At 54.1% G+C, this 141,816-nt stretch overlaps 6 protein-coding genes across 6 annotated transcripts; 4 read left to right on the top strand and 2 right to left on the bottom strand.

Moving 5' to 3' along the window:
* Positions 1-8,947: 8,947 nt before the first annotated feature.
* LOC119096696 (differentially expressed in FDCP 8 homolog A) lies at positions 8,948-22,991 on the top strand. Its single transcript, XM_037219591.1, has 6 exons — positions 8,948-9,150; positions 19,233-19,397; positions 20,208-20,374; positions 20,645-20,758; positions 21,662-21,880; positions 22,287-22,991. The coding sequence occupies exons 1-6, from the start codon at positions 8,997-8,999 to the stop codon at positions 22,887-22,889; spliced, it is 1,422 nt and encodes a 473-aa protein (XP_037075486.1). The 5' UTR covers positions 8,948-8,996; the 3' UTR covers positions 22,890-22,991.
* Positions 22,992-28,918: 5,927 nt separating this feature from the next.
* Positions 28,919-44,025, top strand: LOC119096695 (protein melted). Its single transcript, XM_037219590.1, has 18 exons — positions 28,919-28,976; positions 29,255-29,478; positions 31,318-31,478; positions 32,342-32,486; positions 33,377-33,551; positions 33,775-33,938; positions 34,436-34,648; positions 35,449-35,486; positions 36,274-36,440; positions 36,771-36,864; positions 37,288-37,348; positions 39,017-39,152; positions 39,574-39,713; positions 40,258-40,386; positions 42,220-42,348; positions 42,788-42,904; positions 43,440-43,577; positions 43,811-44,025. The coding sequence occupies exons 2-18, from the start codon at positions 29,431-29,433 to the stop codon at positions 43,952-43,954; spliced, it is 2,199 nt and encodes a 732-aa protein (XP_037075485.1). The 5' UTR covers positions 28,919-28,976; positions 29,255-29,430; the 3' UTR covers positions 43,955-44,025.
* Positions 44,026-64,005: 19,980 nt separating this feature from the next.
* On the bottom strand, positions 64,006-79,318 carry LOC119096694 (transcription initiation factor TFIID subunit 4). Its single transcript, XM_037219589.1, has 12 exons — positions 78,498-79,318; positions 75,441-75,614; positions 74,697-74,804; positions 73,290-73,379; positions 72,219-72,443; positions 71,716-72,006; positions 70,249-70,289; positions 69,402-69,586; positions 68,434-68,564; positions 67,739-67,921; positions 66,938-67,087; positions 64,006-65,003 (listed from the first exon to the last, which is right to left on the bottom strand). The coding sequence occupies exons 1-12, from the start codon at positions 79,314-79,316 to the stop codon at positions 64,890-64,892; spliced, it is 2,511 nt and encodes an 836-aa protein (XP_037075484.1). The 5' UTR covers positions 79,317-79,318; the 3' UTR covers positions 64,006-64,889.
* A 1,799-nt stretch (positions 79,319-81,117) lies between these two features.
* On the top strand, positions 81,118-88,355 carry LOC119096819 (skin secretory protein xP2). The gene is made up of 5 exons (XM_037219780.1): positions 81,118-81,550; positions 82,116-82,305; positions 85,051-85,244; positions 86,658-86,732; positions 87,083-88,355. The coding sequence occupies exons 1-5, from the start codon at positions 81,485-81,487 to the stop codon at positions 87,968-87,970; spliced, it is 1,413 nt and encodes a 470-aa protein (XP_037075675.1). The 5' UTR covers positions 81,118-81,484; the 3' UTR covers positions 87,971-88,355.
* A 476-nt stretch (positions 88,356-88,831) lies between these two features.
* On the top strand, positions 88,832-96,241 carry LOC119096693 (uncharacterized). Its single transcript, XM_037219588.1, has 9 exons — positions 88,832-88,951; positions 89,418-89,624; positions 90,390-90,605; positions 91,422-91,555; positions 92,015-92,051; positions 92,193-92,243; positions 93,142-93,342; positions 94,946-95,056; positions 96,140-96,241. The coding sequence occupies exons 1-9, from the start codon at positions 88,913-88,915 to the stop codon at positions 96,239-96,241; spliced, it is 1,098 nt and encodes a 365-aa protein (XP_037075483.1). The 5' UTR covers positions 88,832-88,912.
* A 5,157-nt stretch (positions 96,242-101,398) lies between these two features.
* On the bottom strand, positions 101,399-127,103 carry LOC119096692 (uncharacterized). Its single transcript, XM_037219587.1, has 10 exons — positions 127,029-127,103; positions 122,903-123,050; positions 117,529-117,591; positions 112,004-112,128; positions 109,758-109,933; positions 108,123-108,265; positions 107,146-107,250; positions 104,152-104,276; positions 101,532-101,556; positions 101,399-101,404 (listed from the first exon to the last, which is right to left on the bottom strand). The coding sequence occupies exons 2-10, from the start codon at positions 123,047-123,049 to the stop codon at positions 101,399-101,401; spliced, it is 915 nt and encodes a 304-aa protein (XP_037075482.1). The 5' UTR covers position 123,050; positions 127,029-127,103.
* Between the last annotated feature and the right edge of the window lie 14,713 nt (positions 127,104-141,816).

Below are 141,816 nucleotides of genomic sequence, written 5' to 3'. Positions count from 1 at the left end.
GTGGCGAGTGGTGCGTAGTTCGCACCGGCGGCCGGCGCGCTGGTGCAAGAGCAGCCGCCAGCCTGTACCTCGGGGCTCGGGGAGACGACCCAGCCGGACCCGCTTGGCCTCGCCACAGACCGCGGCGGCATTCTGCACGTGGACAGACAGGTGGGAGGACTTCTGCCTCCTCACAGGCGTTGGTGCCTTGGAGCCGAGGCCGTCCTCCTCCAATGGCCGTCATTTCATCCCGTCTGACTGACAACACGAACCGAGTCGTCCAAAATCTGCGGCTGGAGGACTCGGGATGACAAGATGTGACTGTGTTACTTCAACACCTGGAGGTCCACGCCATCGGACAGGTGAACGAGGTCCTTCAGATGGAGCAGTTTAACGCTAGACTTCGGGTCGAGGGAGAGACGTTTGATGACTTTCCCACTTGTCTTCGTGGCTTGTCTCGGAAGGGTAATTTTTGTCTGTAACGCAGTGAGTCACTCATCCGAGATCACATTGTTATGGGTCTGAGACCCACAGAGCCTGTTCAGAGGCTCTGCAAATCCCAAGCCTGTCTCTGTCCGCTGCTCTGCAGGTCTCCAGAGGCTGCCTTCAGAGACGCTGCGGAGATTCGAGGCAACGACGAATCCACGGCCTGCATGGTCTGTCACGTGACTACGGCTGCGATTGCCACGCCGGACGTGACGGCCCGACGCCTTCGGCCGCGCTGGCCACGTGCTGCGTGTGCGGACAGAGGCCTGCTAGAGGACGCAAGCTCACGCGCGGGACTCTCCCGATGCCCGAAGATCACCTGAGTCCGGATCACCACGTTGCACGTCGCCGGCGGTGGTCGAGCGGGACCGGTGCTGACGCTGTGGGTACCTGCACCGCCGGACTGGCACTGCCCGGCCCGCGACAGGAAATGTCACCTCCGCAGCAAGACCGGCCACTTCGCCAGCGTCTGTCGACCGCCACGGGACCCGGGCCTCTCGACCGTCGCGGCATGGAAGGCCACCGCTGGCTCGCAACGGGGCCCGGGGCCTCTCGACCATCGCGGCATGGAAGGCCACCGCTGGCCGATCACCTCGGCTGTTCCGACATCCACGTCACCTGCGGGAGCACAGCGGGTGTATGTGCAAGCGGAGGCACACCACAGTGCCAAGCTGAGTGCCCTTGCCGACACTGGAGCCGACCTGTCAGTGGCTGGAGAAGACTTCTCGAAGCAACTCGGAGGATTTGACACGCTACTGTACATTTTCAGCATGCTACAGGCCGGCCACAAGCATTCAGTCATCCGGTGTCAGGGGACATATACATAAAAGGTTCATTTGTCCAAGAGGAAGGTGACGTTGCCAGTTGGTAGTCCTTCCACCGTACCGTCTAATGTAAATGATCGCACTGCTCGCGCATGATTAGTTCATTTTTAAAGGCTGTTGTTTGTTCGTTATAGTGATCCTACGTAGTGCAACGTGTCTAGCGACCCGCTGTCACGGAGCACGTGATAAAATAGGTGTTTTACGGACTAAAATAAGATTGTTTGTTTGACTGCCGGAACTTAGCAAATAATGTCCCTCCACTGACCTCCAAAAAATACACATCAAGTATGACGTATACCATGAGTGTCGCCAAGGATTTTCGGAGAGGGGCACACCAGCCAGTTACAAAAAGCGCAACCGGTTGCAAGAAGGGGTGCGGCTCCCTCAGAACCACGATGATAATGTTCCTGGCACAACCTGATGCGGGAACATTAACAAGTACAACTAGTAATGCTTCCGCTATCTCTTATGGAATATTGCATTTATTAGGTTATCACTTTTGGTGCGAATATTTAAGGACACTGGGTAGAGGTAGAATATTGGTTTTTGTGCTAATATATTTATACTACACTAGTGCTGCCAGTAAATAATGCTGATGTGCCTTGGTCGCGCTATCAGTGGAGCTGTTATGTATTTCATGGAAACAAAATCGTGAAAAGTGAAGACCTTTAAGTGGCGGGGTGTCCAAAAGAACATCAAAGTCAGCATTCTTATGGTCAAAGCCGTAATCAGTGAGCACAAATGCATTAGAACAGACCAGGGGGCAAAACTTTTAGAAATTTTTAATGTAAAACCTTGCGCCGTTTCGCAGGCAAACATTAGGGGTGGAAAAGGTCTTCCAAGCAGATGCGAAGCTCCACTCATGGAGGAACACTTGCTTCATACTCCTTTAAACCATGTACTAAACGTCGTCGTTAAAGCAGGTTATCCTGCTTAAATAGATCGTATCGAAATCGTGCAAAATTGTGAAATCGTGTGAACTTTGCCAACACAGAAGCATAACGACCTCGCCGTTCAATGCAGGCAAGCAGTCTCGCATACATTAATCTCAACGCTCGACAAGCCGTGGTTTGCAGTCCAGTCGTGCCTAGGTGGCGCCACCTAGTGCGGGGTGCGGATGAGCCCTGGACGTAAGGACCATCCCCGGGTAGCGCAGTAGGGCGTGGGTGCCGCCTGCGTACACGGACGCCCCATCGCACGTTTGGTTGCGTTTCACACTGCGCCAGGCCGCAGCATAGCAGGCTGCATCCTCCGTAGTTATCCGCGAAATCTGCGTGACAAGGTCAGTCAAATCATGTAACCGGTGTAAAAGGTTGCCAGCTTGCAGGGAGCCTTGCTATATATATATATATATATATATATATATATATATATATATATATATGGTCAGCTCCTTGTGCTCCTTGTGCTGTATATATGGTCTAATGCAACATCGAAGGCTGCAAACTTCGTTCCATACACTACATTGGTGTGAGCACGACACTCTCGCGACGCCTGACAATGCACTTACGTGACGGGGCACCTCTGGACCACATGCGACACGAACATGAAATTACATTGGCACGACAACAACTGACAGACAATACTGACATTTTACGGACGTGCAATGACAGAAGACGCCTTCAAATTTGGGACGGCATATTCATTAACGAACTCTCTCCGGCCCTGAGCAGACAGACAAATTCGTGTATAACTCTCGAACTATTAGGTGGTGTGCGGTGAGCATTATTGATGTAATTGCGGCAAGAGTATTCTCACTGTATCTTTGTAGTGTTCCCATTAGGAATGTTTCTTATATGTATCAGAGGGAAAGCAGGATTCTGTCTTACTTCATTTAGTTGTGGTTCATTTATGTTCTCCGTACCAAAGATGTTTTCCGACAGTAGTGCACATTTTTATCCTTTGAAACTCACGACAGTTTTGTGCCATTCAGCCTTCTCCAACGGTGAGATAAGATCTCGAAACGTTAGAATGTAAGGAGCGATGAATATATGAGTCATTTTGTGCGAACCATCTTTAATCTAAGCGATGATGCCAAGTCAAAGATCCGGAAACAAGAACAATGCGTCAAAAAGCTCGTCAATGCTGAGTCAGCAGTTATTTATAATCAAACATGGGTATATATATATATATATATATATATATATATATATATATATATATATATATATATATATATATATATACATATATATATATATATATATATTATAGAACGTAAATGGGCGAAATCCGATAAATTTTCTGCACTCACTCTACTTCAGTAACATCCGCGACTGTACCCCCCCACCATTATGTTAAACGTGGACACCTAAGGATTAAGCCATGTTAACGCAATCGCCACGTAGCTCCGGAGGAATTTAGGCAGAGAAGCAGACCCAGGTAAAGGCAACGTATCTACTCTCGCCCCCACCCAGTACCCTATACTAGTGACCAGTTTGGGTACGACTGCTTTGTTACGTAATTTTATAGATTTTACATGGTGTAACCCTACTCTTAAACAACCTAAACACAAGTCACGTCAAAGCGTTGAAGATACAAAAACGAAGGGTGTGTCGTGGGAGGCCCACTTTTTCACATTGTTTACTTCGCTGCTGAACGGAACATCGAAGTGGACTGGACAGCAGCGGCTTCAAGTGTGCTCATGTTTTGGGTCACGTGGTCAATAACCCGATACGTCAGAAGCTGAAGTTTTTCAAAAGCACGAAATTAACAGCTTAACGGAGCGGTTGCCTCCATCGCTGTGCTGAAGAGAAGTCGGGAGTTTGGGCTTGAACTTTAGAACTTTCGACCCTGACACCCGCAAACAGCTTAACACATCTAAACACCCGAAATGCCTATTACGTGCCCAAATACGACGGATTTGGGAATAATTATCCCTCAAACAGATGCACGTAAGCAAGGGCAAAATCTTAACGTTGCAATAGCGGCCGGCAATCGCAGCATTTAAACGTCGGCTCGGAACGTAATTCAATGTTTGGACAAGTTGAACTGTTTATATATATTCACCTACGTGCATATTGACCTATGTATATACTTACGGGGAACTAATCATATCAGTAGTCTGTGGTACACCCAAAAATGCACCGTACTTTTGAGAGATAGCCGACTGTGAAGAACGTTGTCGTGTCACTCGCTTAGGCTTGACGGTATGGCGTACAGCCGGGTCGTTTCAGCCATGGGGACATATGCCAGTGAAGGCATGAAAACGCCTGTCAAGTGACATCCGACCTCACAACGGATAAATGTGTAATCGGTAGCCCGCTGCCGTAATTTCGTTCCAGCCACCAGCGCGCACAATCCGCTCTGCGGTACGCATGCATCAATAAATGTCGAATTTTAAAAGCAAGCATTTTTCCAGGTGGTCTTAAAAAGTGCTTTGCTGAAAGTAGCGTGGTGAATTCAGATTATGGTAGGTTAGTTGTTAAACACACTCCAAAATGTCTTAGTCTGTTCTTTACAGCGCGATCACGTCCAGGGCAACAACGACGCAACGACGCTTAGTGCATGGTTTAAAGAAGTATGAAGCCAGTGTTTATGCATGAGTGGAGCTTCGCATCTGCTTGGAAGACCTTTTTCACCTCTAGTGTTTGTCTTCGAAACTTCAAAGTTCTACGAACATCGCCAAAATGTCTCCAAAAATATCCTCCACCACTGAAAACTTAATACTATGAAGACATTCAACCCTCGTACGCCCTTCCAAATAAATTTCAGAATGCGACATCCATGGCTCGAAGCACGGCATACATAAGCTGACCTTGCTGGCTACAATTTGCGGCATTTTTGTGTTGATCCATTTCCACCTGAAAACGTTTTCATTCCACCTACGAGTTACTCAACCTATACATAAAATAATTGGGTTCATGATGACTCCGATAGATCTTTGTCGAATGAGGACCAAGTACTGTTTCTATCATATATATATATATATATATATATATATATATATATATATATATATATATATATATATATATGCATTTAATTGCATTTTTATGCATATATATATGCATTTTAATTGATACGCTACATTGGTGTATTTTAGTTTGTCGGGTTTGTCTGGGATGTTTCTCATAAGAAAGTTAGATATTTTCTTATCACGATGATAAATGATGATATCTATGTTGTGGTCGTTTTTGCCTTCAACATGTCGAGAGATAGTTTCCCGTAAAGCTGTCGTCTTGTTTGTGGGCAGATGTCATTTCATTTTGATAATACAGCTTGACGGTCGGTTGGATGTCTTGTCGTGGTTTGCTGTCAAAGTGTCTTGTCATGTGTCGTATTTCGTTTTTAACGTCAGAACCGTTGTTCACCAAAATCTGTCTGATTCTTATCAATTCTGAATGTAGTCCTGTGCAATCAGAGCAGTGCTTAAATGCTCGTCTAATGAAGAACCTTATGACGCTAATTTTGTAGCGTCGAGGACACTCGCTGTCAGCATTTAAACACCGTCCGTTGTTAGTCTGCTTTCCGTATACAGTCGTTTTGAATTGTTGTCCTTGTCCATCAACAGTCACGTCAACAAAGAGTATTACGGTTTGCACACTTAGCTCTGTTGTGAATTTTCTTCGTACCAAAAGATGGTTTCCTTCAGTAATGCTCAATCTTTTATTCTTTAAAACTCAAAACTTATCTCGTGCCATTCAGTCTTCCCCGACGATGAGATAGGATCTCAAAACGTTAGAATGAAAGGAGCGATGAATATATGAGTAATTTTGTGCGAACCATCTTTAATCTAAGCGATGATGCCAAGTCAAAGGCCCGGAAACCAGAACGATGCGTCAAAAATCTCGTCAATGCTGAGTTAGCAGTTATTTTTAATCAAACAAATATAAAAGAAGGGATTCTGCTAAAATATTCCAACATATATACATATATATATATATATATATATATATATATATATATATATATATATATATATTATTGCATTTTGTACATACTTTTAGAGCTGATGTGCGTGCAGCATGCAGATATAGAAACCTGAATATTTAGCATCATTTCCTGATGAACTCACCACTTTTGCACTCTTGCGCAAAGATACACAGTTTGTGATGTTGAACTTACCAAAATGCCACATACACAGAGCATATTTATTTCAATTGATACAACACAAAACATAAACACCTATCCTCGCATAACTTCAGAAAATCAATCTCTATCCTTTTCCTGATGCGGTTAGACAGATGCCCTCCTGCTGATAACGCCTTTTCACTGCCCGTTAAACGATCACTCACTGCAAGCCTGCTGCACTTCCGGAGGACACTGTTCCAAAATGTTGTGCCCTGAACAAAAAGCCACGCTCACCTGCTTCAGCTCAAAAGCATGTCACACAAAATTTTCGTGGCTACGTCGTATTGATGGCCTACCCAACACAGGTTGATCCTGAAATAGGCTATATAGGTTGTGAAATAGTAAAATAATAATAAAAATATTGATTTGGATCTCCAGTGACGCTGTGATCATACCCATTTGTACGCATAATCGGTCTTCGATGAGCTCGCCCACGCCCAGCCAGTCCAGCTGCAGCCGAGTGACACCGAAACGCTCATACTTACGAAGGTCCGCTATCGCTCCGGCCGAAAGGTACATTCCGAACGCAGCGTTAGTGCAGTACCCGTACATATGCGGTACCTAGGCCCAAACTTGTGCTCTGCCTGAAAAAGTGCTGCACTAAAGCACATGCGTTATCGCTAGCGATTCCACAACTTCGCACATGATGTTTTTCGGCATCGGTTGACGATTGTGTAAAGACGCAACTTTAATCCTTATTCACTGCTGCACAATCACATTGATGTGCGATTTCCAAGATACGGTTTTATGAAAACACCAAGGTTTCTGGCCTTCTTTACTGCGGTGATGAGGCTACGACCAACGCGGGCCTACACAGGGTAGGAAGGCCTCCGATGCGCTGTCCTGTTCCAAAGAGCTAGATAGATATTGCCTGCGTATTCAATCTTGATGGGCTGTACTTCATGCTGTACATGGGTTGGATGGGTCGTACTTCATATCCGTGGGCTGTACTTCTGGCTGCCGCGGATGTCCCTGTTCGTAACCGCAAGACGGGCTGCGGGTTGGAACGGGACACCCACGTCAGGCATGTGCGACAGGATCCGTGTTGTTTTGGTGGTGGTCGTTATCGGACGATAGCCTCGTCGGTTTAGTCGGCTATGGACTACGTTGAAGTGGACACTGGAACATGTCATGGACTCCTCCGAACGCGGACCGCTCAGAAATTGTTCACCGCTGTGAAGTTAAAGGCCGATGGGCCAGCTTTTGGTTACCTATAAAACGTTTTGGCAGAACGCGAATTAGTGCGGCCTATAGGTATAATGCCTGAGATCTCGCTGAATGAGGCCAAGACACTAGGGCGATACTATGCATTAAAACAAAGTTAAGAATGCACAAAAATGTTGTTACCAATATTTCACAACGTGAAGCATGCGGCAAAAACACAAAATTAGCACTGATCTGCACAGAGCGCTGTGCTAAGTTGGCAGCTCTCAGAATTCACCTCGGAGAAATAAAGCGCACTGGAGCGCGAGAGAGGACTTTATTGCTGCTGTAATTGTACACGTGCAGTCGGATAGCGGTGGCTGTTCCGAAAACTGCCCACAGCCGGTGGGCATTTATGACTCCACGCCGAGCCCCCTGCCTCAGACTATAATCCCATGTGTGGTCCGGGGAGAAGGGAGGGTGTCCAGAGCCTGAGTATGAGGCCCTGCTGCTGTCTGTCAGCCGTATGGTCAGGTGAGAATGGAGGGTGTCCTAGGCCTGAGTGTGGGCCCTGCTGCTGTCTGTCAGTCGTATGGTGAGAAGAGGAGGGATAGTGTCCGAGGCCTAAGTATGAGGCCCTGCTGCTGTCTGTCAGCCATATGGTCAGGAGAGGAGGGAGAGTGTCTGAGGCCTGAGTGTGGGGCTGTCTGTCGGCCGTATGGTCAGGTGAGAAGGAAGGGTGTCCTAGGCCTGAGTGTGGGTCCCTGCTGCTGTCTGTCAGTCGTATGGTCAGGTGAGAAGGAAGGGTGTCCTAGGCCTGAGTGTGGGGCCCTGCTGCTGTCTGTCAGTCGTATGGTCAGGTGAGAAGGAAGGGTGTCCTAGGCCTGAGTGTGGGGCCCTGCTGCTGTCTGTCAGTCGTATGGTCAGGGTAGAAGGGAGAGTGTCCTAGGCCTGAGTGTGGGGCTGTCTGTCGGCCGTATGGTCAGGTGAGAAGGAAGGGTGTCCTAGGCCTGAGTGTGGGGCCCTGCTGCTGTCTGTCAGTCGTATGGTCAGGGCAGAAGGGAGAGTGTCCTAGGCCTGAGTGGGGGCCCTGCTGCTGTCTGTCAGTCGTATGGTCAGGTGAGAAGGGAGGGTGTCCTAGGCCTGAGTGTGGGCCCTGCTGCTGTCTGTCAGGCGCGCGCGCACAGCTGAGCTGGTGTTCCGCCCTGTTCAGCCGGGGCCGCCCTGCCGCAGTAAGGGAGCTGACCCGGCCACCGAGCCGCGCCTCTGGCCGGTCCTTGGCCGGCGGCAGCGGACCTCGGCTGGCGGCAGCAGACCTCGGCCGGAGGGAGCGGTCCTCGGCCGGCGGCAGCGGACCTCGGCTGGCGGCAGTAGACCTCGGCCGGCGGCAGCAGACCTCAGCCGGCGGCAGCGGACCTCGGCCGGGGGGAGCGGACCTCGGCCGGCGGCAGCAGACCTCGGCCGGAGGGAGCGGACCTCGGCCGGCACCGGATGGCGTCCGCCCATACCCCGTCGGCAGAGCCCGGCACCGGCGGCGGCGGGCACCGGCTGACAGCCCCCAGCTTCTGCGGCCCGCTCAGGAGCTGGTGCGACTCGTGCGGCGCGCTCATCATCTCCCCCTTGCACAGACGGCTCACCTGCCAACGTAAGTCGGCTGGGCTGCCGCCCTGTGCACGCTGCTGGGCAGGCGCCGGGGTCGGTTCTCGTCGACACGAAGGCACGGGTGGCGCAACGGAGCGGGAGGGGCAGGGCGGGATTTTGTACGAAACAGCTGCAATATTTGTGGTGCTATGGCGCGCACCAGGCAAGAAAATCGCATGATGCTTAACCAGACTAAACGAAGCTGTCCGCTGAAGAACACACGGAGAGTGTATTATGCGGTACACACGCTTAAAATGTAAATTTTCAATGATTTAGAAATTAATTTCAAGTAAAACAAACCTCACTAAAAGTTTGGATCAATGGCCGAGAACCAAGACAAAAGTTGAAGAAAGTGGGAGGGTAGTACTGCCCAGGGAATTGGAAAATACACGACTTCACCCGCAGGCTTTGCCTTACTAAATCCGTGGGCTACCTCTGGGACTGTGCACACACTAGAGCCTTTCGCAGGAAAAGTCTCCTTAACCTTATCAACTCGTTATCTATGCAGCTGTGCCCACACCCAGTCATTAACCAGCCGTGACCAGTGATGCCCACCCGCTACCCACTAGTATGCATTATCCCTGATATTTGATGAATAATTATGAAGACCATCGGGATCGTATACATCTGAACTTACTCTTTTGCGTGGTTAGTTGCAGTAGTGGTGTGAATGGAGCTAATCACAGATAAATTAAGTGTGAACAGTATCGTATTTCACGGGGAATCTGTCCGACATTACGCAAACGCCTTAACTATATCAGTACTCATACTTTCCCCCCAAAACCTTAACCAACTCACCCTGTTACCATATCACATGCGCTCCTATGGGGTTAACCAGCCCGTGAAGCTCTCTCGCCTACACCTGCCCATTAACCGTTTCTTGACAGGTCTACTTACACGTTACCTACCCGTTTGCTTTTTCACAGTGCGTAATCTCTAAATTATGGCAAAGTTTCCTCAAAGTTCCTGCCCGTACGGTGACTCAGTTGGTTTGGGCGTCCGCCTTCGCTCTACCACCAGTAGCGGATTATGTTTGAGTCGCTTTATATCCTCGCTGTTTGCCTCTGACTAGAGTATCCCGCGGAATGTGACAGCAGTCGCGCTTAAGTTAAGGTGACGTCAGAGAGTGAGGAAGACCGTGCCGAATAGACATGTAAATTTGCCGTCGCGGAGTTCTGCCGACGACCCGGAATGTTGCGGCCGAACGGGGAGCCAGCGCTCACGCAACGAGCATGGCTCAGCGCCGCCACTGGTCTCAGAAATCCATCTGATCAAAGGGCTCGACGAAATAATAAGATGAGATAAGGATTGTGCTTAAATTTTGCACCCAATGTTGCCGTTTTGCGTCGATAACTGTAAAATAATTACTTATGGATTTAAGAACGACGGCGCGAAGCGGAAGCAGTAAGATTGTGTGGGTTTTTTGAGACATCTACCTAGCATTTCGTAAAAATCTTACACGTGCCTGTGTCAATAACCAGCATTGCCGATATTCGTCCCTGGAGTTTTCCTAAAATGAATACAAATGCAAAGGCTAGCGATCACATATGAAAGCCCCGGGTCTGTCTAAACCGTGAAGTCTCCTATCGTCGAGTACCCATGTTCAGGACTGTCTGACCTAAAGGGCATTTTAATGAGCTTTGCCTTTTCAAATATGAACACCACGGGATTACTTCAAGGGCAATTTACATGACTGACTTCTTCCTTCCTGCAGGATGCGCTCGCTTCCATCTAAAGGCACCAAGCACCGAAATCCCTTGCATGAATTCCAGAGCATAAACATGGATGGTAAATAATCGAAGTCTGAACCAAACTGTAAGGAGAAAGCTACGCCACCAGCGTTGGTATCGGCTAGATTACACTTCTTTTGTAGAAGAAAGAGCCCTGACAGTTGGCTTTTGCTCGTTCCCTGATCGGTCAGCCAGCCACCTCAATATCATGCAGAAAACCGCCCACGACGCGTCAAATTTTTTGATATTTTTTCTTTCAAGCTGCTCACAAATTTCGCGATAGGTAGGAAGCCTTCAAAGAAGCAGTAGATCATATCACTGCGTCTTCGGGTATAGCACACATAGCGACTCTCTGGGGTCAAAACATATAATCAGGTTCTTACGATTTAGCATCATGGGTGAAGTTATTATACGGATGGGGAATTCAGCATTACGGGCAAGTTGTACGTCCTTGATCGTCCATGTCTTTGTGGTAGCACGAACACAACCTTTCGAAGATCTAGTCCAGCGGTCGTCGTAAGGCATCAACTGATGGCAAGAACTATGCATTTAAAGCCAGAATCCGACATACATGGAAAGAACTGAACACTACAAAAGCGATTAGCCGGCGGGAAGAGCGGCGAGACAGCCCTCTCAACCACCTTTGAGTAATAGCGTTCAGGTCTGCACCAGGTCAGTGACCGACCAGCTAGAAAAACAGCACGCATGCTTTGCAGCTCTTGGCGCGGAGCACACGGACGGCTGGACTCTGGAGTCAATGTACTGATACCGGACTCCCAAATAGCGGTGTTTACAGTGAGCCTCGCAGTGGCTCTAATGCGCCACGTCACAGTGCTGTGTCACGCAGCGCAAGTCGTACTTCCAGTATCTCGGTATGGGAGACGGTGTGGCGACAGGTCCAGCCGGCTGGGGGCGAAGTCCACGGTGGTATTGAACTGATCTCTGTACTGATCCTGCTGCAGCAAGAGCGCTTTCAGAGATTCCACGAGAATGCGTAGGAACCTCTGAATGATGAAGTTCAAGGAGCACTTTCGACGCTTCTGGCACATGGAGTACATGCGTGGGCTTCTGATCTCCGTCAAGCACTTCTTCCTTGGCAAATAGGCCAAAGCAGTCCAACAATGGCGCCTGGCCCGTCATTGATCTGGTCGGCAGGCTCAGGTCCCCGAACTACGAGGTCTTCAGGAACAAGAAATGCTTCCAGCGCTCCAGCGGTTTCAGGCTGGCACTGCGGCTGTCATCGATGTGGATGATTGTCGGTTTGAGCTGGTTGCTGAAGTCGTCCACGTCCTCGTGAACCCAACCGCTGCCCTGCAAATCCAAAGCCCTACAGCAGGCATCTGAGAAACTCTTGTGCGCCCTGCTGCTGATAGTCCATAAATCATGCCGCAAACCGCCGCCATTGTTCTTTCAATGGGGAGGTTGTCAGCGCCCGGTCAGCCCCTTCTGAGCTCTTCCATACACCTTGTGCCAATTCATGTCGGGGTGTAAATTGGCCTTAGAATGACGAACTGGTTTGTTTAATGACGCACTGGACTTTCAGACATGTAGTTCGCAGACATGGAGTTCCTATGTAGGTTGTAACCCCATATAGGTTTTCAGACATGTATGGTACATAGTGGGGCGAGTTGTAGCGTATCCAAGTGCCATCAGGACTATTTGCTTCAAATGTATGCGACGGATGCCGGCTTTACCCCACCCGGCTGACGCACAAGAGCGCCCTGTATCTTTCAGTGTATTGGCGGCGACATACGCGCGCGCGTCCTGAGGTGAGCGCGACAAATATGAGTTTTGCATATAGCTGAAAATTTTGGCGTTTGGTGGAAATATGTGCTTAAGGTCTTTCGGTATAGCCAGATTAATCCTAATACTGTACTGAGTGGTGGGAAGTAAAGTGCCACACATGCCGCGAAAATGGCGTCTGCCAGTTAAATATTTCGCGGGATGACGCAGATTTTCGTCCAAGATGTCGGACGGTACATGTATGAGCTATGCATGGATTATGTTGTGTCAGTGATATAATGTACCGACAATAATGTCGTGGACTGGTTTACCGTCAATGATGGACTAACATGATTGTCATGACGTATCGTCATCGAGACAGCAAGTGGGCATTTTTAGAACATATGTAGATCCTTAACTGCTACTTGCGTAACAGAGCCCGAGGGGACAGTGGTTGTAGAGCAAACACTGACATACAAAAAGGGCAGATCTGTGTCAGGTCACAATGATGACGATTCATGAAATAGAAGAGAGGAGCGCCTTTTGTTTATGTATGGTAACACATTCAGTGTGCTTGCGATACAACCTGCTGCATGCAAAAGAAAAAATTGATGCAGCTTCCCTGCTATGTGGTGCCATTTACCATTGGGTGGGGCAGATTGTATCATATGAAAGCGGTTTACCAAAGGTTGTTTACCAAGAAAATGAAGACGTGCTCTCCAAAAAATGCATGAAAAATGTGTTGCTGCACATGCATCTGCAGCTATAAGCGTCTTATCCTATTCCCTGAGTTATGGTGTCAAGGAGCCCAAAATAAAAGGTGATGCAACTCACCATACCCTCCCCATATGGATACTGATGTGTGTAACAGTTCGATAAGGGAGCACATGCCCCCGGCTCCCCTTGAACGCAGCACTGCCCAAGAGGTTCCCTGTGAGGAGGCCCACTTTGTCCAGCAGGCCCGCTGAAAAATCCTGCCTCCCCAACTTAGAATCCCAGGCGCCCTACACCCGGGAGATGGCCGACATCTCGGAGACGTGTTGGTTGCTCTCACGTGGTATTTGCCGGCAAACACACGAGTGGATACTCATCGCTGTTTGCGGTCTGGATGGTTTTTGTGGCGCTCCATCTGTCACGTGTTTGTTCGTGAATGATAACTAACGAGAATGGGAACAGGGTAAAAATCACACCACAGGCAGACGATTAGGTTTGTTTATATCTGCCTGCGATGTGGGCCAGAAGGTCGCTACTGAAAACACAGTTGTTTTTCGCAGGCAAAGAACAAGATCGTGAGTGATCGAAGAGCACATTCCTCAGCAAAAGCTCACTTCATACTTTTGGATTACTTTCCTGTAAATCTGAAGGCCTTCGTCGACTCATGTCCAGTCCGGACGGTGACGGATCGTTCCTGTCTCGACATGCACGCCCCCCCCCCCCCCCCCCCCCCCTCCTCAGCGGTGTTATCTGTACTGCCGAGGGAGGCGGAACTGACGCTGCGGACCGGCAGCTGACCTCTGAGCTGACCGATAGCTGATCTCTGAGCTGCCGCGGCGGGCAGATATCAGCGGTCTGATGCAATCGTGCTAGACATGACGTTAGCCACGGTTTCGAAAAAAAAATGCACCTGTATTTTCCAGAGCTGACTCACATTCTTTGTCACGCACCGCGCTCCCAAAAGATAGCATTCAGGGACCGGCTGCTGGTGTTCGGTCCCATGGGTGTCGATTCATATTCTTTTGAGCCCCCCCCCCCCCCCCCCTCCACTCCATGTTGAGCTGTTCCTCCCTCGGCTGGCTTGCCTCCCACTTTTTTTGCTGCCATATTACAAAAGTATAGTGAAATGGTCATCACGAAAAGACTGTCTACCTTGGACATCGTCTGCTGCCTATCCGGGGGTGTTGGTTCGCTCTTTGCCGACTACAGGGCAGATCCAGGAATGCCGATCGGTGGGACCCCTTCCAGAAGGGGCGTCAACTTCACCCAAGGGGCTACTAAGGCTGCACAAGAAATCAGATATGCCTTAAATTTTGGCTGCCTCATTTTATGAAATTGCTGAAAATAACATAAGATCCACGCTCGGCTGGTTGGTCTTCACCAAAGAGATGACCACGTCGCTTAATACAGGCCCGTCTCACGTGAGCAGCTTGCAGTGCGGGTTCTCGTGCCCGGTCGTGTCGGTCGATCGGTGCTGAAACATAATTGCTATTCACAGGCAAAGAACAAGATCGTGAGCGATCGAAGAGCATACTCCTCAGCAAAAACTCCTCTTCATACTTTTGGATTGTTAGAAACTGGAGAGTTTTATATTTTGAGAAAGACGGGGCTTTGAACTGCATCGAAGGCTCCTCAAGTTGCCTACTTCAGTTCAGAATTCCATACAAATGTGAAATTCTTCCTTAAATGCAAAAAACAGGGGGTCATTCTCAGGACCAATGAACACCTGACGAAGATCGGAGAGCTCAATGTCGGAAACATTGTGTATCTACCACTTACACCTACAACGAGAGTGACAGTCTGAAAACATATTCCATCTGTAATCCTCGCACTCCGTCTCATGACATTGGCAGAAATATTATCGTGCTGTGTGATTCCATGCAGTTTTTACACCGGGAAAAGTTGTTTCTAATTTCAAAACAACGTTGCACATTATATTCGGTTTCGGTTTTGGACTCGCGATTTCCAACTGAAGGCCTCCGCTTTAACTTCGCGTTCCTGAATTCAAAGCCCTGGACTTCAGCTTCCGCTTCGTAGGTAAAAGTTCAGAGCCACTGCCTTCACAGTCGCCTTTTTTAAAAAATATATAAGAAGCTACTAGCGTCGGCTTTGGTTCTGCAGATTAAAACTTAGCAGCAATCGCTTTCGGCTTCAACTATGGTCACGCTACCTTGGCTTCGAACTTGGCTTCGAAGCCAGGAACCTGACTTCGTCCCAGTGACTGACTTGGCCGAGAAAGCAGTGAACATAATCTCATAATCTCATAGTCATAATCATTACGCATCATATAAGTTAAGCTGTTTTCGGATCCAGCATAAGTCCATGTGAGCTACAGCCCGAAGGGGAACGTTCCACATTTGGAGATATTAAAGCAAGCATCAGACATGATGCGATAGGCTCACTTAGAACTATTGATATGCTTTTATGTGGAAAAGCCTGTTCTAAGCAGCACAGCTTCTCTGCACAGTCAATATTCTCTTTACTGCGTCATTGGTTGATTACGTCATCGTGCCTTACACAACATTGATTGAGAGCTAATGGACGGCTATTTTATCAGGAAATCGCGCTCGCGAACACTAGATATGAACGACTCGACGATTATATTTTTGTTGGCCTTGGTCACCGCATGACTAATGGGATGGCAGATGGCATCATAGGAGCCTGGGCGACCTTGAAATAGTCCCCGAAATGGTCTGCACACCTTCGTGGGCGTATAGCTCAGAAATTGGAGGGGCTTAATTCTTAAGAAGGGCGGGGCCGTGGAACAGAATCAAATGATCTTCGAGATGGCCGGTTCAGTTCAACACCGCACACAAATGTGCAACACTCCGTTTAAGGTGCCACTTTTAGTCCGCAGGGCACGTGGTACTGCGCTAACCCCCTTTAAGGTGCCACTTTTAGTCCGCAGGGCACGTGGTACTGCGCTAACCCCCTTTAAGGTGCCACTTTTAGTCCGCAGGGCACATGGTACTGCGCTAACGGGACAAAATCTTCCTCATCGAACCACCAGAACGTAGAGATGGCGTGCGTAATACACGTGAGAAAATCGGTTAATGGCCGTGGTTCGCGACGGTGCTGAAATGCATCACATTTACGGGCGTTTGTGTACTGGGCGCTGCAGGTTCTGTTACAGCGCATGGGCGTCTTTGAAATGGCGATGCCTTGTCTTAAAACTTGTGTATCTTCTCAATGCCATGGGCAGCCAAATCCCTCATGGCTCTGTTGAGGAGCCACTTTATCCTTAAGAATATGTTTGTCGTCCTTAAGACATTCTCAGGCGCCGAGGACGCCATTTTGGGATATCCAGACATTTCTCCACAATTTGGAGTACCAGGTTTTTATGACAACCTAACTCAATGGCAATTTTCAGCTGGGCTTGCGCAAACCTTTCGAGACATCTCACAACAGGTATGCAAGGGATATTTGATAGTAAAACAGGAATATAATCCGGATCGACTTGCAAACAAAACTGAGCAGCTTGTACTTCAATCAGCAATTGTATCTGCTCCAAAAATTCGTATCCTCAGATTGGACGGATTTCTGAGACCAGAGAGCACACAAAATAACGGTTTTTGCGTGAGTCCTGCACCGTCTAAATTGTTATGAAATTCAAGGTCGACGATTGGTGAATTAACTCCTGATAAGATCAGAGTTCAATCTTGGTTGAAAATTGAGTTGGAAATGTATGAGAAATCCCATAAGGAAATCCCAATCCGGAATTTGCCATCTTGCAATCCCGCTCTTATCTCTGCTTCATAGCGGTAATATGAGGAGGTCTCAGAATATTTTGCGACCCGTCATGAACCTAATGTGGCATTGCATTTACAGTTTTACTATGCAAAGAAATTAACAGCTCTACAATAAATATATTTTTCATCTAGATATCTGCATTATACAGACGTTAAATACTGGCGACCGTAAACGTTGCACTGATACGAATTTTGACGATATACAAGATTTCACTTGACGTTACACTCAGACATCCTGCCTTGCCTAAATTTTGTGTGGAAATGCTGGTTTGAACCATCGAACCTGGACTCTGTCGAACCACTCCTGTCGTTGAAGTTTCTAGGGTTGTCGTTCTAGTACCTCTAGAGTATTAGTTCTCCATTGACATATACATACTTGCAACAGTATTTTTCGGTTAAGTATTCGGGAGAGAATAGCAGAGTAGAACGGGTTTTCTAATGTGTGATTACTGGATCTAAACATCCCGTCAGGATCTTGACGGCCCGGCACGCTGCGAAAAAAACTCGTTAAGCTTATTTTACCATCGGTCAATGCTTCTCAAGCGCCTTGCTTACATTGCTGAGAGGTGCTTACAAATACCTAATGCGGTCAGAATGATAATTATGTAAGAGATCAACGGCTTTGAAATGACACTGGGCTTCATAGCTTTTTCGCGATATGTCAGAGAATGGGAATATTTACTTGAAATAATATGTATTTCGACCACCGGTCTTCTTCAAACAGGCACGTTTACTCAAAAAGGCCAGCTTCAACAGACGTGTTCTTGAAAAAAGAACCGCAGTTGACAAATGCTTGTAACAAAGTCCACTTTTTGGCATCAAGCGGTCCACCGCCAGCCACCGTTCATTGGTCGAGAATCCCCCCCCCCCTCCGCCGGACTCGCCGGCCGGATGGCGTCACCCTCCCCCCTGTCGGTGCGCGTTGCATCAGCCACCCGGGGGAGGAGAGGGGGTGTGCCGCAATAGAGCCGTCTCTGTTCAGGCCCAGCTTTCTGGCAAATAGACCTGTTTAACGTTCCACATGGTATATGGTCTGAATGACTTGTTATTCAGGCCACATACCACCTGTTCCGCCGAAATCTAGAACAATGCACACCTCATAATGTGACTGAATACTTGCTTTCAGAAGTCATGCTCAGCGACTCAACAGCCAACGCTTGCATCAGACGGTTTCGAGAATCGCGAAGTGATTCCGCTCTTTATAATTGGTTAGCCAAATAGCCGCGTCCGTTGCATAATACGTACGTTTCCGTTCTTAATACGTACGCTACGTTTCTCATTGGTTGCTAATGATGTGACATTACATCACTTCCACGACAGGCGATCGTTACTGTTCCCGCGTGGAAGTGGTTTATAAGGGGAACCGTTTGTTACCAGGTGTACTCATAGACTCATTCGATTGAAGACGCAAGATTGCTGTTGGTTGTGTGCGTGGGCACTGCGATGTGGAGGGAATGTTGGTGAGTGTGAGCTACGAGTAAACAGAATCTCTAGACTGACATCATTTATCACGCCGACTCGCGAGAGGGACTGGCATAAGCGAGGTCGGCACTAGTAAAACTGTCACGCACACAAAAATCCTCCACAGCCCCGCATGCGCAGTCGATCCAGTGAACACCGCCTGTGATATATACGATGTCGCCGTCAATGCACAAAGCAGTCTTGGTGTCAATGACAGGGTCGAATCGAGATGCGACTGGGGTTGGGCGGGGTAAGGACGCGCAAGTTCGCCAGATTTTTGCACCACTTGAAGATTAGTGGTAATAACAAAACATTGAATTCCGTATTTTTCATTAACAAATAACACTTAAAGTGGATCGTTCCGCTTTTTACACAATCACTAGGATCCTGCGGTCAAAGGTCATCAAGAACCTTTTCTATGTTGCAAAGCACGAACACATCGCGATGGCGTAAAGTTTATCGATATTGGGGGAGTGCCGCCTTCCTGCCTGACCTGGGGTCCTGGCGTCACAACTTCACGGCACATTTTCCCGGTTCAAATTTTGTGTTTTTACGTAAGTTGTTAAATGCATTTGAGAGGAGCATTCTGCACATAAAGACACGAGTAATAACTTCATTCCTCGGAGAACCCAGGAGAATAAAGACGTAGTCAGTCGGTCGACGGCGTGTTCACGGAGTAGGAGTAATGGGTGCGCCTGACTCGGCGGCAGGGTGCAGCCTGTGCGTGCACGTCAAGTGTGCGGGGAAGATCCGGCGGCGGTGTGCCGCAGAGCGGGTCCGCCGCCACCCTGCCTACAGTCTGCGCATCTGCCCGGAGACTGGACTCAGCGGGCAGAAGTTCAAGTGCGCCGAGTGCGCCAGATTCGTCCTGCCCGGTCGGTGAGATCACGGCATGTGTCCTGACAGCTGAGGAGTGGCAGTGGCGGCGTGTTCTATGAATGCTTTGCGCGTACGGTGCTGTTCCAGGGTGATATGAGTTACGCTGTCAAGACGGATAAGCTTGAACTTGACTAACGATGACATGTTTTACGTGTATCCATGACATGGTATGTACCCATCCATGACATATATTATGTTGTGCACTACACCTTATGCACACACCTTAGAAGGTTACCGAGGGATTCTGTTGGAATGGTTTTGCATTTCTGTATGCGTGTCGCTCACATGTATTGCACTTCCAGCGCCATCAGAAACAAATCGTAAGCACACCGTCAATGATTGCAACCAAAACTAGCACAGACACAAAACTACTTCACACGTTTGCGCGTCTCCATGCCCTGGCCGTATAAAGCACTCAAATGAAAGCATGTTGGTGGCCCACCGTGCATCTCGCATGACATCCTCGAATAGGAACCGGGGAAGCATTCACAAGCCCCGCAAGACACCTGCCGCAGCAGAAAAGCTTGGGCGGTGTCCAAGATAACTATGCAAAAGCTGAGCATACGCATGCATGTACATGCACGGGTAACACCACATCTACTCCGTAGCGAGTCGGCTGCATTGCGCGGTGGGCCCGCACGGGGATCTGTCAGGCGCAGTCTAGTGCACGCGGGGCCCACGGACGAGCCGAGGGTGAGACCCGACTGACCGTGCCGCCTGAGCCCGGCAGACGCGAGCTGGACGAGCCGCGGCGCTCTGTACGCCGAGGGTGAGACCCGGCTGACCGTGCCGCCTGAGCCCGGCAGACGCGAGCTGGACGAGCCGCGGCGCCCTGTACGCCGAGCTGGACCTGGTCAGCTCGCCGCGGCTCTGCGACTACACGGGCCGCTACTTCTGCGCCCGCTGTCACCGCGGTGACCGAGCCATCATCCCTGCCCGTGCCATCCGCAACTGGGACTTCCATAGGTATCCGGTACGTGCCGGTGCAGGCGAGCACGAGGCCCCCGACTGCGAAGTGTCGGCTCCAGCTCACCAGAGGGGAGGGGAGGCTAGGAGCTTCGGGAAGTGCCTTTACGCTGGTGATGGATACTGGCGATCCCCGGTCGCAGTCGTGCCATTCATTTCCCATGTTTGTACGTCATGCCGCCCCAGTTATGATGCGTGATGCGTGAATACCCATGAGCTTATTCTTAGTCATCATCGGATCACGTACAGAACAATGTCCTGCGACCGCATGCTGCAGGTGTCGTGCGGGGTGCGTGAGTACCTGGAGCTTATGTTCGACCGGCCCGTGCTAGACGTAGAGGAGGCCAACCACCTGCTGTTCAGCTACGTGGAGGAGCTGGGACACGTACGGGTGAGCTTTGCCTTCAACATGCTGTGGCCGCCTGCCAGGCTGCTGCGTCCTGGAGGTGGTCCGACAGGCAGACGCCACGCCCCGTCGGCCGTGCCGTCGCGTTGGCTTGATTCCCGTCGAGTTCATCCAGGACCTCCTGGCGCCTGCGGGAGTGCTTCTCGCCAGCAGTACCAAGGCGGTGGTTTTAGATAGCTGGCCCTAGGCACAGCGCTCGCCTGTCGTGCTCCAGCCGTACCCTGCAGCCGGGTGCCGTCAGCTAGCAGGAGCTGCGGCAGCGGCTGGTGCAGATGCATGTCGTGCTTTATCCGTACCCTACAGCCGGAATGCCGTCGGTCAGCAGGAGCTACGGCAGCGGCTGGTGCAGGTAGCTGTCGTGCTTCAGCCGCGCCGTGCGGTCGGGGTGCCGTCGGTCAGCAGGAGCTACGGCAGCGGCTGGTGCAGATGCCTGTCGTGCTCCAGTCGTACCCTGCAGCCGGGGTGCCGTCGGCCGGCAGAAGCTGCGGCAGCGGCTGGTGCAGATACCTGTTGTATTCTATCCGTGCGCTGCAGCCGGGGTGCCGTCGGTCGGCAGGAGCTGCGGCAGCGCCTGGTGGAGATACTGGCGCAGATAACTGTCGTGTTCTACCCGTGCGCTGCAGCCGGGGGGCCGTCGGTCGGCAGGAGCTGCGGCAGCGGCTGGTGCAGATAACTGTCGTGTTCTATCCACACCCTGCACCCGGGGTGCCGCCGGCCGGCAGAAGCTGCGGCAGCGGCTGGTGGAGATAATTGTGCAGACAACTGTCGTGTTCTATCCATGCGCTGCAGCCGGGGTGCCGTCGGCCGGCAGGAGCTGCGGCAGCGGGTGGTGCAGATACCTGTCGTGTTCTATCCGCACCCTGCAGCCGGGGTGCCGTCGGTCGGCAGGAGCTGCGGCAGCGGCTGGTGCAGATGCGACGGTGCACGCTGCCGTGTCCGGCTGACGGGGCGCGCCTGCCCTCCTGGCTCGAGGCCCGGCCGCACCTGCTAGGCTCGCCACGCCTCTACAGCTTGCGCGACCTCAGCGACGTGTGGTCCGGCCAGCTGGCCGCTCTACTGGTGAAGGCGCACGAGCAGCTCGACGCACACCTCCGGAAGCGGTGTGAGGTGAGCGACCGTCTGTCCAGCGACTCTGTGCTCTCCATGCCCTCATCCGGACCGCTGGTATCCTACTCTTTTTAGGACGATGTTCTTATTTTTTTCATCGGGAACAAGGTAATGTTTTGCTAATCGGTATGGACTATGACGTCACCGACATGACCGGTGAAAAATAACTTGCTGTGGTAGCAACATTCATGAAACGCCTGTTGAATGCTTTCAGTGAGAAAGGACTTAAACACCTGAACACGCCGATGGCGCATGGCGGACAAAAATAAGGAAAGCAATGCATTTTCACACAGATGTTTGTCACAGAACCAACCACATGTGTATCATGGCACCAGCAGCTATCGGTCTTGAACAGTCTGTTCTGGGGTCAGAGCTGACGGGTAACGTGGCCGGTGCCGTTCCTCAGACATGCCGCCGCACCGCCCAGACGTGCCAGCTGTGCTGGGAGGGCGCCCCGCTGTTCCCGTTCGACGCGCAGGTGTCGGCCTGCGTCCACTGCCGGCACGTCATGCACGCTCACTGTCGAGCGCTGCAGGCCGGCTCGTCGTGTCCGTGCTGCCAGCGGACCGACGCGTGCACCGACGCGGACGGGCCGGACGCACCCGGCGACGAGACGGACAGACGCCAAGCGGACGGAGAAGAGGAGGCGACAGAGGAAGGCGACGGAGGAACAGTGGCTGGCGGTGGTAGGGAGTGCGGCGACGGGGCGGAGAGGGACAGCGGAGACGGTGCGAACGGCGTGGAGCAACGGGTGCAGAGCGGAAGAAGGCGTGGAAAAGATGGCACGGAGACAGAGATGAGGCAGACGGGTGGGTCAGGAGCGGCCTTAGCCAGTGGGCTGCAACAGCCAGCCGGTACGCCGTCTGGGGCCGCCAGCCGGCTGGGAACGAGGCCCGTGATCGACGGAGTGTCGGCCAGCTCGGCCGCGTGGCTCCGAGCGCTCGACAAGGACAGAGACAGGGACAAGGACAGGAGCAAGGGCGGGAGCAGGGACGGCGTCCGGCCGTAGCCGGTGGCCCCTTACCAGCCCCCGGTAGAGGCTCAGTCTGTCGCCACCGTTAGCAGAGCGTGGCAGAGGGTAGCCGACTGAGGCGAACTTCAGAACTGTGCCGGTGGGTGCAGTGTTTGGCAGAAACCGGCGCGAAAATGGCGTTGGGTGCTATCCGCAGCCACGTTAGGGAACTGGACAAGTCTTCATCTCTTTGAACTCACCTTTGACTTTTAATGCCGTGTTTTTTGCTGATGTCCTGAGTGTTGGGAAAGATGTCCTGTGTTGTGGTAAAGCATTCCATGCACAATGCGTCTAGATAGTAAGTTTGCTTACCAGATAGCCACTGCTTGACTGTCAGCACAGCAAGTTTACTAGAGGATTGCGCTGATTGGTGATTTCATGCAACAACGTCATGGCGCAACGGTGTTTGTGGCAGGTAGAAAACTTGCTCAATCTAGAGAACCTACTCAATCTGCATGACAGTCAGACACGTGTCCAGACTTATCCTCTCAGAGGAGAAGCGGCATGTGCCATTTTTAATTTGGTGTAAACCTCTCGGCTCAGGGGGAGGGTCCATCCCCCACCCTGGCCCTTTGGTTTCGTCCCTGATGGTAGTGCATTGTAGGACGGTGTCGTTTAATGTCATGTGGCTGTCTGTTATTGCGTGCATGGATTTTGACCAAACTACTGCCCAAGCTGTGATTAAAAAGGAGACGGATTTTATCATATGGGCGATGATTTCAATCTAGACATTGCGTGTTTTGACTACCCTAGCTGAGAGTTTGATCTTTGAGTTGTCTTTGTAAGCCGTCGCTGAACCAATATCATCGAACGCGCACGATCGCATCATTTTGCATTACAACGTTTGTTCCGAATACTACCGTAGTGTCTTCGTTGCACTGAGGCCACGCCACCCTGTCAAAGATACGCCCAGCGGGGATTATATGAACGGATTAAACGAATATTTAGGTGTCGGGCGATAACCCGGAAAGTGTTACTAATTCGGGTTCCACGAAAATCAAAACACCAAAGTCTGCTTTGCGAATATTTGGTACATTCCAGTGCCGAAATCACAGCACAACTTTCAAAGCACACGATTTTTTAATGTTATTTTTTACATAACAGGTATATTTCGAATACAAAAAAAGAATACAGATGGGCCACTGGCTGGAAACGGGGAACGCGACAGTAGCAAATTAACCAACTCCGCCAAAACGTTTGGCCACTGCGGTAAACGTCCTGACTCGCTGGATGAAGTCAGCGACAATATACGTATTTTCATGTCTTGTTATGTGCCAAAAATGCTTTTGAGTGAAAAATTTGGTGATGTCCATGACATAATATTAAAACTCACAGCGCACAGTCTGGCATGAGACATCTAACATTACTAGGTTTGCAGTATGCGCTGCAATATTTTGTCGTGGTCGTCACACAATTTTTCAGCTAAAACGTTTTTACCACGTGACAAAGTACATTTTGGTCGCTGACCTTTTTCACTAAGCTGGAACGCTTTGCCATCCCCGGCCAGGCGTTTCGGTGTTTTTTTCTTCTCAAGTTGCATATGTTGCGTTTTCCACTTTAAACCAATGGGGCACGTATGCATGCGCCGACAGTGCCCCGCCGGTCCAATCCGATCGCCAATCGATTGTAAAGCTCCATACCCACTGGCCTGGCAGCATGCCAAATTTCGTGTAGCCGGCTGGAACTGGCGGCGAGACGCAAATGCATTTGTGGATGACGAACGGACAGATGGACGGGCATTGTGCGGATTATAATATTTTCCGATACTTTCCGATAAAAAAATGGAGGTAAGCGAGCTAAAAAATACGGATGGCATTGAAAACCGCATTGTTATCAACTGCCTATCAATCTTACAGACGAAATAATGTGATGGAAGGTACGCAACATTTCTGATTGCAGACCCAACTTGCTTTTTAGATATAACCCTTGGTTTACGTTAAAACTATGTATGCTTTTTGTAAACCTGTGCTTTGATTTCGGCATTCAGTCGTTTTCAGAATATTCGAAAGCTGATTCCGACATTTGATTTTAACTGAAACAAAATACTCTGCCGAACGTTCCATTCCGCTGAATACGCATTTTCCGCTTTATTTGACACTGTATCGTTAGCATTTGAAGAACCAGCCTGCCCGCTGGTTTCAAGCATTTTGTCATGTCACCGTTTTCTTATGCCGCCATGAATCAAAACATTGCCCTTTAACTGCTAACCATTTGGAGGTCCGGCCTTAAGGCAAGTCGTTGTTTTGGTACGCCGCCACTTTGCAGTTCGCTATTCAGTTGTTTGCCAATTCGACGTGTCGACTTATTTACATTCCACCACTTGGGGTTCACCATACGCCTCTCGCCACTTTTGAACATAGACGTTTTACATTTCGTCCCTTTGCAGTCAGCCATTTCACCGATTCTACTTTTGGTACGCCGACTTTTTTTGCATGCCGCCATTCCACAGTCGTTATTCAGTAGCCAACCGAAAGGCACTCGTCAATGGGACCTTTCAACATTTTTTTCACACAACCTTCACAATATTATCGTGCACAAACGGCTGTACCCGCCGTGCACTATATGAAAGGGAATGTTCCACACTTGAGAATATTGTGGCTGGTACCACACATAATAAAATAAAATCACTCTTAACTATTGCTTTGCCTTTAAGTTTAAAAGGACTGATAAAGACAACAACAGCATTTAACTATCAAGCAAATATCTCACTCAATACGTCATCTTTGGTTACGTTATGAAATTCATTATTCTTTCAATTATTCACGTCTATATGACGTGAGAGTCGCTGCCAGACAAACCATGTCAGGATTGCCACTGTAACGGACGGGCTTGCTCACCTGAAATACTGCAACTTGCTGAAAGGTGGCGGTGGTGGGGCCGATTATTGCTATGGGCTCGTGCTTTGGCCCTTTCTCGTGTTCTTGCGCAGCTGTCCGTGACTTCATATTGCTTACTGGTATTCACTTGCTCGGTTATGGCGCTAATCTTAAGCTGTTCGATTTTCAGTCTTATTTCCATTATAGTTCGTGCCATAATTTCGGTTCCATTCGCAATCGTACGAAACGTGATACGTGTTCGAAATTTGCATTCCACGTACTACATTGGATGACAATCGTTGGTGTCTTTTTTGCCAGAAATCGTGTTGACGTCCACCAGACACGAAGACTCAATGATCATAATCTGAATGGCCTTGAACACTACATGGCCAATGAGGTGGCAGCATTCGGGTGACTTCTATGGCGTCATGTATGTGTGGCTGAACTCGAAATTGTCTGTACGAAGTAGTCTGGGTAAGTTCACGGGCGTCAAGCTCAGCAACAATAGAGTTTTTAAGTCTTGAAAAAGGCGTATCTGTGAACTGCGCTGAATATTCTTCAAGATGGCTGTCTCAGTTCAAAACACCATTCAAACTGCAGCACTCCCTTTAAGCAGTTGTCATTGGCCGCCGTGGCTTGCCCGGCGGCCAATTGTCTACTGCAGCCGATGCGACCACATTGAAAGATGTGCTGTCAGTAGGCCAACCGAATGAAATGGGCAACTGCATTGGGCATACGTGCTGCAGTGCCAGCGAAAAGCCCCTGGCCTCTTAGCGCGTGGTTTTAAACATCTTTGGTCAGCCGCCGCATGCCGGCCATCACGCCGCGCGCTTGTCCGCCACATTTAGTATGGCGCCACCATTAGTCATATGAACAAACAAGATGCTACCAGCTAATTACTGATTCCCATTCCACCCAACAGTTCTCCCACAATGATACTGTGTAAATACGACGACCACCCCATCCCTCAAGGCGTAAAAGATAAGCATCCTTTATTGGCTACCGTAACTCTGTCGATGCTCGCGGAGGCCGGAGGCCGTCCCAGCAGCATTGAGTGATGCGCTGCAAGTTGGTCAAAGGAATAGGGACAAGCGGACTGTGACGCCAGCTGATAACCCCGCAGTCCCTCTGTCGCATGTCCATGGTTACTCTTTTCGCGAGCGATTTGGCTATTCTACCTGGGCCACAGTATCATTACCATCGCGCTACGGAACGGCCATCTGCATTTCACAGTGTCACGTAAGAAGGTCATTTCTTAAAATTTAAAGAAGACATATGCATTCGAAGAAGGTACAGCAGGTATGTTTACCGATGACTAATTTACGATGCAGGCCGGTAGTGCTCCCACAATGATATCGTGCACACATTATGACGCACGGCGCGCATAGCAATCAGTGTTTATAATTGGCTCTCGTAACTTGGCAAATCACCCGTGCGAACGGCGCGCCAGCATTGAGTGATGCGCTGACTGGTGGCCAACGCTTGGGGTGAATGCCTTCATCGAACAATCATGGTGCAGCGTCAGCTCTTAGTCCTTCAATAGCGCTATCGAAAGCACGATCGCACTCTTCGCGCATGATCATGAGTATTTTCCGGGACACCATACGCTGGCCAATGCCTATTATGGGACGGACCGGCCGACAGCACCTAGGGATGCTCCGTCAGGGATCATGTGAACATAGAAGGTAATACTGACCGATGACCGAGTTACATTGTCCTCGGATAGGGTCCGCACAATGACATAGTGTGTATGCCGTCGCACCCGCTGCACATGAAAACAAGTAACTGGCCGTCGTAACTTAGCAAATCCCCGCACCCGACAGTATTGGGTGATGCGCTGGCACACGTCAACCGATACCAACCGTCAACCGAAGGCACACGTCAACCGATAAGCAAGTCTTAACAGAACAAGACTGCTGCAGCGCGAACTGATGAACTCGCAAGCAGCGCTCTCGAATGCATGTACATGGTCTCACTCTCCGCCACCCAGCAAAACTGTCATCCGAAAAGCACTATAAGCGAGCTTGCGAATACAAGTAAACACCCTTAAACTCACCCATAACTATGCAAGAACACCACGAGAATGGGACAAAACATGAGCACCTAACTACATTTGGTTCAGGATGCATCCAGTAGCACTGCGGGCCACCTCTCGGAAGATTGAAAACCTAAAAGTGAGTGCTTTCATGCCATCTTTCTTTGACGCAATCAAGCAAAGATCATTGAGAAGCAGATTTGCTAAACAAAGAAGCTGTGTTGTCTAAAACAGTATTTTCCACTTAAAAGCATACCGATAGCTGTAAGTCAGATTATTTGATCATCGAGGCCCTCATCGGGGCCACGACACATGGCTGAATGTGGCGGCCGCCACATCCGGTAGCTCCGTTTAACTACATTGATTGCCGCGGTCCTGAGGGACAGAAGTTAGTCAAAGCGTGCAGAAATCGGGCCATTGGCGCACGGCATTTAGCCAGCAACTTTTTATGCTGTGACTTTTACCTCCGTGGCTTCTATCAGGTATTGTTTTGTTGCCGTTACCTTTTCGATGCCCTCAAGCGCCGTATGCCCGGTGTCGCGATTTGGCGCTCCGCCCTCCACCCATTCGGGAAGATTTGTGGCGATGGGCCCCACCAATTAGCGCGGGCGCCCATAGTCTATCGCTTTCTACCAGAGTTGCTGGAAGGTCAAGGCGAGTAGCCGCTCCGGCTGCAGCTAGCCCGGCTGCTGTACTGAGGCGGCGCCAGGCCCTGGAACAGCGGGGCGGCCGTGCAGCACATGGAGCGCGTCCATCTAAAACGCCGCACAGCAGCGGAGGAGGAGCGGACGTCTCGGGGTGGACGAGGGAGACGACAGGGAATCCGCGCCGGGCAGCGCGTGCGGCAGCGACGACATCGCATCGACACTGAAGCGGACTGACGCTGCTGCAGTTCGTCACTGAGCCGATCCGACTTTTTGGTACGTCATCTTCTGTATATTTCGCCATGCATTTGGCAGTCAATGTAGAGATATTTACCAAATTAAATTTTGACTTCTATGTCCTAAAAGCAGTTGCTGTGCCTGGTGAAGTAAAAGGTGTTTTTCACCACAGCACTAGCTGGCCTTAACTTTTTGGTTGTTTTTGGTAATGTGCAGCTGATACTGGACCTGCATATTCCAAACCTTGAAAAATCTTATTTGGGAGTGTTTACTGCTGTTTATGCATACTGGTCCGTGGGTCGTGGTACGCGTTTGGATAAGGGGGTATGGGCGTGAGCAGGTGCATGCATACGTAGGTGCTACGTGTTTATACCAATAAGACACTTTGCCTGTGCCCTTGTGAGGCTGTGGGCCAAGGATATGCCGTGGTTTGGAGTGCAGAAAGAGAATGAAGTGAAGTTTGCCGGTACAGTCTGGTGGTGGCCCTGAGTTTCATGTCATCGTGATGTTATTGTCCGCGGAGCATTGCTTTGAGCCTGCCTGGTGTGAAGGTCCTTATGGTTATTTTCACTTTTTGTCATTTGCCAGGTGCTGAGATACCCAGCTGATCATATGATCTCTGTGTTACAGGGTGATCATGCCTTATTAAATGGTCATAATGAATGCTGTGTTGCGTTTGGAACAAGAAATGGTTTGAAATTCATCTAATTTCTGGTTGGCGCTGTTGATTTATATTGTTGAGAACATGCTGAAGCATCTGCTTGGTGGGACATTTTGAGCTTCATGCCACACCTTCAACAATAAGGATGCATGAACTCTTCCGCCAAGTGCTGAATGAAAAGGACTTATCAAGGGTATGTATTGAAGTGTAACTCATCTCATCCTGCTCTCACAGACTGTGTGTGGTTATGCAGCATCACATTTACAATTATCAAAATGGGATCCATGTACTGAGCTTAAGGTTAGGTGTGTAATATTTATCACCTGTGTGCGAGAGCTGTTCTGTCACATGATGCTTGCATTTTTTGTTGATGTCTAAACATTATGATTTGTAAATATGCCAATATTCACCAGTTGTAATAAGAATAACACAAAATTAGTGTTTCTTTATAAATAGAGAGCAGTGTTGCTATGTAATTAAGTTATAGGTGGATTATGTGCTGTTATTATGGCTATGATTGTAATGGTGTCAGTACTCTTTCCATTGGAGCAAGTAGATTGCAAATTTAGCATACAGCCAATAGCAGATAATGAATACTAGAGCTGACAATAAATTTGAATATCAGGGTGAATACAGGAAGGTGCATGCTTATGATGATGTCTTTGGGCATGGTACTGTTAGAATTAGGTCTGGATATTTCAATTAAATCAGTGAATGTTTAGATCTAGCTTTTAGCCATGGCAAAGAAGGGCAGAAACAAATGTTGTCAGATGAGCTGTGGTAATAAGGCATAGGGTTACAAAACTGTGCAGTTTTCTGGGTCCAATTTCTCAGTTAAGTCCTGCTCAATTTTCAGGTCATGCTATTTGCACTCAATATTGGTTTCAGAAAAGGTGACATTGACCATTTTTGGGGTTATGAATCCTATGGATAGGGTAAATGTCTGATATCCTGTAGTGAGTTTTAGGTGGTGCATTCCTCTGCACAGGATGATGGGTGGTATGTCATCACTCCAATCTACTTGGTGTGATCTGGACATGCAACATTATAAATGCCCACAAACTGCCAGGTCCTTAGTTTGCTCACAAAAATACTTGACCACCTGTACACATTGACCCACACCCTTTTTAGCGGACATGTCCATTTTTCTGATGTTGCTGTGATACTCAGCATTCAAGTCATCAACCCAGACTTCAGCTTTATTTGCACACTGTTGCTGAAAATCGCATGAGCAATGGTTGCAATAATTGGTTTCAAGGATATTGGCTTCAGCAACTTAGCTGAGAAGGTACCAATGGACATGAGCAGGTAGATTTTCTCTAGATCACAAACTGGATACACCCTGGGATCAAAGCTGATCGAAGGGGGCTGGTAGTGTAGTAGTTAACGTGTTTGCATTAAACACTGCGCATTTGGGAAACCAGAAGAACTGGGTTTGATTCCCCACTATCCGCCCTTTGTGCCGGGGTGAGAGGCGGGTGACGCCATTTAGCTTCAGCAGCTGTGTGCGTCGTAAAGCCCCAATGACACACACAACTGATCCAAGGTTCCTAACCAAACTGGTTCTGACTGTGGTCTCAGATTAAGTAAAGCATGATTAATACCTGTTTTACTAAAATCTTGTGGACAGTTTGCAAACAATCAAATAATGCTATAAGAAGGCAAGTGATGGAGAAATGGCTGCTCCTGTTCTTCATTATTTATGGGATTTTTTACTCAGAATGGGTGCTTTGGCTCACTGATGGCCTGTGAAAGCCTTCCAATAAATCAGTTGGGAGCTGCAAAGATGTCTGCGTGTCTCAACCTGGCTCTGGGATCCAGAAGTGACATTTCAGAGGTCATACAATCAGTAATTGCGATCAAAGCTCTGGTTATGTGTACACTATGATGGTACAAAACTTTCCAGACCCACAACATTTCATACCATCCTTTGTCAGAGGGTGGATAGTTGAGGAATCAAAACCAAAGTTGTCACTGCCAAGCAACAACAGTTTCAGTGATGTGATGTATTTGAAGTACTGCCATGTTCCAGGCTGGCGAGCTTTTCTCGCTAGATGATGAACAAGTGGTTGGAGACCTCCAGGAGGTGATCAAGAAGATTCTGGAGGTGACCAGCCGACCAGAGTTCTTGAACAGCATAAATGAGCAGAGCGTTGTGGAGATTGCCATCACCAGGGTGACATCAGCTGTCAGGTAAAGCAACACTCGTGAAGCATCCAGACTCGCCACATAAAAAGTGATGCACAGCACTCTTATACATAGAAATGATACATAGCACTCTTTACTTATTGAAGCAAGCAAAAAGTCCAATGGTGGCAGTGCTGGTATCAAGGAACTAGTGAAACTGAGTGAGCAGAAGCCCACCATTGTGTTCAGGGCTCTGATAGCTATCAAAATGCTCCATTCAGTGCACTAATGCATCACCAGTGTCATAGATGCTTTCAAAGTAGTACTGTATGATCCTTAAGAGTTGTCGTGCTATTGTGGATGGCTCATGGTGTCTTTTGCTTCAACAATTCTCCAATGATGATGCATGACACCACAAACCGGTGTCATGTGATCAGTGATCATAGTGATAAGTGATCACTATACATAGTCAAATCTTGTTATGTAGCATTTCTGGCGATACAGTTGTCAACAGCCTCTGAAGCCTGCTCCCTTACAAACTTGAGCGAATGTATCAGCAGGATAGGGCGCGACGAACAATTCACCGACATTGCACCAATCACTGTTTTGACCCGATCAGAACGCCGTCTGAACGAATGTGGTGAAACCAATTCTACGACAAATGTGTTGAAATTCTGGATGTTGTACATGCCTCCAATTTGTTCGTTTAGACTGTCCGATAACCAGATACGGACGGTCACGCCGTCCGTACAGCGGCCCCCAGCTCTGTCGGGACCCGCCGTCGAACAACGCCTGCCGGACCAGTGCGCTGGCCGCGGGCGTTCGGTGCTGGACGCCGCCGGTCCCACGCCTGCCGGGCCAGTGCGCTGGCCGCGGGCGTTCGGTGCCGGACGCCGCAGGTCCCACGCCGGTGTGCCATGCTCCGGCAGGGACACGCAGACTATCGAGGGCCACGCGGCGCCGCTCGTGCAGCTGCTGGAATCGTGTCTGCAGCACGACCTTAAGCCGTCGGACCGCGACGAGGACCCGCCGCATGCCAAGATGGCGTCCGACGTGCTGGCCTGCCTCTTCCTGGTGAGGCGACCACCTCCGTCCGAGCCGTGCAGCGCAGTTTTTATCGCGTTTCAGATCTTTCGTTGTGAAATGTTATCATTGACCAAGTTAAGTGCGCTGGCTGAGTCCTGCTGGTTAGAACCATTGTCTCAGAAATGTAGCTGCTTCTGCATTTATTTTCTGGTTGCAGAGCCTTTCTATTTTGTGCGAATTTTGCCGCATGTATGAAAGCTTATGTGACAGTGCGATCAGTAGGCTCGTCTCACCACAGGAATATATTTCTCGAACGTTTGGTATCATTTCTTCTTCTAATACATATGGTATATGGCGTTTCATAACATGTCGCATGTGGGTATTTATACAGAACAAATTGCGTCGGCTTGAAGTGTCTTAATATCCCACTTTTGGAATACTATGATATCACATATATCATAACTATTTCATTTTGTCAGCTGGCGGCCGGGTTCGCGGTCGCCCTGCGTATACTGCTTTTGCTCGGATGTTTTTTTAATACATTTGTCCCGAATGGTTTGCATGGGTGACTTTGGGTTCAGAGTACCTACTAAGCATAGCTTGTTACATGTACCCTGAACCCACCACCCAAGTCGTACCGTCCACTGCAACGAATAATTTTGCATCCGCCCTTTTGCCAGACAGGAATGCGGAGGTTTTTACGTGCCGCAGCACTTCCTACGAAATTCCCGGAGAACATGGGGGCCTTGATGTTCTTGTGAATCTGTCGATGTTTCAGTTTGTTTTTGTGTGGGTAAATATCGGGCTCATTTTAAGCGTTTGGATTTGGGACGATTGACAACATGCGCTGTGAGTGGTGCTGAGGACGCCAGCTGCAGCCCCATGTTCGCCCGCCCCGTCTCCACCGCTCCCGCTGACCCGTCTCCGCCGTTCGTCAGAACTACGGCCGGCCGAGCGTGATGCAGCTGGCCATGCCGGTGGCCGTGCGGTTCCTGGTGAAAGGCAGCCGCGAGCTCAGCCGCAACCTGGCCGCCTACCTGTCACTGGTGGCCATCGAGAACGCCCAGCTGATCGCCGACCACGCCGCCAGCATCATGGACAGCATCGCCGCAGGTGCGCCCCGGCCCGCTCAGAGGCCTTACGCCACGCCGGGCTGGTCAGTGTGGGTGGAATGCCTGTTGAGCGCTCCAGGCGCCACTGCGCTCGGTGGCTCTTAGACGGTGGTTGTTTGGCCTAGACTGGCGGACTGTGAGCCCCAGTCGCAGCTGGGGGTCGGTCGAGAGCCGGCCCGTGTTCGCACGTTTTGACAGCAGGTGCCCCCCCCCCCCCGCTGCAGGCAACTACCAGCTGACGCAAGTGCTGCCGCCCATCTACCGTCTGCAGCCGGACCGGTTCGCGCGGCACATGACCACGCTCGTGACGGTGATGCCGCTCTGCCTGGGCCAGGAGCGGCTCGCGCTCATCGACCTCTTCCAGCTGATGGCCAAGCAGCAGCCGCAGGTGGGTCGTGCTCCAGCGCGCTCTCGCGGACCGACTGCCGCTCTGGTGTCCAGCCAGGGGCGGTCTGAGGGCCGGACAACGCCGCCGGTGAAAGGTGGAGCCGTCTGTCGTCCGCAGCTCGGTGAACCGGGCACAATGTGGCGGTGTTCGTGAGGATGGCAGATTGGCCTCGCCTGCCGGGACTGCTGTACTATCTCGGGTGAACTGGAGCGCTCTAGTGTGCATCCAGCGCTGATGGCAGGCTGCACAGCCTGGCAGACATTAAGTCTGATGCCAAAGCAGCAACATTTCGACTGTGCACAATCTTTCAGGCTGCGGTAGTGGAACAGCCACGGCGCTCTTATGACGTGCATTGGTGCTGATGGCCAAAATCCGTTCAGCTCCGACGCTGCTACTGCTGTGCGCTCTGACAGCTCGGACGCTGGTGCTGCTGTGTACTCTGACAGCTCGGACGCTGGTGCTGCTGTGTACTCTGACACTGCTCCGCTGTGCGGTAGCTGCTGGTGCCGGCCGTGCCCCAGCTGTGTGACTACCTCTGCTCGCCGCCGCTGGGCGCCGCCACCGCCCAGGTGCTGACCACCATGACCATGGCCGCGCCGCTCGCCATGTCCGAGCACGTCAACAAGCTGAAGCTGACGGTGGACCACCAGCCGGCCACGCTGCCGCACGTGCTGCCCGTCCTGGTGGCGTTCGGCCAGCGCACGTCCCGGGTAAGCGGGCGGCTGGGACCGAGAGTCCCGTTTTGGCTGGCGACGCGAGCTGGCTCCGCCGCTCCGGAAGCTCCCATCAACGTGTCGGCGCCGTTCATTTCATTGGTTTCCGCGTGTGGCGACGGCGAGACGATGCCGGTGACGACAAATGATGCAGTCACTTGGAGCCGTACGCCGCAGACTCTGTTCCTGTCGGCCAGTTTCTCGTAAACGCAACGCCTGTCCCAGAGCGCGGTGGTGTTTGGCGTGTGCGTGCCGCCGGCCGGCGAGGCTCTGATCGTGCCGGTGCCGGGGCGCGGTGGTGCTTGGCGTGTGCGCGCCGCCGGCGGCGAGGCTCTGACCGCGCCGGTGCCGGGGCGCGGCGGTGTTTGGCGTGCGCGCCGCCGGCCGGCGAGGCTCTGACCGTGCCGGTGCCGGGGCGCGGCGGTGTTTGGCGTGTGTGCGCCGCGGCCGGCGGGGCTCTGACCGTGCCGGTGTCGGGGCGCGGCGGTGTTTGGCGTGTGCGCGCCGCCGGCCGGCGGAGCCCACGGCGGGGCTCTGACCGTGCCGATGCCGGAGCGCGGCGATGTTTGGCGTGTGCGCGCCGCCGGCCGGCGAGGCCCTGATCGTGCTGGTGCCGGCAGCCGGTGGCGCGGGACCTGCTGCTGTTCCTGCTGACTCGGGCCGGCGCCGCCGACGGCCTGACCGTGCACACGCTGAGCCAGGAAGTGCGCCAGCTGGTGGCCTGCCACCCGACCCTGCTGCCGCCGGCGCTGCTGCGCGACATGGAGCAGCAGCCGGACCTGGCGGCCGCCGTCCAGAAGCCGCGCCTCTACCTCAGCACCGAGGAGACGTCACGGTGAGCCTGCTGTTCGAGTCGAAAAGGCTTGACGAACCTGTTGTACCACCAGTTACGTCCCAGTGCATAGTTGTAAACATCTGAGTGACAAGCTATAATTGGGAGGCGCATTTCTGGGGTCTGCCCACGGCATGTTCAGTGAAGTATTCGCTTCCGAAACATAGTGAACGTCTGAGTGACAAGCTATAATTGGGAGTCTCATTTCTGGGGTATGCCCACGGCATGGTCAGTGAAGTATTCGCTTCCGAAACATAATAAACATCTGAATGACAAGCTATAATTGGGAGGCGCATTTCTGGGGTCTGCCCACGGCATGTTCAGAGAAGTATTCGCTTGCGAAACATAGTGAACGTCTGAGTGACAAGCTGTAATTGGGAGATGCATTTCTGTGGTCTGCCCTCGGCATGTTCAGAGAAGTATTTGCTTCCGAAACACAGTTGTGAACATCTGAGTGACAAGCTATAATTGGGAGGCGCATTTCTGGGGTCTGCCCTCGGCATTTTCAGAGAAGGATTCGCTCCCGAAACATAAAAGTGTTGATGAGCGCCTTCCGGTACCGTTCATTACATATCGCCCCCCCCCCCCCTCTCCCCCCCCCCCCCTGTTATATTTTCCAATGTCTCAAGAGGGCTGAGGCGAACGCCCTGGACGTACTTGGTGCCAAAACAGCTGGACGGGAGTAGGGTTAAGGAAACACGAAAGGGCTAGTCGTGTTTCAGCTGCCTGTGACGGCTTTGCTGTTGGTCTGCAGCGCGTTGACTGGGTGGCTCCGTCCGGTCGTTTGCAGGCGTCTGTCGGAGGACAACTGCGTGACGATCGTCAAGGTGGGCTCTGGCGGCAGCCGGGAGCTGTGGTCCACCTCGTCGCGGGACCTGTTGTCGTCGAGGGACCACCTGCGCGGCAAGCTGGCCGACTCCAGCCGGTCGACGCCGCGGCTGAACCAGAGCCGACCCAGTGAGGCGCGGACGGCCGGGCGGGGCCGCGCTCGGGTCCCGCCGGCACCCGCACACTGACGCTCTCACTGTGGCCCTGTGGCAGCGCTGTTAAGCTCTTCTGCCCCGGCGGCGTCGCGCCTTTGTGTTTCTGGTCCATCGTTTTCATCGTTGGATCGCTACCATGGCTACCTCTCGTCTGACGATACCTTTAGTGCGTCTCGCGCAGCGGGATCCAGTCCACGTCATGCCACTTGTCACTAGCCCCCCCCCCCCCCCCCCCAGGGCTTATAGCTCCTCCCGCGCAGACACGCGTGTGCGTACATCAGCTCCGTTTGCCTGTGCGTTCCAGTCGCGAGCGCAACGTCCACGTCGCTGATCGGGCTGAAGGCGCCGCTGCACAAGTCCATGACCCAGGTGAACCACTCGTCTCAGCTCATCACCCGGTGAGTGGCCGACGGCCGGATGCTGGTCCGGCCCGACCGCCGGCGCCCCGGCCGCCGCTGCCGCCGGCGGCGGGACAGGACACGACCGGCGCGCTGGACAAGCCGCCATGACGGGCGGTGCCTCACGCGGACACCAGGCTTTTGGCAGCGCGCCCGGACCATTATGCCAGCATTTGCGGCCTGAATTTTGAATTTATATTTTTGTTTAATTTTGAATTGAAAGCTGAAGTTTGAAACTTGAATTTGAATTTATGTCAAACAGTTTTCATCGCTGTGAAACTGTCCGCCCTATGCGTTACTAGCAATGGGATGCTCCACTTTTTGGCGTGCGCTGTGTGTGGGATGGGCCGTAGCCTGCTGGGAGCGGTGCCAGCCAGATGCACCACCGGTCCCCACGCTGACCGGGCGCGCCGGGCGCGGCAGGTTTCCGGGTGGCTCGCGCGGCCAGCTGCCGGCCTCTCAGCGGGCGCTGACCAGCCTGACGGTGACGCTGGGGGCGGGGGCCGAGGCTGGGGGCCAGCAGTCGGTCAGGTGAGGCGGCACGTCTCGGTGCTCTGTATGATCGGCCCGTCCCCTCTCTCTCTGTCTGTCGCTCGCTCGGCTCTTTATAGCATCCCGGCCGCCCTCCGTTCGATCTCGTTTGGTTTGCCCGTCGCTGGCTGTGGCCGGCCTCTGGTTTGCAGCGCCGGCGCCGGCGCGCGCGCGTGTGTCTGTGTGAGTCTGCCGTTTGGTTTGCGCCGCCGCCGCCGCCGCCGCCGCATGCCGCGTGCCGCGTGCTAAGCGTCGCTGTGCTGCACGCGTAGCGCCAGCGCCGGCACGCTGTCGGACGAGCCGCCCGCCGCGGCGGCCGCCTCCGCCGGCACCGGGTCCTCGCGCCAGCTATCGGCCGCCGGCCCGGCCCGCAGCCGCCCCCCAGGTGAGCCGCCGCCCCCGCCGTCGGCCGGGCCGGCTAGCGCTGCCGCCCGGCTCCGTTTGCCACTCACGGCCAAAGACGTGGTGCAGTTGGCAGCCCGCGACTGCGATAATGCATTGGGCGTGGAATGATTGGTGGCGCGCATGGCTTGCATAAAGTTTTCTGTTTTGTTTTTTGTTTTTTATGGCACTGTTGACGCTGGAAGTAGTATGCTGTACGCCATGGTTGTTGGATAGCCCGGTAGCTAATCAGATATAGCTGCATAGTCACCCGCTGTCATGTTGTGGTCGGTGACGACCGTTCGTGTTGCTGTGTTGAACTTGCACATTCAAAACATGAGGTGGTGTGCGGCACGACTCTGGTGCCCGGAGTAACGGGATGTCCGCGACGGGCCTCCGACGTAGTGCAGTCGTTCCGCCGGTCTCCGAGGTGACAGCGTGTCCTGCGCTCTCCCCCGGCGCAGCGGTGTCGCCGACGCCGCCCGCGCGCGCCGTGGGGACGCTCCGCTGCGCACGTGCCGAGCCGCCCGCCGCGTTTCAGCGCCGGCGGCCGCGGCGGTCACGTCGGCCGGCGCGCCGACCCCGCAGCCGGGTCCGGCGCCGACGCCGGCGCCGGCGCCGGCGCCAGCAGCGGCCTCGTCCACGGCGCCGTCCACGCCGGTGCAGCGGCGCAACACCACCGTCACGCTGATCAGCGCCGGCGGGCAGCAGGCGTCGGCGCCGTCCGCCACGCAGGTGCGCACGCGGCGCCGCCTGCGGCGCTGTCGCTGGGGCGGCGTGCTGTCCTGTTTCAATCGGAGGCACCGCGCGCTGCCCCGCCCGGCGTGACCCCGAGGGGTGCTGCGTGCCGCTCTGGCCGAATCACTAGTGCTGCGCGGTGCATTATTCCCTCAGCTGTGCAATACTGTTGGGGACGTTCTTTACGGCACAACTGCACCGTGTGAGTTGTGCGTTACGCACTGCGCCCAAGCATCGGATACTGTATGATACCGGTCAGCAGAGGAGTTGTCAAAATAGCAAAAGTCGTTGTGGAGCACCTTAATATCTCATTGGTTGTGTCCAAGCTGCGGTTGCCAGCTCGCAGACGAACCGCATATGAGGCCGAGCTGTATATTTGTTTTGCGGACGGCTCGCACTGTACCAGGAGTCATATATGCCCGCAGACCTGCCACAGATATGTACGTGCGCTGGCGGGATGTGCGAGTGGTCCGTACTGACGGCTGTGTTGTTCTGTATGCAGCGCATCAGTGTGTTTGAGCCGTACCAGATGCGGGACACGATGCAGCACTTTTGCGAGAAGCACCTGGACAAGATCAAGGAGTTCATGCAGAAGGTGTCGGTGCGCCTGCCGCTGCCGGGCAGGTGCACCATTGAAGGTCAGCACCGCGGCGGCCCGGTCTGTCCGGTCCGGTCCGGTCCGATCCGGTCCGCTTCAGTCCGCTTCAGTCCGCTCCGCAGCCCGGTAGCTCTTTGTCATGCAGAAGCTAAGTGTTTGAGACGCAGAGCTCTGAACGTACATCCGCGAGTAATGTGGTAATCAAAGGTACTTGGCAAGTAAGAATTGGTCGTACGCAGAGCGACTACACGTTCTGATGGGTCGAAACGTTGTGAGGTCACGGATCCGTGTGAGGTCACATGCGGAGAGGATCCGGTTTTGAGAAGCATGGGAGCTTGTATCCCGTTTTGTGAAGTGTGCTCGCGATGTGTCAGAAATTCGCATGCAGAGCTCCACAGCACTTATCTGGTAGTGGATTGGTTACGAAACGTGCTGTGCTAGTTTGTGTGGTTCCTTTTCAGAGCGTAAAAGCCGAAAGCAAGCCAAGTTGCACTTTATGTGCCAGATTCACGGTGAATATTGTCTATACAACAAGTCTTTTTACCCGATGAAGACAAAAAACCCTCGCACCTGGATCCACTTGATGTTCCTGACGCTCCAGGTAAAGATGCCAGGCTTGTGCTTTCGTCAAACCCCGTGCCACATGTGTTTGCGTGGATAGTATTTAGAGCTTTGTGTGGATGCTGTTGGATTTAAAACCGTACCGTTACGAACCCTGTCATGATTGTTGTTGAACAGGTATGATAAATCCGGAACGAAATCGATGCTTTTCTTCTTGGACCGCAATGCGAGTGCAGCACTTTACGTTGGGGGAGGGGGGGGGGGGGGGGGGGGGGGGGGGCGTAGGACTGGCTCGGACGTAGTCCACATACAGGTCGCCGTATGCCTCCCATTGGAAGGCACAGCACGCCATGGAAACGATCGCGCTTACTACCTGATTTTGGGTATGTTCTATTATTCGTACAGTATCAATCGTGATCACCTAAAAATGAATGCAATAGATCCGACAGTTAGAGTATTCCCCAAAGCGACAGCACGGGCTGTTTGCCGCCGACAGTGAGCCGACAGCAGTGACGGGCATGACCGTGACGCGGCTGGTGGTCGGCTGTGTGGGTGTGACCCCCGACCCGGTCCGTGCCGCGCAGGCGCGCGCCTCATCGGCGCTGAGCAGCCGCGATCCGGGGCCGAACAGTCTGAAGAACTGCTGGGACACGCTGCGCTGGGAGTCGACCTCGTTCCTGGAGGTGGTCACCGGCTGTTTCCCGACGGCCAAGGTCAGTCGGCGCCGGCGGCGACTCCGGCGGGCCCCGCCGACTGCCGGCCGCACCGGCGACGAGCAGGGCAGGTCATCACCACGCTACCCACCACCTCATCACGTCACCGACGTACTACCTCACTGCTTCACTGCCTTACCACCTCACAACCTCACCACTACTCACCACCTTGCCATCTTGCCGCCTGACCACATCACCACCTCACCGCCTCTCTGCCTCGCCGCCTCACCGCCCCACTATCTCACCTCACCACTTCGCCACCTCACCACCACTCACCACCTTACCACCTTGCCGCCTCACCACATCACCACCTCACCACCTCTGTGACTCACCGCCTGTCTGCCTCGCCGCCTCACTGCCCCACTATCTCACCTCACCACCTCACTGCCTCACCACGCATCACCACCTCGCCACACCTCACCACCTCACCACATCACCACCTCGTCGCACCTCACCACCTTGGCAGGCGCTCACACCGACCGCTGGCAGTCGCGGCTCAGACACTTGGCTATCCAATGTGCCGACCTAGCCGCGCGGGTGCCTACAGCTCCCCTTGCAGATCTGGGGGGCCCGCGTGTGTTCGAACCGCGGGTCTCTGATCGCCGGCGTGCAGTCGTGGCCGGCGTAAACGGCATTGTTGCCGTGCCGTGAACTGCACGGTGCGTCGGCAGGCTACGTGTTGATGTGAATTGGCGATGGTCGTGGTGAAAGTAGCCCTATTCGAAGTGTTGAAATATGCTCTCCCAACTGGTCCAGGCGGGCTACTTTAGGTCAAACCCATAGAAGGTGGGCAGTGAAAGCCTGCTCACTGGGTTCGTAGACACCTTGGGTCTTAATTAGCCTCTTTAAGTTGTTTTTACGCGTAAGGGTGTGAAAGATAGAACTACTCTTTAGATGGCAAAAATCCGAATTTGCGTGGGTCAGCTCTGTAAGCGACGCTGGATCGAAGGCAGCTCTTTATATTTCATTAACTTTGTTATATGTGAAATCGGCGGCACCACATCTGTGAACAGCCGGAAAGTAGACAATGAAAGCCAAGCACGGGAGAGACCTAGCTCAGGTGTTCTGCTTTTTTACTCCGGAGAGCTCAGGCTGTCAGCTTTGTATTTACCCATGAACCCTGAAAGTTGTATCCCCAGATACACGCGCAATCACGCTGCAAATGCCTCTATGTTGCTGTATTTCGACTAGTTAGCGTGACTGGTTTCGTGTCCACGTTATTTGGAAGCACAATTTGCCGCGTGTTTCCTGAATCCAACGCCCAAGTTATGCCGACCAGCTGAACGAACAGTTTTGCCCCCGCTTTTGTCTACGCAGGACTGCAGAACGTTTTGCGTGTCACACAATGTTACGGCGGGGCAGCCCCGGGCCTGGGTTGACCCGCGTTGGCCGGTCGCTAGATGACCTTGCCATGTCAGCTGCTCCAAACATTGCGCCCGCTCTGGGACTCTCTTCGGCGCTTTATAAGTTCGTTGACGATCGATTGAGATCACAATGAATGACGGCACTCAAGCTTTGGCACATGAACACGTGACCCGTCCAAGGCCACTGACCTGTAGCGACATTGGCTCCCGCAATGATGCGTCGACGACCTGTGTAGACGCCTCGGTGTCGGGTGGTCCGCGTCTGCGCCCCGACGGCCGGACCCGCTTGGCCCACTGCAGACTGCAAACTGTAGACAGTTGACTGGTGCTGGCACCGCTGCCGACCCGCAGTCTGTCAGGGCTCCCGAGCCTAGGGGGTCACACCCGACCCGTGTTAACCTGTCCTGACCTCTACTTGGTCGTGCCCTCTCACCCTCACCGAGACCTGACCTGTGGGTTGTGGCGGCAGGAGACGGACGTGCTGCTGCAGGAGCTGCGCAGCGCCCGCTTCTTCGACGTGTTCGAGTACAACGGCATGCAACAGCAGTGGGGCTGCTTCCTCTGCAACCACCCAGAGAAGGCCGAGGGCTTCGTCAAGGTAGGCGGCATGCGAGGGGATCTGTACTCCACCGACCGGCTCGGGAGACCGTATCCAACGGCCCATTCACAACGTCACACCTGGTGGGGAGCTGTTTTACGTGTACATGTTCATAGGCCAACCGTGTAAAATTCATTAAGCCTTTTGGATGTGTTGTCAATAGGATCGGTCCGTAAGGTTATTTAGATAGTTCGAAAAGTGCCCCTCCCAGATTTCATACAAATTCATGCAGAGACCTTAACGCGAATTGGCTCCACGGTTCTGAAGCTCTTCAGCCGAGTGTTGAGGTCTGGGCGCCGCGCGACCGGAGGTGGTCTGGCGGGAGCGGGCCCGCACATCAGTGCGCTCCGGCCCGCTCCGGTCAGGTGTACTGCTGTGGTCGGTGCATGACCCAACCCGACCCGACCTGATTTGACCTGGCCGATGCGCCGCACTGCAGCCCGACCAGCCGGTGATGGAGGGGCAGCTGAAGGAGAAGAAAGGCCGCTGGAAGATCTTCCAGCGGTGGAGGACGCGCTACTTCACCTTGTCGGGCGCCCACCTCAGCTACCGCTGCGTAAGGCGCGCGGCGTGTGGTCGGCAGACAGCTGACCACTCAGTGTCACGTGTGCTGCGATGTATAGCTGGCAGTCGGAGTCTGGGACGTGACGGGAGGCCGTTGCAGTGAGCGCCGCGCTGGCCTTCCTGCTGTTGTCCCCGGCCCAGTCCTCCCATGCCCCGCCAGCCCAGCCGTCGTCCCATGCCTCCCACCAGCCCAGGCATCCTCCCATGCCTCCTATCAGCCCAGCCGTCGTCCCATGCCTCCCACCAGCCCAGCCGTCGTGCCATGCCTCCCACCAGCCCAGCCGTCGTCCCATGCCTCCCACCAGCCCAGCCGTCGTGCCATGCCTCCTATCAGCCCAGCCGTCGTCCCATGCCTCCCACCAGCCCAGCCGTCGTGCCATGCCTCCCACCAGCCCAGCCGTCGTCCCATGCCTCCCACCAGCCCAGCCGTCGTGCCATGCCTCCTATCAGCCCAGCCGTCGTCCCATGCCCCCGTCATCTGCGGCGGCGTGACGGCCAGCGGGGCTGACGGCCCCGTTCGGTTGCAGTCCGAGCAGCCGCGGCTGGACAACCACGAGATCGGCGTCCACGAGATCCGGTCGGTCAAGGTCAGCCGCAGCGGCCGCAACATCCCCAAGGCGTTCGAGATTTTCACGCACGACCGCACCTACGTCCTCAAGGCCAAGGTGGGTGCAGCGCCGGTCGAGCCGTTTTCGCAGGGGTGTGGACTGTGGGGTGTAAGCGCGTCAGCAGGGTTTGTGGTCGAGCTAGTCCAGTGGAGCGACGGTACCAGCTGGCTGCGGTCCGTGTTGTGCCGTCCTGACCTGTGTGTTTTGTTACTGGGGATGTTCGAGTTGGGTTAGGCGGGCGGCGGCGCGCGCACTATGCGCCCTCATATGCGTCTGTGTGCGGCTGGCAGGATGGCAAGAAGACCGAAGAGTGGGTGCGCTGCCTGTCGGTGGCCGTGGCGCACCAGCACAGCCGGCCGCGCGCCGACACCATCAGCCTGGGCGTCAACTCGGTGGCCAACCTGCACAGCATGCCGCAGCTGGCTACGCTCTGAGCGGGCAGACGCCCGGCCTGCCCGCGCGCCACGTGTGCGGTCCGCCGGCGGGAGAGCGGGGTCGCGGCCGAGCCGGAGCCGTGGCCGGCGGGAGCAGGGGCTGCCGGCGGGCAGAGCAGGGTCGCGGCCGAGCCGGAGCCGTGGCCGGCGGGAGCAGGGGCTGCCGGCGGGCAGAGCGGGGTCGCGACCGAGCCGGAGCCGTGGCCGGCGGGAGCAGGGGCTGCCGGCGGGCAGAGCAAGATGGCGGCCGAGCCGGAGCCGTGGCCGGCGGGAGCAAGGGCCGCAGCGACCCAGCCGGGGCGCGTCCCGCCGCCGGCCGCTGGGGCAGTGCGTGCGGCGCTGCGCCGCTCTTCTGCCGTATTGACGTGATGCGAGGAGGCGTCGCCAACCGATCCGCCCATGCCGAACCGCGCTGTGAGGTGTTAGCTAGCGATGACTGGTGTCGGACGTGAGGGTACAAATCACTGGGGGCATCGGGGCCGTCGTGCGCGTTGCCTGCCATCAGGCAGCTTGTTGTGCTTTGATTCGTCGACATTCCTCTTGGTCTATTCGGGAAGCGTCTAGATATTACTTAATACTGCGCTGATGAGATTCCATATGTCCTAGCCAAGCTAACAGCCGAAGCTAGTGTGCTTTAAGCCGTTTGAAAGGCTGAGCGGTTTTTGGTACGATTCTTACTGGATGTATACATAATAGCACGCGCGTGGGCTTGGGCGCTTGCCTCGCCGCTTCGTTGTTGGTTAAGAAATCGTGCTGGGCCATTTTCGCTTGATGTGTGGAGCCGACTGTCGTGTGCTTTGCTCAAGCTCTGTGACAAGTCCGCACCGACAGCGAGCGGACTGTTCGCCTGCGCCGGTCTCGTGAGCCGCGGCCCCGGAGGGGTCCGTCCCTGGGACAGGGCCGCAACCCCAGGGGTGGTCGTTCCTGAAGAGGCCGCGTGACCCCAGAGGTGGTCCCTTCCGTCCGGACAGGTCCATGACCCCTCGGGGCAGTTTCTCCCGTCCGGACATGTTACGACACGAGGCATCCGTTGTCTTTCAAGCGTCGCTGCTCGGCTGACCTGGGCCGGGAGGCTGCCCAGGCGAGGTCCACAATCCCCGCGTTTGGTGTCGCCGTTTTTACGTACTTGAATTTATATTTATACGTATTTATCTGCGGTGTTGCGGAGCGCAGATCAGGCCGGTGCGGATACACCGACAAATTCGGAATGTGATCTTGCGGTTCTTCCATTTGTTGTGACAGCGAGCGGATGGTGAAACGTGTTCCTGTCAACTGTGGCTTTCAACGGGTGCGATTTCGATGAATAACGCTAGTTTTTTAATGCCTGACGTGGGAGACCCGACATCAGCTGTTATGTTCTGCAGTGCCGGAGGTGCCTGCCTCAATAAAGCATAACACGGACGTGTGTATTGCTGCCTGATTTGGGGATCAGGTTACGCTTGGGGGTGTTTGTCTACATCATACAGCCTTGGATGAAGGCCAGAAATGTGCCGGTAGCTGCCTGTGTTGCCCTGAGTGAGGGTGCGGTATGGACTCTTAACATGCATCTCTCGTCGAAGCTTGCCTAACTAATATGAAGGATACAAAACGAGCTAGTTGAACCATCGACATGATGAACCACAACCATGATGGGGAGTTGACGCCAGGAGCGTCTTTACAATCTGGTAAGGACGTAGAACGAACAGTTATGTGGAACGAGACACAGCTTCGTCCCGGAGGACCCGGCGGTCCTCGGAGAGACGGCAGCAGGCACTGGTAACAGTTACCGAGTCAGCAGCGGCGGTCCTGAGGCGGTTCGTCCATCAGTGGAGGAAGGCACTTGGCGACGACATGTAAGGCGGACATGGTGCGCATGACAATACAATGCATAGTTATTAACCGACATACGCGCTCTCAAAACAAAATGGAGAGGCCGGATCGACCGAAGAAAAAAAAAACATTGTAATTTTGGACGGCGATACCGAAGGCCGGTACTTAGCGTCCTAAATAGATTGGAACTAAACACTTTTTGAGCCAATTTCTAGCGAGACCCATTTTTGAATTGAATGCCGCTTGAAACTTGATGCGTTTGAGTGAGGCCACGTTTGAGACCGCGTCTCCACCGATTCCATGCATGTGACCGCGAGTCTCGGGGGCAGCCGTTCTACAGGAGCGGCGCCACATGACACAGCGGGTCACCGACCGCTTGCTGAAGCTCTAGTTGATGCACGGCCCGACAGAGGGCCACCAGCTGGAGCAGCCGGTGCAGGCGGAGCCGCGGCCGGGGGCAGCCCGCGCCGCGCAGGTGCGCCACCAGCAGCTCCCGCAGGTGGCACTGGATCGGCGCCACCAGCTGGCCGTGGGACAGCAGCGGGGCCAGGCCTGCACGCCCGCGACACACGGCGCCAGGAGGCGGTCAGCACCCGAACTACCAGATTAATCGCACAGCTCTGAACACGTCTGACACCCTGCGACAAACCTAGTTCAATGGCTCAATGCAAGATGCCATTCCGCCGCGCATTATCGCCTGTTACACCAACATTGGGACATAGAAACACGCATTGACATGGGGCGAATCCGGCCTGAGGTGCCGATATCCTTAACTACATCCTCTTCATCTTCTTACTGTAAAATTATCTGCCAAGCTCATGGTTCTGCTAGAGACGGAACTTGTTCAAAATAAGTGGTGGCACATTGGGACCAACGTCGACCCTCCCTGCACAACGCTCAAGAGTGCAACGCTGAGGCCAAAAGGCATTGCGGTGGATCAAACCCTCCCATGCAAGCTGCGCATAGGCGCCATCTGACTGCTGTTGGTCACCACCCGTGACGCGGCTGACCTGGGTCGAACACGATGATGAGCTCCAGGAGGCGCACCTCCACCGGGTCGGGCCGCAGCTGGCGCACGGCGGCCGCCAGCTGTTCCAGCCGCCGGTCGTAGCCGCTGCCGTCCCAGGCGGCCGCCAGGCGCAGCAGTAGCAGCAGCCGGGCACAGCCGGCCAACAGCAGGCGCTGGTCGTCGGCCGGGAACAGCGCCAGGTGTGCCAACGTGTCCGGTGGCGGCGGCGGCAGCGGCGGCGGGGCGACGCTCGGTCGGTCGGAGGGCGTCGCCGGTGGCAGACGGCGTCGAGGACGGGGCCTGCGCGGGCCGCGCTCCTCCTGAACAGCTGCAGCGGGGCGGTTCAGAGGTCACGGCCGGTCACGCTCACACCGGGCCGGCTGGGGTACCCCTCCCTCTACAGAGCTGTGGCCAGCGGCGGGTCAGTCAGGCCACACGCCTGGTGAACGCCCCAATGCTCAATGCCACGATTGGCAATGCCACCCACTTGGCTGCGACCTCGGCTCTACACAGGTTAACGTCACGTCTTCTGCCTGCCAGGTCTCCAAGTGGGTGCAAAAAGGTCCGTCAACAACATTCTATCATGGAATCCCGCGGTTGCGATAATCCTGAGATGCGCCCATCAATGACAACGCTCTTAAACATTGGAGACCCGCCACATAACGCCAAGGAGACACGATTCACAACACGCGCACTTGTATGAGCACACCGCGCAATAATGAATGCATAGTTCATGAACGGTACGCCCCTAATTTCTGACGGGGCACTGCGGTATACCTGTTGGGTTCATGTTGACGGAGAGACACTTGCCGAAGCGACAGGCGGGGCACCAGTTGCGCCGTGACCGGTCCACGAGACAGTCCCGGCGGCCAGCTGACGGCGCGTCACGTGGGGTCACAAGTAGGCTCACATCATGCTCTGGGTCAGTGCCACCGTCAGCTTAACCAGCTTAACTCGCTTAACTCGCTTACCGCTTAACGCGCTGTCAATAGTGACGCATGATCGATGGGGTCATCCTTCATTCCTAACCGTTTTCTTAAAAATACACTGACACCATGCATCACGACACAAATGACACCACGCAGGTAACCTGAAGGGTTAGCAGTCCGGCGCTTACAGACGCAGGCGTAGACGACCTGTCTCCGGACGGTGCGCTTGAAGAAGCAGGAGCAGCCGTCGCAGCAGACAGCGCCATAGTGACGGCCGAAGGAGCGGTCCCCGCAGACGGCACACGGTGTCTGGGAGGGCACACCTCTGCCTGTGGGACGGGGTACGGTGTCTGGGAGGGCACACCTCTGCCTGTGGGACGGGGTACGGTGTCTGGGAGGGCACACCTCTGCCTGTGGGACGGGGTACGGTGTCTGGGAGGGCACACCTCTGCCTGTGGGACGGGGTACGGTGTCTGGGAGGGCACACCTCTGCCTGTGGGACGGGGTACGGTGTCTGGGAGGGCACACCTCTGTCTGTGGGATGGGGTACGGTGTCTGGGAGGGCACACCTCTGCCTGTCGGACGGGGTACGGTGTCTGGGAGGGCACATCTCTGCCTGTGGGACGGGGTACGGTGTCTGGGAGGGCACACCTCTGCCTGTGGGACGGGGTACGGTGTCTGGGAGGGCACACCTCTGCCTGTGGGACGGGGTACGGTGTCTGGGAGGGCACACCTCTGTCTGTGGGATGGGGTACGGTGTCTGGGAGGGCCACACCTCTGCCTGTCGGACGGGGTACGGTGTCTGGGAGGGCACACCTCTGCCTGTAGGACGGGGTACGGTGTCTGGGAGGGCACACCTCTGCCTGTGGGACGGGGTACGGTGTCTGGGAGGGCACACCTCTGCCTGTGGGACGGGGTACGGTGTCTGGGAGGGCACACCTCTGCCTGTGGGACGGGGTACGGTGTCTGGGAGGGCACACCTCTGCCTGTGGGACGGTGTACGGTGTCTGGGAGGGCACACCTCTGCCTGTGGGACGGGGTACGGTGTCTGGGAGGGCACACCTCGGCCTGCCGGACGGCACACGGTGTCTGGGAGGGCACACCTCTGCCTACAGGACGTGGTACGGTGTTGGCCAACTGCCAGGGTACGCCCATGGCTGGAGACAGGGGCAAAAACGCCACCTCACACGGCACCAGTGAGAATGCATCCCTGCCTGGGAGATGGGGCTAGGTGTCATCTCCCACGACACCAGCAAAAATTCACCCCTTCCCAAGAGATGTACCTAGATGCCACTTTACACAGTATCGGCGAAAATGCACCCCTGCCTGGGCAACGAGGCTAGGTATCACCTTAGACGGTACCAGTGAGAATGCACTCCTGCCTGGGAGACGGGCTATGTATCATCTCACACAGCACTGGTGGGGTACTTGCATGCCGCCTACGGACAGCTGCCACTGCGCACACCAGTTCGTACTGGTATACTCGGGCAAGGGTTCTCAGTGTTGCCTCGGAAACAAGTCTAGATAAGGTTTTCTCATTGGCTACACAGAAGTCCCAGATTGCAGCAGTAGTGTAACCAGGATGGTGCCCATGAGGCCACATAGGGGTCTTATAAAAGGGGTGCCGAAGGGATTTGGAACACAAGTACGTATTCCTGAAGTACTTCACATTTGTTCGTGAAAAGCTATGCGTAAGGTTTAATGGTCGTATGACAGAAGAACGCATGCAAAACCTTAACGCAAAAGCTCGTTAGCAAATGTTCGCATCGTATGCAAAAGTATGAGAATACGAACGTCGTGTGGTTTAGTACCTATGAAAAGTGTCCGTATTGACAAAAGGTCATAAAGATAAAAGTTCACATGGGAAAAGGTCGCACGCATTAAGTATGTACCCTATTTTTTGTCAGCGATACAACGTCGCAAATGTTTGTAAAGGACAAAATTGATTCGATGAAAGTGCGCACATATTCGTCAGCAGCATAAGCGTGGGAACGGGGGCCCATTGGTGCACCCCTACTTTTGTAATGTCCGTGAAGTTGGCGATTTATCCAGCGATTTATTCAGCCACGAGTTGTGATTTATCTACAAACACGTGATGTTGCAAATTATGGCACGATGGCATCGAAAATTATGTTTATTTTCCGATATTACGTGAATATCCTTCAATGTCAAAAGCAATGTCAAATAACGGGAAATTTCATATCACCAAACATGCCGTCCGAATCTAAATTTGCAAGCATCAGAATGTTCGCAAGCGCAAGGAATAGCGTCCGTCAAAACGTCTTGCCTTGTGAAGGTGACCCTCCGAGGTCAAGCTCAGGCTCAAAGCACGGGGAACACCATAACCAAAAAATTACCGGCCGATTTAATTTTTTCAAGCACCATAGATAAAACAGTAATATAAGCCTACCACAGCAGAAGACTTCTGACTTCTGCTATGATTTCAAGAAAGGCATGCTGCCCAAATATCAACCCATCTATATCTATATTCTCCTGTTTTTTTTCCGACGAATAAGGCTAATACTGCTGTCTCATCTGTGTGACTAATGTTCCTCGTTCATGCACTGAGCAACTTACGCAATTTTCAAGCATCAGAATATTTTTAAGCGCAGGAACTAGCGTCCGCCCAAAAAATCCTGGCCTCTCAAGGCCTCTCTTCAAGGTCAAACACAGGTTCAAAGGATGAGCAACTCCATATCACCGAAACATTACAGGTCGATTTTAAACTTGCAAGCTCCAGAATATTAACCACAGAAGGATCTAACGTCCGTCAAAAAGTCCTAACCTCTCAAAGTCGTCCATCAAGCTCAAACTAAGACTCAAATGACGGGGGGACCTTGGCGATTTATTCAGCGATTTTTTTCCGCGACGGGTTTCGATTTCTCTGAAAAGACACCAGTTATGTGGTCAATTATGACTCGGGAACATCAAAAACGACGTTTATTTTGCGATATTATGTGACCTGCAAGGTCAACAGCAAGCCAAAAGAACGAAAAACTTCATTTCCCAAAAAACTGACCGATTTTAAGTTTACAAGAATCAGAACCTTCTCAACTGCAAGAACAAACCAAATTGTCAATTGTCTATCAATGCCATCTCAACCGCCTGTCCACTTCGCATTGGGTTTTGAGCTGAAGTAGCCATTTCGAATAGCATTTGGTGCAGCTCACATCCCTGCCCCTCAAGACCGAAAACCCTCTAGTTTCTGAGCTACATGACCGGGAAGATCTGCGGCTTATTTTGTGCCCACTATTTCAACGTTACCCAGGTATCCACAACTTCATAATAACGTCATTCAAGTCCTCTACTGGTCACGCGACGTTCAAAGTTAATAGAAATATAATTGTCGAGTCGTTCATATCTTACGTTCGTGAGCACGATTACCTGATATAATGGCTGTCATTTGGCTTCCAACCAACGTCGTGCAAGCAAGCTACGAGTTGCGTTTTGTGCGACTTAGTACAAGAAGTTAAGTACTCTTTCTAGTTATTACAAAATAATTGAGTTGTAATCGAATAGCCTAATAATAGCGCTATAACCGAGCATATCAATACAGGCAAGCACTTTAAACTCAGGGGTAAATATGCAAGATTACGACGAAAGAAGGCTAAAACACGAACACCTAACAACACTCGGCTCAGCACACATCCAACACCGCCGCGGGCCACCTCTCAGATCAAAAAGCTATAAGTGAGTGCTGGCATAAAACCGTTTCATAGCGCAAGCAAGCAGTGCCGTATTGAAGATCATAATTACTAAAAGAGAAATTGTGTTTCCTTGGGCGGCCTTTTTCAATTTCCACGCTAAGCATACCACGCGGTTGTAAAGTGAGCATCGGCGAGCGCACCGACGGGTTGCCCCTGAGGTTGGCCGACCGGGAGCACGGGGCTGCGTCGGTCCGCCACACCGTGGTTAACTCTGCACTGCATGGGTGTTTAGCAGGTCCTCACTTTTCTACTGATGGTTTCCATAGATGTTCCGGAAATCAAGGTTCCTAGCGAATTGATGATGTCAGCTTGGAAAATTGAGGTATATGGTAATGATGGAAAATATTGTAATCCAATGGCGCGGCAAAAATGAAACTTACCGTCATATTGACGCTCAGGGCGTTGCATTGCTTACATGATGCTGCTCCCCGATCCAAAAATGGTATGGCAGCGAAATGATCATCGGTTGACATGGCACAGCTCAGTTATCATATCAGTTTCCCACGTTGTCACCGACGGAAAACGGCTGGATCACGTCCGTGAAAATCTCCGAATCATAATCAGAGCATGAAATAGCCCTGACGACCAGGTCTCGTCCAAATCTGAGGTGGTGGCATAAACATTGCACTGATTGTGTTTAAGTCGGCGTGAAAGGACCCTAATAACATCATTCAATGGTTCAATGTACTACACGGTAAGATGCTCTGTGATGCACGGACAGTCTACAATGGCCAAACATCGGAGACCATAGGCATGGAAAATCTTGCAGAACGAGGGATCCTCTGTATATATATATATATATATATATATATATATATATATACGCATATATATAACATATATATATATATATATATCTATATATCTATATATATATACGCATATATATAACATATATATATATATAGTTATATATAAATGCGTATATATATAACCCATATATATATATATATATATGCATATATATAACATATATATATATAGTTATATATAAATGTGTATATATATATAACCCATATATATATACATATGTATATATATATATATATATATATATATATATATATATATATATATATATATATATGTATAGCAGGAGGCATAGATTTATTGATCATTAAATGCAATCAGACGTGTCAGTTACCAGTTAAGTTATGCTGGTCAAAAAGCTCTTCCGGTCCAAATTTACGCTTTTAGTTTTGTCGCTCCCAACACCAGGTGGAGACTTCACTGCGATATTAAACACAACCCTGTTGAATGGTAAGGTTGTCTACAACCTGTTTTGGAAACAGAGTCTAAAAAAGCCTTGCCGATTTTAGCCGATCAAATTGATTTGTTTTCGTATACCACGGAAGAAATGGGAGCCTGTCCAATGTGGTATTCGAACCAAAATAAATTATTATATGAAGATATGAAGCTTATGGCTTCAGAGAGGACTAGGGAATTTTAATGACCGCTTTTTTCCTACTTTTTTACGTGCTTTTTTCTAGCTTTTTTACGTGATATGAATATAAATCCTTCGAAGTGTGTGAGAGGACAAATGAGAGATTGAATGTTCAACCCGAATTGGGAAAATATTTAAAAAATTTGTGGAAGGAAATTTAGCTGATGATAAAGCGCACAATGCGGTATAATGTGTTCATGGAGACGCATCTGCGCAAGAATTGCCATCGGCATCAAACATCGAGCAACAATCAGACGCAAGTTGTGATCATGCCGAGAAAGGAATGCTGGAGATGGCTGCTGGAGGTCGATGGGCTGGGAAAAGACACTAAACTCGCAATCCAGCGGCACTGGGTACGAGAGACGGAGCGGGCGCAATTGCTTGGTCCGATTGAAGTAGAAAGGTCAGCTGACAACTGGCCATCGAGGGTCAGCCCGGACCCAGGGCAGTCGTGCCGCACGGTTGTGCGGTACGTTAAACCCTCTGCAGTCCTGTGTGGCGAAAGGGCGGAAGCAAAATGAACCGCTGAACTGGACGGCACAACTTGGGTGGTGGGTTCAGTGTATATGCTACGAGGCATGCTAGTGCGTTGAACCCAAAGTTATCCATGCAAAATATTCGGAATAAATCCAAGATAGGGATGTTGTTTTGGAAGTGCAAAGAGCTGTCATCACTGCTGCGTGTTGCTGTGCTAGGAAGGTATGCGATACAAAAACACATACCGAAACAGAAAGTTGCTTATGAAAATATCAGAAATGATAGAAAAGCATCTACGCTTTCGACAACACAAAAGTACGCGACAGATGCATTTGCAGAAAAAATGGAGCTCTTTTATAAACAGAAAGTGCGCGGTAAGTGAAAACTTTTCACGGTCTTTCCGCTAAACCATTCTTGTGGAAAGTAAAAGCTGCGCGCTTCAAGGAGTTGGAGGAACCCCTGCGATGGAGCAATCTGCAACAGGCCCCTCGAAATGTCTGCGTCTGTAAAAACCGTAAATGATTATAAGCGCTCAGTGATGCTAATAAAGTACTCATCCAAAGAACAAAACCAGATCGGAAAATTTGACACGTTTTAAGCAGAAATTGGGGACCCGTTCTTAGGAGAAACGCCCGTTTGGTGTGGTAAGGTGTGTCGGGAATCGTTAAGTGTCTCGAATGTATGGAAGAGACGGTGGAACGAGTCTAATTCCTCATGTAGTTGTGTTTCGTCTGTTGACTACGTAATTAAAGCAGCTTTCTTATGACATAACGGTGTTTTGCTGAGATTGCACAGTTATGAAATTTGTGCATATTTCATTGATTTCATTTTGACGGTGGATGTCAAGTAAAACTGCATTTTTGGGATACAAAGATGACCAAAATACGAGTATAAGAAGTAAGCTACGAATATGTCGATGAGCAGGGAGAGAGACTTTGCTCTAATGTGGCATCGTGATGTAATTGAGCAAAACATATTACAAGCCAAATGGGCCTCAGAATGCTTTGAGTCTTTTCTCAAGGCGTCGCTGTTCGGTACGACAGACAGTGAGCACGGAACTGTTGTTGTTAAGCGCAGAAGCGATTGCAATGCATTTGCGGACAATGGTGGCAAGCGTCCTTCCGCAGTCATGCACTTGTCGGAGGACCACGAGGTTCCCATTAAGACGTCATTGCTTTCAACAAACGGCAGGTCGTGGTCATCGACCTGTTGTTATTAAGCACAGAGACGGTCACAACGCACGCACGACAATAATCTGAAAGGGACTGACGGCGACCCACTCACCCATCTCGGCCGAGGCTGCTGAGCGGCCGGTGACGCCGCCGCCGGCGTGTCCGCCGCCCCGCCGCCACAGTGTGGAGGTGCAGGTCGCCCGCCCGGCCGTCACCCAACGGTATTTACCGGCAACTGGCGCTTCGATTTTTCTATTCAGCCGGCGGCGCCATGAATGGTGACCACTGACGATCGGAGGCCTCCACTGACATAAACAATTCAGGTGCGCCTCTGCAATGAATGACTCGTTGACCGCACTGACCGGCGGCCATTGAGCAGGCCGCGGCGCGATAGGCCGGCACCCATTGCCGGACGCCGGGGCCGGCCGCGCACAATGTGTCACAGGTAATGACGGCCGGATAGCGCGCGCGCGCCCGCGGCGTCCGTCGATCGCTCCACCCCGCCAATTGAAAACGGCCGTCACCGGGGCGGGCGTAGGCGGGGGGGGGGGGGGGGGGGGGGGGCGCGGTGAGTGACGGAGAGCGGCGCGAGTGACGCGAGTGCCCGCCGTGCGTATGGGCGACGCGAGATCATACAGTTGTTACTTGTAAGGTGCGTACATACGCATGCGTATATTCGGCCATAGGTCCTTACGCAGAACTTATATACGGGCACTCCCGGCCCTAAATATGGCGGCCGCCATATGTGACAACGTAAGCATCGGGGAGTGAAAGCACAGCACGCTCCAGCCTCGGTCAGCTGGATCATTGTGGCTTGACCACTAATATCTGCTCGCCATTGGCCGCCAGAATGTTTCGTCACTAAACGTGATTTGGTCAGTAATGTCCAATCGTGCCTGGGCGCGCTCATGACCCCGGAACGGCAGCACTCACCTAGCAGTTCGCAAACTTCAGCAGTAACTCACAAGACCTAGAGATTGAGGAGCCCTACCAGTAAACCCAGCCGCGCTTTGAACAGGACTCAATTAAGGAAAACGTTCGGAATACCGAGAAGCCGTCCTGGTATACTCAGCAATGTTGAACACAACTCAAATGTGGAGAACCTAAGGGATATCGAGGAGCCACACCAGTAAACCCAGCAGTACCTGAATAGAAGTCAATAAGAAAACCCTAGGAGTGCCGAGGAGGCGTACTGGTACACTCAGCAGTATTGAACACAAATATGGAGAGTCTATGGGATATCGAGGAGCCACACCAGTAAACCCAGCAGTACCTCAATAAGACTTAAATCAGGAAAACCCTCGGAGTGTCGGGAGGCCGTACTGGTATGCAATGCAGTATTGAAAAGAACTCAAAAACGGAAAAGCTATGGGATACCGAGGAGCCGTACTGGTAAATCCGGCAGTATTGAGCATAACTCAAGTCTCCGCCATACTGAAGAGCCTGGACACAGCAAGACCCAGATATAGCGGGGCCGATGTACCGAGAAACATTGCAGTGCCAGGGCACCTGACAACACAAGGATACAAAGTAGCGCCAAGATACCAGGCTGCCGAGCTTGGTATCTTGGATATCAATACAAGATATCTGTACAAGATATCACGGATATCGAGCGGGGTGGAGATACTAAGCGGCTCCGAGATACCGAACACAACCGTGATCCCGGGCATCAGCGACGTGCCAAACCGACCCGCGATGCCGAGCACTGATGAGGTGCCAGTCAGCACCTACCGGTGTATCCGGTGTCCGAACAAACAGTTGATTTGCAGTTTGCCAAATGCTCTTGAATCCGCTGCTATACGACGGCTTTGATATTCGCGACATGTAAAAAGTTGACGTGCCTAAAGTTGAGTCGGTTTAACCTCTAACCGCAAAATGACGACACCGAAGAATGATGAAATGAAAGAAAGACGTCAAGGAGCAATGACGACATGGAACAATAACGACACGCCAAAACAGCGAACTGCTAAATGACAAATGGCAAAATGCCAACTCACCAAACAGTCGACGTGCCGAAATGGTCGGTGGCTAAATCGCCACTTTCAAACGATGTGAGGGCGACACATGACGACATGCAAGAAGCTCGCAAGGTCTTTGGCCGCTGTACCCGAATAATTGGGATCTGGGTCCATGCTGAATGTATCCTGGCAAAACATGATCCTCCTCAAGGACACGTGACGCACATGGCGCGTGAAAACGTGTCCCAATGACTTAACAGAGGAAGCGCAAAACTTCCAGATTGCCGAAAAACGCCAAAAGACGCGCCACAACCAGGTCAATAGCTCGACCATCTGACGTCACAACGAAAAAGAAATCAACAAATTTCGACACGGAAAAAATGGTTATCTTTGCGGGCGATGTGTAAATAGAAGCGTACTGAGGCACACATGGGTTCGTGCGCAAAGCAAAGATAAGACATTATCTGAGTGTTTTTGGGGAGAGGGGAAATGATGTTAGATCTCGACTACCCGAACAGATAGGAACTTGAAACCGACTGCACTGTGCACGTGCATGAGTCGTCTACAAATCAGCCAGCCAGCCCAGAACCATCAGATCGATAACGTCGCCAGCGGTTGCTCGGGAAGGGACTAATTTCGCGGCGTACGAACGCAATTCCACAAAAAAAGGCGCTGGCACCTTAACCGGGTCAACAGGGACAATGGAGGTAACACAGACGTCAAACCCAGTTCACAGTGACCAACATTCACCCAAATCGCATGCGAATTTCACGATACTTAGATCGCCAGTGCTCAAAATTTCCGTTACTACAACGCTTCCCGTTTTCGTTGGGCAAAATACCTAGCTCATTTGCCGGCATATCAACTACGCATTGGCATTGCAGTCGCGTGGTTTGCATTGACGGTCTTCGCACGGCGGATGTTCTGGCGCATCAGTTGGTCCTTGGCAGTGGATGGCGTAGCGAAACGGAACGGAACGACTTGGAAACGTTCTTACCGGTTTCTAAGTACAAGTGGCCACGCGATGTCAAGCGTGATGGTTGGATTGGTTATTTCTTTCAAATACCACTTGGCATTTCGCTTATCCGCATGGAGAATACTTAGAAGCGTGAAGGGACGTTTGGCAGCTGAAGTCTGTGGCAATATGAGACCAAAGCAAGGCTACTGACACACCAGGGCTGGGCACGTATCCGTTTTGCTGCACTCAAATGCGCGTGGTCAGCGCGTTTGTAAATGCCGCACAAAGGTTTGTGAATTTGTGCAATTTTGAAAGGTCAATGACCTCTTAGTTCTTGTGGCACAATGCATCCTTTTAAATGTGACGCTGCTCGCCGTGACGTGCGACGCATGACACATACAAATGTGACGCTGCTCACCGTGACGTGCGGCGCATGACACATACAAATGTGACGCTGCTCACCGTGACGTGCGACGCATGACACATACAAATGTGACGCTGCTCACCGTGACGTACGGCGCATGACGCATACAAATGTGATGCTGCTTACCGTGACGTGCGGCGCATGACACATACAAATATGACGCTGCTCACCGTGACGTGCGACGCATGACACATACAAATGTGACGCTGCTCACCGTGACGTACGGCGCATGACGCATACAAATGTGACGCTGCTCACCGTGACGTGCGGCGCATGACGCATACAAATGTGACGCTGCTCACCGTGACGTGCGGCGCATGACGCATACAAATGTGCCCAATGAAATCAACATCGGAGACGCAAGATTCGCGAAGCCAACGATGGCCGAAGGGTGAGTGGACACTGGACTTTTATCTTTGCACTGAGGGGCCGAACCATTGAACTGGTGAAAGCGCGTGTCATTGTGTGCGAAGGCGCGGTGGCGCTCGTGCAAAACACGCGTATCTGACGTTTCAAGGCGGTTCTCGTGACTGATATAAGATCTCTGCAGTCTAAGCAGATAACGTCAAAACTACCCCCATGATGCAGGTGCGTATAACGTCTACAAATCGTCCACGCAGTCCGGCGCTGCCTGACAGCAGCACGGAATCCAATGATCGATCGGAAAGCGATCAATGTCCCATTTTTGAGACCGACCTGAAATAGAACACGCTGGCGCCTAAACCGAGTGAGAGGGAAGCGCAAAAGACAAACAAACAAATATAAATGCACGGCGACCAACACGAACCCAAAATGTGTGCGCGGTCACATACTTTGGTCACAATAGCTCAAAACGTGGTCCGCCGCAAATTCGCGGATTTCATCGATGCAAAAAAACCGCCCGTTCGCCGGCCCACCGACGATTGTAAACTAGCCGTAGGTACAGTCGATCCCCATAATGGGTTCCAAATAATTGATTTAATATATAGTACCCCATAATGGACGGTATCTCCTTTGCTTTGACCCAATCTGACTGAGGATATCAATGGAACATGCGTGAGTATGGCCCCCTCCTATATGCACAATCCTCAATTCATTCCGATTCGTCCGTGTCGATCGTCGTTCTTTTTAGAGGTCAGCAACGTTTTAACAGGGTAACTTGATGAATGACAACTGTTCATCCTTATGGGATATGGTGTTACCGGCTCGCTTTTGTTAGGAAACGTCTCATTCTGAGGAACTGAATGCCTAGAACGCCGGACTATTGAACTTAATCTAAAAGTAAAACATAACCTTCATGCTGTTTTAAATATGTCAGTTATTGAGCAGCCAAAACGTCCCTAACGTTTCTAATTCCAACGAATAGTAGCACGATATTGCTGATTCCAAAAGACCATTGGTCTATATTCCACCTATACTGGCCCAGCGCATTGAATTATTTCCGTGCATGGAACTCAAGCCGAATTAGGAGTTCATTGGACCATCACGTGCCTGCAGCCCATGGATATAAAACATTTCTAAGCACGCGCTCGGATGGGGGATCAAGTTGACCCCGAGAGTTTTTCCGGAATGGTTTCCGAACGGCGCGGTGTAGCCGCGCCAAATTGTGCATAGCTGTAAAAATTGAATAGCGGATCGTTTGGTATCACAAATTAAGACGTAATTTGTAAGGTCGCTGACCTACGGCAGGTCAAAATCAGGCCATGGATTCAAGGAATCGTTCAATCTGATGCAACAACGGAGTTTTAGCCGATTCCATACACCTCTGAAATACTTTCGAGGGCAACACAACATTTCAATGAACAAATCCATTAACCTAGGGTCAGATATACAGGTCAGAGCAAAGTCAAAACCAGCCTGTTCTATTACTCTAGGGCTTGTTGTATGGGGTACTTTTGGTGCTCATTTCGAATTTATCGGTAGCAGGAACCGAATTATATATCTTCCATGGACGTCTTCAAGGTCAGAATAGGTCACTGACGTAAAATTACCCGGGTCAACAATTTTTTGGAACATGCTACCCGGTGTATTCTTTGTCGCTTATACAAATCCAAAACTCGACGCAGTCTTGTATGATTATGGTCACCATAACCTCTGAAAGGTCAGACAAAGTCACTGACCTTAAATGAGGTGTGGCCTTTTGCTTAGAACAGTTATCTACATTCTGGTGCACTTTGGAAACCAGCCTGGAGTGTGACCTTTTTGACGTTGTTTGACCCAAAGGTCACTACCTAGGAACCTCAAACTTTTCCCTAAGTGAGTTCCCGTACAGGCAAAAGCACCCTGTGAATTTAGTGTTTCGACCTCTCTTAGTTTTTGATGTCTTAGGGGGGGGGGAAGGGGAATTGACCCTCGCACCCGAGCGAAGGGTATCCAGCTGGTCGCCCGGGCGAGGGTTAAAGGGAAAGTGAAAACTGATTTTGAATTGCAGTGCACGTGCTGCTACACTATACCCTTAGTTTGCCAGCTACAGGTGCTATTTTCTTACGCTCTCCGTAAATTATCATCGTGTGTCAGCACCACTTCTAACGTCATGTTTTTGTCGCAGCTTTAGTGCGCAAATAGGTACGCCCCTGTAATTCTGCGTACCTTTACCGTTCATTTCGTAGCTTGAAACATTTAAAGCACAGGTGCTTTACATGACTGCGTCAGCATGTAATATTTTCGTTGCCCATTTCTGTATTCCAGTAATGAAAATTTTGAAAGGCAATTTGGGGGACGAGTTTGATGAAGTTTGCCCTTTTAGATATATTCTAACCCAGTATCATTATGCCTTGGAACAATCACCTTTTCAACAGTTTAGATGTGATAAGTTTCGATCTCAAATGAAGTCGGGTTCTGGGCCTGGTTCGGTCGGGGGACGAAAATCCCTCCCCTTTTTGTTTTCGGAGCGTAGTAAAAACGGCGGAAATACGACGCGAAACTTGTAGTGCATTTTTTCTACATACTTTTGTACTCTGATAAATTTTCAAGCTTCAAGCAGGTCACTGCGCTAAGCGAGGTCAGTCTGAGTTCAAAGTCTTGAAGTTGGAACTCTCATATTTTGTCTATGTATGTACATATTTGGCAAACATTACTGAGTTGTCCCGCTCCACGTCACATGTGCATGTATTGACTTTGTTTAATTTCTGAACGCTTCATGGTCTTCTTCATTGTAACGGAGTGGCTTTCAGCGAATGTTCGGGCATTGGTTGGCCGGACTGGTACGGACACCAGCTTCAGAGTTATTGCTCCTGAGTGATTGGGCCCGTTGTTTTTGCATCATTGCTAATCAAAATGTCATCAGCACCTGGGGTCTTTCTACCCTCCAGTTACGATCGCCTGGGGATAATTGCGTAGTACCATGAACAGTTGCCTAAGAAAACCAAGCTAAGCTAAGCAACTTACTAAAAACTTAAGTTCAATTTCAAACTAGCCGAAATAAGTGGTGTAAATGGTGTCGTCACAGGCGGAGCTATAAATCACTGAAATATTTTAACGTGTTAAAGGCCGTATAAACCCGCAAGAATGGTCGAATAGCTTTTTCTCATTTGCGCACCTTTACACATTAATGTTTTTTGCAACACAAAAGGGTGCATGAAACACATGGCATTGCGCATCCACAGTAATGTCCCAATCCCCACACCTCCCTTTCTTAGAGCGGCACACTGTCGCACGATTTGACTACTGTCGTACGGTCAGAGCTGACCTACCCATCAGCAGTGATTCTAAAATGACATTTTCATTGAACATGCCAAGTGCCGAGGGGAGTTTTTGCAAGAGCTGCCTTTTGGTTAATGTTGACTGACGACGTGCAAGAGTTATCTTGCTTACATCCTTTGTATCGTGGTTCTTGCAAAAATATCCACCCGCACAAACGGACGCTTAAGAACATTCGGTACCGACACATATATAGGCTGACTCAAACCGGTGCTCATGCACCATCTCTGAACTTTATTTTCAAAGTCAGATCATACATCAAATAAAATTACCACACGCTCGGGTGGGCGTCAGTCGAAGGTTTTCCAGAATGGTTTCCGATCGTCGCGGCGTAGCCGTGCCAAAGCTTGCACAGTTGTAGATAACTGAATAGCAGATCGTTCGGCATCAAAAATTCAAATGTAACCTGTTAGGTCGCCGATCTACGGTAGACCAAAGACAGGCCACGGATTCAGCGAAGTTAATTCTAGGGATTCGTTCAGTCTGATACATCAGCATTAGAAGAAGCCATACATCTCTGAGATACTTTCTTAGGTAACACAACAACTGAAAGGAAGGTTGTTTGAATTGATTGAAAGAACAATTGAAAATTGCATTGACGTAGGGTGAGGTATAAAGGTCAGACCAAGGTCAAAACCGACCTGTTTTATTGCTCCAGAGCTTGCTGTATGAGGTAGCATCTGGTGCTCATTTTGAATTTATTGATAACAAAAACCGCATTATGCGCCTTCCATGAACTTCTTGAGGGTGACAATAGGTCACTCACCTAAAATAACCCAGATCAATTTTTTTTAAAGGAACATTCTGCTTAGCGTAGTCTTCGTCGCTTATTCAAATGGGAAGCTTAAAGCAGTCTTGAATGATTTCGGTTTGGTTTGACTTTCAAAATGTCTTGCATTACCCATATTTCTGTTTTAGAAATTTGATCCGAACACTTTGAATGGATGGATTTCTGGAATCGGTGCTTGCGCTAAGCAGTGCTTGTTGTGTGAGCCCTGGCCCCTTACCATCCGATCGCGCAATTCCAGGCAACGACAAAATTTAGTGGCGGAAGCTTCACGTGCCACAATGCTCGGCACGGTCCGTACTGCACCTGACGTCAATTGACCTTTGACGTGACCGCTGCCACCGGCCGGAAGCCAAATCTGTCAAAAGCAAATAACGAGCGCCAAAAGCGGCCCGAACTCACCCCGCCACGGGTGGGTGAACCGGGAGGCAGGCGCTCCAACCAGCTGAGCCACCGGGACGGACTACATTGCTCGACTACACGGCTCAGATCACACAAATGCAGAACAAGATCTGGATGCTTCATAGTATCCGGAGAGGTACCGAGACACCTGACAGTGAGAGATGCCGTAAAAGACACAGTTATTGCGTGGCGCCGAAATATCGGGTCGTACCGAGAAACTGAGCTGCCATGGACGCAGAGCCAGATTCTTGGGACACTGAGACATTGAGCATTATGGGGTGCCGAGCAAGAGACACAAGTACCAAGTACCAGGTACCGAGCAGTGACAAGATACCCAGCAGTGTCCAGATACCGAGTGATAATGAGGTACCAATCATCATCGGCCGAGACACCAAGCTGCATCGATGCACCGAGCAGTAACGATGACCCAGCGATGCTGCGACATCACGCTGCATCGAGGTAGCACAGAGTGCCGGGACAACGAGAGCTACCGAACTCCTCATCAGTACCAAAATGCCAAGATGACGTAAGCTTTTGCCCTACATCTTACTATTGCCTGGCGGCTGCACCCAAAATGTAATGTCTGTTGCAGATCTCCCGATCTGCCTGGTGTCGCCTCCGCATATCCAAATTTTGTCCCTTGATAACATATCGTACACCATCTTAATGTGACCGACCTTGGCACGGCAGACCGCACTGTAAACCAGTGCAGACCAACATCGGCCGGGAATAGCCAGAGTCGTGGACGGCGCATTTACGTTGAACGAACCGTGATTCTCTAAAACGTGAAGCTGAGAATTAAGAACCGGTGCACCGAAGCTGTGACTCAATGACGTGGATCAAACGTGACCCCATGCCACGCTCCGCCGGCATCAGTCAGGACTGGGACGCAGCTACCCACAGCCGCACGGTCTCAGCGATGCCGACCGACCGGCCAGCAGCGTATCACGGCCCGGCAGCGCGGGGTTCGCGTGGCCGGCCCAATCCGGTAGTAAACTACCCTATCGCGCGGCGTAACCAGCGCATTACGATGCAATACCGCATTCCAGCTAGATAAGTTGCGAAAGATCACTAACACGTTCTGTTTACATGAACTTGTTAATGTAAATATAACCTGATCCGATCTTATCATGGCAAGGTTGTCTACGAAAAAAACATCAGGAAAGGAGCCCGTAGCAGTTCGCGGTTACGAGTTTTTCCTTATTCAAGACCGCACAAAAGCCGTTGTTTCGACCCGCTGCCGTCGATTGTCACCCGCCACCACGTCTGTTCTCTTTGCCATGAGACCAAACACATCTCCCGTTGTTACTAATATTTTCTCATTGTTTCAATCACTTGATGACAGATGAACATCGGGTAAAAACAGACGGCGGCACGATGTGGAGCCCGTCCGACCGCTGCCTCGGGGCCGGCGGCCGGCGACCCGCGCCAGATGCGATGTACGCTGGTGAAGGCGAATATGACGTATGTACAGTGCTTGCAGCGCGTCATCACACGCACACACATGCAGACAGGCACGCGGAGCCGGGGACCGCGCGGCCCGGCCGGCCGGGCAGTTTGTACTAGCGGCCCTGGCCCGGGGTCGAAAGGGAGGGGCAGTGGGCGGGCGCCCGAGCAAGGGCGGGGTGGCCCTCGCCCGGGCCCGTGGCATTAGCGGGCTTGAGGAGCGTGCAGCGAATGCGAAAGGGACAGCAGATGGAGGCGTGCCGACGGGGGGAGGGGAAGGGGGCTAAGTGCACGAGGTAGGGTGGCAAACGGAAGCAGACGCTGAGGCTGGGGCGGTGGGGGGTGAGGGGGGGGGGGGCGCTCTAGCGAGACATTGGCGGGCGAGCGAAGACCGCTATCACATACAGGCAAAACACAACCAGCCGCTCGTAAAATCTGCATCTATCTCCACCCTACAATCCAAAGGAAGAACAGCAGACCCAGATGAGGACACTGGAGATAAAGCCGTGAGAAGCGCCTTAACCCAGTTTGCCGAGACTGCGGCGATGCGGGCGGTCAGCTCACCGAATGACCAACACGAGCATAAGCAGATGGAGGGTAGGCGAACACTGCAAACGTGGAGCGGCGCTCTCCCCCTGACGAGCCGGGCGCGGCGCGCCGGACCGATGCGGCGCGGCCGGCAATAACAACAAGGCGCTAGAACGCGCCGAGGCGGTGGGCGGGCGGGCGGCGCCGCTACTTGAGGAACAGCTGGAACAGCCGCTCCGAGCGCTGCAGGCCTCTCTCCTGCTCCAGCACGAACAGCAGGTCTCGGGCGTTGACGCGCTTCAAACGCGGCCGCAGCGGGATCTGAAGCGAGGTGGAGCGGCGTCACACGGCGGCCCGGGCAGACACTGACCCGGCGGCGGCACACGGCTGGTCCGCACAACGGAGCGGCGTCACGCGGCGGCCCGGGCAGCCACGGACCCGGCTGGCGGCACACGGCTGACGGCACACGGCTGGTCCGCACAACGGAGCTGCGTCACACGGCGGCCCGGGCAGCCACGGACCCGGCCGGCGGCACACGGCTGGTCCGCACAACGGAGCGGCGTTACACGGCGGCCCGGGCAGCCACGGACCCGGCCGGCGGCACACGGCTGGTCCGCACAACGGAGCGGTCTGGCGGCCGTCAGACGGAGCAGTCCGGCCGTGAGGCGGATCGGAGTTCGCCGTCAGACGGATCGAAGTCAGGCCGTCAGACGGATCGGAGTTCGGCCGTCAGACGGATCAGAGTTCGACCGTCAGAGGGATCGGAGTCCGGCCGTGAGGCGGATCGGAGTCAGGCCGTCAGACGGATCGAAGTTCGGCCGTCAGATGTATTGGAGTCCGGCCGTGAGGCGGATCGAAGTTCGGCCGTCAGAGGGATCGGAGTCAGGCCGTCAGACGGATCGGAGTCCGGCTGTCAGACGGATCGGAGTTCGGCCGTCAGACGGATCGGAGTCCGGCCGTGAGGCGGATTGGAGTCCGGCCGTGAGGCGGATTGGAGTCAGGCCGTCAGAGCAATCAGGGTCCGGTCGTGAGGCAGATCGGAGTCGGGCTGTCGGACGGATCGGAGTCAGGCCGTCAGAGGGATCGGGGTCCGGCCGTCAGACAGATCGGAGTCCGACCGTCAAACGGACCTGATTGAGATGGAACAGAGTCCGTGAACCACGTGCGTCTAGAACACAGCTCCTACACCCCGTGCGACTTCCGGTCACACGGAAGACTCTGATCACCAGACGGACAGGTACGGCAGTTCGGCCGAACACTGGCCGACGGTCGCACGGAAACTCGGTCTCAGACCAGGCTGGAATCACTGCGGTCGCGGTTATCCATTCATCACTGGCTGAGCGCTCAGCTGAAGGACAGTGTTCAAGGCTGCACTTACTGACCTTTACCTGTCTAAGCGGGCCGCGGCTGTAGCTGAGCACGTCTTTCTCACCTGTCTATGGACGGGCGCAGTCACGGTGGACGAGTCTTCCTCGCCTGGTTCTGGACTCAAGCTTACACTCGGGGTCCAACTGTCCGCGCGTTTCACGACTTTCCCGTGACCATTCGCAAACAACTTTGCGGAAGGTGCCAAAGATCGGCGATGGGGATCCATATTTCATGCATTCCCGCGGCATGGCTGTTTACTGGTGCTTAAGGACGCATCGAGTGCGATCATCAGTTCGCGCCCTCATCGTCAGGTTTTCTACAGGGTAAGCGCTACGCCAGAGAAGCGCGTATCTCGCACGCTCTTGTGGCTGAACGCTGCGCCAAAGGTAGGCGTGTTTCTCACCAATCTCTGCCCGAGTGCGACGCTGACGGTGGGCGTGCCTCTCGCCTGTCTCTGGGCCGCTGACAGTGGGCATGTCTCTCATCTGTCTCTGGGCCGCCGACGGTGGGCGTGTCTCTCACCTGTCTCTCAGCCGCTGACAGTGGGCATGTCTCTCAACTGTCTCTCTGCCGCTGACGGTGGGCGTGTCTCTCACCTGTCTCTGGCTGAGCGCACCGCCGGCGGTGGGCGTGTCTCTCACCTGTCTCTGGCTGAGCGCGCCGCTGACGGTGGGCGTGTCTCTCACCTGTCTCTCTGCCGCTGACGGTGGGCGTGTCTCTCACCTGTCTCTCTGCCGCTGACGGTGGGCGTGTCTCTCACCTGTCTCTGGCTGAGCGCGCCGCCGGCGGTGGGCGTGTCTCTCACCTGTCTCTGGCTGAGCGCGCCGCTGACGGTGGGCGTGTCTCTCACCTGTCTCTCTGCCGCTGACGGTGGGCGTGTCTCTCACCTGTCTCTGGCTGAGCGCGCCGCTGACGGTGGGGGTGTCGGAAGCGGCCGACTCGCCATCGAGCCGCGGCTTCTTGCGTGGCCCGATCGCCTTGAGCGCCGTCAAGTTGGCCTCGCGCTGTCGCACCTCCTCCATCTCCACCCGCTGCATCTGGAGCGGTGGGTCGGGCGGCATCACCAAAAAGCAAGCCGTTGCGCTAGCGTCAGAGAACGCCCATGGCCGCACGCATGCACGCTCTCTCTCTCTCTCTCTCTCTCTCTCTCTCTCTCTCTCTCTCTCTCTCTCTCTCTCTCTCTCTCTCTCTCTCTCTCTCTCTCTCTCTCTCTCTCTCTCTCTCTCTCTCTCTCTCTCTCTCTCTCTCTCTCTCTCTCTCTCTCTCTCTCTCTCTCTCTCTCTCTCTCTCTCTCTCTCTCTCTCTCTCTCTCTCTCTCTCTCTCTCTCTCTCTCCTCTCTCTCTCGCTCTCCCAGCCCCGACAAATTCACAGCGAAACTCACTAGGTTTTGAGGATGACCCCACAGCGCGATCGACACTTCTGGTGAGGCCAACACAACACACACAAGCAACACATCGAACCCCGTAACGCCACCACCACAGGTCCAGCGAGCTAGCCAAACCATCGCTGGCGACGGTGACGGACGCGGCGTCACCGTCACCTCGCTGTTGGTGTGAACAACGATGTCGGTGAGATCCAGTCACGGACATCATTGGTGTTGTTAGTGGTGTTTAAGGGCGCGCCGAAAAACGCCAGTAACGACCACGGTAACGTTGCTGACCGGCTTCACCGGTTGCCGCAGACTGACCTCCTTGGCCTTGGCCTTGAGCTTGGCCTGCTCGGGGTCCTCCGTCTTGGAGCGGCTCTTGGCGGCGCGCAGCAGCACCTCGCGCTCCGTCTCCTCGTGCCGCTTCTGCTCCAGCTTGTCGAGCTCCTCGAGGAAGCGCAGCTGGCCGCGCACGTCGCGCGAGGCCTCGTAGCCCGGCTCCGACTGCAAGGGCACGGCGGCGATCAGCGGCGGCGGCGACGGCCGACCAATGCGCCGCGACACTGACGTCCCATCCCGTGTGTCAGAGATATCACATCACCGAGCTGGGATGTCCTACGCCCGCACCGGGCTCACCACCGCCGTCACTGTTGTGACCATGCACACAGGCCACTGGTTTTAAGCTCTTGAACAATACGTGAACAACTTTATCATCATCTCTAAAACTAGCATCCAAATGCGTTAACACCACAGCAATTTTTAAGCAGCTACGATTAAGCCCATGAAGGTCGTCAACCCCAAAAATACATCGTCAATTTTTTGTGAATGTCCCCAGCTAATGTAAGATTACATGCGGCTTTACACGTACTATGCTGAGCAAACGCATCCAATACACGCAGAGCTGGTCGCGTCGGCACAGCGTCTGCAGGCCGGTTAAATGCTCTGGTCTGCACCAGCTGACCGCGGTTGGCACGTGAGTAGGCCGCGTCCGGCCGGCCGCAGCGAGCGCAGCTCACCTTGACCACCTCGATGCGGTGCTCGGCGATGGCGGCCAGCTGCTCGAGCAGCGTCTTGAGCCGCTCCTGAGTGGCGTGCGACACGAGCGCCACCACGTCCGGGCCGGGCTCCTCGAGACCGTGCCGCATCGCTGGCGGAACGCCGCGGCCAGCTCACCGACCCGCGCGGCGACGGACGCACGGGCTCGGGCCGTGACTCATGGGTCAGACCCGGACCAGACGTGACAGCAACGGCAGCCGCGTGCCCAGAACGCCCGCAGGCAGACACAGTGGCCAGCAGTATTCATCCCGTCGGCCCCACTGTGGTGCATGGTACCACGATCACCGGCTTGCTCCCGCACCAGCGCAACAACCGCGCGCTGCGCACAGCTGGCACACCCAGGCCCACACAAGTGGCCCGCAGGCGCGGAGCACACAGATCCGGCGCCGCCGGCCAGCCTTGCGGCTGCTGCTCGTCCATCACAACTCGCTCCGTCCAGCACGGAACAACTACGCCAGAGCTCGGTCGGTGGAAGTCTAGTCACGACCGGCCGGCCGCCAGTGGCCTGCTCCCCACAAACGACCCAACCCGACCCAACCCATCCCATCCCGGCCCGGCCTGGCCCGACCCGACCCGACCCGACCCATCCCGGCCCGACCCGACCCAGCCCAGCCCAGCCCAGCCCAGCCCAGCCCAGCCCAGCCCAGCCCAGCCCAGCCCAGCCCAGCCCAGCCCAGCCCAGCCCAGCCCAGCCCAGCCCAGCCCAGCCCAGCCCAGCCCAGCCCGGCCCGGCCCGGCCCGGCCCGGCCCGGCCCGACCCGAGCCCCACTTAGACCCGGACCCGGACCCGGACCCGGACCCGGACCCGGTCCCGGTCCCGGACCCGGACCCGGACCCGGACCCGGAATCGGCCCCGGCCCCGGCCCCGGCCCCGACCCGACCCACCCAACACGGCACCAGCGAGCGGCACCAGCGAGCAGCCTCTCACCGATGCGGCGGATCTTGAGCTGGAGCGCGGCGCTCGGCAGGAACGTGTCGTCCTTGATGCTGCGGATCTGCGTGCCCACGTACTCGGTGCTGCCCAGGATGTGCTGCGACTCCTCCTGCAGGTTGACGCCGCCCATCGCCGCCACATCGTTGATGTCGTCGTCATGGCCAGACTCGAACGATGACCTGGCGACGGCCAGCAGCCGGGTTAGAGGAGGGACCAGGACGGCCGACGTGTCGGCGCCGTGCGGGTGCTCCGGGCGGCACGCGTGGACATTGGCGCATCACAACAGTTCTCAACTGAGAACAGGTTGCAAACGAAGCACCTACATAGAAAACTGCGATGGACATGGTCGGGTTTAGGCCGCGCTACCGAAGTAAATCGGACTTGGCTGCCGCAGTGTCGGGACGGTGACACCTAGGCCTTTGTGATGATGATGATGGTGATGATTGGGGTTTTAGGGCGCGTCGACTTCTAGGGTCATTTTGCGCCCATAACAGCTAAGTGTTTACCGTGGTGTATAAATGGCTGTGCCTAGGCCTTTGTGCGTAACGACTGGCAGATCCCAGTGTTCACGCAAACTGTCTGCGGGCTCGAGACGAGCTAAGTACACAGCAGTGCCATCTGGACACTTCCACGGACATAAACAGCACCCAAACTGTCAGTCGCACAACGTCGCACCAACTGACACACCGCCAGACCGGCGGTGTAGGTAAGATCGTCCTCATCACGTGACCCTGGCCAGTCTGGTCAGGTCAAGACGTGACCGACCTCGTGACCAGTCCGCCCCGCTACCCAATGCCCGACGACCAGTGGACAGGGCGGTCCTGTGGACGCCAGCACCTACTTGAAGTTGAGTTTTTTGTTTTGCCGCAGCGCCACCGGAGGCTGTCGGTTGAAGCTGACGGCGGTGGCGGTGGCGACGGCGGTGGCGGCGGCCGGCGACGGGACGGCCGGCACGCGCACCACCTTGTTGACTGACTGGAGACGGCCGGGCCGGACAGTGACGTCAGAAACGGCCGGCAGCCGCCGCCGTCAGTGGATGGCCCGGCGTCATGGTGGCCGCGGTGATCACACGCACAGGCACCAGGGATGAACGTCACGACCGACCAGTACCGCGGCCGGTGCAGAAGTAAGATCTGACCGATAACTTCCAAATGCTATCGTACACTTTCCAAATGCTAGTGCGACGGTGATAACTGCACCGAGACCTTTCGAGAACGGTAGCAGACAATGACGGCTACGGAGTCCCAGTTACGACAACCATGCCACTTCGCCACAACACAACGAAACCCACCCGCGCGCAGCACCACCAGGCCGCAGCGCAGGGGAAGAAGGGCGCGGCAAGACAGCGGGGCGTGACGTCACGGCATGCTGGGGAGTCAGGCGCGGTTACGTACGGGCTGGACGCCGAGCAGGGCCGGGTGGGCCGAGACGGTGCGCGGCTGCACGAGTCGCGGCTGCGCGGCCACGGCCAGGGCGGCGGCGCGGCCCGGCCCGGCCGTCACCGCCACCGCCTGACGTGCCACGGTCACGGCCGCCGGCGCCGGCGCGCGCTGCACCTGCCGGGGCGCGACCGCCGATACAGACGGCTGCCGGGGGCTGGCCGGGGGGGGGGGGGCCGAGGAGGGGGGGGGGGGGCTGCCGGGGCGCGGCCGCCGATACAGACGGCTGTCGGAGGGTGGCCGCCGGGAATGGGGTGGCTGCCCGGGGGGTGACCACCGATATGGACGGCTGCCGGGGGGTGACCGACGGGGGTGGCTGGTGGCGGAGACACACGGACAGGGCCAGCTGACCGACCGGAGCCCGCTCTCTCGGGGCCCCCGCGCCTCCCACGGCAGCCCGCAGACCGGGACACGGACCGCCCATGCGCAGGTCCCGGCGTGCGAGCAGGCATCAGCACTGCAGCGTGAGTATACGCAAGCCACACGAATGCCAGCTCTATGTACCGACCGCAGAGAAACAAAACATGACACGCAGTCGCATCACCCGCGTATCTTTCGACAGCGTAAGGTTGCATTCGCGACCAACTGGCGCCGGCTTCATGCCCGCCTTATGAGATGCCGGGATGTTGCTTCCATTAAACAAAGTCACTGAATTTGTGGAAAATAAACCAAAATCAAACTAAAGAAAAGGCTCTAATTGCGAAAACTAGTTTTAGAAGTTTGTAGCAGCTGTTTTCTGTGTGTGTGTGTGTGTGTGTGTGTGCCGGGGAGGATGATACCCGGGAAAGGCCGAGGTCCCCGCGACTGTCCACGCGTCTCCAGCCGGGCAGCCCCAAGGCACAACTTTAGAAGCAGCAAAACATCCACACACAAAACAGCATGCTACTCACGATCAACACCGAACACCGACAGCTTAGAACAAACTGATTCTGGCGCGAAAAAACACACAAGTCCAAACAAGCAGCGACCTCGCGGAAGACGTCATCGCAGGCAGATGCCCACCGCCGGCGGCGGCAGGGGCCGGGGCGGCCGTGTCTTACGTGCAGCGTGCCTGGCGCGGCGGCCGGAGCGGCGGCGAGCGCCGACTGCGGCGGCGGCTTCACCCCGTCGATGGTGATGTCGCGGCTGAACAGCGACTGGCGCAGGAACGGCAGGCTCTTCTGCAGACGGCGCGGCACACCGTTAGCCCCGCTGGAGGGCGCGTACGACCCCCGGCGCCGCGGCGTCCAGCCGAAGCCAAGCCGCCCGCCGGGCAACAGCTCCAACACGACACCTCTCATCACACGTACCACCCCGCACACCCGGCGAACAACAGTCCACGCCGCTGGGCCCGCCTACAACCCTCCGTCTCTCTCTCCAACGCGCCGCCCACCTTGAGGAAGGGCACCAGGCAGGGCTGCGGCGACGAATTCAGCTCCTGCTGCAGCCGGCTGGTGAAGGCTTCGGGCTCGACTCGCGCGTCGATCAGGCTCTGAATCAGCGTGCGCACGTTGCGCTCCACCGTGTCCGGCTGGTCCTTGGCCAGCCGCAGCAGCGTCGACAGGAAGTTCTTGCACTTGAGCTTGGCCGTGTCGGCCGCCATTGCGCCCTGCGCCGGCTACCGGTGCGGATAAGACGTCACATGAGCGCCACACACCACACGCCACAGTCCGTGATGGCTTGTCGCTCGTCAGCGGGGAGATAGCAGTCGTATCCGGGGCCTCCGCGCGAACCCTACGAACATGTCCCGTCCGCTTCCACAGTCCGTGAAATGCAGCTTGCCTCCAAACCGCCTTTTTACATTTGTATTGGCTATCAAAAGCATCGGCACGGCGGTTCGGGTGCTGCTTTCGGCAGTCGCCATTCGCCACGACAAATAATCGGCACCACGGTCGTCAGCTCGATTCGGTGCACACGAACACCCTCCATCCGCAGACTGAACATCTCTGTGATCTAGCCAATTACCATTGGTCGAGAATAGCAGACCAGAGCCAGGAAAAAATACCAGCTGGGTTGCGCAAGGGCTGTGGGCTAAGGGCCATATGGGGGCGGCGGGACGCTCACCTGGGCTGTGGGCTATGGGCCGTATGGGGGCGGCGGGACGCTCACCTGGGCTGTGGGCTATGGGCCGTATGGGAGCGGCGGGACGCTCACTTGGGCTGTGTGCTGTAGGCTGTGCGGTGGCGGCGGACGCTCACCTGGGCTGTGGGCTGTGGGCTGTGCGGTAGCGGCGGGACGCTCACCTGGGCTGTGGGCTATGGGCCGTATGGGGCGGCGGGACGCTCACCTGGGCTGTGGGCTGTGGGCTGTGCGGTAGCGGCGGGACGCTCACCTGGGCTGTGGGCTATGGGCCGTATGGGGCGGCGGGACGCTCACTTGGGCTGTGTGCTGTGGGCTGTGCGGTGGCGGCGGACGCTCACCTGGGCTGTGGGCCACGGGCGTATGGGGGCGGCGGGACGCTCACCTGGGCTGTGGGCTGTGCGGGGGCGGCTACGGCGGGCGCGGCCGACACGGCCACTGCTGTCCGCGGGGTGGTGGCCGCCTGCACCGGGCTCTGCTGGCGATAGGCGGGCGTCGTCAAATACCGGCGCGGTGCGGCACAGCGCCACCCCGGGGCCCTCCAGGTGTACCTCACCAGCGCCAGTGTTATCTCGGCGTGCCGGTACGCGCGAACACGCTGGGCACACCGATATCAGACGTCGGTGGAGGGAAACACGCTCAAAACTACAACGTGTTAGGGCTATCTGGGCATGTCACACCACACAAGCTGCTGAGGTATGCAAAAAGCATGGTTAAAAACCTGTTCAATGCCGTGAGGTAACTCCATTTTTAATGAGCACACGCCCCCCACAACTTCAATATGCCTAGGTCATCATTCCCGCCCCCAGCAGTGCCTCCCAGGTCAGCACTAGCTCCAATGCCAGCGCCCTCTACCACCGAGTCGTGCTCGCCAGCTCTCGGCCGCTGCTGCTCGCGTCTGCGCTGCACCAGACCGGACAGTCTGGTACACCACCAGAGACAACACAGCACTCAACTGGGCACAGGACAGAGCGCCGACTAAGACAGGGGCCAGGTGCAATGTGGAAAGCAATGTAAGACCACCAGGATGCCAAAACCCTCCAAAATAGATAAGCCGACCTACCCTGACGAGGACGGATTACTTTTTGTTTTTGTTTTCGTTAAGTACATTACAACTACACATTTCAATTTTCGGTTAGGCACAAATAACTGTGGAACGCGAAGTTTGCCGAACGCAACGCATCCAGCGGTGCGCAATTTATGTAGAGTGCGACCACATCATCCATAAATAATCAGAAGAACATCTAACTCTCGGGGATGTCACGTCTGTCAGCAGTTGTGATACTGCGGGCCATAACTCTGGACTGTGAACAATGTGCACCCGAGCCCAGCACCTCCATGGCCTGGTCGAAACCAAGTTCCACAATTCGGGCCAGCCACATAAGAGGGCCCAGGGAACGCGGTCCGAGGGCGGGACTGCAGGCCGCATGCACATCTCATGCCACGGCCCGAGGTGGACGAGGCCATCAAAACTACGACAGTGCTCATCGCAGCCAGCCTGTGGCCAGCCTTCAACATTCACGAACGCACAGGCACAAGTAATTTGTAGCAACAGTATTCATGCAAGCAGCAGGTCAGAGGCCCAAATACTTTCAAACGTATGAAAACAGACGGGTCAGAAGGGCGGTAAGAGTACCGACCCACCATCGCAGGACGAGCCAGCTGGCCCACGTGACCAATGCCCAGAACCTTCGCGAGGCTGAGAACGGGGCCCGTGCGGGACAGTTGAGCGTGCGCTCGCAGCGGCGCGGACCCGACCCGACCCGACCCGACCCGGCGTGGTCGCTCGCACCTTGTAAATGTTAGGCAGGTGGCCGTGCGGCGCGTGCGGGTGTCGGGGCGCCGGCGCCGGGGCCGGCCGCTGCGGCGGGGCGGCCGCCGCGCCGCCGACCGTCGCCTGCTGCCGGGAGGGGCCAGGGCGCTGCGTCACCGGGCGGCGCCAGCTCACACGGCCACGCAGACCGCCAGCACCCGGCAGGGCCATACAGTTCACAGCACAGGCCACGCGGAAGCCTGGCTGCGCCGCTGGACACCGCGCGATGCACACAGATACCTTACAGATGGCATGTAACATGAGCAGCTTGTAGAGCAAGGCATACGTGATGAGGGAAGCAAACAATTGGAAATGTGGCGGCGAGAAAAAAGGACGTGGCTAGCAACATGACTTGAGGAAATGTCGGGAAAGCTACGGTCAAGAGCACACAGAGGAACGTAAAAAAAAATATATATTTGAAGCAGCGCAGATCCAGGCATCACAGATAAACATGCAAACTTCCATAGTACATTATGTTAGATAACTGAATGAGTTATACCTATTGCTCAACCAGCAGACGGAAACAAAACAATATAATGAGGAGAGAGAGGCAACTATTTTCTGGGATAAACCTAATTGCTGAGAAAGACATGCCTCATTGGTCAGTCCGTCCCAAAAACTACATCACGTTAACACCAAAAACATCAACAAATGAAAACATAGTGGCGACATCAAAATAGCAGTCATCGTCATTTTCAAACCACCACACCAATCCAAAGTTACCTTGTACATGGGCGTTGACGTGGTGGAGGTGCCCACATAGCAGACGGCAGCGGAGGTGGTGCCGCCCTGGACCGGCAGCTGGATCAGCTTCAGCTGGCCATTCTCCGTCTTAAATAGCAGGTGGCCCGATGCCGAGCCCTGTAGACCCTGAATGGTCTGCAGTGTGATGGGCTGCTGCACCAGAAAACGACAGAACACCATCAATACAGGCCAGTGGAATATATCACGCTCGTCATTGTGGAGGTATACAATGGCACATAAAAACAACTTCGATCTGCTCACGGAACGTAATTGGAGACTATATACAGCGCACAATACCTATATATATATGTATATAATCACCGACACACATGCAAGTGTCTGTGCAATTGATGCGTCGCTGAACACACTCCGCCACGACTGATCCATGACGCCATGACAGCAAGCTCCCAGTTCAGTGACGGAAAAGCATTGCTCAGTTATGCTTACTGTAGAGTTATGCTGGCAATAAAGAAGAATGAGTTATGAGTGAGGAGTTATGCTGACAATAAAACCCTTCAATATTTTCTGAGAACGGATGTGTTAGATGCACTATTCTCCTGGTCGAATATGGCCAAATATGCTCGCAGGATGATCCGTGTGTGGAATGACGACGGTATTTACTGGCAACGTATATAATGTATATGCATACGAGCATATGTCCGGTAGCCTAGCATCCACGACAATAAACAGGCTTAAAATAGCTTTATTAAATCTTAAACTAACGCATTGCGATGCTGAATCATTCAGTTTGCTCATACATACCCAATAATGTTCTACCAAAATTCTTGGGCGTCAAATTTGCGAACATGAACCAAAGATATCGTAGCATAACCCCACATTTCAACAGCATTTAGGGAATGACTTTTGCGTCCTTGGGAAGCCATCCTTACTGCAGAAATCTGATCATATCGCTCATATTATTCGGGAAAAGCATGATCACTTAATTGCTCAGACATGCAGGCCTAGAACAATAACGTAGTTAATAAGGTGCACGGGCGCACCGTACCACGTACATACATACGTTGCATACAAAGTATGCGTCTCGGAAATGAACATTTTAGCGACAGCTTGGACAATTTTTACGCATGGTCTATTTCTGCGCTGCGCAACGTCGGCGGTAACACTTAACCCTGGGCGTTGTACGGCACGTGTTACACAGCTGTGCACGCCAGCTTACATAATAACTCTGGCCTGACCTCTGTGGTAAAGGTTTCCTCAGAATTCCAGCGCTCCAGGGTGCATGCTGGCAGCACGCTCAGACGACTTTCGGCCTCTAAACTTAAACCTTATAGGACACACACGTTGCGCCTGTATTATGATTAGACGTTATTTACAGTAAGGGTACGTTTTGCACGATGCTCTACACGTGACCGATTTACGTAATGCACAACGTTAGGGATAATAGCCTTCTCCTACGTTGTGCAAGCATGTGTCCCACGGCCACGCATGCTCACCAATAAAATAATGCAGAATCAGCCACGGTAGGAAGACGCTCATTACCGACACCGCGCGTCTAAATTCGGCGTCGTTCTAGCTTGACCTGTTCGACATATTACACGATTCGTGGGAGAGCTGACCAAACATACACTGCGCCCGCCAACGCGTGACCGCCTACACACGAGAACGCGTGTGTCAGCACGACTGCGTTATCTTGTCTCAGTCACACTGTTTTGGTGTCGTGTACGCAACCCCCGGCTGCTGAAGGCCGAGCAACACGTCTGAGTATCTGGCGTGCGGAAACCAGTAGTGAAAATGCGAGACTTCAATGCCTGTGGGTGGTCGGTGATAGGCCGACTAGGGCGTCACTCTTGCACCGACAAAACTGGAGGAGCTGCCGTGACTGGTGTTTTAAACGACTGTGTAGGTGTGTGAAATGTGCAAGCATTTTTGGTCGATATGGGCCACCGTATGGGCCATTGGGCGATATGGGCCGTTAGGCTTCACGTCTGTGTCATTTGCGTACCTCTTCACTCGATTTAATGCACAGGGGTGTTGAATTCGAGACGGGTCTAAAGAACGACGTTCATCGCTGCCAGACTGATTCCCGGCGTCAATTTAGGTCCGAATGTAGAAGGTACAGTGGCCTACACGGCACAGTCCGTCTCACGCTGCTACCAAGCCGGGCTACCGGGTATGACATCAGCTCCGAAAAAATCGCCTCCAAACCGCTGAATCGGTTTTGTTTGAACAAGCATACGTGCACGTGCTGCACGAATCGATGCCCATCTTTGATGGCGCGATTACACACTGTGACCATCCGTTGCCGAGGCAGAAGCTCGATTTGCGATTGTCTTCCAGCGATTTCTGGCAAACTGCAAATTTCACACTAAAATGGGCAACATAGTGGCACCTATGAGGTTTTGTATGCTTGACCAGGAACTGACCACACATTTTTAATACCTGGCCCATAACTCACCACCTCAGTATCAGGGTCTTGACTGATATGGGCTTAGCCATAGCAAGTACTAAACTCTGCAGGCATATGGCCTAGTAACCTGGGTTTCAGCCACTGAAAAGAAAATCCCTTTAAATTTGTTGCTTTTGTGAAGCAAAATGGTGAGGCCCTGCTGATGTCAGGTCATGCTCTCATTACTCTCAAAATCACTTCACAGCTTTGGCATGCTGTATAAGTTCTGTGGATGTGGGATATCTGTTTATTGGTGGAGTTTGAGAATGCATGGAGGATAACCATACCCTGTGAATACTGAGACTTTTATATGATATCTATGCTCTATATATGCTGCATGCAACTAGGCCAACTCATGCCTTAAGAACTACCAACTAACTTTTCAATAGAACTTCAATGCTAATGCTTGACACTTGGGCTGGACCTTATCACCAGACATAAAACAATGTGAAATAGGTCTTAATAAAAACATGAAGTCACTGTGCATTTCTGTTTTGCTGAGCATCTTTTGATCACACACCTTTGGCCAGTCATGCACTTTACAGTTGTTTTGTGGCAAACACATTGCATACCTATGCACATTTCACACACACAATACTGAAAGGAAACCTGGCAAACTTTTTACTTACCCCTGGCTGGGCTGCTCTGTTCACAACTTGAGGTGACAGCAAAACACGAGGTGCCAGTGTTTTCTGTCCCTGCAAACTTGGTGACTGAGTCCGTGCCTGATTCACATTCACAATTTGCACTCCACTTGTTGCTGCAGGGCTTGCAGCAACAGCAGGGAAGCCAACAGTGGTAACATTTGCTGGTCTGTTGACAGTGATGACTGTTGGTGCACTGGAAGCCTGTGCAACATTCACCACTTTGTGGCCCACAGCCATTGTTTGTTTACCATTTGTGATGACACTTTGAGCACTACTGGCAGAACCATTTGGCAAACTGCTGCTGTTTATGGTGAATATCCCACTTGGAGATGTTGATGCTTGGGTTCCACCAGCATGCACAACTTTCATAACACTAGCATTGTTAACTGCACCCACCACATTCCCTGCCCCAGCAGTCGTACTAAGACCACCGCTGGCTGGGAAGTGTGCAGTTTGTATCACTCCAGCTTGACTGTGGGTGGTGGCATTTCCACAACTAGTGCTAGTGACTGCCACGCCCCTGGAAACATTCAAACCACCAGTCTTATTGTCACATTGGGAAGAAACAACGGCATGTTGGGTACCGTTCGCTGGCACGCGGCCGCCCGCGCCCACCGCACCACATGAACTGACGGCTGGTGCGACCTGGTCACCAGTCGCGACACCGCCAGACGTAGTTGCAACGTTTCCTTGGGCTTGTCCGGAGTACAACTGATCTTCTAGCGTACCAACCAAGGCTGTAAACGCACTTTCGTCCACTTTACTGTTGAGAAGATCGTCGAGCGACCCACCCGCCGCCATTTTCCCACCTGCCCCACTACAAAACTGAACTGCGCATGCGCCATCTGCTTCAACGTACTACACCCAGAATGCATCTGGAGGCGTTCATAAAGTAACTGCTAGTAACCTCACTTTGTTCGTAAGTCAAGTCTGGCGGTAGCAAGCAGTACGGTCTATTGCATTTGTTCTGGACAGCCATGGAACTTAAATCGGTTCGGGACAAGGGCAGATCCGGGGTGGAGGGCAAATGGGCCATAGGCCCCAAAAAGTCGTAAAACCATCATTTGGTCTCCAAAACGATCGAACATATGCTGGCATGTGCAATCCATGTCATGTTCCCAAAACCTAATGGCGTAGAATTTCTCCTCTTTGGTACTGTTGGGGCAGTCATCTGTGTACACAGTCGACACGTGTCGGAGTTAACGGCGGCTGCGGAAACAGTTTATCCCCCTCCAAACAAAACCAAAGTATAGATCCGCCTCTGGTTGGGGGAGGCTCAACCAAAAAGGACGACCTAACCTTCTCCCAAAACCTGATTTCTCCCGAATTTCGGTTACTTCAGTTTGCGTTCTCGAAAATATAATTTTTAAAAAAACTTTTAAGATTTCTTTGCGGAGGAATTACTTTTCATTCTAAGTCCAAGCGAGTCGCGTTTTTTGTGACAGGTATGGAATGAGACGTATTTCACAGAGGATCATTAAATATCAGTAAGAGATATCAGATATCAGTAAAGGGATCACTGATGACTACGGCTGTAGCGCTGATCGTGTTGTATGACCACCACAATCACGAATGGAACAAATGCACTCGCGAGGGAAAACGTGCGTTTACTTTATCCGGACCAATCTGTTTTTTTTTTAACTGCCGCATATTGCAGTCAATTGTTCTTTATACCAATCCACATGGGCACCGCGTGACCGCGGCTGTTCGGTCAGCAGTCAGCGCCATGACAGCCGTCCTGTCATCTCTTGGACGATGATGAGTCGGTCCCGGAGAGTCGACGATGGATGGCTGTCCCGCGCCGTGTGACCAGGATTGTTCAGTCGGCGGTCGGTGCTAGTTGGGCTAGAGGCTCGTCCACCCGGCCATACCAGGTCAGCGGTGCCGGGTCGGTGCCGCGCCTCGCGTATCGGTCGGGCGGCGCCCGCTGCAGCGACGTCGTGGCGCCCCGCTGGCCGACGGCGCGCAGCCGGGTCAGCTGCTGGCCCACCAGGTCATTATGGGTCAACTGCTGGTCAAAAAGGTCATGCTGGGTCAGCTGCACCGGGTCGGTAGTCGCGGCCATCTAGTTGGTTTGGCCTGGCCCGGTCAATCCGGATGGATGCGGATAAATATACGGAGGGAATACGATTGGGGTGCGGAGTGAAGCACAGGGAGAGGAAAGTTTAGCTGGCCGCGGGCGGTTTCCGGTGACCGGATCCAGCTGACTGCGTTGGCGGAGATTGCTGGTGTTTACCGCGTAACCTGCGCGGCGGTGGTCTACCGGCGGGTGCGACCGCACCGTGTGGCCGTGCTTAGCAGCCTAGCCCGCGTTAGCCGCATCGTTTGGATCGCCTGGTGGCCTGCAGGAAATATCGTGCTTACTGTACCTCTACACATCTTCAACGCAGCCGTCAGCCGAGGGGATATATGAGAGTGGCTTTGATCGCACTGACCGATAAAATATGTGTGTCCCCCACCCGTCAATGCTTTCAGGTGAATTAACACAAGGCCACAAAAATAAGTATATTATGTCTCATCTGCGCTGTTATTGCATCTTTCCTCTGTTCATCTCGACCAAAGCTCGGGAAAGGGAGACAACAATGAGGGGCGAGGGACGGAGGGGAGTAGCCCGTGTGACAAACGGGGACAGTTTGTGATAGCAGCCATCAGTAATAAAGGATCTAACGGAAACAACAGTTCGGGATGGTGCAGTTACAGGGCACTGCAGTTTGGACCTGAAGGTGCTTCTATGCCGAACAGGGTTCTGTGGATCCAATGAGTGGTTTCTGCGCTGCATGAGTGGTTTCCGCGCTGCCTGGTGTAGGCGCCAAGCAAATACTGTGCCACACCCCTCATGCCCTGTTCAATCATCATATGTGGTATGATGAGTTCTGTCATGATGCCTTTGATTGCTTATAAGAACACAATGAAGCTTGTGGGCTGCTGGGTCATCAGGAAACAGTAGCCAACAGACACAAATTGTATTGATGATGGATGAGCTCGAGAACATTTATCACTTGTTTGAATCTCAGAGGAAGGATCTTCTTCACTTGGTAAGTATGATTGTTTCTTACTGTTTTACATATGTGTAGGACTTATGTTGCCAATGGAATAAGTATTTAGGCCTGGGATGAAGTCTAATAGGATAATTATCTGTGAGAGAGTAGAAGCCCCATCAAGACTGCAAAATGCATGGGGAAGATGACCATCAGAATTGTTTGGCACTGACATTTATCTGGCTTAAACCTCAAGTTGCCATGGACTGCTCAAAATCTGGCTGAATAATGTAGTACTGGCCTCAGTTCTCCATATCATTGAAATCACTTTGCCATGGTAAATGAATTTATAGATCAAACTCATCGCTTCCTACTCTGTTCTATGGCTGGAGGACTTCTAGGTTTATACAATCCAAAGCTCATATTTCAGTGTAGTCCTGCTAATAGCCATATAAACATTTGGGAGGCTAATTCTTACAAAGCATGACAGCTGAGCTGGCCAATCATAATGAGGATGTACTGGAAGCTGAAGTAAAATTCAAGGGTATAGCTGGTCCATAGCAATGAGATAAGATGAGGCTATGTGGTTGAAGCAAGTAATGTCCACTCTGTCATTCCACAGGTCCAAGTACAAGCCAAGCCACTGAGAGCTGAGGAAGTCCACAAATTCCTTACCAGCATGGACATGATTTGTAGTCATGGGCTAAAGCAGGAAAAGAATGGTTTTTGGCCCTTTGTGCAAGAGTTTACTCATAAGGATGGTGTGAAGCATATCACCAGGATGGAGAATGCAATTACTGGAGTTGGAAAAGGTGGGTTGACATGACTGAGTTACATTTGGTTAATGTATGAATTTGTAGATAGTTTATCTACAAGTTGCTATTGACACTCCTGTGTAGGCCAACAGTTTCAGAGCTTTGCAACTTAAGTCTCACATGATGCATCAAACTTTTTGGATAGCATAACTTTAGATTGCTTTTCAGTCATATATGATGGATGACTTCCCCTTCCTTGAATCCAGATATGATGTGCCATCTGCAGTTTGCAATCATATTCTAGCTTATGTGCCAGCATATTGCAAGTGGTATTTTCATTCTCAGTTACTGCCTTCTCCTCATTGTATTCAGTTTTTAACCTCACATTCTAGACCCCACATTCTAGTAGACCATTTCTAGTAGAATTGCACAAATGCCTGTGCTCTGTATCACAAAACAGGGTTTCTAATCAAGACATGCGACTAGAACGGTTGTTATCTAACTGCTGTCTGCTGATAGACAACTTATGTGCTCTAGAAGTATGTATGCTGATGGTCATATTATTTTCACCATGAGAACTATATCACTATTTGGGAAAGGAAATTTGTGCAATGTTTCTGTGATATCAAACATGATGAGTAATTGTCCACTAAGTGGCACAAAATAGCCTGCACAAGTTTATGTGCATCTAGCACAGAAACAATGAGCTGAGGTCCTAAGAATGGCATAACTGAACTGGAGGGAATGATCTTGAACATGGCTCAATGGGTCCAAAACCTCACACAAGTGTGGAACATTCCCTTAACATGCAGTCACACTGGGAGGGTACCAGAGGAGTTGTGAGCTGATCACAGTGTCTAGTGGTACAATGGTGGATGTTGTGCCTGGTAACAAGGTATCAGGTGAGTGATTGGGGTTCAGATGCCATCTCAATGTGTCAAAGAATGGTGAAGCTGTGGAGCAAGTACATATTCTTTGATGGAAGCTACTCAGGCTCCCTTACAATATTGCTGATGTCGTCATGTTACCTTTGGCCCAAAATAAATCTGGATGTGAACTTTGGGACCTTTTGCTGCCAGCTTGGTTGATCATTATAATATAAGAGAGCCAGCCTGTCTGTCTTCTGCCAAAGATGTGTTATCAGCTAAGCTTGGGTTCCCTTGACAATGCAGGCTGATCTACCTTGCTGGAACCATTGCGTTGTTTTCTTGATGCTACTGCTCCTAACAAGATTAAAGGAAGGATTCATTCAGCACCTCAATTTTAATGACTTGTCCTTATTGCTGCAGCTGCACATTTGCAAGGAACTTATCATTGATTTCTACCTGGAACAAAACATAACATGGTCATTTGGCACATCATAGCACATGTCCGAGATTTGTCCCATCAGGCTTCATGTTTTGAAAATTTTGGAAGTTGTTAAATGCATTTGCAAGGAACATTATGCACATAGATAGTAGAGATAGTAGAGATGGCAATTTTCACAGAGACAGTAGTTATAGCCTTGTTCTGTGTAGAAAAGCCAGGAGAATGAAGATGCCATGTGTTCATATTTTGGCAACATGCCTGTATCAATATGAATAGCAGAAGTAAATGCAAAATTGATATGAAATGTGACAACCATGAATTGGCAAGTTGACATGAAAAATCATTCACTGCTCAATCCTTGTTCACATCTTCTTTTGTGGGAGAAACCGCTTGCTGGTATCTGGTGCGTGCCAGTGGTTCATGGGAGAATTGTTTCTGTCACTTAATTGTGTTGAATTTACTGCTGCTGTTCGTTTCAAGAAAGGGATGCTGCCGATATACCAAGGCATGTATATATCCATTACCCTGATTTGGCTATGAGGAATAATGCTATTTATGTTGTCTTATTTTAGAAATTTTGAATGAACACAAAATCAAAATGCCAAACCAAAATGAAATATAAAACAACTGCCGTTGACTTGGAACTGCACAGTCGAATGGTAGGGTTCAAGGATCATGCAGCAAGCACTGGTTAACGGTGAACTTCTGATCCCAGAAATTCATTCATTCAGATGCGCCTTACGGTAAAAAAGTTTTGATTGCTTAGGTTCATTAATTCTCTGACTTCTAAGTATATATATATATATATATATATATATATATATATATATATATATATATATATATATACGTGCGTGCGTGCATGAGCGCGAGCTGATAATGAAGTGATGTCGATGCCGACATCAGCGACGAACCTGAGGGGTGACGTCATCCGAATTTTGTTACTCCATTGGTTCGAAATGCAGTGAAATTATGTGGGCGGCAAATCCAAAGAGAGAAATAAGTTATGCACATAAGAAATCAAAACTATAATGCTTTTGTATTCAAGAGGTGCACCGTATGAATGGATGGATTTCTGTGACAGAATTCACGCCAGCTGTGTTTGTTTATGTGTCCTACCATCGTGTAATTACAAGTCAATGGCAGAATTTGATGGCGGAAGTTTAACGTGCCACAATGGTCGGCACAGTCCGTCCAGCCTTCCGACATTGCCTGATCTTCATAGGGCGGCCGCTGCACCGGCCACAGGCCGTACCTATCAAGAGTAAATAACAAACGGCTGTAGCGACTCCAACCCAACCCACAACGGGTTTGTGAACCGTGAGGCAGGCGCTCTAACCAACTGAACCATCGGGACGAACGTGATGTGATGGCATGCATGTATATATACTGCTGCGCTGTCTGTCTCCCTGCAGTCAACGGTTTCCCACAGCATGCACGTGCAGCTGACCGTGAGTGGGAAGGCTCAGTAAGCATCGCCTGCGTGAATTTCAGGGCGCGCGTGGCTGCTGCTGGCCCTGTCGCAGGGCATGCTGGAGTTCTACTTCACCACGTTCCTGAGCCACACCGCGCAGCTGGCGCGCCACTACCGGCCGGGCGCGTTCCTGCGCCACCAGGGCTGGCTCAAGCGGGTGGTGCTGGGTCTGGCCGAGCTGATGGCCGCCAATCCCAGCACGGCGCTGCGGCCGGTACGTCACGGCCGACTGCGGGCGCGTCGGCTCCTCACTGTTACGCCGTCTCTCTCTTTGGCTCGGCCGCTCTGTATGCGGCCATTGGACCGCAAGCTTTTGACTTCGTCACGTGGTGAATATGTGATTGACATGACATGAGATGACAGTGACTCACTGTTGGGATCTTAAGTACCACAGGGCCAAAAAAGCACTGGAAAAGGTTGCATATGTGACGAAGCTGATACTGCCTTGGTGAATCCTCCAAATGGTTAGGCGGTCTTTCGATGCGGCTTATCGTTTTGTGTCAGTGTTACGCATCACTGGATATAGTTTTTAACTGAGATAGTCACTTGGTCATTTAGTACCGTTTTTAGCCTTCAAAATCTATTGTTTCTGAGCTTGACGCACGCAAACTTGTGTAGCCTTCTCCGCGCTGAAATATTCTTGGTTGCAGTGGTTCGACATCAGTTGTCCCAACAATGAAAGGCAATTGGTCAACAGTCAGATTTACGTTGCGATTACTCGTCTCGATCACGGTTTAGGCTCTTTCAGTGTTTGGAGTAGAGCCCTTTCGGTCAGTCATGGCTATTTCAGGACTATGGGACGAATGACAACGGTGGGGCAGGACCACCTGTATCTGGGGTCTCCTCCAGCGAGGAAACCCCAGATGGAGAGGAGACCTCACAGGAGCTCCCTTGGATGGTGTGCGCTCTGCGCTCGGACTTGGCCCCCACCAGGGGGCGCTTGGGCCCGCTGACGCATGCGGCACCCCGAGCAAGCGCGACGTCGCGGGGAGGCAGGATAGAGCGATATCGAGGATATTAAGACGGAGGATGTCTCGAGCACGAATCAAACCACACTGGCACTTGAGCAGCAGCTGCTTATGACGAACATGAGGCTGATAATCGAATAACTTAGGCAAAGTGTCATGACCTTAGATGCAAATGCAGGTAAAAACCATGCCATCACGAAACAAATGTGCAAGAACACCACGAAAAGAACAAGAAAATACACGCACTTGAGGCTGTATCACGAATATTCACGCCCAAATCACCAATGCCATCTTGTGGCGCGTATAAGTATCGCAAGTGAGCCATGTCGTCCGCTATAGTGGCAACCGATGCCGCCAACTGGCAGAAACTCTGACGTCATAAAATGTTAAATCATAAAATAATTAATAAAATGACTTAATCAAACGATGACGCATTTGCTATAATAACTGATAGCGTATTTTGATATTTAGATTGGTCTTTTGCACCAAAGAACACGTGAATGGTAAGAAGTAAGCTATTTCCACAATATGTGATGTCTGGTCCAGTATCTTCAAATGTGAAAGAGCACCTGTGATACGATGTGATACTAAACGGATGGGGGCACTGTACGCACGATATCATGTTTTTGTATTGCAGCCTCCCTTACGACCGTTTACAGGATGAGTACGATCTGGACAGACACGTGTGCCCGTCGGCCGTCCCTGGCTGGCAGTCCGGCCCGGCTTCGGCGCTGGTGAGTGTGGCCCGGGCCTGCGCCGTGTCCAGCTCGCGCAGACGAGTGGCGGCGCTCTATCGCCCCACTCTGCCCGTCCTCTGCACATTGGCGCGGCGGCGGGGGACGCCCGCTGGAAAAGCCTTGCTGTCTGTGGTGGTCAGTGTTCTGAGTACCGAGCTCTATGCGGTGGTCCGAGCACCGGGCCTCTCCCAGGGTACTGGCGTGCTTACATCGGCCCCGCTGCCATAGTGGACCGCTGGACATGTGTAGCGGCGCGAACGCGCACGCTCCTGAGTGCGTCAGCCGAACCGCGGTACCGCGTCAGCTGTCTCCGCGCAGTGTCTGGAGTGTGACCTCTGCCCGGGCAGGAGGCGTCGCCAGTCGACCAGGAGCCGCTGCACTGGACGCACTCGGGCCGCCGCAGCCGGCGCACCGCCTCCTCCACCTCGTCGTCTCGCTCGTCGGGCCGGTGGCGGCGCAGCGTGGCCCGCCGTCCGCCCTCCGACTCGGCCTGTCTCACCATGTCGCCGGCCGGCTCTGACCGCACCTCGGACCGCACCACGCCCGGCAGCGACTCGCCGGGACCGTCGCCGCCGCCCGGCGCCACCGAGGTCAGCGAGCGGTGCCCGCCCGCAGGTGCTGGGGAGGCGACATCTGCTCCAGTGCCGGCCGCCGCTCCAGCACCGGCTGCCTCTTCAGTGCCGGTAGCCGCTCCGGTGCCGGCTGCCGTTCCAACACCAGCCGCCGCTCCAGTACCGACTGCCGCTCCAGCACCGGCTGCCGTTCAAGAACCGGCTGCCGTTCCATCACCGGCTGCCGCTCCAGCACCGACTACCGCTCCAGTACCGGTTGCCGCTCCAGTACCGGCTGCCGCTGCAGTACCGGCTGCCGCTCCAGTACCGGCTACCGCTCCATTACCGGCTGCCGCTCCAGTACCGGCTACCGCTCCAGTACCGGCCGCCGCTCCAGTACCGGCTGCCGCTCCAGTACCGGCTACCGCTCCAGTACCGGCTGCCGCTGCCGTGCCGCTCTCCGCTCCGGCAGTGGCAGTGGTGGTGGCGCCGAACAATCCTGCGACCAGCTTGCCAACCTCGTCTCCCGTGGCGGCAGACGTGCCCCCGGAATGCGTGTCTCCCGCGCGTGGCGCCGCGCCGCGAGCGGCCGCGGCTGTAGATAGTGTGGAGTCTCCCGGGGCTGGCTCAGAGGTGGCGCGGCCTGCGCTTGGCATCGCCGTCTCTGGAGGGGAGCCGCTGTGATGGTAGTGAGTATTGCGCCGCGCAGAGCAGTTCTGATGCAGCGCCACAAGTCCGCAACAAACCTGCGGGCGAGAACGGCGATAGGCCGAGTTCAGAAACGCAACAAGACATGGTTTTGGAGGCCGCGGGCTCTCAGCCGATGCCTCCAGAAAGGCCATCCGATGACATCACAACGGCGGCAGGGCATCAGCAGCAGAGCGGTGAGGCGGGAGAGGAGGTGAAGCGATCGGCCGGAGGACTCCCGTCACTGCGAGCAGGATTTCTCCCGGAGCCTGGGTCATTCGGCGCGCGCCGACGGCGAGCACGCGTCTCTGGGAAGAGCGCGACAGGCCGAGACGGAAGCCGTCAGCAGCCTGGCAGCTGTCTCTGAGCCCAGCCGTGGTGAGGCGACCCCCCGGCGGCCGGCGCCCGCCGAGCCGCCGCCGCCGCTGCCTCATCTCTCTGGCGGCTGCGGCAGCGCTGTGGACGTGGCGCTGCGTCCTCTGGCGACTCGGGCGCGCCTGGCCGGCTCCTCATCGGAGGCCTCACTGCGCCGGCGGCCGCGCGGCGGCGGCGGCGGTGGCGGCCAGCCCGACAAGCGCGTCACGTGGGCGGGCACGGACCGCGAGACGGCGGCCGTGGCGGCGCTGCTGCCGCCGCTGGGCCGGCGCGCCGCCCCGGACGGCGCCGAGGGGCCGCCGCGGCAGCCGTCCACCGCCTGCCTGGCGCGCGTTCCCTCCGAGCTGAGCGTCACCAGCAGCTGCGTGTCGGCCGGCTCGGCGCGCGGCCGACCGGCCGCCCGCCGCTCTCGGCTAGTACGAGCCGGCGGCGCTGGGCTCGGCGCCGCCGCCGGACGCTGACACGGAGCGGCAGCTGCAGGAGGAGGTGCGCCGTGGCCAGCGCAGCAAGCGCGCCGCCTTCTCGGCCTTGGTGGAGATCGACCACTGTCGCGCCGTCCAGCTCATGGTCGGCTTCTTCGACGGTGATGAGATGGCGATCCAGGTGAGGCCTGGGTCCGCTCTGTGCATGGTGCGGTGGGGCCTGGGTCCGCTCAGGGATGGTGCGTTGGGGCTTGGGTCGGCTGTGAGCGTGCGTTGAGGCATGCTTTTCCATGCATGGTCCGTATCAGGTGACTTGGTGATCCGCGGAGCAGAAAACTATTCGCTCGAATGTCTTGTTGATTAAATGCCCACACATGACATGGAAAGCGCCTATTAGTCGTCACGGGCGTAAGGGAGATTGGTTGGTAACGCACGAGGAAGTTTTGATAACTTGAAGCCAAACAGCCCAGCCACATTGCCATCGCAGCGGCTGTGACGGATCACAAAATCGGTTGAGTATCAGCAACGCCTGGGGGCCAGCGCACTGGCGCCGCTGCCGTCCCGCGTGGAGGCGCACGGGGATGGCTCTAGCCCGACCCACCGTCCGTCCGTGTCCGTCTGACTCGGACGCCGCGCGGGCTCCGCAGGGCTTCAAGGTGCTGTTTGGGGACCATCACGCGATGCGGCCGTGCCTGCTGGTGCTCACCTCGTACCGGGTGCTGCTACTGCGTCAGAGCGGGTACCGGCGGCTGCGGCGCGCCGCCGGTCGCCGTGCGGACGCGGACGCCGACCAGCCCGCCTGCCCCTACCTGCAGGACTCGGCCTTCGCCTACGACTCCATAGCCTCCGTCAAGGTGGGGCTGCCGGCTGCCCCGTACGTCCTGCGTCGTGGCGTTGGGTTTGACTTCCGCGATCTCCCACGGCGCTGGAGTGTCGCTTGCGGGACGACGTCGGGTGTCATTTGCATAACCACGCCAAGGAGACTGTGTACAGTCTACATGAGCTTCGTGTGGTGAATATGCATGGCCTACATGGTTTGATTGTTATTATTAGCCTCCATATGACACCTGACTGACCAACACGAACTCGTCGACGGCATGGCATATTATCCACGTGACCTGCCCCCAGGGCACCCCATGTCAGACACGTGATCTCCACAGTGCGAGCTGCCCCTGACTCAGATGTGATGTGTGTCGGGCTCACGTGGACCGCGTGGCTGGCGCCGGCCTGCTCCCCAGCCGGTCGCGCCTTGCCCGTGTCCCCAACCGGTCGCGCCGTGCCCGTGTCCCCAGCCGGCCGCGCCGTGTCCGCGTCCCCAGCCGGCCGCGCTGAGTTCGTGTCCCCAACCGGCCGCGTCGCGTCCGTGTCCCCAGCCGGCCGCGCCGTGTCCGTGTCCCCAGCCGGCCGCGCTGAGTTCGTGTCCCCAGCCGGCCATGCCGTGTCCGTGTCCCCAGCCGGCCGCGCCGTGTCCGCGTCCCCAGCCGGCCGCGCCGTGTCCGTGTCCCCAGCCAGCCGCGCTGAGTTCGTGTCCCCAGCCGGCCGCGTCGCGTCCGTGCCCCCAGACGTGCCGCATGTCCGATGACTGACTAGGGCTGACCGTGTGCGACGGCGTGTTTCAGCTGGCGTTCCACGGCCAGGCGGCGGCCCTGCAGCGACCGGACGGCTCGTACAGCCGCTGGATCTGGCTGGCCGACCGAGCGCAGACGTCGCTCTTTGTTAGCCACCTGACGCGGGCGTTCGAGCGCAGCCCGCCGCGGCCGCTCGTGCCGCAGGTGTACACGTCCGAGGCGCACCGGCACCAGTACGCGCGCGAGATCAGCTACCGGGAGACCGAGGTCGGTGAAGCAGCCGGTGTGGACGGTGGTGGTCAGCGGGGCGGGCGGAGAGGTGGGCGGGGCTCCGGGCCGAGGAGCCACCGGGGCTCCGGACAGAGAGACCGGCGGGGCTCCGAACAGAGAGGCCGGTGAGGCTCCGGGCGGAGAGGTGGGCTGGGCTCCGGGCCGAGAGGCCGGCGGGGCTCCGGGCAGAGAGGCCGGCGGGGCTCTGGGCAGAGAGGCCGGCGGGGCTCCGGGCAGAAAGGCCGGCGGGGCTCCAGGCAGAAAGGCCGGTGAGGCTCCGGGCCGAAAGGCCGGCGGGGCTCCGGACAGAGAGGCCGACGTGACTTCGGGATGAGAGGCCGGCCGGCGGGGATGCGGACCGAGAAGTCTACAGGGCTTCGGGCCGAGGGGCCGGCGGGGTAGGGTGGAGTGGTGCGGCCCTAGTTGACGCTCGCGCCGTGTCTGCCAGGCGTGAGGTCTTAGCTGAAGCGCGAAGGGCCATGCGTCGAGGCTGACACTGTTTGAACTCCACATGTGCCATGGGTATGGGTGTCATATGACCCACGCAGTCAGCGCGCTCTAAGACCCAAATTATCAACATCAATGGTGAGCATTCTCCGGAACTAGTAACTTCTGCTAGGTGACTAAGATCGTCAGTGAGGTTATGACAAACGAACGCTGCTTCATGCGCTGTTGTCATCCGTACATCAGATGACTGTTTTTCCCGTTTTAATGTTCTCTAAACGTGGCCCATTTTCAACAGCTGGTGTGTTTGACGCTCCTTGCGCACGTGAGCTGCTTTCGAGTTTCATCACACGACGTGCCCCGTTTCAGCCGGAGATAAAGTACGCTTCCCTGGTGTACTTCGAGGACTTTGCCGTTTCCGGAGAGCTGCCAAAACTCGCCGCTCAGCTCATGTACAAGGCCGACGCCGATAAGAAATGGAGCGTCGGCCACTTTGTGTTGTGGTGGGTCATGCCGAACAGGCTTCTGTTTGATCCGCCGCCAAATATTTCCGCTCTCAAGGGATATTGAGTTCTACATCCCACTTCACCCAGTACATTTTCCCAGTGCATTCCGATTTTGTGCTTGCAGCCGCGGCTGGCAGGAAAACGACACTTCGAGCAAACATGGCGCTCCATGAGTTATAGCAACCACTGTAGTCGAAACACGTGGCCATTTGGCTCATGTTTGGATGACAAGGCAGTGTCTCCCCTCGCTCGGGGTGTCTTATAATTTGCCGCGGACAGCACATTCCACTGAACGTCGTCGTGTGGTCGCCAGTCGGTGCAGCGCTTCCGTAGTCGGTCGCCAGTGACTTTGTGCCATCTACCGTCCGCTGAGTGAACAGTCAGGCTGGCGCCGGCGGCGGAGCCGGCCTGTGGCGCGCTGAGCAGGGCGCTGTGACCCGACCCCGCCGCCGCCAGGGACACGGACCTGCTGCTGTACCCTGGCGCGGCGGCGGCTGGCGCCGGCGGGCCGCCGCTGGAGCGCTGGCCGTTGCCGGCGCTCTCCGCCTGTCGCCGGCTGACGGCGCTGCACCGGCCGCACCAGCTGCAGCTGCTGGCGCCGGGCCGCGCGCTCACGCTGGCCGCCGCCGACCAGCGCACCTGCGCCCGCTGGGCGCGCGTCATCCGCGAGATCATGGAGCTGTCCGTGAGTGGCGGGTCTCCGGGGCTGCGTGGGGGTCGCCTGAGCGTCCTGTCTGCTGGCCGGCCGGCCGGCTTGTGACTGATGCTGGGCGGTGGGGTCCATCCCTCCGGCGCTGTATCGCTCTGCGGAGAGCCTCGGCCTCTAGCCAGTCCGTTGGTTCACAGCACACCCGGAACTTCCCTGAGCGTTCGTCGTGTTCAGACGTCTGCACACTGCCGAACTGCCGCGTCGTAGGCGCAGCTGTATCGAAGACCTTGCTGTCTGCCACCACATGCACAGTTGGTTGTTCTGGCATTCAGCCGGGGCATTCAGCCTGTGCTCGCGCTGTCCTGTTGGGATGCTGGGTACATCTGCAGCAATGCTCTCCCCGGTCTCGAGGAGGACACTTCCTGTGGGTGAGCCTGCGCTTCACCCGGCGTGGACTGTATGTACCAGTGGTAATCTACGTCGCTGTCTGGATTCTGTCTGCACCGCGGGGGTGGTACGACCCGTACGATCAAACCGATCTGTGTGTGGACCAGTCAACTGTTCCCTCGCCTGACCGCCGCCTGACGTCCTCCTGACGCCTGCCTGACGCCCGCCTGACGTCCTCCTGACGCCGTCCTGACGCGCTTCTAACGCCCACCTGACGTCCTTCTGACGCTCTCCTGACGTTTTCCTGACGCCCACCTGATGCCCGCCTGCTGGCCGCCTAATGTCCGCCTGACGTCCGCCCGACGCCCTCCTGACGTCCTCCTAATGCCCTCCTGCCGCCCTCCTGACGCTCTCTTGACGTCCTCCCGACGCCCACCTGACGTCCTCCTGACGCCCACCTGACGCCCGCCTGCTGACCGCCTGATGCCCGCCTGACGTCCGCCTGACGTCCGCCTGACGCCCTCCTGACACCCTCCTGACGCCTCAGGTGCCGGCGCAGCTGCCCAGCCCGCTGCCGCGCTGTGTGGTGCTCACTGAGCGAGCGCTGTACGTGGTGGAGGAGATGGCCTTCAGCCGCGCGCTCGCGCCCGGCTTCGAGTTCTGCCCGTACGGCCACCTGGTGCAGGCCAGCGGCCAGCTCGACTGCCTGGAGGCGGTCAACGCCGACTCGCACGGCGCCGTGCACCTGGTGAGAGCCGGTGGCGGGGCTGTCCCCGCCTGGTGTATGTGGTGAGGGGGAGCGTTTAGAGGCACTGTCCTCCAGGGACCTGCGCTGTGGAGGTGTATAGCGCTCGTCTTTTACTTGGTGTGCGCAACGCGGGCAGGACAGAGCACGCCCCATCCAGCTCTTCTTCCGGGTAGCGCGAAACCAAAAGATTCGAACTTTTTAATGTGTTTGCTGGCAAGAGAGTGAAGCGTCGATAACAAAAGCTGGCAAAATCGGCTTGTAGCCTTTTTCAGTAACAACTTGGCAGTCTGAACATTCGTTGAGAGCAGACGCCGACCGATCGCACCGACGAAAGAACCTTCGCTGTGTAGCAAAAGTACCGTCGAATGATGGCATGTTTTTGTGAGGCAATGTTTACTTTCGACGTTATTCTTAGAAATGTTTGGTCAGTAACCCCTTCCCCCTCCCCCCTCCCCCACTCACACACTCAGTTCTGCCTCAGGCCCCATTCCGCCACGTAGTCGCCATTCCACTGAAACCCAGCCCCGCCACTCGGGCGAGGCGAGCGGGACCGGATGGATACGTTAACATAACCCGTATTGTGAATAGTCTACATGCTTGCGATTTCGCATGCCTTGAAAAATGCCTGGAAAAATTCGTTCGAATAGAATTGAGTTAGTCAATTGACTCCACGCGTACCTTCGGAGATAATGATGCGTATGATATATATATATATATATATATATATATATATGTATATATATATATATATATGTATATATGTGTATATATATATATATATATATATATATATATATATATGTAATGTGTGTACATAACCAAAAAACGATCAGTATGTGTGCAAAGTGCGTCGTGCGCGAAAACCACTTTGTGGCAGGTCGTTCGCAGCCCGACCCAGCCGGACCCAGCATAGCGCGCCAGGAAATCAATGCTCCTGGCAGATTAAATGTTTTGGTCATAAAACAACGTTAATTGGTAATGGCTGCCATCAGGCTGCGTGGGGCTCTGCCTTTCTTGACTGTGCGCAGTAATGGAATGAATGTGAGTGCACCTGGCCAATTCGAAAATCGGTGGCATATATTTGTCCGAATCACCGCAAATTTCATTTGTCGTTAGCTAGGGCTCAAGTTGATGTCATTTGGCCTCTCGTAAATTAATTAGTCGATTGCAGAATTGCGTGTGTTTCATGAATTGCTTGGGTAGCTGTTCATCACTGGTCCGTGTGAATGTGCCTTTGGTATTGGATATGTCGGTTGTGATGATTTGCTGACATAGACTTCGATTGGTGACCTCTTCGGCCCTAGTTACTTAACCTGTGACTGTGGTGAGCGGGCGCTCAAGACGTCATCCTCCGATACTTAATTGCCGCACGGGAGCGGAGATCTTACGCGGAACATATTCCGCCCCCCGCCCTTCCTCCGTCCGGGGACGTGCTGTTCTGACTGCCCAGCCAGGACGCGCGTCGTGCTTGATGCCGCCCAGCATCCGGCGTCTGGTGACATGCTGGCGTCTGGTGGACACATGTCCGGTGACACGTGACGGCCGGCCCGACACCGGCCAGGGCGCGGTCCGTTCCGTGCTGACCGCGGCGGTCGCTCCTCAGGAGTTCAGCACGGCGGAGGCGCTGGAGTCGACGGGCTCGTGGCGGCTCTACTTCGTCACCACGGCTGAGCAGCGCGCCTTCATCGCCGCGCTCCTGCAGACCTGTCGGACAGCACGGCCAGGTGGGACGTCCGCCGCTTTACAGTCTGGTCGCCCGGCTCCGATTCCGCGGAAGCACTTCCCGCGCGGAAAGTCTGCTGCCCGCCAACTTTCAACAAATAACGGTCGGGATCAAACCATTACCGGCGGACGATATTTCGGGTCTCCATTACAGATGTGCAGCCAAACTTTGTCGTGTGATCGTTTGTCATCGCGGCTTCAATAAGGCTCTGTCGGTGTTTTCGTGCTGCCCTAGGTCTCTGAAACAATGGCTGGTACGTGCGGTGTGGGGCTGCGGTGTGACCCCGCCGCCAGCGACGATTTCGTTGCCGTCTGCCGCTGGCAGCGTGCTGGACGTTGCCTTCTGTCGCCGGCAGCGTGCTGAACGCATTTGAAAACGCATATCCGCTCCGTACCGCTCCGAAATAGTCTTGATCGGTTGGATCGGTTGCATGCAGATCGGTCGCGTATTTTCGGAAACAATGACGTGCAACACTTCGCGGTTTTTTGTGGCAGGATAGAACGTCTAAGTACTTTCAGATGCATCCAGCTTAATTATTTGGTGTTATGCGCAGTTTTGTATCGGTGTGAATTATGGACGGGCAACACCAAAACATAACTATAATTCCGTTTTTCTTGTGTTGTTTTTCTTCTTGTTTGCGCACAAGCACCCGAACAGCCTGTACTGATCGTTTGGATACACTCCTCATAGACCCAAATGTTTTCCTATTGCCCTTGACCCATAGCATGTGTTGTGCATCAGCATGACGCGATGCATTCATTTCTGTTTACCTGGATGCCTGTATTATTTTGCCTTTTAACATTATGCTTATGTTCTCCCACAGGGTACGTGCAATATTGCAAGGCAGAGTCATAAGTTCATCATCATCATCAAAGTCATAAAGCCAATCAAAAAGCGAACTAAAAGTCAGATTATATGATGTGATTCAATTCTGTGTTGCCCGTCGCTAAACAGGTCTCACTTTGCCGACAACTGTTGACCTATCGTAGTCCACAAACACCGCGGGCGTGTGCAGCGCCGCCAACAGATGGCAGTGGCGGCGCTCTGAGCCGACGGCCGCCCGTCCGCCGGCAGGTGGAGCTGACGGTGGGCTCGATCTCCCACCACATGCGCGAGGTGTGCCTGAGTGGCGCGCGCTACGTGCGCTGCCGCTGGGACGGCCTGCTGGACCGCTGACCGTGACCGGACCCCGGCCGGACCCCGGACGGGCCGCGGCCGGACCCTGGCCGGACCCGGAGGGACCGCGGACGGACCGCGGCCGGACCCGGAAGGATCCCGGCCGGACCCTGGCCGGACCCGGACGGACCGCGGCCGGACCCCGGCCGGACCTCGGCCGGACCCCGGCCGGGACCGCCGCTCTGCCGGCTCACCAGCGGCCCAGCCGGCAGCACACGCGCTCTAGGGGGTCTTTCAGCCAGCGGCCACTTTTGAGGGCGTATATCATGCAAGATTGTAAGAGTGTTCTGTATTCCGCTGTGACAGTGGTCGCTGTGAGTTTGTAGAGGCTTTTATATGTATCCCTGCCGGACGGATGCGGTGTTTAAGTATCGTAGAAGTGGTAACCGAACCGGCATGCCTTAGTGAGACGATATGTACGTCTTTTGACGATATTTTTGTCAGGCTGTAACCGAATGGTCACCGAGCTTGAGGCTCGATGGCCGCCCTGGCCGCGTCCTCCCCAAGCACGTGCTTCGCTGCTGACGCGGGCGCCGTGGTGTCCCGTACCGAGCGCGCGGGCGCCGATGTTTTGTTGGCGTTTCGTCGGCTTCCTAGTGATTCGAAGCTCCAGTCACCCCACGTCGCCATGAGAAGAGCCCACCCCACAGAGTCACGTCTGAAACGCTTCCTGGGCAAGCATCGCGGGTGGGGCTTGTCAAGCTTTAAGCCTATGTTGTGGCGCTGGGCCGCTTCAGTCAGCTATCTTCCGTTAGCAGATATTGCACTAGTTTGACGATTGACCGCTGCTGCTTCACCCATACTCGTGCCATGTTGTCGGGTAAAGCTATTAACACGCTTGCAAATGACGCGTGTAATCGTCACACGGCCATGGGTTCAGTTTGTCAGGCAGTCCTGCTGCTGATGTTCGGTAAAGACACCTGCCGGGGACGACGCAGCGGCAGGTGGCACTCATCTCACGGTCAAGCTGGTGTTACCGGGACTTCCTGGCTCCGCCGGGGTTACGGGTTCGGCCGTGCTGGGAGAGGGCCATCCGGTGATGGCGTCAGACGAGGTCGGGGCCTCTGTGAGGCCTCGCTCCGGTGATACCCTAGGGTTCTCGTGTGCTACCACTCTACTGTTGCTTGTGCTGGGCTTGCAAGTATTTGCCAAAGTTTGTTGAGGCATATTTATTTCGTGTATAAGCGCGATTCGCGACATACTTTGCGTTTTCGGTGCCCCGTGTTATCACTGCGAACCTCAGTTGTTGACCCGCGTGTGAACAAGACATCCGTCGCTTGTGCTGCCGTCGTGAGCTGAAAACCCAGCGCCACGCCATGTCGACACGTGTCGGCTGGCATCGCCGTGTCACCGACGGCCAGCGCCAGCCGGCCACCGACGGCCGCCACGACCAGCGCCAGCCGGTCACCGACGCCGGTCACCGACGGCCGCCACGACCAGCGCCAACCGGTCACCGACGCCATGTCACCGATGGCCGCTACGACCAGCGTCAGCCGGTCACTGACGCCGGTCACCGACGCTGGTCACCGACGGCCGCCGTGGCCAGCGTCAGCCGGTCACCGACATCGTGTCACCGACGGCCGTCACGGCCAGCGCCAGGCGGTCACCGGCGCCGTGTCACCGACGGCCGCCACGGTCAGCGCCATTCGGTCACCGACGGCCGCCACGGCCAACGCCAGTCCGTCACCGGCGCCGTGTCACCGACGGCCAGCGGCCCCGACGGCTTTTCAGCCGGGGCCGCTGACTCAGTCGGTGAGCGGGGATCTGCCGGCCGGATGCCACTCGGTCAGACCCCTCAAGGGCTTCCTTTTCCGCGAGCGATGCCTTTTTGTTACAGACCGCTGATGGCCAGTTGGCGTGTGCACGTGCATTAGTCGCAATACAGGGCTAATCAGAGTGGGCGTTTATTGTTGCCGCGTGTTGAGGGAGCGGTGCGGGAGAGGAGGAGGGAGGCCGCCGAGAGCAATGGCGGCGGGGACTCAGGGTTGGCGGCCGCGCGCCACGGTGGGTATGGCGGCGCAGTCAGAAGCCCAGCCATCGACCGTCGCGGCCGGGCGCCCAACTACCGATGGAACGATACGGTCGGCCGGCGCTCGGTTCGCGGTGTCTGCGTCACCGTGCCTCCAGCGAATTGGGTCAAAATTCATGTCTGTGGGAAAGGCGCTAGCGATTTGAGGGAAATTGCGCCGATCAGCGCGTAAAATCCTAGGACTACCACGAAAATGAGGTGGAGGTGCTTTCCAAACATTTTGGAAGTGCGGTAGTAGTAACGGACGAAAATAGGGATCATGAGCGGCCATGACGTGCGTGCCCTCTCAACACGTTTGTTTTAAATGTATGTGCTGGTTCACAAACACGCATTCACACATGTCGATACTCTGTATTACCGCTAATTTGTACACCGAACTACTCATCACCACACGGGCGTTCGGGTCAGCTGGGGCGGACGGCGCGCGGAGCCGTCTCGGCCGGCCCGTCGAGCCCGACGCAGTTTTGATTGGGGCCGCCCCCGCCGACCCCGCCGAGATCTATACCGGCCGGGGCCGGCGGCGCCCGCCGGCGTCAACGAGCCCTGGTCGCTAGCCTCTGCCGCTAGCCGGCCACCGCCAGCGGCTAACGCTGGTGTACTTAACGGGGCCTTCGCCGCCGAGCTATCGGATCCGGTCCACCGAGCTACCCCCGCACACACGCCGCCTACCAGTTCGGACCAGACCAGCAGACCAGCGGGCCACACCGACACTCACCCGCTCCGCGGCGGACTCGACCCGGTCTGCACGGCCCTGGTCGGAACTCAGCTGCTCATACAAAATAGCATTTGGCACTGGTCGGAGTGACCCCTAGGGGCGGGTCTGGGTCTGCTACGCTCTGCTCTAGTGGCGCGAGCGGGACTCGGTTCTCTACACCTCGACGGCTGATTCTGGGACTCGGGGTGCCGCCCGGTCGCGCAGGGGCCGGCCCGGAGACGGCGGCGGCGGAGTCTGACGTCACGGGCGCGTCCGGGCCGGGGTCCAGCTCTGTGTCGGGTCAGGACCGGGGTTCAGCTCTGGGTCGGGTCAGGACCGGGGTCCAGCTCTGGGTCGGGTCAGGCCGGTGCCCAGCTCTGGGTCGGGTCGGGGCCGGAGCCCAGCTCTGGATCGGGTCAGGGCCGGAGCCCAGCCCTGGGTCGGGTCAAGGCCGGTGCCCGGCTCTGGGTCGGGTCGGGGCCGGAGCCCAGCTCTGGGTCGGGTCAGGATGAAAGTCGACCTCGGAGATGTGGCGACGAGACTGGACCCCGCAGGGCATGGGAACAGAGCCGACGACGTGGGGAAGAGGATACACGACAATCTGACACCAGATATTTATGGATGGCAGGGCTGGCGTGGGTCACTTGGATGCAGACTTGTGCTCGGATTCCACCTTCCATTTACCAGGAGAGGGGTCATCATGATAAGCCCCGGCTCGGAACATCATGGATGTACCTCTTCAGGAAAAGTAGGGTAACCAGCATATTCCCCCTCTAAAGTAAACCCGCATATTTTCAGTTACGTAAGTGCATTTGTGAGGAACACTATGCAAACAGATAAGACAGTAGTGATAGCCTCAATCAGCGGAGAAAAACCAGGAGAGCGGAGATATAGATGCGTTGATGTTTCGGCAACATGCCGTCATCGAAGCGAAGAGCAGAAGTGACTTGGTGAGCAGAGGTGACAAATGACTGCTGCTATTCGCTTCAATAGGGGCATGTTGCCGAAATATCAATGCATCTATATCTCCATTTTTCCGATTTTTGCCAAGGAATAAGGCCATTGCTACTTTATTATCTATGAACTCGCCTAGTTTTTGACCTGGTCAACAATTTCCCATCCTTGACTTTTTCGGTTCGCGAAAGACTGACTACAAGTGTGAGCTAACGTGGAATCAGCGAGCAAAATTATCCTTGCATACAGAGACAGCGACCAGGATCGAATTCGGGAGAGGACCGCGTTGAAGTGGGATATATCAGGACCGGAATCGATGGATCGAAGACTTGTGCCAACGCGTGGGTCGGCGTCGGACGCTTGCGGCAGGGGAATGGAGAGGACTCACCTTATGGCTCTGGGGCACAAGATGTTGAACACCTGACACCAGACAGTGGGGTTTCAACGTCAGATATTCGGAGTCAGGTGAGCGGGTGGGCTACCGTCAAAACGCAGCCAAAGGTAAGCTTTTTTGACATGCCTGCACCTGCGCTAGTCTTAGAAGTGGAGGAGAGCAGGACGCCGGGGACTGGGTGACATCGAGGACAGAGTGGAGCCGGCCCGGGATCCTGCTCGGAGCGGGGCGCGACCGGACCGCCGCCGCCTCCAGAGCCGCTGACTGGGCGGATGGTCGGACGCCGCCGGATGACGAGCGGTGCCGCCGCCGGCTGACCGAATGGGCTCCGATCGGCGGGCATTGATCGGTCGACGGCGACTGATCGCCGCTCGAGCCTGTCCCGCCCACGGTCGGGGCCCACGCCGCTCCCGGCGCCTGCCGCCGTCGCCGCACCTCCGGCCCAGCTCGTGTGCACGCCTCCCGCAGGCGGCCGGGCCGGCGGCGCTCGCCGCACGCGCTCCTCCCTGACGACTGATCGCCGCTCGAGCTCGTCCCGCCCACGGTCGGGGCCCACGCCGCTCCCGGCGCCCGCCGCCGTCGCCGCACCTCCGGCCCAGCTCGTGTGCACGCCTCCCGCTGGCGGTCGGGCCGCCGGCGCTCGCCGCACGTACTCCTCCCTGACGACTGATCGCCGCTCGAGCTCGTCCCGCCCACAGTCGGGCCCGCGCCGCTCCCGGCGCCCGCCGCCGTCGCCGCACCTTCGGCCCAGCCCGTGTGCACGCTGGCGGCCGGGCCGGCGGCGCTCGCCGCACGCGCTCCTCCCTGACGTCACCGCCGCGAGATCTGCCTGCGGGCGGCGACGGAGCCCTCCTGGCCGCGACGCCAGAGCGGCGAGCACTGAGGACTGTCGTGACCCGGGCCGCGCGCCGCTGACCCGGCCGGCCCTGCGGCGAGCACGGGGCGCCGGCCGCCCTCCGTCAGCCTTGAGCACGATATATGTATAGGTATATCTGACCGGCCCAGGCGCGCCGCTACGCTACCCGGCCTACCGCCGACAACAGCCTATCCTACCAGACCCGCCGCGCTGCAGAAGCGACTGCCGCGTTATTGCTGGGCGGTGAGCGCCGCCTCAGGGCTGGCTGGTGGCCTCGGCCGGCAGGAGCCGGTCCGTCTCGCCGTCGGCGATGGGGGCGCGGCGGCGCGGCCCGCCCAGCCGCCCCGGCACCAGACGCCGCACCGCCGACGTCGCCGGCTTTATTGACCTGTCGACGAACACGGGTATATTAGACGTGCGTCCCCCGGGGTGGCCGTCCCCCGCGACGCGCGGCACGGCCGAGACCCGTGCCTGCATTACTCTTGCATCTAGACCGCGCGGCAACGGAAAAACAATTACGGCGGGCGGTGTGCTCAGGCGGCGTCGCACGGCGCACGCGTGGCAAGCACGAGCGAAATCAAGAGTGTGACAAAACTACACAAAAAGGTCTACTTTGGCATGTAACGTTGCCCAAAACAGGTACGCGGCGTAATTGCACTTACCATGTCGTACGACAGAAATCAGTAAATGTCGGCTTGCTCCGTGCGGGAGTGTCAGCTATCAGTTTGCTCCGTACGGAAGCGATAACCGTGTCGCGTGGAATGCTTTTAAGCAAATGAGATTGGCGCACGCCGCGTGTTCGAGCCGGAGCCGGCCTCTCGGGTGGCAGCGGTCGTCGACAGCGGAGCCGAAGGTGGCCTCCGTCTCAGCAGAGTCGTCCGCGCCAGCGTAGCGACAACACAAACGACCGCTCTCCACGGGCCCGCTCTCAGACGGTCGTCAAGCTGGAGATCGCCGTTCAAGAGCCGATTGGCTCGGGCCACGGGCCCCGGCTGGGGACAAGGTGAAGATACCGCCACCGCCCGGGGCCCAACGCAGCCGTCGTGCCCTGCCTCAGCGGGTGCCGATAGTGTAGCGGTTAAGCTGCGAGTCTAGGAAACCAGAAGAAATCTGACTCAGTCAGCCTGGGGAACCAGAGCAGGGGCTCGATTCCCTGCGGTGCCCGCTCTTCCTGCCAGGGTGAGAGGCAAGCGCCGGCAGCAGCTGAACGCGTCATGAAGCCCCAACACCACACACACGTGCCCTGCGACACTAGCGCACGGCACCGGCGGTTTCCGCGGCAGTTCCCCCAGTCGCTGGCCTGTTCGGTGTACTGACGCACTTGGTGAAGGCTGGTGTCACCTCCTGGAGGCCATCTCGACTTTGTTCGGGATATGCTAAGGGTTGACGTAAGGAGATGTAACCATCTCCCTGCCGCGCAGTTGGCGTGTACATACGTATGTTGTATATGTTGATGATTGTCGGTTACACTGTCGCATAAAATAGAGAGAACAGTACTAAGATTGTCGTCCGATCTCCTTGCATACCGAGGGTAAGAAGACGATGTTATAACTACTCCCATGGTTTGTCACAGCGTACTTGTGCGATCCATCTGGATGAAGCACACCTGTGTTTTGCTCGTTTTTTGTTACAAACCGTCTCACCCACCCTGCCCATATTTTGGGGCAGGGGCACCATTCTCGCAACCGAACACAGTGAATGTATCTTTTTAACGGATCAACGTAGTCCTACATACGCACATAGAACCATAGTCAAGGTTGCAAATAAGAGCTTCTGCCAACGCAGCCCTAAAGCCTGAGAGACCTAATGTGTGTGTGTGTGTCAGTAACGATGTTGACCCCTGTGGCATTATATAATCCAGCACGTGCCACTACCACAGCAATCCCCGACCCCAGGTACCACGTCCGGGAAAGCAAACGTCCATAGGCTTGTTACGCGCCGCTCGGATAAACTGATGGAAGCAGGGTATCGTCAAGAATGGTTTTTCAGTCCACCGGGGAGATCGCCGTGCTATCACATCCGACCTGACCGTCTGCGACTGTGGCCTTTATCGCCGCAGGGCCGAGACGTCGCGCGGTCGCCATTTTCTCTGGCCCATTCGACCCCGCCCGGAGGTAGGACGGCTGACATTTCCATCTGGGCGGAGCAGCTGGCCGCCGCCGCCGTCGTTCGCTCGACTACCCGGAGATATAGAGCCGGTCAAACAATGGGGAAGTGGTCAGTAGCAACGGGACCGTTCGGTTTAAGTGGCCGGCACCGGGGTGGTTCCCCGTGCCCACTGGGCTGAAGCTCTCTCGGATCGGCCGCGGCCCGTCCCGACTCCATCACGGGCCTCTCCGAGTGGACATCGGCAAGCCGGAACTGCTGACTCTCGGAATAAGGCAGTCGCGCGACCAAAATTCCGAGACAGCGTATTAGCTCGCGTGATTATCCATTAGGCCACCCGTCAGGTTAATCCACCGGGCTAATTGATGTCAGGAAAATTTCGCTGACATATCATTAGTGTTTGAGATGAAAAGGAGGCAGAACGGCCAGCGTCAGCTTCGAGCACGCCGCCAGCTTTGTGACATTTTATAACGTTACTGGACTCTCTGCTTCCTCATGTTGACATACTCTCGTCGTATGCCTGCTGCTCCGTGTGTTGCAGCCATGAACGAACATGACGTCGGTGCAAACTTTTTGACCAATGCAAGCTTTGATGCTCAGGAGCGTTGGGCATTACATGTGGCGCTGCCAGCATTCACCGAGGTCTATAAATTTGCAGGCATCCACACGTTCTTCTCGTCGCCAGGCAGATGGCACCAATGAACTGATTTTCAATTTCCCAGTTCCACAGCTCCACCGCGCAACTGAACAGTACTTCCCCTTCCCATTGCATCTCACCGCCACTGCCACCACCTTTCTGTTTCACTGCCACCACCTTTCAGCATTGTTTATTCTGCTACCCCTGCGTTCTGACACTGAGCCTGCTGACCGCGCTCACCTGACCGGCGCCGACCGAGACGAGGGCGACGGGGAGCTGGGACGTCTGGAAGACTGCGGAGACGGCTCACGCTGTGACTCCTTTATGGGCGGAAGGCGCCGGTCCGTCAGCATCACACTGGTCACCTGTCAACACCGGCATCACATTTGTCACCTGTCAACACCGGCATCGTACCGGTCACCTGCGAACACCGGCATCATACTGGTCACCTGCCAACACCGGCATCACACTGGCCACCTGTCGACACTGGCATCACACTGGTCACCTGTCAACATCGACATCGCACTGGTCACCTGTCAACACATGGTCACCTGTCAACACCGGCATGCATCACATTGGTGACCTGTCAACACCGGCATGAAATTTGCCCTTGTCAACATCTGTATCCCACTGACCACCTGTCTCAATCGGTATCACTCTGGTAACCTGTCAACACCGCAACCACACTGGTCACCTGACAACATCGGTGCCACACTGATCATCTGTCGACACAAGCGCCACACCGATTGCCTGCGAACGTCAACATCACGTTGGCTATCTGCCAGCATAGAGTATCAGCATGACGCTCGCGATCTATAACATCTATATGCGTCACATCGATCATCTGTCAAGATTGCTCGTCACTGTCACATTGGCCAGCTGTCGCTGGTCACCTGTGTCAGCTGTCACCGGTTGCCGGTGGTAACTGACACAGTGGCAGCTGGTGCTGGTCAACGTTGAGCCGTTTAGTTCATAATGGTCGCCGTCAATGTCGTATCGCTGTCGCACCAAGTGTCAGTCAACTGTCAGGATGACAGGCCAGAAAAGACAGCTCACCAAAGGCCGCACTCAACAACTGCAGGCGTCCGCAAGGGAGAATTCGCGTTTCTCGCTTTTCGCCAAGCGAATACTCGATCTCTGACGTGCAGTAGGCATACTACGAAACACTGACGACGTAGCACGGGCACAAATCACTTCAAATCACGAGGGCAACACCATCGGGTGTGTTAATAACAATATTTTCCGATGATTGTTAGATACCCTGTGTTTACCGATCAATGCCGACCGCTGATTACTTGGTTCGAACGATGTGGAGGTATCCATTACGCAGGATCGACACGACGGGGATAGAGGCTCGCAGAGAGGCGCCGCGTTTTTTTCTGCGCGCCGAGGTCGCTGCCAGTCTGTCTGTGCGCTCTTCGGCGGCCGGTCCGGCTAACAGGGCGTCATGTCGGCTGCTGGCCGAGCCGCCACGCCCGCCTCCGCTCTGACGTATCGGGCTCCGCCGCAGCGCCCGCCGAGGCCGGGCCTCCGTCCCGACGGCAGTCGGAGCGCTCCGGCACAGTGGCTGCGCCTGGCGCGTTAGTGCGGCGAGCCGGCCGGACCCCCGTCTCGGCGGCGGATCGAGGCGTCGCTCATGAGGTGCAGCCGCTTGTTAATGCAGGGCTTTTGTCTTCACCACGCGGACGAACTCGTTGGGTTAGAACCGACCGACCGACCGACCGACCGCGCGGGCTAAGTGAGTGATCGTGTGCTGTGCTTTGCTAGAATGATCAGCGCATTTTCCGATGCGGGGCATTCAGATCCAATAGACTGAGCCTGGCTTGGATGCCGTCAAGTTTGCCTCCATGCCGCCTTCCAAGACTCGAAGTTGGAATGCAAAGAATTCGGGCCCCGTGGTGCTAATGGTTTTAAGGGATTATGCTACTCAGCTGCCGTAAAGCATCACCAAACACACTCAGCGTCCTTTCCAATAACTAATTATACCTGCAGCCCGTTTGAAGCAGACCAAAAGGCACTTTAAACCTTCCAACTCAGAGCAAAGGATGCAGCACTGATCACGTGGCGAAGTTCTTGTATTAGGATCTCATCTATCATAATCATTAATGTTACCAAATATCTCGTCTTTCAGTGCGGCATCGTGTCCAAGAGGTCGCTCTCAGCGAGGTTCAGCGAGCAAGCGCCGCGCAGAGCATGCCTGCATCGTTGTTTGAAATAAACCTCACCGGCCTCAGTTTGACATGAAGTATCGATCACCACCCACGTAGTCTGTCAGAGTTCAAGTCGGTCACTCGGCATGCGGGTTGCTGGAAACCCTTTCGGTTTGTGGATGATATGTTTGGACAGTGCGCGAACTGTCATCGAATTTTGGCACGCTGAGCCAGAAACCGGGTTGAAAATTGACGCAAATCTTTCCCAGAAGCTCCTTTAATATTGACACGAATCTCTTAACTTTTACGAAGTGTATCACATTGTTATTTCGGTCCCAGCCCTCCAATATCCCCTCATGAGGGCATGTCATGAAGACCGAATTTACTCATATGCGAAAATTGACAAAAACTGAAAGCAGTTATTTTCAAACGAATACCAAGCTAGTTTACTGGACCATTCTTTAATAAAAAAGGACTCGCCTTTTGGGACGCAATGGATCACTCCAGACCAGGGATACGTCAGGTTGCCAAGTCATGTAGATCTTCAAACAGAAACATGCTAATCAGTGTCTTAAGTGTACAAACAGCATCGTTGCGTACGCATATGGTAGGCTCCAACTTAACGGTAAGTGTTTTTTCGTTTTCGTTTTTGAAAAATCGTTTTTGATCAAATCTAGCAGAGATTTTAGGTACCTAACAGACGTAGCAGGAGCGGCAAGTTTCGTCCTACTAATTACAATTTCTATAATTCGTAGTTATTGTAATAAGTAGGATGAAATTCAACGAAACTAAATTGTAACTAGCAGGAAAGAGTACTACTACAAATTCAGCGAAGGAACAGAAGTTCTCGCAAACTAAATGCGAATTAATTACAGCCACATCACGTCCTGAGCAGCCTATTAGAAAACAGGAAAACAGGAACAGGATGAGAAACCCCTGTACCTACAACTGTCCATGAGTCATGGGATTTCGTGGGGGCGCCAGAAAATCATTTCAGGCTAATCAGCAGAGCTGAGCGCCGCTTGGCGGTCGCGTGGGTGCTGGACGGCGGTGGCAGCGGCAGCCCGGGTGCTGGTCCACTCACCTTGCTGCGGCTGTCCAGCCTTCTGGCGGCCTGCTCCGCCGCCGCCACCGCCGCCTGGTCGCGGAGCATGGTGCGCGAAGACTGGACGGCTGCCGAGGTCGCCCCCTGCGAAGGGCCGCAGTAGTCAGCAATGATCCCTTCGGCCTCCCACCGGGCTTACTCCGCGAGGAGGGGCACAGGCGCCGGCGCTGAAGCTGCGGCGGACTGGCGCTGAGGTCGCCTCCCGCGGCGCGGCAGGATCGCCGGCGATGATGTCTTATGAACGGCCCCAGACGGGGACAACACGGGACCAACTAGCGCCGAAGACGATAAAGCGCTTTCATGACCCTTTTCTCGAAGCACCTCCAGCGTGATGCACACCGTCTGAAGGGCTTGTTTGAGAGCACAGGCACAAGCGATCTCAGCGCTCTGACCCAGGATAAGGCCGCTTTACATCGCGGGTCACCAATCCTATAATCCAAGAGCAGAGCCGCGGAAACCAGGGGGGAGGTTGGGCGGGGGGGGGGGGGGGGGGTTGACGTACGGAGATGGGGAGGGCTGGGAGTAAACCGTTTCCCGAAAAGTTTTCATTGGTTCTTTGCGCGCTGGCTGGAAAGAAACAACAGAAGTTGTATATTCCCACAGCCCGGTAAAACTTCCAACCATCCCGTCAGAGAGCCCTTGTAGTATCACAGTACCCCAGACCTGGACGGATCGTAAACTTAACTCAAAACTCTTTTGAGATGCGTTCCTGACATGACCTAGCCTGGCCTGGTAACCTTGCTGCTGGCCGCCCGTTGACAACATCTGTTCGCTGGCATCATGACTTTGTACGAACTGCCAGCTCGTACCGGGTACATGCTGCCGCCCGCCAACTGTAGTGTGGGCTTACCGTGTATTACCACCCGAGTCGGGACGTGCCACCCTTCCGTGACCCGGTGTCGAGGTCAACCGTCGGCTTGGGTCAAGGTCAACCGTCGGCTGGGGTCATCACTCACGGCGGAAAGCTGACCAGTGGGCGGCGGCTGGTGCAGGAGCGGCGTCACGGCGAAAGTAACGCGCTTCTTGCCGGAGGCTGAGCTGACCGCCGAGCGGAAGGAAGACTTGCTGAGGTGGCTGGCGTGGCTGGCGGCCGACACACCTGAGCCCAACGTCACCGTCACACACCGCTCGTCACGGCTGAGTCGGCGTCACCGTCACACACCGGCCGTCACAGGGGAGCCGGACGTCACCGTCACACACCGGCCGTCACAGGTGAGCCGGACGTCACCGTCACACATCGGCCGACACAGATGACCCGGACGTTACCGTCACACACCGGCCGTCACAGGGGAGCCGGACGTCACCGTCACACACCAGTCGTCACAGCTGAGCCGGACGTCACCGTCACAACCAGTCGTCACAGGTGAGCCGGACGTCACCGTCACAACCAGTCGTCACAGGTGAGCCGGACGTCACCGTCACAACCAGTCGTCACAGGTAGGCCGGACGTCACCGTCACAACCAGTCGTCACAGCTGAGCCGGACGTTACCGTCACAATCGGTCGTCACAGGTGACCCGGACGTCACCGTCACAGCCAGTCGTCACAGGTGAGCCGGACGTCACCGTCACAACCGGCCGTCACAGGTGAGCCGGACGTCACCGTCACAACCGGCCGTCACAGGTGAGCCGGACGTCACCGTCACACACCAGCCGTCACAGCTGAGCCGGACGTCACCGTCACAACCGGCCGTCACAGGTGAGCCAGACATCACCGTCACACACCAGCCGTCACAGGTGAGCCGGACGTCATCGTCACAACCGGTCATCACAGGTGAGCCGGACATCACCGTCACAACCGGTCGTCACAGCTGAGCCGCACGTCACCGTCACACACCGGCCGTTACGGCTGACCCGGACGTCACCGCCACACACCGGCCGTTACGGCTGGGCCAGACATCACCGTCACACACCGGCCGACACAGATGACCCGGACGCCACCGTCACACACCGGCCGTCACATGTGAGCCGGACGTCACAGTCACACACCGGCCGTTACGGCTGACCAGGATGTCACCGTCACACACCGGCCGTTACGGCTGACCCGGACGTCACCGCCACACACCAGCCGTCACAGGTGGTGCTCTCCGGTGGCGGGCCAGAGCTGTACCCACACGCCAACCACGATATTTTGTGGTAGTGAAGAGGGAAGAGCCGCAACGCTTTGGGAAGCTCACCGTATTACTGCTCCACCCTCCTTTGCTGCTCACTTGCATATAAAACAGTCATGCACATTTATTTCCTTTCTTGACGACATTATCATAAACACATTCCCACTAGCTTAAACGGTTGCCTATGTCAGGGTTCCCGAACTACAAACACGCCTTGGCGCCTTGTTGAATCGCTGAGGCTGTACTAGTCGGGCGGACTCTGGAGAGCACACAGGTGCGGCGGGGTGGCGTGCAAGGTGGTTAACGATCGCGTGTCGGGCGCCAGGCGCGGTTCGGTGACCGCCGCCGGCCGAGCCCCGCCAGACGCGAAGAGCACGTGCCCACCGGCGTGAGGCCGTACACGCAGCGACCAGGAGCGAGCGCCGAAGACGTCGCGGACGCGCGCGTCAGGTCGAGGGAGGGGCTCGCGTCGGCGAGCTCACCTGAACACCCAGAGGACACTGAGTACAGCGACGACGACGAGGGTAGGTCCCAGTCGGGCGATGACGACACCGACGCCGTCATCGAGTACTGGGAGGCGGAGAGCGGCAGGCGCATGTCGTATGAGCAATGGAAGGTTTGTTTCAGCCGACTGACACGCTCCCGACACAGCACGCACCTGCCGGCGATGACAGTCAGCTGAGCGACATCACCGGAGAGTGTTGCAATCTCTTCTGCACCGCGGAGGGGCGTAGCACAGCTTATTTGCAGGTGACGCCAAGAGCGTATAGCTGGCGCCAATGCTGACCTGTACGCAGCGCACACACGCACAGCACTTTTGCAAGGAGGAGCATGGTCTGGAAGGGGACCTCGACAAAAAATTCCCACAAGGCCACTTGGGAACCGGTCGCTACATACACGCAGGCCATCATACTGTCTTTTTTCTTGGGAACTCCTCATGTCACGTCTGTGCTGCTTAGAGAGATAAGCATAAAACGAGACGCTTTTCGAACGTTCTTTCTTCGCGTTTCTTCCCGGGGACTCACATTTACCGAGTGAGTGGTGCGGGCCTGTGTGACACTCCTTTGTGTACGTCTCTGGTCGCATACAATAGCACATTTGTACAGCAAGGCGTTCACCTGCATTTGAAGAGCACATCTGTACGTGTGAGTAATGTTGACACTAATGACACTACTGCTGACACTAGTGACACTTTCCACATTGATATTGTGCGTTAGGATGGTAAATGGAACAGGGGCTACTGCGACTGTACTGAGCTGGCTGTCGCTGTCTCAGGACCGGGCAGTGGCTGTCATCACGGGTCAGGGACATGAACTGCCCAGGCACCAAGATCTGGATTACGTCGGGGACGCGCTCGGGATACAGTGAGGAAGGCGCCAAAACTCCCATAAGCATACAAGGTTAGGATTAGCTCGGGAGAGGTTGGGCGGTGCTGTGTATACACTGTACAGGTCGGGATTCCTTGCAGCCAAGAGGCTGGGACTGTGACGAGATCTGTGTCGGGCTCGCCTCTCGCCGACCAACGTGTCAAATCGATCTCGACCCCCAACCAATAACCACCGGTCCGCAGAGAGACAAATTGGGCACTCAGGGCAGGGGGAGGGGAGCGGAGGGGAGAGCAGGTGGTGGGCCGGTCACCCGGCCGGGTGGTAGCGTGCTCTGGGCATGAGTCGCTCCGCCCCACGCACGACACCTGACCCACCAGCCAGGTCCGGCTGAAGCTGCGGCGATGCGCGCACCTGCGTCATCCGCAGATGGCGCACCTCCCCGGCTCTAACGGATGCTCACTGGTGCCTTTCGACGCTAATGTGCAAACTGCCGTATAAATCCGACATAAGTGGCAATTAGTTGCATTACGGAAATAGTTTGGCGATTAGAATCCACCGGGGTATGATATCGCAAAATAAGTTGGGTGGCTGAAGAAGCGGAAAATAACGTAACCTTACCCAAAATAATCCAGCAAACGGAATTCCCCAGGATTTCATCCATCTTCTCCTGAAAGTTGGAACAACAGGAACCCATGTTGGGGAGGGGGTATCGAGCTGGGTGGGAAGCTCCTCCCCTGAAGACCTATGCAAGCATATAATACTAAACTAGGCATACTTGGAGCGCATATAAGTAAGCACAAAGCGGTGAGTACATGTATTAAACATCTACTGATCTTGTCCCGCACAAACCAGAGAAAGCGCTTAATCTTTCTTTAAGTCGGAGAGGAACACAGTTCTAACCCATGACGCCTTGCCCACGAGTGACACAGTGTGGTGATACAGATCTTGTCGAAGCACTCATGTGCCAACCGGGCTTGAGTCGAAACGAAGCACCGGCCAGACGCTACACCAGTCACTCACTGCAGTCCGACCCATACACTGGGCGGGCTTGACGCTAGGGGCTTACTCGTGCATGGTTCCGAACACCGGCCAGGGTCAAACCGTAAGGTGACTTGATTAAGTCCCCCCCCCCCTCTCCCCCTGCAGCCGGCCCTGGGCCGACCAGACACCCCTCCCCTGAAGCCAGCCCGTGGCTGACCAGACACCCCTATGGAGCAGGCCCCGAGGCTGACCAGACACCCCTATGGAGCAGGCCCGTGACTGACCAGACACCCCTATGAAGCCAGGCCCGAGGCTGACCAGATACCCCTATGAATCCGGCCCGAGGCTGACCAGACACCCCTTGCTGAAGCCGACCCGAGGCTGACCAGACACCCCTTTGAAGCCGGCCCGAGGCTGACCTGAGCGGCAGAGCACGCTGCGTGACCGTCATCTGGATGGTCTTGATGAAGCACTTGCGGCACACCACGCAGTGACCGCATGGGAACGTCTGCATGGTGGCCTTGGCGCTGATGCAGACGACGCACTGAAACACGTCAGCATGGTCAGCTCACATACCTCTACCGAATGATCACGGCAACAACTTGTAAAACGAGCCGATGCAGCTTTTCGAACGTCATGTTTATGATTTTGACATCATCATTTCAATGATGTCTTCCTGTGGATAGGCAGGCCTGCAGAGGCACCTGAGAGGGTCTGCGCTTGATGAGGCCCACTTGGATGTTTTCGGTTCTCAACCATGCACATTTAAACACACCTCAGGTCGCGACCAGAACGCTCCGATGAGCTGCCCATACTCCGCTTCAGCTGACGTTTTTGTTCTGCTCTTAGATTCGGGGCCTTAGCTGTTGATGAACCATTCGTCACGGATTTACTAGATTTGTATTTACACCGCTCTACCGTGCTGAACCGGGCTCACCAGTAATGATGCGTCGCATCGATAAGATGCATGAGGTTCATAAGGTCAGTTCATAAGGTCAGTTCATAAGGTCAGCTCTACCGCGCTGGACCGGGCTCACCAGCAAGGATGCGTCACATCGATAAGGTGCATGAGGTTCGTAAGGTCAGTTCATGATCTGTGCAGAGGACCTCCAGGCTGGCTGGAGAACGTCACACCTGAAGTGGCGTAAATTTGTTTTCTGTTTGCTCACACAGGCGATATAATCCAAAACAGATGCAAAACAGAGAAATATCACACTGATTTCACTCCACAGGTTCAACCCGCGTTTAATGTCGATGTAGTGTGCTGAATATAGGGGCGGGCTACGGACAGGGAATTGGCCAGTTCTCATGAATGGCCTCTACCTTGAAGAAGCCGTCATGGGTAAGATTTCCCTCACCCACCCGATCTACCCGCCACCCATGGCACTGTGCCCGTATTCAGCCGCTACATATTTGTGATCACTTGTAGACACACGCTACCCACCGGCTGGCATTTTCCGACACTTTACTTTTGAGCCGCGGAAGAGTTTCAGACAATGTTAGGTCTCAATATAGTCTACTGTTTTGATGATTGCGAAAGTAGTGTGAATTGGATACATCAGGGCTGAAAGAAGCCCAAGCTGCAACACTATGCAGTGCCCTTAGTATCCACCCGACATTCGGCAAGCATCCTAGCCATACGTGGAAGTGAGTGAGGCCTCATGCTAGGACAAGGCTGCCTGCTGTACCGTAGCTTGAGACCATCTGACTTATCTCCTGTAATGCGCCTACTGTCCCGGGTCGGGGCCTCCAATCGATCAAGGCGAGGGCCTGTTGCCACTTGGGCCTCCTGCAGTCGATCACACCCGACCATATCCGATCATTTCATGACTGTGACCTCCTCTTGAACATTACATCACGTCGCTGGTCGTCCGACGACGTGGTAGACAGCCACCCAGGCAAATACCCCGCTCGCCGCGCCCACCCTGCCTACTGGGAGGCGCCGATCTGTTGCTGGCGCATTCGCAGAGCGGCATTCTAGAAGCAGAACTTGCGAGAAACAACGAATGATCGTGAATATGCTTATCTGGCTAGTTTAGGTCTTAACTTCCCAGCCAATCTCAGAATCAACAACAGAAATGTTGGCCACACCAACTGTACCTGATCTAGCTAATGGAAGCCAAAGCGCTCTCTCCCTTCGCCTAAGGAGTGTGCTTCCCTCTCTCCTTTGTCTCGCTTCCACTTGACGGTGGTCAAGCCTGATGAGTGTTCGGCATGTGTGGCCACACCACTCAGAGCCGTCCTCGACCTGCGGCGCACCATCTCGCCACCACGAGCGGCCGGCCCGACCCCAGGACCGTCTGGACACATGTCCAGTCCAACCACAGCCCCGCCTGGACACATGTCCGGCCCGACCACAGCCCCGTCCGGACACATGTCCGGCCCGACCGCAGCCCCGTCTGGACATATGTCCGGCCCGACCACGGCCCCGTCTGGACACATGTCCAGCCCGATCGCAGCCCCGTCTGGACATATCTCCGGTCAGGCCGCAGCCCCGCCTGGACATATGTCCAGCTCGACCACAGCCTCGCCTGAACACATTCCCGGTCCGGCCCAGAGAGGGGGGACTCCAGCGCGACATGGCCCCCCTTCTATGCCACTGACTAGCAGAGAAACACTTTGGGGGTGACATGCTCGTGTTTTTTACTGTGCCGACTCTGTCTCCCGAGACAGCAAAAACGCACACACTTTCAACATTTACGCCGATTTTGTGTTTGCAGTTTGTAGATCCTTAACAGCATTCGAAACTTGAATGCTTGTGCGCCCATACACTCTTGTCACTGATTTAGGGCGTAAAACGGCGGATGCGCTCTTGAATAAACAAAAACAAAGGCGATTAAGCCTTTAAGAAAAGCATAATCTCGCGGAACACCTCGGCTGAATCGAGTGTGACCTGCTGGCGGCTGAAATATGGACACCAAGACGCACGCAGGCACTACACACCCAGCACCCCGTCGCCATGCAGACCCGGTGGTTGGTCCCTTCAGAAGTGCCTGAGCGCGCGGCACGTGCGATAAGAAAAAGCCACCCACCCTTGGATTAGCGTAATACAAAAGTAATGTCAAAAATGATGTTTGCAAAATGGAATAAAGACGTGTACTTGGCCGTGTCTTTTCTGTGGTTCGCAGCGTCCGGAATGACATATTCCACTTGATGTTTCGACTGCCGTGCTGATGTGGATATGAGGTGCCGCACACAAGTGCCGTCCCTCGCTCACCCACTTGTACTGGATGGACTCGCCGTCTTTAGTGTCCCGGCTGGAGCTGATATATTTAAAGCTATTGCGCAGGGATGTGAATCTGAGCGAAGGCTCCCACTGTCCTCCTGTCCGTTTACGAAAGGAGTGAATGACGAAGATTACTCAGTCAAATTGGGAAGTCTTGTTCAGTCGCATGCGTTAACATCATTACAACGTTTCACGGTTACCAGGTCAACGTCTTTAAGTAGCTACGAGCCCGTGGCGATCGGACCGATATGTTCGGGTGGCGGCCGACACAGTCCAGCTAGGAAAGATACACTGTAAGGAGAGTTTGTGCACTCTGCGACGTCTTCCCAAATCAGTTGATCAAGTCAAATGCAACCGCGAAAATGGGATGGTTGTTTTGCATAGTGAGTGGGAAAACCTCTTCTTCAAAATCATATGTGCGTGATACACCAAAGCCCATGCATAGCCCCAGATGTAACATTAAGTAAGAGCTTCTCACGTCCGGGCCTCCCACAGGTGCTCGTTCTCTCATCGGGTTTCCGTCTGATGACGATTAATGAGGATGGAGCGCCCTGTACTGCATTATGGCACCCATTGTAAGATGACAATATCAATCTAGCGGCAGCTACCTCTTCTTCATCATGTCACTTCGCCCAGCCGCGTTCAGAGCGGCGGGCTTCGCACGTCAGTCATGCGGAACAGCATGCGGCCGACGGCAGGGGCTCGATACTGCGCCGCCAGTCACTTGTTCCAGCACCAAATAACCCGGCCGCTGAGCACATGGCGGCCATGTTCAGTGATGTTTTAGATAGTGCTGCGTGCTGGTGCTCAGACGGCGCTCCTGCTGACTGAGTACAGGCTACAGGGCTCTGTCAGGTCCTCTGGACAGCATCACCGACACGGCAGAGCACCAAATGGAAAACACCGTCCGGATCTTGGAACGGACGTGAGGGCGTCGATGCGCCGCGTCCAGCCCACTTTCGAATGTACTCACCTCATGACGCCATTCGATGAAATTGGTCTCAGAGACTGATTTCGCAAAGAACTATTATTTATTTCCTGTCTGATCTCACCTTCACACTGGCCTCTGATCGTAAAATGTGTTTTTCATCAGTGAATGAATTTGGGAGTGAGACGAGCAGACAATATGATGGTCAGTTTACCTACATCACATACTTACGTATAAGCGACTTATTACTGAAGCTCGACGACCAGTTCAGCTTTCGACTCATCACACATCAAGAATTAAATGGTAGCAGCAAAATAATGGAGCAGAATATTATCAATCCATGCTTAGACTGGAAATGCGGTCCGCAGAGAATGAAACTTCAAGAACTAAACAATTTCGTCTATTTCGGAACAGGGGTAAGGAAACGCACCAAGAAAAGGGAATCCAAGTCCCATTTCGAAGTCAACCGTTTCCCAGCGTCACCATGGGGAGGGAGATTAGACTGCTACAAAGGTAAATGAGCAATGGCCCACTTACAACCCCTCACCCCCCCCCCCCCGTTCCCCACACACACACCGTACCAACAAGTAGTGTTTCGAAATGAAACCGCAAGGATGCTGGAAAGAGCTGCCCATGGCTGTCCATGGAAGACATTTGGCAATGCACACATGCAAAATGCCATCATTCATCACAAGGTTGGTTGACAAGCGCCTCTTAAGCCTGCCTGGCAGAGCGGGTTACGTCTGTTATGCTGATCAGGCATGCATGTCTCCACGTCTTGAGAAGGCGTACTTAATATACTGTACAAAGCATTTGCGCGAAGGTTCTCCGGTCGCATGACAAGAACCGTCCTTTCTGGACATAAAGTGTATGCATGCAAGCATCTAGTGCATCTGTACACATTTTCTTCCTCAAGCGACAGAGCATGGTTAGCGCAGAATCCATGAGAATGTTCTCTGCTCGTACATCTGTTCGTGAGCACGCTGCCCAGACCCCTCCAGTAAACTATGGCAGCCGGATGTCTGGCAGATGTATGAGTTAGGTCCAAAAGTTGCTGCGACGTGACGTGTTTGTAACTCTTACCATGCGATATTCATCGCTGTCGTGTCACGTGGACACAGACAGATATTACTCTTCTCATACTCATAAATACGGCCAGCGGAGACCTCTGGAATCATGCAAAACAACCTCGCTTGTATGCGGACTCATGACATTGCTGTTGGCCGTCAGACATGGTGAGTCTTTTGGTGGAGAATGGACTCATGGCCGGCCCGAGTAAAGAGGACTCTCTCACTCTCTCTGTCTCTATTCTTTCTTTCTCCCACTTTCTCTCTCTCTCTCTCTCTCTCTCTCTCTCTCTCTCTCTCTCTCTCTCTCTCTCTCTCTCTCTCTCTCTCTCTCTCTCTCTCTCTCTCTCTCTCCTCTCTCTCTCTCTCTCTCTCTCTCTCTCTCTCTCTCTCTCTCTCTCTCTCTCTCTCTCCTTCTCTCCCCTCTCTCTCTTTCTCTCCCTCTCTCACCCTCTCTCCCTTCCAGCTCTCACTCTCTCCCTCTTTCTATCCCTTTCTTTCTCCTTTCTCTCTTTCTTCCTTCCCCTCTCTCTCTCGCAACACTTCTTTGGCATAGCGGGTTTTTAAAATTCATATTGATGCATCTACGAACGTGATCCCCAAAGATGCATGCTACAATATTTTGTAAATACTTCTGGCCCACAAAATATCTTCACGACCGATTAATGGCTCGGCGAGCCGCCCGCAGGAGTCAGGGTGGAGGGAAACCGTCTCATGACCTACCTCCTCATCTCGTGATGTGGCTGGCTCCGTCTCTGACTCGTCCAGCTTCAGCAGCAGCTTGTCCTGCAACAAACCGTCCATGAAGTTAGCTGCTTCTTTGAGGAGTGATGTCGAAACATCTTTGGGGGAGGGGAGGGGGCTGGAGACGCGGGGCGTCAGACCGAGTACCGCACGTCAAACACTGGCCGGGTGACATCTCTGAGACTTTGGATCACGCAGCCTGGCAACCTCACAGCATGAATGTACATTGTTGCGGGTCGGCTGCCAAGCCTGTGCTATCCGCAGCGTTAAGCGCTAAACGTCATCATCATTATCACAGTCATCGTGACACACTGGCATCCGGACCATCAAGCGCATAAGTCATCTGACGCCATCACCCATCTTCCTCTCTCAGCCGTCTCTGGTCTGAGACCCCGCCATCCGGCCGGAGCCCCACCATCCCTCACCAAATCCCCGCCAGCCCCCCGGCGCCCCACCATCCCTCACTGAGAGCCGCTCAGGGTAGCTCGGTGTCGTCACACGGCCGAGGCGGGATTACACGCCCCGCGCCGGCGGGTCGCCGCAGGCGGACGCGCCGCCGGCTCGCCCCGGGCCGGGCAGCGGTGCCGGTGACGTCACGCGGCGCTCGCTCTCGTTAGCGGGCCAGCGGGCGGCGACTCCCCGGAGACGCGGGATTACCGCTGATGAGACGGTCCGATTGCGGCTAACGGCGGAAAAACAGCCGGCGCCGAGCGGCCCTAATAGCCGCCCTGCCGCCTGTCCCGCGGCCAGGAGTAATCGCTCACACACGGGGCGGCGGCGCACCAACGGCGCCCGTCGTTATCAAGACGGCACAGGTCGACACCGGGCGCTGGCAGCACGGCGCATTGGAGCCAGGCCAGTCTCGGGCGGTGGCTGATCAGGCTCAAAGGCCGATCACGCCGCCGCGCGCTGGCTGATCAGGCTCAAAGGCCGATCACGCCGCCGCGCGCTGGTGATCCGGTTCAAAGGCCGATCACGCCGCCGCGCGCTGGTGATCCGGTTCAAAGGCCAATCACGCCGCCGCGCGCTGGCTGATCAGGTTCAAAGGCCAATCACGCCGCCGCGCGCTGGCTGATCAGGTTCAAAGGCCAATCACGCCGCCGCGCGCTGGCTGATCCGGTTCAAAGGCTGATCAGGTTCAAAGGCCGATCACGCCGCCGGGAGAGTCGTGTTTCGGAGGATTACCGCACAGGGGCAGTTTAATGCGATGTACGATGCATGCGATAGATCATAATTGCGGCATGAGTAGAATTTGGTCATTGTCGAATAGGTGGAATTGGCGGCATGAATACTTGGTACTTGTTCGAAGTTGACCATTTAACCTAGGATATTACATAGACAAGTTGCATGTCGAAAATGAAGTACCAGAAAAGCATTCGGATAAATATTGCGAAAATGCACTATTGAGCTAAATTGTACTTGCAGCAAGAATGGAGGTTACATTATGCGATATAAGCCGTGCATGCTAATACCAACGCAGAAAACACCCTCCCAGAAAACCATTTTTTTGCAGTGCCACTCATCCACAGCACGGAAAACGCATGGGCAAAACATGACGACCAATATAACGTCCCGAAATACGCATGGAAGAGAGAGACCTGCCCGCGGCAGCATCACGTGACCACACCAAAGAAGCCTTCCCGCCGGTGGTCTGACGTCACGTGACTGCTGAAACGGCGCCGACAGATCGATGCTCGCTCGGCAGAACAAAGGAACCCTTCTGCATGGTGTGAGTCACCACAGAAATGTGAATTACCCACGTGGTCACAATCCATTCCCGTTTCGACGGCGTGGTCCACAGTAAACTACGCAATTGCATAAATATGACAATAATAAAAGTGAGCTGTCCAGGAGCCATCGAAATGCGTCATATAGCTGATGCAGGTGCAGGCGACGCCGCCCGGTGCCGGTGCGGCTGCCGCACGTTTGCACACAGGTGTTCTTACGCCCACCACATCGATACAGCTTGAGCGAGGGCTGTGAAGATAAGGCCGCACGCGACCATTTTTTGTCACCTATTTTGCGGTCTCCGCAGGTGCCAGTTTTCGTGTCAGCTTATATCCTTCTCTGTAGTAATTCTGCCGGTACCGTTTGCTGAATTCCTTTCTTCGTAATTTATGAAGCGTGCTTTGGTTGCATCGATGTTTCATATATGATAAATGAAATGAAATACACATACATATATATATATATATATATAAAATGTAATTAAGTCAGACACTTGACAAGTTTTTGTATGAGTGAGACTCTTAGGGCTATTTGGTTTGTCGCCAGCTTCGCCAAATTTGCCACCAAAAATGCTTATAGTCAGCTCTCGGCTGTTGTCGTTAATGGCGTGAATAATCCGAAAGGATCAACCCTATTTTGAGCATTGCATTGGTAGAAAGTTTTAGTTTGACCAGAATAGTCGGTGGACCTGCGCAGCCAGGTAATATAACAGCAGCTAGCATCGCTAGACGAGGAATGACCCACCGAACCTTGTGGCGGCGCCGGCCGGCCAGCGCCTAGCGCGTATACTGTGCCGCACTACACAGCCCTCCGACGCCAGGCAACAGCGAATATAGTCGCCTGCCCCCTTCATCAGAGCCACCCTGCTGTCCGTCCTGCAGCATACATGAGATCACCCCTAAGTTAGCAAATGGCCATATACATATGGTACCAGCAAACAAATCTGATGGAAAAATCACTGAACAACCATCAAATAAACGGAAAAAGCCTTGAGCGAATTGGAATACGGTTTCGCCGATCATGGCGAGTCAGTCAGTGTGGGGTCAGGGTGAGACCAAGGCCGCGTTCCCCATTGGCGAAGTAACTACTTGAGATGCTACCTATGATGTCGCAAGTAACTACGCCGCACATAAGCGACCATCATCAAGCCGAAGGAGCTGTTGTGACGCACTTACCTCTAACGTCATAGGTTGCAACTTGTATGCAGTTATTGGAGATGGGGAACGCGGCCTGGAGTGGTTTTAGTGCACCGTTTATGCCTATCGGCAGGAAAGTAGCGTCTTCCTAATCACCGACGGGTGAGTGTTCAGACCTGCACCACAAAAGATATGACCTCCCGCACGGTTTTGACTCCCACACTCGTCGACCGTAATGCGCCGGTATGCCGCAGGGTCGTCTCAGGTCTTCTCGAGCGCAAATGCTCAGTCAAGTGATACAGTCATGTCAGTGAAAAGGCAGTCTGTACGATTAGGGTGTAAGCTCGTGTAAAATACAGCATAACATGCAAGCTTCTCTACGACACTTAGCATGTAAAACACCTTTGGATGTGTATATTTTGGCGGATGAGAGCCAGCCACATCGAGCTTTTGAATGTAGCTACCACACCACAAGCATGGCAGCAGCAGCCGAAGACTCAGCATCGCACAGCCGCCAGATTTCGCTTCACCCTGGCCTTGAACGCTGCCTCCAGCTCCATCAGCCGCGTGTAGGCGGGCGGGCGGGCTGGCGGCCGGCGGCGGGCCCGGGCCGCGGCAGCCGCCGGGGGTCGATCGATGCGCGCCCCGGCCGCGGTGAAATGCCGGCCCGGGTAGCTGGCGGCGCCAGGCCCGGGCCGCCAGTCAGCCGGGCAGGCCTCTCAATCAGGCCCGCCACCTCCCCGGCGACGGCAGCACCGGGCGCCGCCCAGCGCGGCCCGACGCGGCCCGGCCGGCCGCCGGCCAGCCAGCCAATCGCCTGCCGTGAGGAGCCGGGCGGAAATGGTCGATGCGGACGTGGCTTGCAGCCAGTCGGGTGTCGCTCTTAACGAGCACGTCGAAGCGGGCGTATGGAGTCCAGCAGCACGATAGGCGCAGGTGTGAGCCGACAGTTACAAGGGAGAGCGCAGGCAGGGGTTATCGCAGGACATTCAACCTAATCTGGTCGATTTCCGATTATACCAGACCCGACAGAGACGGGCTTACCTCCGGCATTCCTAGTAATCTAGCTCATAATTCCTTACCAGGATTCAGAGCCGCGTTTCAGAGGTTTGAACCGGCTACTGCAATGATCTGTCGCTTTCGTTGGAGGGATCTCGCAATGACCTACCGTGGCCGTCTGGTGAGATCCCATGGTGACCTAGCGTGGCCGTCTGGTGAGACCTCATAGTGATCTACCCTGGCCGTCTGATGAGATCCTGCGGTGACCTGCCGTGGCCGTCTGGTGAGACCCCATAGCGATCTACTGTGGCCGTCTGGTGAGATCCCATGATGGCCTAGCGTGGCCGTCTGGTGAGATCCTGCGAGGACCTATCGTGGCCGTTTGGTGAGATCCTATGACGATCTACCGTGGCCTTCTGGTGAGATCCTACGATGACTTACCGTGGCCGTCTGATGAGATCCTGCGGTGACCTACCGTGGCCGTATGATGGGATCCTGTGGTGACCTACCGTGGTCGTCTGGTGAGATCTCCATGATGAGATGCCATGCACGCAAAAGCCTGGCAAGCTGTGACTGTGACTCATGAAGGGTCACTTTAACAAGGGAGACGCGCGCTGCTGAGGAGGCTCAGTGGAGCGGACGAGCCCAAGAAAGTGGAGCGACTCGGGGTGGGAGGACTCGGGAGCGGGACGACGCGGGAGTGGGAGGACACCGGAGTGGAGCAACGGGGGAGTGTAAAGACGCGGGAGTAGGAGGAAGCGGTAATGGAACGAGGCGGGATTGGGACGACGCGAGAATGTGATGCAGTGGCTACGTCCCAACCTCAGGAACCGGCGGGGCTTCACGACTGGGGCCTAAGCCGGGGCCGCCCACTCCCATTGGCAGCACCGGGTGATGTGATGAGTGGGCACATTCGAGAGCCGTGTCATCGTTTGCAGACAGTTATTCTACACTCTAATAGGGCACTCAGTCCTCCAGTGTTTATCCGAAAACTGTATCAATATGGCTGCAGTGTGGCGAGGCGTGGACTGTGGCCTTCTGCGCGCGCGGCCGTCCTTGACTCGTCCGTGGGGGGGGGGAGGGGGGAGGGGGATAATTGTCCGGTCCCCCGGATGTTCACCACCTCGTTATCTCCGGCATCTATCGACCGGACTCGCTGATTGGAGAGCAGTGCTCTACCGCTCAGCGAGATCGCCAGCAATAACAAGGATCGCTTATGGTTATGTAACGACATTTGTCACCACAGATGCCACGCGTGCCAAAAATACGGGTCGAGAGAAATCGCACCGTTGCAACGCGTTGTTACTAGTCTGGCAGCATGTCTGCATGCATAATGTCTTTAGTTTTTACAAGCCCCGCCTGGAAGCGCCCCAGCGCGTCATTCGCTCGGCGTCCGTCGCTCCCTCCGGCGACCGGCGTTATCGGCACGATGCTGCAGGACCGCAGGCTGTGGCTGCGCGTTTGAAGCGCCCCCGCTGCCACCCACTCACGATCTTATGGTTGAGCTGTTTGAGCTCACGCTCGGTGACGCGTCGCTTGGCTGTCTCCTGCAGCTGGGAGAGCTTGCAGAAGAGGAAGGTGCCGGGCGCTGCCAGCGCCACCAGCGGCCGCATCAGCGCAGACCGCTTCCTCGGCATCCTGTCGGCGCACGTGCGGCAGCATCAGGATCATGGCCGCAACTAAGCCACAGGCAACACCAACGATATGACCTCAGAACCTGCAGCAGTGGCAAGAGGCAAGGAGCCAAAACACCATCTCCGGCGCTCTTTTAAAACACAGGCTACTTTGTAACCCTGTCTACCAGTGGTGACCAAGAAACAGCTGCGACGCGGCCAGAGATTGCGACCTGCGCTTCTGTCCGCGACAGCCACGATATCTTTCATGACGAGCCCGTGCGCATGAGCAGGCACAGGTGGGGAATTCCCAGAGAAGGCCGTGTGGTACAGTAGCAGAAAAAACATGCTACAATGTCAAGCCGTCAATAGTGTATCGACGCCAGCGAAAGTTGATGTTTCCACTACCACGCTCCCCTGCTGCCTTTTCCGCACATTGGGGGAAAGCAGTCGCTAACTCGCTTTCAACATGTCCCCAACCGGGGGCGGGGTAAGTCGACCAATACTTACCCCGCCCCCTACCCCCTACCCCCTACGGTTATTCGAGCACGGGTCCAAAACAAACAATCGCAGCAGAATACAACTTTTAACTTCTGCTCATGAATCAATCTGCCATTATTCGTGTGAGCCTGAAGTTTTGATCTGCCAAGATCAGTGACCTAAGTCAGGTCAAAGAGGCAACCTCTAAACTAATCTGACCAGACATAATGTTTTTTGTGGTTTATTTGTTATTATTTTAACTTGCTTCCGTAATAAGGCATGGTAATAACTACAGTTTGAATATTTCAGATTTTTTAAATCGGCCGAGATCAGTGACCTCAGGTCAAGTCGACTTTTGCTATTTTTCAGAAATAATGCAAATTTGCACGCATTTTTATGCAGTTTGGCATTAGAATATGAGGTAAAAAGTACCAATTCACAGGTACAACCATCAAATAACCACAGAGCCCACGGCCTTGGCCCTTGACCTACCTCTACCAGGTAACTTTTGCGAAGCACATGCCGAGCTTAAAACAGCCAACTGTATAAGATAACTTTAGACGCAGAATGCGAATACCCCATTGAAAACATGCTTTGAGATCATTCTAATGCATTAGGACATTACGATAGGTCACACGAGGACATGAGAGGTCATGTGAGGTCATCCAAGGCCAATGAACTATGTTGCCAGTAGCGGAGAGGCTAGATAAACGGGGGCGATGGGTGTCACCACCTCTTTATCGTGCTGGTGACAGATGATTTCATGTATCAACGTGCCTGCTCTTAATTTGGTACAAATATATTGTCAAGCGTATGCATAATGCAAACAAAAGCTATTCAATGTTGAGTATCTGTGGATGTACAAAACACTATGTCTGACCACAGAAAAACATTACACTGGTGACATGGACTAGGTTAGCTTTTCGACTGTTTATTTCGATGGCTTATAAATTCGAACAAAGTTGAGCTCAGATAAACTCTTGGTCAGCCGAATATGGCGTTTTTGTGTGTGGGATACTGTTATCCCACAGCTGCACCCAATAAAACATACTTAGAAGGCAATTATGAAAAAGTATTGTTCTTGTAGGCTACTGGTAGACCCATTTTAAACCACCACCCGACCTGACCTGACCCTTGAGGGGCAACAGAAATGGTGGAAATTGACTCCCTACAGTCTTAACATTAATTTCTATGCCCTCAATGTCCGTCTTGACATGATAGCATAGCCTATAACTGGATCTATCTGAACGATCGTTTCTTACGTTTCGTGACTTCTGGTGACCTCACACTTGACCTAAGGTCAAATATTTTGTGTGCATTCTTCATAGCATGACGAGACGTTTAAAACAGCATCGTTGTTTTTCTCACACGGCGCCTGAAAGCTGTAGATCCCAGAAGGAGTCAGCTTCCCCTGGCCGGGCGCGGTTGTCTCAGACCCCCGGCCGGGTACAGGTTAACAGCAGCTTCTCTCTGGCCACCACATGAACAGCGGGGAAACACGTACCATTCTGCATACAACGATGATATTATGCCCCAGATCGGGGGCGTCGCCACTATTTGGTCACTGGAGGTGACAAACCGCATACAAACCAGGATATGCCGCTAACCAGGACTAAATTTGCCACCTGGATGTGCCACCAGACAGGATAGCATTCTTCATCGGAATGTGTCACCAGACAAGACAAGATTTGTCACCGGAATGTGTCACCAGACAGGACAAGATTTGTCACCGGAATGTGTCACCAGACAGGATGGGATTGGTTACCGGAATGTGTCACCAGACAGGATAAAATTCGTCACCATAATCTGTCACCGGACAAAGCAGGATTCGACACCATAATGTGTCACCGGACAAAACAGGATTCGTCACCGGAATGTGTCACCAGACAGAATAAAATTCGTCACCATAATGTGTCACCGGAGAAAACAGGATTCGTCACCGGAATGTGTCACCAGACAGTACAGAATTCGTCACTGGGTTATGTCACAGGGGTTTTTAAGGGCAAGGTTTTTCACCGGTAGTTGTAAACAGATGGTGCCAAACATGCACCAGTCTTAATGCAGCAACGACGTGGATACCACATCTGCGACGTCGCCCGGATTTCTCGCTTAGATCTGATGATCTAGGTAACGAACCGATGGGTTGAGATCCAAACCAACAGTCTGAAGAGAGTTGGAAAAGTTGGAAGGTCCGGCTCGGAGCTCACTGCTATGGTCTTCCTTATTTTCATGTCAGCAGCACATGTTCAGCTGAGTGGCTCTTCGCCCCAAATGTAGACCATCACCGGCCATTTGTGTCTCAAGCAATACCTTGATCAGGCAGGAGGCATGCAAGCATTTTAGTACATCAAACATCGGGGCCCGCGTGGCATCTTTGTGAGTACCACAGCCGCTTCACAATGTTTATTTACAAGACTTCATGGGCAATCACAACATGTCGTTAAACGCGGGACAGTGCATGACCCGTAACCAGTCGACATCGCTGCATTTGGTCCCGTGTCGTGTTTACGAGGGCCTTGCCCTCCGGCACGCAGCACACTACCACCGCCCGGCGGGCAATCCCTTTCCATAGTTGCCGGCGGCCGCCAGCTTGCTTACACAGAGACCACGTGGTTGCTAATGGAGCTGAGTCAACAGCTCGCATGCTGCGCTCCAAACATCACGTGCGCCGGCCAGGCACTGCCAGCTGCGACGGCGGCCGGTCGCATAGAATCAAAACTCCTTGCGTCTGCCTTAAGCTAGCGCAACTTTGGACGGACGGCGCTAAGTCCATATTGACCATGGTGAGCTAGTGTCCATTATGAGCGGCGATGTCGACGTCGACGGTAACAAAGTTTCGAGTGATTCGGAAAAATATTGATTTATAACACGGTAACTACTCAGACACAATGAAGGTAAGTACACCGACATGTTATTCAGCTATAATAATACCCACATTCGCAAACATTGCTGTAAAGTACCGCGCGACTTTGGTTCACATTTCCCGAAGAATGACATTTCTTGCTATCAAAAGTCACCATTATTACTGATTATCATCGAGGTCTCAAAATATGCGCACGAGACACGGTATTTACGTAACAAAAAACCGAAGAAGCATTACCCCAAGCAAAGAGCGTGATAAGCAGCGACAGATAACAGGAAAATCATTTGGACAACGCGAATCTACATCATTACCAATAAGACTAGCTCGTACAACTAGCATCGGTGCTCACTCAGTTGATGCAGCATTAATTGCGGAACATAGTTACTCTCTGGGAGCAATAGCGTACAGGGCGGTGGACACATCGAGGGGCATAAATAGTATGGTGGAGTGGAGACATTTATCCTAACCTTACTTAATATCCACACTTTGGAAGCTTTGCCGCTGTCGCTACTCACACTCACACATCAAAAGCGGACACAAAGTAGCGTATGATAACACTGCTGACGAGGACATCAGTTTGAAATCTTACCATCTAAACTTACGCCTCGTCCTCGTCCCAGACATCCTGTGTAGCATTGTTCGTCGGTTGCCGCCACTCACCTGCCCACGGACGTCAGGCGCTCATGGCAGAGGTAGAGGTACCACTGGCAGTCGGCAGCAGCCAGCGCCGGCTCCTCGCGGGCCGCCCGCGCAGGCCGCGCGCCGCCCGGCCACACGCGACGCTCTCACACACACGCTCACACACACACACACACACACACACGCTGCAGGGCGATCGATGCGGCCCGGCGGCGGCGGCGGCGTCACCAGACCAGCCTTGACTTTCAGTCTCCTGACCAAGGTCCTCACTGCCCCCGCCGCCGCCACCGTGCCCCGCACCCCCGGACCATGGCAGCCTTCTCCCCGAGTCACGCTGTCGCGATCCTGAGAAGTCGCTGCGCGTCGGCGGCCGCTCGACCTGTCCAGGAAGTTGGTGACTGTAATTTTGCTGGAGGGCTGAATCATACCTCGATTGAGTGGGCAGTATTTGTGGGTCAAATGACAGCTGGGAGCCGACGGGCTCAGACATTTCTGGAACAGTATCGAGCGAGCTGAAGTTTCGCAGTGCAGGTGATCGGTATCCAAGTAAAATACAAGCACAGTAACAGTCTCCGTAGTTCTTGAACCTCGACGACGCCACCGTCTCTGTGCAGGTGACTGTTGTGCGACGACCGCAGCGATACACGGAGCAAGTGTGCACCTAGCACCACCGCGGTAACACCCAGCGACCATTTGTGAACAGACCGGCGCCAGGTTGAGCTGGAAAACAAACCTGCCCAGGACATGGACGCCCAGTTCGAGATAATAGTGTTCATGGACGCCCAGTTCCAGATAATAGTGTTCATGGACGCCCAGTGCCAGTTAATAGTGTTCATGGACGCCCAGTGCCAGTTAATAGTGTTCATGGACGCCCAGTGCCAGTTAATAGTGTTCATGGACGCCCAGTGCCAGTTAATAGTGCCAGTTAATAGTGTTCGTGTGCACCAGTACGTGCTCGGGTAGAAGCCTAACCGACGCATCGACCATCAGTGGCAGGCCTTCGTGCCTGTCTATATATAATTGACAACACTGTTCAGGTGTCAGATAACAAAGCGTGTCTTTGCGCCCCTTGACAAAGCAGCTAGACACCCGCTGTATTTGTGGCAAGGTGGTTGCTAATCCAGGCGCCAGTATTGAGCTTTTACAGGCTTGAAATTTGCTTCTAATGGCATAGTTGTTAGTGTAATGCAATGACTGTGTTCAAGGCTGAACGAGATTGGACGACACAGCACGCCGTACCCAAAATTGCATCGCAGCGGCTCAGTTTAAAAAACAGCATTCTTTCCAAGCTCTCTTTACCACACCATCTACTAAGCAATTCCAGATTATACTTGCATCATATCTTGCATCAGCTATGCTCTTAAAATAGCCTGTTGAAAGAATACAAATTTAATATTTTGTTCTATCTTTACTAGATATTCTGGGATCATCTCGCGGCCCCTCGTGCTTGGAAACTGAAGGAGATATCTGACAGCGACACGCAAAAGCAATAAACTGTCATATCACGTTTCACGCAAGCTTTAATATTGCGTGTGCAGTGCCAGCCGAAGCACGATTGTAATGTCCATGTCGTGCTGAAGTTAACAGCCTTTCGTGTGCCATGAAACAACTGTGAATGGGATTTACTTAAGCGCCTAAGACGCGCTTGTTATCACATCGAGACATGGGTAATAATTTGAAGCAATGGTGACACCATACTTCATGTTCAAATCACTTGATATAGCTCTATATCACTAATATATTATATGCACAGTTTCTCAAGACTAAGTTGCATTGGGCAGGGGCTATGCTTTCTTCAACGTTCACATAGCACATTAAAGTAGAGCTCCTCATGGAATGAGTTTTCACGATCCTGTCCATTTTAAAGCACGCAGTATCTATTTTTATGCTTCGTCGCTTCAGCCCGCATCCGCGTAACGGCCCGTCCAAATGGGTGAATGTGTTGGTCACGCAAGATAGGTCTCCAAGATAAGACGTCCAAGCGGCAATCAAGATGCACGTGCTGCTCAGAAAGCCCCATGAAACATTTTAAAACGCTGCCGCGACCCACCAGACCTCAGCGTAAGCACAACGCCGTTCGGAACTGACGTAAACGTTCATACAGCGGGAGGTCGAGCTCTCAAGACGTTGCCCGCGTCGGCTGCCCAATCCCCACACCCGCATCAGAGATACAAACAAGAAAATGGCAGGTTTCAACCATAGAGATAGGCAATGCTTGCAGGACGAGTGGAAAACTAGCGGAATATAACCAATGGAACAGCTCATCACACCGTCAAGAAGAAACTCAACCAGAGGAAAGTTTAAGCGAAGTGGGTGTCAACCAGAGGAAAGTCTACGCGAAATGGGTGTCAACCAGAGAAAAGACTCAGCGAGGTGGTTGTCTGCCAAAGGAAAGTCTCAGCAAAGTGTGTGTGCCAGTCAGAGGAAAGTATCGGCGAAATGATCAGCACCTATCAGCACCTTATCAGCACCTTCTGACAGAGAAGCAACGCCAATGTCGCGTCGTATGTGCATCCAGGCATCTCCCTCCTGTCCGCGCGAGGAAGGCAATTATTTTCCCCACAGGACAGTCGTATGCTGCGAAACCTGGGACCGCACAAAAGAGCAAGAGCTGAAAAGACGGAAAAGGAAGTGGAAAAGTTCGAACGTAATTTTCCATCTTTTCAGATCAAGATTCAGATTTGAAGCAAACCTGAGATAGAATGAAATAAGGTTACTTAAAACTATCGGTATCCATTTATGATTCAGATTTGGAGCAAGCATTAGATATGATAAAATAGGGTCAATTATAGCAGTTGGTGCACTGTTAAGTAGAAATGCTTCTCTAGACAACACATCTGCTTCGTTTAGTAAATATGCTCCTCAAAACGTCATTGTTAAATGACGTCATCGTACCTTGAACAGCATTGATTGAGAGCCAATTGATGGCCTTTATATCTGTAAATCGTGCTCACGAACGCCAGATATGAACGACACGACAATTATCTTTTTCTTGGCCTCGATCGCCGCATGTCCAATGGAATGACAAGATTTGAATGATGTCATCATTGTGTCGCAGATGCATGGATCACCTTGAAATAGCCGTTCCGAAATAGTCTGCGCATTTTTGCGGGCGTGTAGCTCAGGAATAAGAACGGTTGAAGTGAAGGACAGTGATGTGAACAGCACCAAATAATCTACAAGATGGCTGTTTCAATTCAAACCCCCATGCAAATGCGGAACACTCCCTTCAATCACATTTTAAAGCAAACTGCTGCGCTGCATTGTCCACCTCCAACCCGTATCTTCAGCTTTATAAGTTATCTTTCCGGTGTTTTAGAGCTACCTTCAAGCACTGGCGCAGGTTGGCATGCTTATTGCCTGCTGTCGACTTTATAGCCTGCTAGGTTTACGTATGCAGTGGTTCTCATTCCGCTTCATTCTTCTGGGGTTTTCGGTATTTTTCGGTTACCATAGGCCGTTGGTGTCACTTTTTACTGCTACTGCTATTTTTGCCCTTGATTCCTCTTTTTGTGCGCTCTGATTTAATGTTACCATTTGTATTTTGCTTCCTTACTGTCCCGCTACCAGACCTCTTTTTCTGTTGTCTTCACCAGCTACCTTGGCGAAGACAACGGCCGCGTTACGATTTGCCAGCCGCCTTCTGTAGTCTAAGGTCCGCTGTTCCGAGCTTGTGACGCTTGCGGGAACGCGGCATTAGTGCCCACCGCGTCTCACATTTCTCGCCTCCACGCGCCCTTCCATTTGCGAACGCTCCGTGGGCATGATCGAGCGCCGCCCACACATGCACTGCGTGTGCCCTCAGCGAAGTCATGACGTCATCCCATGACGTCAAACGGATGCAGCTGTTTTCGTCTGTGCGCTGCGGAGGGAGCTGACAGCTGTCATCCTTCAACTGCGTCACCAACAATCGTGATGAGGCTGATGTGCATAAGGCGTAAAAAACGTTTTTGTCATGATAAGTTCGCCAACATTCTTCCATTAACGGCCGTTGGTATAATGTGATGTCAAGAAGTGAACACTCGTTACGCTTTGCATAGTACCTTTGTGTCTTCCCTATTTCCTAGGGCCTAGGTTTTTAAGGAAGGACGTTAAAAACACAAAAGATGGGCAAATTCAAAGGACGAAGTTGACATGTGGACAGTGGACACTGACAGACCCAGTCAGCAGACGGAAAATTAAAACAACAACGTCAAAAACATAGTAGCCACTCACACAATGACATACCACGACCATGATGGTGTTTAACCGTGTCGGGTGAGAAAACTTTCATGTCAGGCTGAGTGATGCCTTGCTTACGCCTTGATATTGCGGTGTGGACTGCGAGTATGCGTCGGGCAGGAGAACGTCGCGGCTCTGGAACATGGCCCAGAGTATGGCCATTGCCACTGGAGGATTGCTGGATCCAGTGCCGGAGGCCCTTCGACCCGTCGAAAGCTGATGCTTTCGCCGGAAATCTCAACTTGTCTCGACGTGTCGTTAGATAAGCCACCGGAATTCACTTGCAGTTCCGCAATCAAGTTAAGGCGTAGGCAAAGCATCTCTCGGGCCTATGTGGGGCAGTGTCTTTGACTGACTGGGTCAAACACGTTCACAGTGATATGTTTTGCCGTCTGAGTGTATTTTACAATTGTCACTGCCTGTCGCTTGAATTTTCCGTTTACCGACGGATTTTGTCAGTCTCAATCATCGATATGACACTGTCTGCTGCTGCCTTTGCCGGTACCTTGCGCTTTTTAACGTCCTATTTATGACAGACATGGCATAACAGTCACATGGCAATCGTCATACGACCCTTCTCATTTTTCGCACGATTCGATTTTTCCTTCGATTTTGATGCTATTCATATCGACAATGTGGAAGGTACACCATGATGGACCGAGTAAGCGTTTTGTAACTAAACCACGCTAATAAACGTGTGCTTGATATGGCTGTATCTATGCTACTGGTGCTTTTGTGGCGCTATAACTGCTGATGTTATTTGCTTTGCAAGTGCTCGGTGAGTTTATCGCAGATCGATGATTATGAAATGCATTGTAAAAAATTTGAGTTCAACAAGGTGTTTATGGTATGCATATATATATATATATATATATATATATATATATATATATATATATATATATATATATATTAAGGTTCAAGGAGTTCAACAGAGGTTTTTAGAGGCCCGGGTGGTTGAGCGTAGGCTGGCTATCGAAATAGGGCTAAAAATTGGCATTGAATATGTCTAATCAACGTAGTCTGAGAGCCTCCAACCTTTCTTCTGAACCGATTATTGAAGAAAAAATGCAGACGGTCTTCAGTATGCGCGCTCGCACCTCGTTAGAAGTAAGAGCACGCAAACTCGGCGTTACAGTCTCCGCAGACTAGACTGCGCGATGTCGGCCGCACAGCTGCGCGTGGGTAACATGAGGTGGCAACCAACGGACGGATGACAACGGACACGCACCGGAGGGCAGCACGTTAGCACGAGTTCTGCAATCCATCTGTACGCCGGGAAGGTACCCCGGACCGTGTATTTCACCTTGCGCAATGATGCGGGGAACGAATTAGCATTCACAGCTACATGTGCGGGCACGCGGACGCTCTATTGTTGTGTAGCTGGGACAGTTAGTCTTTCGGAGGAAGAACATCAACACTCCACCGGATCTTAGCAGGCTTTCTGAAACATCAGTTCACGACACATGGTCGTTCTCGCACGCCCACGGCCACGGCCACGGTCGCCCACCGCCTAGTGTTGGCTCGGCGGCCAACTCCGTTGAGTTTGATGTAAACTGTAACGTTCGACAGCAGTGCCTTTGGCTCTTAAAACCGCTAGCAGCATGCTCAGAATAATGGTATACCACCTTTCGCTAGTCGATTCCGAAAACATGGACGTTTTCATGCAAGCGGGTGTTGGCCATGTCCGTGCCTATCCATCCTATTGAACACTAAAAAGACATTTCACGTTTCTCCGACAGGGAGCCCCGTGGGTGGTGGAACACTTGGAGGCATGTCTCTGTTTCGGGTCAGGATCAGAAGAGTCATCTGTCCCAGCCAGGGCCTCATGCCAATGGCCATTTTGACGAGATGGAGCAGGGTTCCAGGTCCATCCGGAGGCCTTCAGAGGCAAACATCATACATCGGTATCCTCCCTGATGCGGAAAATCACCTGACCGCGGCAGTTGGCTGCAGATCGACGCATGGCTGTTATTGACGCAAAAATAGCTTTCACCAGTGCAGGGGTACAATAATTGGCACGAGAGCTCCAGTTTGGCTTATCGGGCCGCTGACTGAATTGGGGCTGACAGTCCTTCATTCGGCTCTGGGTTCCTTACTGAGACGTGGCCTCTGCATTGTGCCATTGTGGTCTATGTAATCGTAACATCTCATGTCTAATCTCATCTGAGCTCAGTGCAGCACGATGACGTCACTGAGTCCTTCCGGCTCCGCCGCCGCCGCACTGTCGACTCAGCCGCCATATCGCGGATGAAATATCGCATTTGGCACAGTACTGAAGTGTTTCAAATCTTGATTTAAACGTTAAGCAAGGGTGCAGTGCCTCCGCCAGTGTTTCTGAAGGCTTGCAAATGAGGTTTGCCATGACGTCAGTGACATAACTAGCAAATGTAATTCCTGGCGGCGGGGTGTGGCTTCCCGCTGACATAGACTGGCATCCTGCTGGCTTGGCCTGGCTCGCCGGCGTCGTTCATTCGCTAGTTGTAAGACTGCTACGCTGCCGGTGATGTTTGGCGCCCCAGGTGTGGAACTCGGACCTCCGGTGGCCGCGGCTGGTGCGCCGGCGGTAGCGGAAGCCGCCCGTTACCGGCGTCCTCAACGGAGCGGTTTCGGGTGAGCCGGTGGGCTCAGCTGCCTGCTCCCTCCACCAAATGCTGCATCCCTGTTTTGGAGGGATGGAGTGACTCTCACCAAACTACTCACTGGGACGCGTGGGTTCGTCGCTGTCGATGCCGTCCGCTGCTGGTGCGGCCCGCTTCCATTACGCTGGGTGCGGTCGTTGTTGACAGATCAGCTATCGCGCGGCTGTAGATCGCGCGATTTCATCAGCGCGATTGACATGATGGCGTGGCGCAACTATCATCACGCCACGAGCGGCGTTGGTGGCGTGGCCACGATCTGATCTTAGGTAAACTGCTGCAATATCTATTCGTTCACCCGATATTTGCTGTGATGTTGTCATGTGTTTGAAATGCCGGGTAGTCTGCAGATAGTCCACTTGTAACAGGGGTGAGGAGACGTGGGTACCCCGTAGGGAGGCGTCAGTTGGCTTGCATGTCACATGTGGCTGTGCTGCGACACCGGGCATGGCGCCGGTGTCGTTCCCTGGGGGACCTAGATTAACGTCTGGCCACTCTCTAGCCGGGTCCAACGGGGTGCCCCAACGTCGGCATGAAGCTGTTTGAGAGTGACATCGTATTGGGAGTCTGGGACTGAGCAGGACCGGGACGCAACGACATGTGTTCTCACTGTTTCAGACTGACAACGGGGGGCAGGCTGCCGACGGCGTCGCGACGCAGGAACCGACTCATGCGTGTGAAACCCGTCGGGCCGGCAGCAGTCTTTTTGAGGCGAGTTATCCGGACTGTGTGGTTGACCTACACCACCCTGGAACGCGTGGCCTGGGATCTGTATGGGGCACCTACCGTGGTCACAGCGGGACTCGTGGCCTGGACTGTATGGGGCCTGCTGAGGCCTCAGTGGACAGTGGCCGCCTTGGGATGCATGACTTCAGCTGTGCGTGGAGCGTGCCGAGGCGGCTGGAGACTTCTTGGAACGGGTTGTCCCGGCTCTGTATGGGGACGGCTGAGGGCGCGGTGGGAGTCGTCTCCCGACTTTACATCTGTTTTGGAAACATCACACCAGCCTCCGTCATTCGTGACTTATGCATCACAAGTGGTCCACACAAGCTCAGCTGGGAGGTCCAGATTCACTGTTTGACTTCCAGGCTGATCCGGCTCGAGGGTCGTTAACACGTGCGGATGGATGACACAGAAGCTGACAGCGACAAAGGCGAGCACGATTAGCCTGACTTGCTGTAATAACACCATCGCTGACATATCCCACTTAGTGCGCACGATGCATTTGCAATCTAAGTCAAGTTTTTCCCAAGCCACGCCGAGGCCACTTTTTGATAAGGTAACATCTGTCAACATCGTCGATATAATTAACGGAAAATATAACTGTTCACTTCAAAGTCCGCATGTCATAATTGAGGTGGCTAAAACCAACAGGCGATCAGTTTTTCCGTTCGGGATATTACGCAACGCGCTGGGCCGCGCGCAGCGCCTGCTGACAGAATGGATCAGTGACGTCACGCTGACGTTAAGCGGATGGGGCGCTAAAATCGCCGGACGACCCTGCCTCCGTTATGCGGCCTTGGGCAGGCGGGCGCCTGTTCTATTCGCGCTACTCCGTGCGGCGGCAATTAGAGCGTGTGTCGCACTGCGCGGCATAAAGACTGCCGGATGGGCTGCCGTCTGTGGGGCCGTAGACACATCTAACCAAAACAAGTTGGCTGACGACGAGAGCATGCATTCGTACTGGCACACATGTTCCGTACTGTGTACAGGTTGCATGCGCTGTCGGGCGTAATACACGGACTGACTAGTTCTGTCGAATATCGTGCAATTTGTCAATCACAGCTCTAGCAAGAAATGCCAGCTTTCGTTACGCGGTAGTCAGCAGTAAAAATCTCCCGAAACTGGTCAGGTCTTTCCCGTGGCGGATCCAAAACGTCGTCAAGGGGGCCATAGGCGGATCATGGGGGGGGGGGGGCACGGGGCATGGCCTCCCAAAACCTCCGAGAGTATGTTCCCCCCAAACATTCCCAGAACTTCATAAGTTTCGTCTACTTACCGTCTGTTTAAACTTTAACTGTTTTGACTGTTTTGTTTTAACTTCTGTTTAAGATTCAAAAGCATTTCGGTGTTTTTTTCGGTTTTGAATGGTGTCCTACTAGGTAACTCGCGAGAGGCACCACGCACTGAACCTCGGATCCCACACCAGCCAGCTGGCGACGAACGGATTGCCCCCCCCCCCCTAAAAAAACAACTCCAGGCAAGATCCGCCCCTGAAGGGGGCCACGCAACATTATTTTCCCTCCCCCTAGTGTTTGGGGCATCCTCCAAAAACACATCTTCCAATTACGGCGATTATCTGTTTTGATTCTCACATATGCTCATTTTTATACGGGAACCAGTCTTACTGCGTGCAGCCCTAGAAAATTGCGTGCTCCGTATGCACATACATGAGGCTTGTACATTTTCTCCAGATCACGGTGGATCCTCTCATTCTGAGGTGAAGTATTTCGGGGAAAACGCGTCAACATGCACTGCACTTGGCTGCCAAATATCATTAAAGTTCAGCGTAAACTCGATTCCTAGCATATTTACGGCTAGCCAGCTAGCCGATGTGATCAGCTGATGGCCGATAACTAATGCAGGGTTTTTGCTTTGACTGTTATAAAGGAGTACAAATTATTCTCGCGCTCAAAGTGTATAAAGAATATAATGCACACGCATAAGTGTCACAAGTTTAATAACCAACGGAAATGACATATACGACGTTGGCGGTGCGTAAAATCATGTTCGACAATTGCGCGTAAAAATTCGTCGGCGCACACAAGCCTGCTTCCTTGAGGCTAAGGCGACGCGAGACGTCGTCATCCTGTACTCTCGGACCTCTGTTCATGAAGCAATTTAGCCAGGCCTGCACGCACGAGCAGGCGAAACGCTTTAGCATCCATAATAACAGGTGGGTTTTTGGCAACAGAGTATAATCCTTTTGACTTTATCCGAAGAGCTGACGACCAGGGTTGAGAGCCACGAAACGATCAAGAGTGCCAAGACCTGATTCCGATTTAGGCCCGATCCATGGCGCAGGATCTCCGATAAAATGGCCAATGCCAAACGGAACGGGACCTGAGCGATCAAGTCTGCCACGGCATATGGTGCCCCGGCAATAGCGTGTAGGGCCTTTCGGCTGAATGGAAAAATTCCGTGGAAGGCCCCTGATCGATGGAGAGTGCCCAGGCATGTTAGCAGATAGTGCCCCAAAAGCAGCATAGGGCCCTCCAAAGAAAATACAAAGGGATGGAAGACAACGTGGAGGGCTCCTTAGCGATCGGATTAAGCCGGCAAGTGAGCATATAGGGGCCCGGCATCAGCGTAGGGTCTCTGGACAGCGTAATCAGCCTCGAAATCTCCCTCAATCACCACCCCCTCAATCAGCAAAGAATTGACTTCGCTTGCTCACAGACTCTTCACTTTCACTTGCAACTATTCTTGGTCGTCTAGAGGCCCAAAGACGGCCATTTTTGTTGTGTTTTGCTGCAGAAAACTGCGTCCGTTCGGTCGGTCGTGGGCCCATCCGGAGCCTATGAGCCCCTTTGGAGTGCAAGAGGAAGTGCATGCCCCATGACCCGCTCTCTGGATGTACCACTGGCCCGAACAGCTTAACAGATGGGGCTCCGGGAAGTAGGTCATATAGGGCCGGAGAAACAGCGAAGGCCCTCTGAGGCATCTGGTCAGGTCTTGGTCGTCTGGAGCTGGAAGCCCAAAGACGTCGAATTTTGTTGCGTTTTGTGTTAAAAGCTGCGTCTGTCCGGCCGGCTATGAGGGCCCTCAGGGCCTATGGCCCCTTTGGAGCCCAAGGGGTTGGGTGTATGATCCCGTGCCCACTCCCCCGTCCCTGAACCCGCCATTGGGTCTATTCCGTTAACGGGTGTACATGGCCGCGGAACGCATCCTCATACGCCAAAGCCGCAGTATTAACCCGACGGTGCGGAGTGCAGAAATAGGGCACGTGATAACAAGTATCGGACGAGATACTCCTTAACTGCAGATAGCGTCTCTAATCTCAAGAGGCGTGCGATGCATGGGCCCTGCAGGTTTTGAGCATAGAGGCTGAAGGCCAACTAGGAGCGCTTGCAGCGCTATAATCTTGCTAGCATCTTTGAAAAGCGTGCGTCATAGGGGTTAAGCCCGCCGTATCATATCAGCGCAGGTAACAGGCGGTGGCAAACATGTCACAGAATGGCGAAGCTATGGGGTTACTTCTGACGTTGAACAATGCGGAAGTACGCACATATTAAAATATGAAGTGGTTAATACCTAAAGTATATCGTAATTACACTATCCGGCCACACAGGGCATGCTGCGAGTAAGGCTGATCACAGAGGGTAGTGGATGTGGCACGCAATTTCTCAGGAAACATTGCATAGGTAATTTTACCTGATATATTTTCAGAACACAAGGCTGGTGTCGAGTGGTGCAGACAACTGCTGCTAGGCGTGGCTCCAGACACGACGCCAAGCTACGGACGTGCGCGACAGCAGTGGTGTCCCCAGTGTTCCCCAAGGTGTTCCCCTTCCCCATTGTTGCCCCATCCATGGCCGGCTCCTTAACAGAGGCAATCAGCTGAACACAGCGGCAGCGAGTCTCGGCCCTTGCGCCCGATCCCCCCCAGCAAACATTTCGCACATCCCACACACAACCAGGGCGTGCGGCGCCATTTCATCACTTCTCGGTGCGTTGCTCGCAACATGAATCACGACGCCCACTCGCTTCGGAACTTCGCGCGGAATTCAGCACTCGGGCCAGAGTCAGCTCGCCCACTCTACACTACGTGGGTGGTCATATCTCGGCAACGACGCCGACGAGAGCCATATAACTCGGCGCACCGATGTTACGTCATCATTTATGAGGTAGGGATATGACGTTATCGAAGCATCGCTGTGTATTGAAAGTAGAACTACTTCTCATAGAACAATATTTATCGACACGTATCCAGCCTTTTGGAACTGAAGTCCCATTGATACGTCTGAAACACACCCCTACGAGGAGTGTGTCACCTAAGTTTTGACGCGAGATAATGACATACGGCCGCCTTTACCGTACATGTATCGATAATACACACACAAACACCCGGCAGCACCCATTGGTTGTAGTAGTAGAACGGAAGTCCTGTTTGAGTCTGCTACAGGCGCCGGTCGCAGTGGGTGCGCCGCTGCGGTGACGCCTCGGCCTGCCGGCCCGGCGTCGTCCGGGCGCGGGCGGACCCCGCCCCTCCCCCGCGCCGGTGAGCGCGCCTGTGGCCGGGTTCCGGTGGCCGGCGGCGGCTAGGTGTGATAGCGCACGGACCGGAACTACTTCCGGCCGGCCGGGGCGCCGCCCTCCTCTGCCGGCGGGCCGCGCCGCCAGCCGGCAGGCACCGGATCGCCCTCTGACGGCAGAGTCGCCAAGCTCGGCAGGCCCGCCTGACGCCGGCGGCGGCGAGCTACCACCTGCAGCGAGCTGGCTCCCGGGCGGCCTCTTCCGTCACGTCACTGCCGTCACGTCACTCCCGTCACGCCCGGGGCTGCAGTGAGCCACGGTTGGCTGCGGCTTGCTGCAGCGCGGAGCGCCGCCGGCGTCGCTACTGGCGGCGCCGGCCTCTGGCCTATATCGGCCCTCAGATGTCACGGCAGACACCGTCGCGAGCCTAATGGCGGCGTTCTGAGCGGCCGGGCGGCGGCGCTGGACTCCAACCAATCCCAGGCCGGCCGCGGTCAATTTCAGGCCGACCGCAGCCGTGCCGCCACGCTTCATACGTATGCAGATGCCGCGCCAGCCCATCCTTTGAACCGGCGCCAATTTCGGTTCGTCTGATTGGGAACGCTCCCCGCGCCGCAGCCTGCCTCATATCTCCGGATCGCATGCATTTTCCAGCGGGCTCGCGTCGGCCGGCCGTCGGCGCGGGCTGTTGGGGACGGCAGCTGCCCTGGCGGGGGCGGCGGCGGCCGGACGTCACCTGCCGCCGGCCGGTCACCTGCCCCCCCCCCCCCCCGCCGGCGGGCGGGCGGGCGAGTGGGGCGGGGTGGGAAGCGGAGCGGCGCGGATGCGGCCCGGCCGGAACCCCACCCTGTTTCATTGTGGCCGCGTTGACGTGTCGTTTGGTCCGCTGGCTCAGAGGGCGCCCGATCCTGCCAGCGCCAGCGGCGGCTGTCACGGGCTCCGCAGCCGGCGCCGCGGGACCGCTGCTGACCTACACCGGGCCCCGCCGTCGCTGGTGACCTTCAGTGTTGTGATTGGAGTCTTCGGCGCGTGACTCCAGCGAGGCCTGACCTGCACTGTGCCGTGGTCGACGCTGACGCCCTGTGGGTTTTGATGGTGCACTCGCTTCTGCACGTGCTGCTGCTGGAGGCTCACAGTAGCGGCCGGCGCGCGGTGATTTCGGAGTGGTGTCGGGTGGTAGCTGCGCTGGAGACCGCTCTTCGGTGACGCGGAGTGTTTTTTTCTGCCCGGTTGGAGCGCTGTGGCAGAAGCCAAGCGACGCCAGAACTCCGGCTCCGAACTGGTCCCAGCTGTGGGATCCAACCAATATGCCTGGACTGAAACTAGGTCGGTAGAGCTTCACGTTATTGATCCAGGAAGATCGCATGCCGGTGGATGAGCCTGCCTGGCTGAACCAGCCACCCGGTGACGGGTCAGCCGCTCTGTGACAGACTGCAGCTGGCTGTCGTGGCAGGCAGGCTGCTTACTGAAGGTGAGTTCGTCGAACTGTCATGTGCGTCGTGACGGAACGCTGCCTTCGTGACGAATCGTCTAGTTTGTGGAAGGTAATCAAGCAGTCAACTGTCACCCAACATTTGGAACTTTACTCGCCATGTTTCATGAGCTTCTTCTGATTTTTTATCACGTATTAATGAAGCTTTTAAGTGATGCATGAACGGATCTGAATGTGAATTGTCATTTATAATCTGTAAAAGCTCACCACAATGAGCAATCACCGGGAGTAATATCTCATTCTGTTCGCGGCGAATGAACTTCTGTGTGACGGATAACTTTTTATATGATCTACCAATTATCGTTTCGGTAAAACACATACCTTTTGTGGAAAATCTGGTACTAGTTACGTGCCAGTTTATCTTGGTGACGCTTGTGTCCATGGATCACGCACATACAATATCATATACATATAATAGATCATGCTACGTATGACAAGCATCCCATCAGATGAACATCATCTGGTCTGAGGAAAGTCGTTGTAAATGTGACACATCCTCTGTTCTGTTATAGGTAACGCTATCCGTACCAAATCCTCTTGTCCGGGACAGACTCAGGCTTCCGCTCGATCAATTATGCGTTTGAATCGAATCGATTCTGACTAAGAATATTTGGGAGCCGTACTTACGTTTCACACAACGGTTCGAATCATTCGCCAACTGAAGCGAATTGATACTAGTTTTCCAACCTGACGCTGAATCCCGCAAAAGACTGCCGAGACTTGAAGTCAGATCGTCTTGCTGCGAATACAACTGAGTATTGAAAATACGAGGAGTATAATGAAACCGTGTCGGAGCGTTAGAAACTTTCGCACTCGAACAGCACATGCTTTAATAAAACCGTGTCAGAGCCCCAGAAACTATTCAAATCCAATAGCCCTACGCTTAGGAAGTTTTAGAACGCCAAAGAATAATCTTAAATTGAACCGAGCGAGACATGTTACGTCGTCATTGGCCTGTGAAAATTCTTGCGCTGCAGCATGATCAGTTAATATTGTGGAATACACCTATTTTGCCCGTTAGCACACAGTATGATATAAACTTCCATGAAGCTTGGACTCGGCGACGCAGCCAGGATTATTAGAAAGGAAGAGCTAAGTGGGAACTAAGACACGCTGATTTTTACATTTCCGTCATGACCAAAACTTAGCTATGCCGCAGAAACCTGCAAGAGTCATTTATGGCGCACAAAGAACTATTAATACTTTTTGCTTATGGTTACATCAGACACCTACGATTTGATCAGTTATGCCAATTTACTCG

The sequence above is a fragment of the Pollicipes pollicipes genome, unplaced genomic scaffold, assembly GCF_011947565.3.
Source record: "Pollicipes pollicipes isolate AB1234 unplaced genomic scaffold, Ppol_2.1 Scaffold_4295;HRSCAF=5057_pilon_pilon_pilon, whole genome shotgun sequence".
Classification (NCBI taxonomy): Eukaryota; Metazoa; Arthropoda; class Thecostraca; order Pollicipedomorpha; family Pollicipedidae; genus Pollicipes; species Pollicipes pollicipes.
This window is presented reverse-complemented; position numbering and strand designations above follow the sequence as displayed.

What these genes read in the sequence shown, in the direction of transcription:
- LOC119096694 (XM_037219589.1), bottom strand. Translation starts at nt 79,316, where the DNA reads ATGGCGGCGGGTGGGTCGCTCGACGATCTTCTCAACAGTAAAGTGGAC. An exon ending in TGAGTAGCATGCTGTTTTGT is followed by an intron (nt 70,290 to 71,715) that starts GTGTGGATGTTT and finishes TTCAACCGACAG; the next exon opens with CCTCCGGTGGCGCTGCGGCA. An exon ending in GCGCGCTCAGCCAGAGACAG is followed by an intron (nt 65,004 to 66,937) that starts GTGAGAGACACG and finishes ACCTCGCTTCAG; the next exon opens with ATCCCGCTGCGGCCGCGTTT.
- LOC119096819 (XM_037219780.1), top strand. Translation starts at nt 81,485, where the DNA reads ATGATGGATGAGCTCGAGAACATTTATCACTTGTTTGAATCTCAGAGG. An exon ending in CCAGCACGGCGCTGCGGCCG is followed by an intron (nt 85,245 to 86,657) that starts GTACGTCACGGC and finishes GACCGTTTACAG; the next exon opens with GATGAGTACGATCTGGACAG. An exon ending in CCGGCCCGGCTTCGGCGCTG is followed by an intron (nt 86,733 to 87,082) that starts GTGAGTGTGGCC and finishes CTGCCCGGGCAG; the next exon opens with GAGGCGTCGCCAGTCGACCA.
- LOC119096695 (XM_037219590.1), top strand. Translation starts at nt 29,431, where the DNA reads ATGCATGAACTCTTCCGCCAAGTGCTGAATGAAAAGGACTTATCAAGG. An exon ending in ATGAAAAGGACTTATCAAGG is followed by an intron (nt 29,479 to 31,317) that starts GTATGTATTGAA and finishes GCCATGTTCCAG; the next exon opens with GCTGGCGAGCTTTTCTCGCT. An exon ending in GGGCAGGTGCACCATTGAAG is followed by an intron (nt 39,153 to 39,573) that starts GTCAGCACCGCG and finishes GTTCCTTTTCAG; the next exon opens with AGCGTAAAAGCCGAAAGCAA.
- LOC119096696 (XM_037219591.1), top strand. Translation starts at nt 8,997, where the DNA reads ATGGCGTCCGCCCATACCCCGTCGGCAGAGCCCGGCACCGGCGGCGGC. An exon ending in CAGACGGCTCACCTGCCAAC is followed by an intron (nt 9,151 to 19,232) that starts GTAAGTCGGCTG and finishes ACTCGGCGGCAG; the next exon opens with GGTGCAGCCTGTGCGTGCAC. An exon ending in CGCCAGATTCGTCCTGCCCG is followed by an intron (nt 19,398 to 20,207) that starts GTCGGTGAGATC and finishes TGAGCCCGGCAG; the next exon opens with ACGCGAGCTGGACGAGCCGC.
- LOC119096693 (XM_037219588.1), top strand. Translation starts at nt 88,913, where the DNA reads ATGGTCGGCTTCTTCGACGGTGATGAGATGGCGATCCAG. An exon ending in TCAGCTACCGGGAGACCGAG is followed by an intron (nt 90,606 to 91,421) that starts GTCGGTGAAGCA and finishes GCCCCGTTTCAG; the next exon opens with CCGGAGATAAAGTACGCTTC. An exon ending in GCGAGATCATGGAGCTGTCC is followed by an intron (nt 92,244 to 93,141) that starts GTGAGTGGCGGG and finishes CTGACGCCTCAG; the next exon opens with GTGCCGGCGCAGCTGCCCAG.
- LOC119096692 (XM_037219587.1), bottom strand. Translation starts at nt 123,049, where the DNA reads ATGCCGAGGAAGCGGTCTGCGCTGATGCGGCCGCTGGTGGCGCTGGCA. An exon ending in AACAGCTCAACCATAAGATC is followed by an intron (nt 117,592 to 122,902) that starts GTGAGTGGGTGG and finishes GGTTTGTTGCAG; the next exon opens with GACAAGCTGCTGCTGAAGCT. An exon ending in CAGCGTGCTCTGCCGCTCAG is followed by an intron (nt 109,934 to 112,003) that starts GTCAGCCTCGGG and finishes CATCGCCGGCAG; the next exon opens with GTGCGTGCTGTGTCGGGAGC.